Here is a 144,179-nt window from a genome sequence, read left to right as displayed (position 1 = left end):
CTCTCTCTGATCTTTCAGAAGTAAAGAAGATAAATAACTCACACTCACCTCCAGCAATAACACTTCTGGAAAATGGCTCCTCAACATCACTTCCAGTTTCCTTTGATGACGTCACTTCCGGCCCAATGTCAATGAGGTCACTTCCGGCTCCTGATGATGATGTCACTCCTGGTCCCACAAAAATAGCATCAATTCCAGTCCCATATTGATGGCGTCACTTCCGGTTCCCGAGGATGCCGTCACTTCTGGCACTTTTTCGATGACATCACTTCCTGTCATACCTCATATCCTTTAGCCATTTTCTACTCATGTATAAAGGCCACCCTTTGAACACCATCTGTTGTCAAATGTCTGATCTTTTTGAAAGTTATTCGACCATTTATATTGCAACCCAAGCAATATACGGGGTAATTCCCCAAACCTTTAAAGTTGTTTTATCAACATTTATTACACTGTTCAAAACACTCAAATCAACAAATCTGCCTAACACCAGTAAAGCATGGACAATGCTACTCAGCACCTTCCTTCTGATTGCATGTCTAATGAATAAGTAAAGAAATTTAGCATTACTGTCTAATTGGAAATGCAAACATGACATGACAAAATAGCCACAGCATTTTACCACGTTGTATATCCATAAACCCCAATGCTCATCTAAACTATTTGCTGTTATGTCATACAGTGATGCAGTAGTTAAAATGACAAATATCATAGCAGACAGGGGCACTTCTCAAACGCATGGAGCTCAGCAGCTGTGTTGGTCACTGTGCGTCTGTCTCCAATATTGCAACACTCATTACAACATGCAAATTATTACGCTGCAGTTACCTTGTGCTACTGTGCTCCTGAATGGATAACAGCAATTTTAGCTTTTAATTTTCTCTCAGCATCTTGCTGTCCCTCTGAAACCATGGCAGTGGTTTAAAATGAACAGACTGGAGAAATTGGAGACAGATGTTTTAGGAAGAAGTCTTGTGGGTGTGACCTTTGCAGTACAGGATTTCACCGCTATTGACTACACACATTAACAAGTTGCCCCCAGACATGTATTCTCATTTGAGAATCACACCTTTCCCTGTGAAACTAAACAGCTCCAAACAAAAACTGCATGGAAGTAAAAGACAAAGAACCATCCAATACAAATTAATACAAATATAAATCATGGGAAAGGTTCAAGAAATTTACCAAGTCATTGAAAACACCGCAAAGAATACTAAACTCCATAAAGTTCATAAAGTAAAGAATCACAACTGTCAATTAATGGAGAGCTAAGAATCCTCCAAAGACTGACCAAAAATGGCACTGGTTAAGGAGTCCACTAAAAGGACAACAGTGCATTTCAAGGAATTACATATTTTCACATTTGTGACAGAAGCAAAAACTGCATCATTAATGATTTGCAATACCAAAATCTATTCCAATTATCTATATTCCATTCAAACAGGACTTAATGCTTGTACTACTGGTTGTGAGACACAAACCAAACTTGGACAGGGTATCAGTCCACTACAGGGCAGAACCATACAATCACAAAGAGCATCGTACAGAGGTAATACTAAAGTGACCAGTCACATACTATAAGAATGGCACAATCGCACAATTTCAGCGAATACCAAGTGGATGCAAGGAAAAACTTACTATTTGTTGGTTTAAACAGTGGTATAAACAAGATAAGGAAGCTGATTGAGTGACATAGTGTGTCGGAGAAACTCGAAAGCTGAAGTTCACAAAGTCACTGTGAAAAGGCGAGTCATAGCCCACCGTCTGAGTGTCATATGAAAGCTTATTAGGGTACAGAGAAAAATAAATGGCACATAGTGGGGAAAAAGCACAAAATGTTCAACTTTAATCTCGAAATTTCCACTTTAATCATGTAGTTTATTTTGTCATTAAAGTAGAACATCATAAACTTAATCTTAAAAAAATTGTTTAATTTACTAGTTTCTCAAATCCCATCGTAACTAAAGTAGTACATTAAATGCTTTGTTTTGTATTTGATCTTCTATGTGCTCTATGTGTGTGAATCACTACTTGCTTCTTAAACCAGATTTCTCTACCTCCGACAGGATACAGAATCCATTACATTCATGATATTACAGCTCTCTGAATAACTAAAATACCGAGATGTATACGTGATATCATTTTCATGATGATAGGAGTCAAAGCATGTTATTAAAGATGGGAACACGGTGGTGCAGTGATTGTGCGCGATCTTCGATAAAATAATTTATTACAGCAGTACTGTCTCTTTCAAACGTACTAACCTCCAATTCCTGTCCTTCCTTTTCTTTCTCCAAATACCCAATCGCCACACAATCAGCTCTGTAATAGATGTTAAGCCATCTGTAAGCTTATAACGCTGATTCTTCAAAACTTTTAAGAAACATTGAAATATCTTCGTAGTTTATTTATTCTAACCTTCACTCCAGTCCCAGTGAAGCATATAGTGCGAGGCAGGAACAATCCGTGAACGGAGTGCCAGATCCTTGCTAGCGTAGCGACACCGTGTCCTTTAATTATTAACAATATAGATTAGGGTTAGGGTTAGATTTTGTGAACGCTGGCCCCGGCACAGACAGACGGACAACATTTTCTCACCCATCACACTGTTTATTTACACTATTTACACAATATATAAATGTCACGTGCACTCACAACCCCAGCGCCCTTGGCACTGAATCCCCCAAAGTCCAGGGCCCACAGTCTCTGTGCCTTTGTCCTGGCCGCCTCCTGTCCTCTCTCCAGCTCTGTCCACTTCCACCTGACATCCACTGCTGACTGGAGGGAGGCGGCCCCTTTTATGGGGAGCCGGATGGGCTCCAGCTGCTTCCTGGCACTTAACGGTGGCCACACCCCTGTGTGGCGGAAGTGCCGGCTGTGCACCCGGAAGCCGTCCGTGTCTCCCCGGTCGTCTTCCCCCCAGCACTTCCTGGTGTGGCGGAAGTGCTGGGCTCCCGGAATAAACAGGCACTGGGGCGCCGCCTGGCAGTGGCCACGGGTCCCTACAGGGCTTGGCTTCCCAAGGCCCCCTGTCTAACCAGGACGGACGCCCCCACTCGGTCTGGAGGAGGCACACGCCCTCCTCCGGTCCTCTAAGCGTCGGCCGAGGCCACGGGATGAACCGGCATCGGGGCGCCGCCTGGTGGTGGCCACGGGCCCCTACAGGGTAGGGCTTCCATGCCCTCGACCCATGGCTCCCAACAGAACCAGGACGGACGCCCCCTCGCGGTCTGGAGGAGGCACAAGCCCTCCTCACGTCCGGCCGGGGACCACAGTTTAAATAAAGTTAAAGTTTTATCTGTATAATGTAATAAACATATTTTGCTGCATTTCATCTTAAAAATGATATCAACATCATATGTAAATATGCGCTTTATAAAGTGGCTCAGGTTGTGCAATATTATAACTGTATCGAAAGTTTATAGTGAGGTGATTGTACTTATAAGTACAAACAATTCTACAAGGAGCAGTTGATGGAATGATTGATTGCATTTAGAGCTCTTGGGATGAAACTGTTTCTGAACCGCGAGGTCTGTATAGTAAAGGTTTTGAAGCGTTTCCTGTGTGAGAAGCAGTTCAAATAGGAAGAATGGCTGAGGCAGCGTGTGTTTGATGCTGTATACCGATAATTCTCTTTCTGATCAGCTGCTCCGAGTGGTGCAGTGAGAGTAATATGGAAAAAGATGATCCACTGTGGCAACCCCTAACGGGAGCAGCTGAAAGAAGAAGAAGAAGGTGCAGTGACAGTAACAACGCTAAAGCAGCTATGGCATTTAGAATAGTTTGACCATTCTGTGGACTGTTATATTGTTACAGGTTAATTACAATCAGATGTATTAAACTAATAAACAATATGCGGTTAATTTCAGTGTATTTATAAAGCCACGTCAGTAATGTGGATCTGAAAAAGAAAGATAAACCACACAGGATAAGCAATTGAAATAAAAGGTAATTCTGTGGGAGTTGATTTGGTCACTTTAAGACCAGCAAAAAGTTCACCAATGCTGCCCAACAGCTCGTGGACTCTTAACTAGTTTCCCACTGGAGTGCCTTCTTCATAAAAATTACATGTTCTCTCCATACTTGAATACGAGGAGTTCACCTGAGAACTCCATTTTCACAGTTCATGCCAATATAATACAGACAGATAAGACAGCATACAGAATAGACAGTACAGTCTTTGTGTATAACTTAATACTTATACTTTGTGTATAACTTAAGATTACACTCTGAATAATGAGCACATCACCAAACTAATGCACATAGACATTAAACCTGAATCACAAGTACACAGCATGAGCACATGTCTGGTAATTATCATAATTGACAGAATTAACAGACTAATGAATGTCATGGGAATACCTTGAAGCACTGAGGACAGATTTCTGAGACAACTTTTTGATGAACAAAACCAAGCCTAGCAAAGGAAAGAGTCAAAGGTTATCTCACTAAAACATTCAATGAGATGGTGATTATAAACAATCTCTGGACTGGTGTTTCTGCCATGTATCTTTGAGGTTTTAACAATAAGGCTTTTCAGTTTACACAGGTATTATTTCTGTATTTTCATATCAAAAACCAGCACAGGAGTATAGTGTTTTTCTTTCTGAGGAAATTGTCCTTACTGTTGTTTCATGATTGATGATGCAGTTATTGGTAACGTTAAACGTCACATTGCCCTGATTAAGTTATGACATTACCTTCATTTTCAAAAACCTAAACTTAAACCCATTCAGCTATGAGCCAATGTTCATGTATGTCTACACTCATTTCTGCAATTTAGAGTTAATCAATTAAACTGGTATTTGCGTCTTTGGGATGTGGGAGTAAAATAGCAGTACTGGAGATCTGAGGATGCAGACATTAACCGCTGTGCCATTAAGCTACACTCCAAAATAACTAGCGTATATTTGATTGCCTGGAGATAGATGCAACTTCAGAAGTTGGTCTATTAGGGCATTGTTGCAGCCACTTGCCCAAATCTAGCTTCTGAAACTGGTAGTACAGGTTAAATATCTGAAAAATCTGAAAAGGATAGGATGATTAACAGTTAAATGGAAGGCCTTTCCAATTTAACAGTTCACTAAAAAGTAAACTTAGCATGGGATTAGCAATGACATTTAGGATAAGATAGAATAACGTAACGGTAAGGTCAACATGTAGTAAACTGATCTGCTGTGAGTGTGGGTGTGTACATGAGTGTGCATGAGTCCAGTGATAGAATGGCATTCCATCCAAGGATGGTTCCTACACTAACCATTTTTGTAGTTAAAAAAAGAGCCGAGGGCTTAAAGAAAAGATGAGCAAATTGCTGATGATCACATATAGCGGACTTGCAAAACTAAGAAATCTTATCACCTTTTAATATGTCGTATAAAGATTTTCCTTATATACGATTTTTAAACATTTGGAGTTTACAGCACAATATATAAAAATAACTGACAATAGCAATTTAGTAACAATCACTTTGAAGTATCATTTATTATTTATATTAGATAATAATACAACAGGAGCCACTTTGCCTTTAAAGTCAAATCTACTATAACAAATTAAAGAGGTTGTTTTCCATAAATAAATCACTAGACTCACTTAGCAATGAATTGCTTTTCTGCTTGCCAGAAAATAACCAATTAAGAGGGCAGTGTAGAATATTCTATATTTGTCGCCTCTGAAGTTCAGGAAATCCATTTAATGCATGCAACTGCTCTAACACATTGTTAACACATAATGTATCACTATCCATTCCAAAATTTTCTTGTCGTCATTTGGGGTGCTGTATTCTAATGATAAATGAAAGAAATGTGTGTTTGGATTGCCCATTGCATATGAACCTCTATAGTTTTTTTTATATTAAATGGTAGCAATGTCCAAATAAATACACCTTCAGATGCTTCCTGTTTAGGCTTTGGAATTAGATAAAACCATTCCTGCTCTCAGTTCTTATTGAACCATTTAAAACGTTGAGGGAAGGCTCATAAATAAAATCTCTTGCTATCTGCACACAACACTATGATAAGCTCTATTTCTTTCCCAGATTACTCACTTCACCATATGTTACAAACATGGGATGGTTTTTCACAAGATTTCTCAGCTTAAGATAAACCTGAGTAAAATTATGCCATTGCTGAAATCTGAAGTTTCATGTTCTAAATTTGTACAGTATTCTGTTACTGTTTAAAATAATGATATATAGATGTAGGTGTAAAGTGTCTTATTTTCAACAAATGTTTATTCTGTTGGAGCTCACTAAATGGTAGCAGTCTATCTGCATTTATAAACATTTCACTGTTAGTATAATTAAATGAAAACAAAATGAATAATTTTCTTAAGTTCCTATATCTGTTACAATCAATTACAAATTAAATAATTCAATCTGAATAAATACCAGGCCCCCATTCCCCTGAAAAAGATATGCAGTTTAGAAAATAGATAGCTGAATAGTAAAATCCCACAATACTCTATATGAAATGATATCATTCTTTGGAAGTAATAAACTGCTAAAAGAAGGACAAGACTGGTACATCTAATTATGACTGAACTGCATGCTTTAATATGTAACAGTGTAATAGTTTCTTATTGCCACATTCTCCCATGAGCTCCTATCTAGAAGTTATTTTAGCAGGTACACAAAGTCATTTAACATCCCAAAGACTAGAAGTCTGGGCTCATTTGGAAACTGGTTTCTCAAGAGGATTTAAACCACAGCTTTAGTACAGAATGCACAATCCAAAACATTGTTTTATGAGCTTTGAGTTGCATTTGGAAGCAATGCTATTACTAAATACTAGGTCTTATAATTATTTTTCTTTTCTTCTACAATGGATAGCATGAATCAGATGATAATAGAAATTAATGGAATCAGATCAGAAATGGTTATGTCTATGAATGTTTATGAACATGTTGAATATTTTTAAGTGTTGGGGAAAAAAGTCAGGAACCACAAGATGGAATACCAGTTATTCTCAGGGCACATATACTCAAACTGGACCAATTTACACTTACTAATAAACCTAATGTCCATTTATTTGGGATGTGAATAGAAAATGTGGGTATTCTAAGGAAAAGTATTACATCTAGCTAGTATCTGAGTTTTATCTAGTTTTGTTCACAGACTGGAATCTCTTTGTGACTCAGTAGCTCTTCATTTACTTGCAACCCTTTGTGGAGTACCAAAGGATGGTTTCCTCATGCTAAATGCTCAGCTTTAATGTAGCTCCCATGAATAACTAGGTAGTATATTAGTTTTGCTCAAGAAGAATGCACTTGCTTAGAATTGCAATGTTTCATTTCAAGCTAGCCTCAGTGCCTGTGCCATTTCTTGTCCTGTGTGTACCTTCAGTGCCTTTCCTCTGAATTTGTGTGTGTGTGAACATCTTTTAATCGAAACTCCCTCTCTCAAGCATGTTCCCGTAAAGCCCGCTTCTCAGACCCTGTCGTTATTTTCAAGGCTGCCTTTCTAACCTCCTGCCCAATTTTATACTTGCCGTCTTGAAGGCGACTGTCTTAGCATACACCTTTATTCTTACTTTTGTATCCTACACTTGCACCTCTTCTTTCTTTGTGTCACCAAAGCCAAACTGACCAATCAGATTGATCAAAGCTACCGGCCACATAGACATTTATGTTTTATTATATAGTAGATTAGAAAAGATAATTAAAGCGAAGGTGACAATCTATTTTACAGATTATGGCAGCCTTACACATATGATATGCTGCCACCTCTAGTCACTGTGTCACACTTTAATGAATATTTTCATTTGCTTTTCTCTTCTTACCTTTTTGGATTAAAACAGAAGGCTTAGTGAAAAAGGAGAATGTCTTGATGTTAGTTTGAAGCTTCCACATATTTCTATATGTTCTTCATTTCTTTATTTCCCTAGATTTTATGGAAAGTCACACATACATCATAAGAGCTCTTTTATGTTTTAATAAAGGAATTAACTTTTGTTAAGTATAACAATTACTAATTTCTAAATTGATACATAGAGTGTAAAATTATATTTTTATATGGAAAAATATTCTGCTTATGACTGTGCACGTTAAAGTACTTTAACATTTACAGTTACATTTGTATTTTTTGGATTCTTTCCAGGGGGATCCAGAATGAAAATACTCTATTTGTAAATGTAAGTCAATCGATCTAGTTGACAACACCACAGGGCCACAATCCTAACAGTAAGTTCAAAAGAGTGGGTCATAAAATATTATGATACAGGAAGACTTCTCCATTTCCTAATCCCACTTATTGTAAGTTTAGGGCTTACAGCACTGTGCACAAGAAAAGAATTAACCTCAGGGGGAAAAAGAACTAACCTCAGGGGGAGATGCACTTCATGACAGGACACACTCAATTACACTTTGCTAATATAAAGTTTCTAACTAAACTAAGAGACACACAACAGGGATGTGATAATAAAGCCTGCAAAACAGTGATTATGCTAGGATTTAAACCAAGGTTTATTGACTATGCAGCTCTCAAAGAGAAAAAGATTTAGATTATGTGAAACGAGAAGTATCCAGCTGCAGTCAGAATACTTTTATGCCTCCAACAAATCCAAACACTTGAGACACTACGAGGCCCAGGACATCTTTGTAATCATGTGAGAAACACAAAAACATTTATTTTTATCTCTTATATAACTAAACAATTAAATAATTTACTAATTGGATTCAGTAGACACTTTTAATGTGATGTGTTGCTTTACCTAGAAAATTGATTCATTTCATTTTTTCACACAGTTATGTTGACTTCTTGTTAAAGGGCTGTTGACGGCTCTGTTGGACATTAAAGGCTGTGAGATAGACCATACCAGCCAGACAAGACATTCCTGCCTCAGTGAACCTGATAGCATATACCGTGTAGGATGCTTCAGAAGATTCTGAAGATTTTCCACAAGCCTTGGTTGAAATGACTGGCTGTGAAAGTTCTGGGGTATTATAACATTTTCCTACCTTTTCACAAAACGCATGTGGTGATTGAAAAGTCTGTTGATGAACATGAAAATACCTACTTTATTCATGATGCTATAATGGAGTCATTTTATGAAATGGATGAACACTCCTACTCTGTAACCTGCCGTATTGCAAATGAGTTTTGTAAACGTAACCTTGATCCTGAGGTGTGTAAGAACCCCTTGGGTAAATATGACCTTGAATATGCTGATGTGTCAGAACTTGTTGGAAATTCTGAACCTTATGCCGTACCAGTCTGAACAACTCAGAGTGGTAAATAAATGTTTTCTAAGTTGATAAGTTGTGTCAGTGTCTGTTTTATCACCGGTGCTGGAGCAGGTCTTGAAAAAAACATATTATAACTCTGAGAACGCAGGGTCCTTGGGGGTAAAGAATCTTTGAAAAGAGTTCTCTTGCAATTCGGTCATAATATTAGGGATCTAACGGTGTCCAAGTGGTTATCTGGGCAATACACCTACACAATACATAAATCAGCCAGAATCCATTTTAAAAGGAATAAGGTGTATGCTTCCAATATAGACGAACCATAGCAGATCAATCATGCGGATATGACAAACCTGGCCGACTATAACCAAGGTTACAAGTATTTATTGACTTGTGTAGATATTCTTTCTAAATATGCCTGGGTCAGGGTTCTGAAAAACAAAACGGGTAAAGAAGTGACGAGGGCTTTTCGAGAAATTTTGGAGGAAGATAGAGTTCCTGTCAAACTTCAGACCGATAGCGGTAAAAAGTTTCTCAATCGGGAATTTCAAAGCTTGCTAAATAAACATGGGATAAAACATTTTACCACCGCTAGTGAATTAAAGGCTTCGGTGGTTGAGAGATTCAACCAAACTCTGAAGACCAAAATGTGGTGTTATTTCAGCTCCCGCAATACCCGGTCCTATCTGCAAGTGCTACAGGAATTGGTGAAATCTTATAATCTTATATATCTGAGCTAGTTCCAATTCTTGGAAAGTCTTTAAAACATTATGCAGACCCCCAAAATATAAATTAAAAATCGAAGATACGATGAGAGTGTTGAAATCCCGGAATTCTTTTACAAAGGGATATGAACAAACATTTTCAGACAATGTATTTACAGTTTCTAAACTAGTCCCAAGGGATCTGCCTGTCTACAAGCTCAAAGATTATGACGGTGAAAACATTATAGGGTCCTTTTATGATGCTGAATTACAAAAGATTTGAGGTACAGACGTCTTCAGTATTGAAAAAAATTTGGTGAAAAAACAATGTCAATAGAAAAAAGCATATTTTGGTGAAATGGCTCGGATGGCCTGAAAAGGCTGAAATTCAGTATCCACACACCTGGAACACCCTAGACAAACCAGATAATGGATTTATCGTTGTGTCCCCATGAATTCCCAGATATTACACTATTCCTGCAGGCTATTACTCTAGCATCGAGAAAGTTACACCCAAGAGGAATGACGTTGCTACAAAAGAACCGAAATCCATCAAGGCTGGTTCAGCAGTCACTATGATACCGGAAAACACAATGAGATTCCGCTACAGCGCACTGGAGCAAATATTCTACGTCGTAAACTCTGCAAAGGATGAAACTCTTCATGTCAGGGGGCAGTTGGGGATGATTATAGGAGCTCATTCAGACATAACCATAGGCGGATATCAGAGCAGGGTTTTATACCTTCTACATCTAAAACGACATTGTGTCTCACCAAAGAGTCAGACACAGCTACGTACCTCTCTTGAGATGCGTACATACTGAGGATGAGATGAACAAGATCACCACAATCACCTATGACAAGCCGCACTACATTCCGGTCAGCAAGGCTCAGTTTGATACTTTGGCCATTGAAATAAAGACAGAACAGAACAAATCGGTTCCATTTCAGTTTGGCAAAGTCAAATTCAAGTTACATTTCAGATCCGTTAAGCAGTGTATGCACGGCTAATACAGAGATGAGAACTTATGAATCCCAAGCTGGCAGTGGACTCCCCACGTTCTCCGAGGCCCCCGTGATGTATGGTTCTGGGATCGGCGGGATATTTCGCAGTCTGTTTCCAAGAGCTTTGCCTTTCTTGAAAAGAGGATTCGAAGTTGTCAAAACACACATTAAATCAGCCGCTAAGAATATTGTCAAAGACGTGGTGACTGGGGCCGTGTCCGGAGCAATGACTCAAGGAAGTGAAGAAAATCAAGAGGGCTCGGGGCTGATGGTCATGAGGAAAACTAAGCATAAGAGACCTCCCAGGTCACGCGCAGGACCGATCAGCTTTTACATCATTTTCTTCTCTCCACCAGAAGGATAAGTCCACAGAAAAAAGAAATCGAAAAACATTTTTTAATTCAAGATGTCTTTCGTTTATCGATTGTCTCAAGAGTGTGTGAAATCCGAACTGGACTTGTTTACGGTACCCTATACTCAGACTAGTGTAGAAAAAAGCATTTACGTTGAGGTACCTCCTCTCTCAGCTTTATCTGAAGTTGCGCTGTTACAGTTTCTGATTACTGGGAACGGTGAAGACTACTTGGACCTGAATAACATGCTTCTACACATCAGATGCAAAATCGTCAAGGCCGATGGAACTTATCCTGCAGCCGCTGCCAAGATAGCCTTTGTTAATTATCCGATAGCTGGTTTATTTTCACAAGTGGATGTGACCTTGGGAGATCGCTTAATATCACAGAGTTCCAGCCTTTACCCATACAGGTCCATTTTTGAGAGGCTGCTAAATTACAGCAATGAAACTCTCAATTCTCAATTTTGCGGCGGGTCTTTTTTACAAAGACATGGCCAACGAACATGAAAACACGGCCTTGGATGGTCTGAGGAGTTCTACTGTTTTACCCTGGGATGTATAACCATTTCTTTTTTTGAATCCCTCATTCGGACCATCAAAGGCCATGTTTGTCGGCCAGGTTTGTCATATCCGCAAGATCGATCTGCCATTGTCCGTCTATATTGGAAACATACACCTTATTCCTTTTAAAATGGATTCTGGCTGGTTTATGTATCGTGTAGGTGTACTGCCCAGATAACCACTCAGACACCTCTCGATCCCTAATATTGTGACCCGATTGCAAGAGAACTCTTTTCAGGGATTCTTTACCCCCCAAGGACCCCGTGTTCTCAGAGTTATAATATGTTTTTTCCAAGACCTGCTCCATCCCCAGTGATAAAACAGACACTGACACAACTTATCAACTTAGAAAACATTTATTCAGCACTCTGAGGTGTTCAGACTGGTACGGCATAAGGTTCAGAAACACCAACAAGTTCTGACACATCAGCATATTCAAGGTCATATTTACCCAAGGGGTTCTTACACACCTCAGGATCAAGGTTACGTTTACAAAACTCATTTGCAATACGGCAGGTTACAGAGTAGGAGTGTTCATCCATTTTATAAAATAACTGCATTATAGCATCATGAATAGAGTAGGTATTTTCATGTTCATCAACAGACTTTTCAATCACCACATGTGTTTTGTGAAAAGGTAGGAAAATGTTATAATACCCCAGAACTTTCACAGCCAGTCGTTTCAACCAAGGCTTGTGGAAAATCTTTAGAATCTTCTGAAAGCGTTGTGTCTGTCTGGGATGGTCTATCTCAGAACCTTGACAATCTTTTTTCTGGTCATGGTAGACAATAATGTCCAACAGAGCCGTCAACAGCCCTTTAACAAGTTTCAGGGCCTTTTTCCAGGTTTCAGGCAGCACACCATCAGGACAATCCGTATCTGTCTCAGAAAGTCCGATTGACATCGGCTGCTGTAGAACTTGTCTGTTCAATCATGGCTGTCCTGGAGCTAGGTAAGAGCACAATTATCCATCTGAGCACAATTAGCAGAGATGGGGGTAGGCATCGACGGTCCTGGATACTGGAATAAATTGTCTGCCTCAAAGTCACTCAACCAGAGACTGTAATCAGGCCGTAAACTTAAAAACAACAGGTCAGATTCTTGGTTGTCCTGAATACAGTTGATCTCGACCTCCCTGTCCGAGTTATAGAAATGGTAAGATTCAGGCTTTGGAGATTCAGGCGGGAACCGTAAGGTTGATATGCCGACAGCTTTAAAAAATTCAACAAGTTCTGAAATTGCAGGGTCTTCGATCTGGCACCGGATTAATAACAGGCTGAGTATTTATTGTAAAACTGGAAGGTCGTGGTTTTGAATAAAGGCGGGGTTTCCATTTCATCATCACTCGATTCTATCGATGTTTCAGACAACTTATTCTGGTACTTGACCGCCGCTTCAGCTTTTAGAAATTCCTGCATTGAATACTAAATGCGGTGGACAGTTTTCATTTTCATCATCACCTGATTCTGCCCAGGTTTCAGATGACTTAGTCCGGCCCTTGTCTGCCGCTTCAGCTTGAAGAAACTTGGGCAACAAATGTCTTTTAACACCTTTCAGCTGGTCATTCAAATACAGCCTGCGGATCTGACGCTTCACTGGGGCATTGGTAATAGATTTCATTTCTTCACAGAGTCTTTAGAGCCGAAGAAGATGAACCGCTTTTTATACCCAACTTTCAGAAGAGAGGGGCTTATTTGAGGGTGCTCTTTTCACCTGTCAGAGGCGGGCAGTTCGTGTCTGGACATGTCGATCAGGCCTTGGGTTCATGGCAAGGTTGATCTTTTGATATAAAGGGCCTCAGGAGAAGGGGCAGGGAGGGGGGTGCCAGCCAACAAACAGGTGTTGGCAGACCAGGGGGCAATACAGAGGCAGCATCCATCAAACTGCTCTTGACACAAACCCTGAACCAATCAGGAGGGTGGGGTGGGATTATGGCGAGATCAGCACCCATCAAACTGCTCTTGACACAAGCCCTGAACCAATCAGGTGGGTGTGGGTGGGATTAAGGTGGGGTCTTGGTGGGGCCAACATCCATTAAACTTCTCTTTACACAAACCCTGACCAATCAGGAGGGTGGGGTAGGATTAAGGCAGGGTCTGGGTGGGGTTAGGGAACAGGTTGGAATTCACCAATCACAGACAGGGGGTGGGGGTGCATCATTTAAATCCACCAATCAGAGGAAAGGGTCATCAAGTCATCAGTCATTTTTGATTGACATTTTGACAGAAGCACCCTGACTTAATATTACTTTGGTATCATGCTATAATGACTAATGGACCCTTGCATTTTGCCTTTGTCTGTACTGTTGATAACTCTGTCACTGACTAATTGACAGTGTGGTCCCTTTACAACTCAAAAAATGACACTGGATTGAGAAAGACTACAGTTTATTTCCTTATACATATTTCACTGCATTCTTGAGTTTCTTTGTAAAATTGATTGTTTTTCTTGAGTTTTGTTCTTTCATCTTTTCCTGTTTGCCTTGAAATTACCCATCATTTACTATTTAAATTCTGTTGTGTGCTTTCAGCAAATACAGATTTTTTATGCAAAGGTTTATGGAATGTTTAATGATGAGTCTGGGAAAATTACAATAATGATGTGTTAAAAAAAGTACACTGTTACTGCTTCCAAAGGTTAAAACACACAGGTAGAACCAGGGGCTGCAAATTAATTGCATATGATCAGCTAATAATTAGGTGGTGCTACCATTCCTCTATAAAAGCAAATAATTTGGCAATTCAGTCTGAAATATTTTGATAATTCCATATCAAGGAAAGAAGGTAGCTGCAATAATTTCAGAGATGCATTTGTTCCTGCTCATCAGTCAATGAAATGTTATAAGGAAATTTCTAATGCACAGTTTCAATTTGAAACATATTTAGATATAACACATAATTGTCCAATTAGTAAAGGTATTCATACAAGGTCACCCAACAATTGGACTATGTGATTGCCAGGAAAATAAAAGTATCCAAAAGCCACATCCAAGGATCTAAGCCTTTGACAACATTTTTAAAGTTACAGGTTAAAATACCATACTTCAGGACAAGACACAATAGTAAGCTTTCATGAAAGAGAACCCAAAAGAAGGCCATTGTCTCCAAAATTAACCAGGTATCAAATCTTATGTGGCCAAAAACAACAACTAAACAAATTAGAGGTTTTGAAAAATATCCTCTTGAAAAACAAGAATAAAATGAAACTGTTTCGGTCATTTTATACAACCACATCTTTTGTAGCATATCACTACAAGAACCCTATACAACAACCAAATCATAGTAGTGGAGAACCAATAATATGAGGTTGTTTTCCTGAGGTAGAAAGGAGATAATTAAAAAATTGTCAAAGCTGAATCATGCTATAGCACAATAAATGTAAACACGCAAGTCTGCAACTAAATTGGTGAAGAATTAAAGTTTCTGAATTGCTTATTTTGCATCTGCTACGACTGTAGTTTTATTTTCCTCTCCTTTGTTGCCAGCAAAATTTTGCTTATTAAGCTTTTATATTAATATGTTTTATACTTATTACACGAGTTGAACTAAATAGGAAAGATCTACAGTATAAATAAGTAGTATATTTAGGCACAAAACTACAAGTTACTTTTATGACTTTAGTTGACATTTTTTTCTATCAACTTATGTACACAAGTAAGTGCCAGCACCTTTCAGATCCTCACAAAAACCCAGAACTTTCCAGAGAGTTTTCCACTTAACAGCTTGATATATTTTTGCCTAGTGCGCTTTCAGGGGAGAAGCTTATACAGATTAAAAGCTCTACTTTGTATTATGAAACCCCTGCAGGCACTAGAGACAGCCAAGCACAAAATAGATGAATATAACCTTAGTAGAGGTGAGAAATACTCTGCTATTTAACTTTCTTCTTCCAGTTTCCTTTTAACTATGCCAATTCTTGTCATTTCCAGCTTAAAAATGTCTAGATAAAACTAATGATAGTATCAGTCCCTTCAAGTCAAATGTTAAATTAACAAATTTCTTTTAGAAATTTCAAATTCAATTTCAGTAAGATTATATTAGACAGAAATAATAACTTTATTTTCTCTTAAGGAACAAAAAAAAATTGCCAACAATTTATGTGTATTTTTATAAATGTATTGCAAACTGTTTTAAAAGCTATTTTGCATTTTAATATATATATTTAAAATAAGTATAGTTCTATGAGTGAATGAATGAGAAATAAACTGCCTATAAACAATTGTACTAATTGTTTGCATTATTTTAAGGGAGGTACAGTGTTCAGTGTGCTGCCTCTGCCTCATTGTGTTTGAAGTTAACATGCTCTTTAATTATAAGTGTTAGTTATCCTGGTGTATTTCATTTCACTAGTGCACATTGGGTTAATTGCAAAATCCAAATTAACCTTGTACAACTGTTTACAAATACATCAATATGCCATTCAATGGATGCATATCCTATCTAGATCTGGTTCTTAATGTCAGGATAGATTTCCACACAACACAGCTTTGATTGGAACAAAAGTGCTCAAACCTCAGCGAATATATATAATGAATATAACAGAGGATTTTAATATGTATTCATAATCATGTGCAAAAACTAGGATGGAAGATGTTCTTTTTTGCTGGCCAATTTCGTCCTCAGACCACCCAACTATGCTCATTCATACCATATTCCACATTCCAGTTTTGATGTATATAGTTACTTGTGTCACATATTTTTCTTCAGTCAGATACATGTCTTCTCAATGAAATTAGGAACACAACAGAAGCATGGAATAGAATGAAGAAAGATTTTAGCAATATTCACAAGAAACAATGGATCTCATTGTGGAAGGGTGAATGGCACCACACTACAATAAAGCTCTGCAAGGCAGGCTTCCTTAATTAGAAACCTATTCATATCATTAATAGAAATGAAACCTACCTTTAGAAAATAAATTATTTCTGGAGGTATGTAGAAAAAACAGGCAAGTTATATGGCAAATAAACAAAAAAAGTAATGTCCTTATCAGCATCGGGTAATGTGAAGCCAAGTGAAGTGTTTGAAACACTAAATTCACTTTTGAATACTCATATTGTAATATAAATTACAATATAATAAATATTCAGATATAAATATCATCACCCTATTTAACTACACAATGGTAATGTTGTTTGCTTATCAGTTGATATTTAGTCTGTCATGTAATAGTTAACGTGGCTAAAACACGGTTTTCTTTACATATCCACAAATCTACTTGGATTGACGTGGTTTGGTAGCTTAGCCACAGGGAAGCATTGCTTCTGATGGACTACAGATTTGGTAGATGGGTGTGGATGAAGGATTCTTCAGGTTTATATCAATAAAGAAATGTTCTTTTGCTAATTTTGATTGCAGGGGATCCTTTTCCCATCTGAAACATGGGGAACTCAGTATTGTTGGAGTATGGAGCTTTTTGTTAGAAGCACACAGATGTGCAGTTGTTGCTTTGAGAGTGGTTTAAGTAAAATTACAGAGAACTAAGATTCTAGGTTTGTGCAAGTTATTTAATTCAACTATATCTGTGAAATGGAATAAAGACAGCATCGTAAAACATGCTCTGTTTATTGCAAAACATGGTCGCAGCGGTGATTGCAACTTTGAAGAAAATTGAGTAAGGTTAAACTACTTAAGTATGGCAAAGAAATCCAAAACAAAAACATTTTTTGGAAATGGTACATTAGGAAAATGGATGCCGCATTCTGACTTAAACCAATCCCAAGCTTTGAATTAGAATGAGACAAATCAGTCATGAAAGCTATGGAAAGTTGAATTTTCACTGTACAAGGTGTGGCGGAAGGCCAAAACACCTGGCCCGGCTGGGACACCCAGTGTGTGGAAGGACTGGGGGTAGAGAGTATTTTTGGGACAGTTTCTCCCCAGGTTGACAGAAGACAGCCCCCCATGGTTTCCAGCAGGGCCATGGGTCTTGAGCATGAGAGCTCAACCCTGGAGGAACCCGTGGCCACCGCCAGGGGGCACATGGACCTTTCCAGGGACTTATTTGGCCACACTTCTGCCACACCTAAGAGTGGCCAGAAGAAGCTCGTTAGGCGTCCTTCCAAGTGACCTATTAATGGGGCCAGAGTCGGGGGAAGAGGACAAAGTCTGAGAAGGAGTGGAGGCAGAAGGACTAGCATCAAAGAAAGGACTGAACCGTTTATTGGGTATCTGGTGATTGGTACACTGTGCAGTGGGAAGCAGGGTGAAACGCTCCCCAATTGTAAATAAACGGATGTTGTGTGGCAAAATCTGTCTCCTGCTTGTCTAGGTTAGGGTGGCTGTACACCCCCTGTTGGCACAGAATGGACATCACCTTAAACAAAAGCACCGGGGAAAACAAAGGGAAACGTTTTCAGATATTTGATAGGGGAATCAGGAAGTGAATGTTGACACACTGTGTTGCTGTGCTGCCAGGAGATTGGACTATTAGCTTGTTATTATCTGCCATTGACAACCATTGCAATCTGTTATCAAATAAAACTATTGAGAGATATACATTTTTCTCTACAAACAAGAATGCAGAAGAAAATAATGACACGTACATCACAGATTTGAGACTGTTAGTAGTGACATGCAACTTTGGAACAACAATAAAAGACTCATTAATAAGAGATAGAAAAGTATGCTTCTTTCAGATCTCACACTTAAGAGAGCACCTTTTAAGAGATACAGATTTGACACTGGAAAACATGTTTTCAAATTTGCAGTGCTGCTGAACTGTCAAAAGAAATACTAAGTCAATAGAAGGATAGCAGTTTGAAAAATTTAATGCAGTTAAGAAAACACTACAAAAATATGACAAATTAAATAATTTTACAGCCGCATATATGATGAATGACTTTTACAGGAAAGAAGTCAAGAGTGTGATAGAAACTGAAGAGGAGGTTTCACAAGATACTCAGCCTCAGTTCACAACAGGAAGCTGACAGTATACAAAGGAAGCAACAATACTTATAGAAAATTGGCTAGTAAAATTCCAATTAGACTGTAGAGCCAACTGCAACATCATAACAGTCTGTCTGCTTAGCCAAGACACACAGCTAGAGAAGACAAAACAGGTTTTGGTTATATACGAAAGGAGCACACTGAAACCTATTGGCAAATGCAAAATTAAAATAAGAAACCCAAGAAACACGGATATCGTGTAGAGTTTCTGGTGGTGAAGGAGAGCACATCAGTACCATTGCTATATAATAAAGCAGTGCAGGCGATTGATGTAGTGAGAATATAGCAAGAGAATATTATGGTCAGAGATGACTTTTTCATTTAGGCAAATGATTAAAGAAAACCTGAGAACATTATATACTAAATGAGTTTGCTGATGTTTTTGAAGGAGATGGCAGTCTTGATGGGACTTACCAAATTGAAGTGGATCCAATATTTCACCAGTAAACTTGAAAAGCGATTAGTCCCTGTTTGTTTGATGAATCCCTTAAAGGATGAGCTGAGAAGCTTACAGGAGAGAGGAATCATTGCATATGTAGAGAATAGCGCTGAGTGGATAAGTAGCATTGTTATTGTGGAAAACAACTGGAAAACTGAGAATATGTATTGATCCAAGGCCGTTCAATAGGACACTAAAGAGGCAATAATTTCCTCTTCCAACAATAAATGATGTGCTGCCATATCTGGCTAAAGCCAGAGTTTTCACGGTGTGTGACAAAGAATGGGCTATGGCACATGAAATTGATAGAAGAATAAAGTTAATTGACAACTTTTGCAGCACCTTTTGGCAGGTATGCATGGCTATAGATGTCTGTGGGTATAAGCCCTGCACCAGGAGACTTCCAGCACCAGCTGAATCAGGCACTAGATGGGCTACCAGGTGTGCGTATCATCGCAGATGATATTCTTGTCATTGGCAAAAGCGACAATGATGAAGCAGCTATGAGATACGATGATGCCAAATTTAAGAAACTCTTAGTGCAATGCAGAAAGTAACAATTTGAACAAAGAAATTCAATTTAAGGCAGAAAGAATTTCCTCACTTCAGACACAGGCTAACATCTGAAGTGACAACTGTGAGGTCCTGAGGCAATTTACACACAAGGATGCAGTTTGGGAATGGAGAGATGTACAAAATGAGCTCTTCATGAAGTTAAAAAACATAATAGCTACACCTCCTTTCTGAAGGTATTACAATCCAGAGGAAGACTTCATGCTCCAGTGTGAGTTATCAGAAATGGGGTTAGGAGCAGCAGTCATGGAGGCAGGACGACCTATTGCCTATGTCACAGAGATATAATATAAATGTCACATATGTTCCAGGTTGATTTATGAATCTAGCCAACACACTCAGTTGAGCTTACTTACAAGACTGGGGCACAGAAGGATTGGTGGAAACTGAAATTGAGTCAATACACATGATTCGGTACTTACCAATAACAGAGTAAAGTCTGCAGAAGATGCAGGCAGAAACAGAGAAAGAAAACGCTCCAGTCACTGAAGTGGGTGACACTCAGGGATGGCCAAGGGAAAGATCACAAGTGAAAGAGGAGGTGAGACCAGTTTTTCAATGCAGGATGATTTCAGTGTACAGCATGGTGTAATATTCAGGGGTGGGTGTACATACTTTAGATACACAGCAGCAAAAGGAGACAATGTGTCCACACATAATTCCATGCCACTCAAAGGCCATTCATAATGACAACTGTATGAGAGCTTTATATAATGAATGAAGTAATGTGAAAAAGTCAAACACACTAGATTTTATATACATTTTTCCTTAGATTTCTTTGTGTTCAGCATTAGTGTGACTGTAGAAAAGGGCAAATTAAATGTTATGGAGAAATTTTCATACATCTTTAAAGTAACATTAAGTTACTGATAACGTTTCAAATAAAAACGTGATACTTTGATTAATCATGCCCTGATCTACAGTATACAGTTTCAAAGTTATAACAAGCATGCTAATTATAAATGACATAATGAAGTGATTGAAGCAAACAATCAAAAAAAAATTTGAAAAAATCAAAACGGGAAAAGGACAAGAAACCTTAGAGGTGATAGAGTAGCAAATGTGACAATATAACCTTCAAATCATTAATTCAAAGTGAGGTTGTGAGCTTCAAAGTAGGTTGTTCTGTATCAGCAAGGTTGCATAGCAGACAGGAGTTTCAAGTTGTGCTGCCTGAGCACTTCTGAAGTAACACAAGGAAATGATTATAGATAAGTTATGTGGCCGAAATTTAACATCTTTTTAAAGAAACATCCACCAACAGGACAATTCAGTAATCAGGCAGCAGAAAAGCTGTTCATTGTATCTTTTAATTACTCCTCAGCAAAATGCCTTGGAGGAAGCATTCTTCAAAGACAGTCTGTTATAGCATGGCCAGAATGATCAGAATGGTCAGAGAAACAAAGAATAAAGGTTAATTTTATAAACTGTTGAATTTACATACAGTGTCAATCAATGCATGCATTGTACTCTGATTGGTTCATTGGTTTACACCCAAATGATTTAAATTAAGTAAAAATTTTATTGTATTATTTTTTGGTTCTTCTTATACCTTTTAGGATGAGACACCACCCTTGAAATTTCTGAGCATATAACAATTGTCCATTCTCACTTATTGGACATCTGCTGATTTCTTAGTCATCTCTTAGACATCCTTCAGTACATTTTGTATGTCACATCAACCTTTCTTCTGGTACATTCTTTATTTACTTGACCATCTCAGTATTTTTCCTAAATCAAATCTTATATTTATATTTCAGTGTACATTTTGTTGTTCACTTGACCTTTATCTCATTTCCCACATTTATTAACCCTTTATGCTATTTCTTTAAGATTAATGCTATGTTACCCTAAAACTATTCTTCCATAGTTAATAGTTAAGAACCATAAAAGAAAAGGTCATCAATAGAAGCTCAGCAGCTGACAAAAGATATCGGACTAATGTCAATTCAAATTTGGAAGATGTTCAGTACTGCTATCAGCTCTAAACTCACAAAAACCACTGGAACCAAAGTACACCCCTCAACAATTCAGAGGTCTTATCAGAGATGTTTTTCAAGGAGGAGCTGCCACCAGAAAGATATTCCTAAAATTGGTCTCACCTACGCAAAAGAGCACAAGAACTAGGGTTCACAATGGCAGTGTGTCAAAATGTTTTGGCTTAAAAAGGAAGCTGTTTGTAGACAAGCTGGAGAGCATTGCTCTGCACAGATGCAAATCTGCAGCCAATGGTGAAGCACAACAGAGGTTCACTGTACTTACATTATTTTTGAAAGCAACTACATTTTACAGCATGTTTACATGAGCATAAGATTTTTGCACATTACCAATTTATATATCTCATTCAACATTATATTTAATGTGTTGTGTTTTAATCAGTGCTAGTTGCTAATATAGTACTACTGTCAGTAGTTTATGTAAAACACATAGAGTAAGTAATAATTTAATTCCAGTACAGGTACGACTGAGTGTGGGCATCAGTTTAACGGAGTCCTGTGATGGATTATCAGCCTATTTCATTTGCTTTTAAGACCACTGACAATGTCTTAAAATAGATGTCATAAACAAATTCAGATAAAAATGGTTTCTTCTAGACAGTTTAATACTTTTGTCCTCCAATTACAGACTATATATCTATACTAATAAAAGGCAAAGCCCTCACTGACTCACTCACTCACTCACTCACACATCACTAATTCTCCAACTTCCTGTGTAGGTAGAAGGCTGAAATTTGGCAGGCTTATTCCTTACAGCTTATTTACAAAAGTTAAGCAGGTTTCATTTCAAAATTCTACGCGTAATGGTCATAACTGGAACCTATTTTTGTCCATATACTGTAATGGACTGCAGGTCGATGGCCATGGGAGGCGGAGTGGCGTGTCGCATCATCACGCCTCCTACGTAAGTACATAGAGAACAAGGAAGAGCTCCAAAGAGCGCTGAACAAAAAACGCATTTCACAATTGAGAAGGCAGCGAAAGATTATGAAGCATACATGCATATTCATAAGTGCAGTCACTGAGGAAACACAGCACGGTGTGAACCGTAAATTTAAATTAAGTTTATAGACACACTCCCGCTGCCGTTTGTCATGCCAACGACAAATAAGATATTCGCGAGATACAAGTTTAATGAGAAGACATGAGGTATAAACGAGACTTTGGATCACTTTGTAACGGAGTTAAAATTGCTGTAGCAAAAAACTTTTAAGTGCCGGGTCTTAGCTAACATTAAATAAAGGCGTGGACATCGCGAGATCGCATGAGCACAGCTGAGAAGCTTTGATGCATGTCCTCCGAGCGGCTCACGTCAACTGACTATGCAGGACTGGAAAAGATTAAATTAAGTTCCTACATGCTACTGCTAAATATTCACAGGCAAATCTACAACTTAATACGGGGAATGCCTGTTGAACTTCTTACATTCACGAGTACCGATTTGGGTGGTGAACACTTCGATGAATGAAACCTGGTATCTTTACAACGGTTGACAAACACGGAATATAACTTGAACACAACACATCCTCCAAATACGAACCTGATTGAAAGAAATAATGATAATCAAATCCTTGATGACAGCATCACTCATAACGGTCACAAAACTATTACATTGACAATCATGTTGCATTATTTTTAAAATGCTTCCTTTTCTTAGCACAAGCACAGCTGAGAAGCTTCGATGCATGTACTCCATAACGTGTTAAAAAAAATAACGCATTTAATCACATTTTGCATTCCAAGCAAAGGGGAACTTTTATCAATGCATGATTTCTTGGTACATCGATTACATAGATGCACACATCAGAGCTACAAAAATGTAAAAGTCGGAAGAAAGTGCGTTGCTGGGACTGATCGGAGGCAAATTTCATTTCAAAAGACTATCCGACAGAAGCCTTGATAAAAGCGTGATTTTGTGCAAACTGTGCAAAAAGGAGTTTGCATACCACCGAAGCACTTCAACCTTACGGTACCATCTAAATGCAAAACATGTTATACAGCAAGCACAGAAACTGTATATGCTGTTAGCACTGGGAGTACGAGTTAGAGTACCAACAAAAGGTGTCGGCAGCCCAAACCTGATGAAATGACTGGCTTCAGGACCAAAATTAGTAAGTCAACATCGGTGAAACTTACAAATTCTCTCGCAAAATGGATTGCTTTGGATTGTAGACCACTAACAGTGGTGGAAGATGGGGGGTTAGAAAATGTGCTACAGTTTGCGTCAGGTGATCCAACTTTCCAACTGCCGTGCCGAAAGACTATTTCAAGTAAAATTGACCGTTAGTAATTCTAATTGCATCTAATTACAAAATGTTCAATGATCACACTGTTTTAACCTAATGTACAAAATTATTTTGGCTAAGGTTACTCAGAGTTTAAAGGTGAAGCTGGTCAAATTACTTTTTATGTTTCTTCCTAAGAAGAAAAACTGCACTTTATGTTGAAATTTTTGTTATTATTATTTAAAGACAATACCATTCTGAAAATGTACTTAAATATCTGCTCAATTTTAGCCAGGGATGATATTTTTGTTTCTGTTTTGAATTTAAATGCAGTTTAAATGCATTTTTTTTTTCAGAAATTAAAAGAGTTTGAGTTTACAATATTCATGTCAATGTCTATTATTTGATTCTGTCGCCCACTAAAACCCTTTTAAATTAAAAAAAACATTTGCGCTTTGGGGCAGATTTTCTTGTGCGATTACATACGATTAATCAAGATTAATTAATTGCAAAGCCTCTAATTAATTAGATTAATTTTTTTAATCGAGTCCCACACCTAATATATATATATGTACAGTAGATATGTATATATATATATATGTGTGTATATATATGTAGATATGTATATGCATATATATGTATATATATGTGTGTGTGTGTGTGTGTGTGCGTGTATATATATATATATATATATATGTATATATATATTTATATGTATATATATGTTTATGTGTGTGTGTATATATATATATATATATATATATATATATATATATTGTAAAAGACTTAACAAAAGACAACATAAAGGTTTGGGGTTTCCGGCCCCGTATATTGCAGACAAATCCACAATTCAGATCTGGTCAAAATATAAACAAAACAGTTCATATGCCCGACCCCATTAGAGGCCATTTTATAAGGGAGGAGCCGGAAGTGGAGGAATGCTGGGAAGGAACCGTGAGGGAGGATGGGACTGATGACGTCAGGAAAGATGGCGGAGGAAGGGAGGAAGTAAACGTACTGCAGGAAGGCTTATGATGGCGGAGCGTCTTTTTTCCTGGAAGAAATCAAAGGAGAAAGGTTAGTACCCCGCCACTCCCTGCCGGCGAACGTCTTTCGAAGCGGTTTAAGGTCCGTCCACGGTCTCCTAATCGCGCATGCGTGACAATATATATATATGTATATATAATATATATGCCAGCAACACTTATGACAAAGACAAAACAATTACATTGACAATCATGTTACGTTATTTTCAAAATGTTTCCTTTTCATTTTCATTACTTCTTTAACACACTACTTCTCCACTGTGAAGCGCGGGTATTTTGCTAGTAATCTATATAATCTGAAAATAAAATGTATTCAATAAGATACGCAACAAAAATAGGACTTTGATAATTTCTTTTATTATAAGAAAAATTTATTTTATTTATCTTTATAAAAAATACTAGTTAACCAATACTCAATAAACTGATCATGAATGGAATTTATTAGCTTGATAATCTTTCTCCTGTATTTTTCACATTCACTTCAAAAGCTTTCAATTTTTCTTGAAATATTTAGGCTTTCCTCCAGGCCCTGCTTGAATCTGAAGAGATAGGATTAAAAATATAAACATTTTTTACATTCTTAATAAGCCAGAACAACTGACTGTCTTCAGTCAGCAGGATACCATAGGATTTGGAGTTTCTTTATCGTTGTAATTGATTCAGCTTCATTGCCTGTTAGGAGTATTTTATTACTATATTTGTTTTGCATAATGTAAATTGGACTTGTAATAATTTACATACAATCTCACACCGTATGGCCATTTTAATACAACACATAAAATTGACATTTGTTTACAGTTTACTGATCAAACAGTGGCTGCATATATTATATTATATATTTAAAAGCAAGTTGTTGTGAGGTTTTCAAGGAAACATTAAAGACTAAAAAAGTAAATGTTTCAGAATACAGTATGGTATTAAACATCAGATGTGTCTGTGCAAGAATATCAGGAGCTCTGTTATGATGAAGCTATCACCTGTGCCTGAATAAAATTAAAATTGAAGTACCATTTAAAAAAAACAAATAAATGGTAAAATGACAAATCACATATCCATGAAAAGATTTGTTGAAGGGAACTTACTGGGGCCAAAACAACGTCGGGAGAGTTCCTCAGAGGGGTCTGTCAATGAGCAACCAAGTCAAAATTTTATCCCAAAAGATTCATTTCAAAATGTACAACTTTTTACATCCCATAACAGACTGAGTACAACAGCTAATGACCACATCAGGCTGAAGTCCTCTCATCAAAATTTTTACCCTGTGAACTGTGTGTGTCCTTTACTTGCGTTTTTCTTTGTGTACTGCAGTTTCCTATTTTGTGTCACATACACACGTTGGGCTATCTTGTGACTCTAAATGTTTCCATTATAAGGGAGATGTTTTTTTGTGTGTGTGTCTATTTTGGACACCTGCAAAGGAACTGTCCACAGAAAGGGAAGAAAAAGATCAGGAATTCAAAGAGATAAAGAACTAAGGAAACAACAATGTAAAAATCCAAGTAGGGGTTGAATAATCAAAATCACATTGGACTGTTCTCTTTAACTAAAGTCAATAAGCAAAAAACAAGTCAAAACATTAAAGCCAAATATTCCTATGTTCCTTATACTAATTAGGTTTGAATTTGCCAAAACTCACTCGATGGTGTTTTAGGGTTTTTTTTCCCCACTTAAATATCCCAGAGCTGAATAGAATGTCAAGTATAGTGTGTAAAAGTTTTGCAAGATGACATAACACACCCAGAAAACCTTTAGCAATGTGCATTGTTGTCATAATCAATGTGACCGCAGCCATAAAATCCAAGTCTAAAGTAGCAGCAGGTGACTTCAGCTTCATAGCGATAAAAAATAACTAAAAATTGATTCAAATATAAATCAACCCATATATCCCAACACTATCAGAATTAATAGCAATTATCTAGTATACCATTTCCAGCTTTTTCCAGATATGTCTCCTGTGTCAAAGGCACTATATAGGCGTTAACCCGACACAGACTGACAACGGAGGCATGTGTAAAATAAACAAAAAGAACTTTTATTTTTCTTCAGCCATGGGGCACATTTTTCCTGTGTCCCACAGGCCCAACGCAGTTCCAAAATACCCAAAAGCAAAAACACCCCAAACCACACTCTACTTCCTCCACTACTCCTCCCAGGCAGCTTCATCCTTGTCCTCCTCCAAACTCTGGTGCCTAGAGTAGTGGCTGCAGGCTTCTTTTCTAGCACCCCCGGAAGTGTGCCAGTGTGCTCATTGACCTACTTCAGGCTGCACTTCTGAGTGTGGCTGCAGTCCAGCCCACATGGGCTTGTTAAGCCATGGAGCCCAACAGTGATGAGCTCCAGTGTTCCACCATTGTGGCCCCGATGCAACCCAGGGGGGCTGCCACCAAATGTTCTGGGGGATGTAGTGTGCATCCTGTGGCTGCACTCCCAAACCCAGTATCAAAGGGGCATCCCAGCGGGGCATGGATCCCAGCCATCCGCCACACTCCTAAACCACAAGTATAACCTTTGATGGATTGAAATAAATGTACTGATTAAATTAACATTTGTATAAACCATCCCAAGGCACATTACAGCTTTAGACAGTCACACGGATGTTTCAAAGAGTTATGTTACATTAAAATGAGGCAAAAACGCTGGCCTATCCACTGTCCAAAAGCTTTGCTATTATGTTATTTCACTCTCTTCAGTGAACAATCTGACCATGGAAGGCTAGCCCCGCCATATGCACAGTCCTTTAGCATTTCTCTAGCATAAAGGATGAAATGAGCTGACTGCAAGACCTGAGTTGACAGAGAAGGAAAAATGACATTTTTTTAGCATTCAGTTTTGGCATTGGCAGGCAAAGTGACTTGCTGAGGGTCACCCAGACAGTTTTAGGCTAGACTGAATCAATGACCATGTAATTTAAAATGTAAAACTTTAGCTCCTAAACCACAAAGCTAACTGTTGTATGTGCAAAACTGAAATAACCTATGAGGATAGCACAGAACTTCCTGTTCAAAGTCTGAAGCTTCCATGATAAAAGGGTAGACATTACTCATGTGCAGCTAGGCTTTATAAAAAGGCACATGCATAAAAATGTATCTATTACACTCTCTTGCAGCAAATGAGCTTGCATACATAAAAAAGAAATTTATAGATTTAAAAAATCACTGTGAAAAATGTTCAGACAACCCTACAAATGCCACACTTAAAAATGGCTTACCAGATATTGCAAATTCACAGACACAGGACAAATAATTCAGAAACTAAGACCTACACCTGTGTTCTTTTCAGTGGCAGAATTGTCAGGGAAACATTTCTCAGCTTCAGTATGTAATTGATCATACATAGCACAAGTTATAGTCATGTAAAATATGAAAGACCTAGAATGAGAATAAGAGAACAGAAAAGGAATAAAGAGAAATGCAAGTACTTGTTAAAATATGACTGGAATGATGAATGCTGAAATGTTATACAGTGTATAATATCCCATATTGATGCATACCCAAAGAAGATAAAAAATTAAAATCATGCTAGAAATATAACCATTACATCACAGTATTTTTGGCACATCACATAAACAAATAATACAACTTTTGGGACTAGCAGAAACCCAACAGAAGTAAGTCACATTAGCACAGTGAAAGCTTGCTAAAAGGGACACCTCTGTTAAATATTCATAACAGGGCACTGTATACCATTAAAATAAATATCAAGAATGTACTCCAGTTATTCATCAGTTTCATTAAATACCAAGATAATATTCCTAAACCTACTTCTTCAAATTCAAGGTCTTAGGGGGTAAGAGCCTACCCCAGCAACAGTAGCCACATGGCAGGAAATCACCCTTAAGAGAGATCCAGACCTTCACATGGCGAAGCACATAGCAGCAGCTTTAGAGCTGTGAACTGACCTAGCCATCACCTCACCTGGGATATGAGAGGAAAACTTACGGAGACAAACAATAAAACTCCACATGAACAACAAACAGGCTCCAATACTGGGTCACTTTAGAAGTCAAATATGATTAATGATTTCTGAATCCTCAAAGTATTCATCTTTAGCCAGACAGAACTTTTATGGCTCAAAAGCCAAACTCGTCATTAGAAATTCAGCAAAGCAGATTTATTGATGTACTTTTAACCTTGGTGTCCATCAGGTATGCAAGTTATTCTGTTTTTTGAGGAATCCCTATTGGTACCCTAAGTGTTGGAATATTTCATAAACATGTGACTAATATTACTGGGTACCAATGACAATATATTGTTTTTGATGAATGTATAGTATTTCCCTGTGGAATGTAATACAGGATGATTAATATCTTAGGGTTGTAACCATTCGATGGCTTATAATAATTCATACATGTATTTCATTTTTTCATATTTTCAAATACTATGTTGTAATGCCAACATTATAATGCACTTTATGCAAATCCTTACTAATTCACATAAAACCTTTACAAGTTATGTCTTTCCCAATTAAAACTTAAAACGTATATCTGTTTTCCTGCTTAGATTATCAAAAAATGATCTAGCATTTACTCTGGTTGTTTGGGATGTCTTCAAGCACCCACTCCCATGTTATACTAGTACTGGGAATGCCAGCTTACATCCTAAGGACACATTACTATTCTTGTCTATTAAATTAACTCTAACAGATTAACATTATCATAGTGTAAGAGGAACTTACCAAGTTTGTTATAGGTTGACCTACTCTTGCACCTTAAGCTTATTTCCACACACTTGGAAAGACACACATATAGACCCTGTCCATGTAAGTGCTTGTTATAATCATGCCTGTACAGTCTATCACTCTTGCAGTACTCCACATAGGGACTCACCAGTTTAGCATGAACAACACACAGACACATCCCAAAATTTTACCTAGACTTAAAAGAAACCTTGATCCCCAAAAATTGAGTACAACACTAATGCACCTTCACGGTCAGTGTCCTTTAAAATAACCTAGGCACATGTAAACTGATATCTGTGTGGTCCTCTGTTTGGCTGTCTCACATTGCATGCTAACTCAGTGTGATAAAAGTGGCAGCTCCCCACACTAGATGCCCTGGATTTATTTTAATATTACAATCATTTAAGGAATGCAAACAAAGCATAGCTATTTAAAAGCAAAGCAGAATTTGGTAAGTATATTGCAGCAGCAAATTAACTAAATGAAATAAGCAATAACAAATAGTAAAAAATAAGTCTTAATACAGCCTTTCTTTAAAGTAACTAATGCTAAACAATACTTTCCATAAATATAAAGGTAACATCTGTGTAAGAGGAACCCCTATCTTGAATGACTTTCAGAATCAGCAATCAGGCCGATGCATGAATGGCGTCTATGACATCCAGGTCAATGGAGTGTTTAGGATGGAACACAGTCTCACTAATATCTGTCATCCCCATGTCTCACATGGGCCATTCTTTATGCTAAATGGTACATGTGGGACTCTGTACCATGTGAAGTTACATGCAGATAATTATTAGTTACTACAGAGGTGGGCAACTGTGCTTAAAAGCTTTGATTACAGACATTGCCTTGACAAGGGTGCTATGTATTTTTTCTCTCCAGTTACCTTGGAAAAAGAATTTATCCCATCTGATATCTGCATTAATGAATACTTGGTCATTCTGATCTAATATTATAATATAGAAAGCAATGAAAGAAAATGTGAATAGACTTAAAAGAAAACTATGCTAAGTAAATTGTATTAAAACAGTGTCTCACAGCATTGGTCTTCAAAGTTTTACAGCACTGCTTTGTGTGCAGGGAGTTCATTTATAGATCATTGCAGTCTAAGCACATCCTTGACAAGGATGCAGAATGCAGCTTGCTTTTAATATAATGCCTACAATCTTAAAATGATCATTGTCCATTCCATTGCATATATCCCAATCCTAAAATGGCACTTTTCAACATACTACCTGGAGGAATCGGTCTACTCTGTGTCCACTTTATTGTTAAAGCCTTCACTACATTAATGACTTACAATTTGGTTTCACTCATTTGGAATACTCCCAGCCTTTTATGCTAAAAATACAACAATCTAGCACAATGATTACTTCATTTAGGAGAAGCTAATAAGTTATTAATGTTAATGTGCCTGGGAAAATCAGTCAGAAAACACACAAAGTTCGGATACAAGGTAATAAGCCTTGATTAAAAACAGTAGTGGATGAATTTCTTGAAAATTTAAATTTTATTAAAGGACTACAGAAATTTTATATTACTTCCCTTAAAAACATCAGACATGTGCACAGCCACATGTAAACACAGGAGCAAAAACAAAGGAAGGGAAATGATTAAATTACCACCTAATAAATGTGGTATGATCAGTCCCAAATATAGAGATAGCTGGACCATCTTCCAATCTGAGAACACCACAAATGAGCATCTCTCAGTTTTCTACTTGTATTTCGGACACATAATAACTGTCAGGCATTTCACCAGCATTACTCCTGTAGATTTGATGAGGGTATTTAGGTCTAAGTACCCCAAAGAAGCCTATAAAACACTACAACTAATTCTTAAAAAAAGGACAGATGAACCCTCTCTGCTACATCTGATGTGGCATAAATTAAGAAATAAAGAGATGACAATATTAAACACAACGTCTACACAATATTTGTCATGACTCGGCAGGAATAACTAGTTTCTTGAGTAAACTGGGAGATGTGAGCAAATGGCAAAACAAATTAAAATACACAAATCAAATTACAGGCAATAAGTTGAAAATCAGGCAAGACATGAAAAGTAAACACACGAGAAGTCAAAAATGTAAATAAGGTTTTATCTGCAGCTCCGATAAGGCTCAGAGCAGAAGGCTGACCTTCATTTTGTCTGCTAATTAATTCAAAGTCACAGCCTCGGAGACCACGCCCCTAAAAATACGGCATGTGACCTTAACAATGGTACACAACATGGCTTCCCTAACAGGTTGCAAAACCATAACAATATCAGGACTTGCTAAGTGGTTAGACAAACTGACTTTTATGAAAACTGAGAAGCATTAAATGTTTGTAATTTACAAACTAATGTTATTTCAAATATTAACTTTTACAGTAAATATACAGTAATCCCAAAGTGCCCACATATAGATCATTGCATTTCAAAAGTTTCAAAAAGTAAGCATAAATAGGCTAAATGAAATTTGCAGTATGATGGAGTAAATTGGCTGTAAAAATATAAAAATGTAAAGCACACTTTACCATTCAGTGTAAAATAAATTGATTTATACAATAACTAAAACCCTAAAAATGTCACACATTAATTTTATTTAACATTTTTGATATATCACGTGGAACATAAATTGTGTGATTAATTCTCTGCTTTGAAAATATATTTAAAGACAAAGAGAGGCCAGCACCACCATTCTCAAAAAGTGTAGGCCTATTCATATTATACTGTTTTTTCTTATTTCACATGTTTCACTTAATATGTATGGTACTCAGCTTTATTTTTTGCCACCAGCTATAAACAGAGCTTATGTATCATTAAAGTAGGAACTGTTTTACACAGTTCCTCATTTCCTATAAACCTAAAACACAAAATATTTTAACTATATTAAAGCACAAACATAAAATTTCTCTTAAATTAAAAAAAAATTGTACAACATAGACATAACCTTTCCAAGAATTTACCTTTTGGGGCTGAAAGGGTCCTTTAGGGTGCTGAATAAACCAGAACAGCTTCTTATCTAAAAATGTGTACTCTCTTAGGGCACAAGTAGTAATTGCTTCTGTGCAGTGCATTTTTCACTGCATGTAACAGAATAATATTTAGTTTGTTTAAATCAATTTATAAGGTTTTGAGCTAATTTTGGAATTCAATAAAATGAAGTGAAATGGTAGGCTACATGGCAAATAAGTCACAAAGAGGAGTGTTGATACAGATGCTTTTCCAGGCTTCTCAGAAATAAACGTAAAGGGCAATGGCTAGAATAAACAAGAAAAGGACCTGTGGAAGGTTGGGATTGTAGTTGGTGAAGTGTTCAGCATGAAAGTGGTATTAGAGGAATTAACAGAAGGAAGGGCGGCAATTGATGTCAATTTAAACTAAGATACTGTGGGTTAAATAAATAGTCATTACAAAGGAGATAAGTTTTGCAGCACAATAGTCTGGGGCCATGTTTTTTACAAGCAGACATCAGATGCCCATCTTGCAACAGATAACTTTAAACCATATGACACATACACAAAGATATGGAATCTTCAACTTACCAGGAAGCAATGCCAACATTAATATATCCTGAAAGAAAGGCCAGTTTGTTAATCAATTAAATTATCTCTTGAAATAAATATTGCTGAAATAATGTATAGGAGCAGGATAGCCTGTTTCAGCATCCTGCTTGATTTTGTCAGGCTTCTAAGACTGACAACTCCTTTCCATTTTCTTTGTAAATTTAGGACTGGGGCTATCATGGAGCTCAAAGGAAGAGAAGCCTCAGAGTTCTTCAGGCTGTCTCTAAACCCGGAAGTAGTTTGGGCCTTTAACCTGAAAGTGGTTTCAGTTATATATTTAAAAGCTTTTCTAGACCTTATTTAATAGTTTGTAGTTGGGAGTGAAGTGGTTTTCAAAAACTTGGCTTGAAAAGGAGTGGCATTTATGGCGAGAGACAGAGCAACAAGCCAACAAAGTCTACAATTGTTGGGCTCAAAAAAACACTAAACCTTTGTTATCTGCCTTATATTGTTGTGTTGCTCCTGTATTACCTACTACAGTATTTTTTGTTGATAAATTACCTTTTTCGTTTTACTTCATATTCCTTAGTACTTCTGGCATTATGTACAGTTCATCAGAAACTCTGAAAGACCGCAGTTGTGATATTTTCTCCTACACTGTGTTCTCAATAAATGCCTTAAAGCTATGAAAGTTGTGATATTGTAAAATTCAAATTATTCATAGATTTTAGCATTTATAAAAATACATTAATTGGTAGTATATGCTTGAATGTTGTGGAATGCAAAGTTTTTTTAATAGAGAAATGTGATGTAACCAGGCTGTGCTTGGTAGCAAATCATTACTTTCTTCATCTAACATTGACATGCTTTACATAAGGCTAATCAAAGGTAAGGCACTAGAACTCTCTCATTCATTGTGGACTGCAATCTTGGTATTTCATGTAAAAAACATGACGTTTCCACCTGTAAATGAGGCCACTCTGGACTGCTTTTGCAGTGGCATACAACTGAAGTCAGGGCTATGGTCTGGCTGGAATTGCTAGATCTGAACTGAACATCAAACGAATAACTATTGAAGGGCCTATGTCTTTCCAACATCTTACTCTAAAATTAACAAATTCTGCTCTTATCCAATTCATTGTTTTTTATCAATGTGGTAGACTGTAACATCTACATTTATATTTCTACATATAAGGGTCTGCGGTGGCTGGCGCTCTGCCCAGGGTTTGTTTCCTGCCTTGCGCCCTGTGTTGGCTGGGATTGGCTCCAGCAGACCCCCGTGACCCTGTAGTTAGGATATAGTGGGTTGGATAATTGATGGATGGATGTAAAGGTAAACACATGTTACTTATTCATGTATATCTTCATTTTTTTTCCAGATTACTGTTTCTTCTTCCAATTTAGAACTTTGACTTTAATGTCTTAATTGGTGTTTAATATTTCATATTAGTTTAAATGTCAATGTCAGTTTTATTTATATATCACATTTAGTGGGTTGGATAATGGATGGATGGATGTAAAGGTAAACACATGTTACTTATTAATGTATATCTTCTTTTTTTCCAGATTACTGTTTATTTTTCCAATTTTGAACTTTGACTTTAATGTCTTAATTGGTGTTTAATATTTCATATTAGTTTAAATGTCAATGTCAGTTTTATTTATATAGCACATTTAAAACAACATAAGAATGCTGTGGCCAAAGTGCTTTACAATAATAGAAATGCTGTGTTATAATGTCATCTTTGCTTTTATACCTTGTAGGTGCCAGGAAAGGAAGGACAGACATCCTGGCTGGGATAAAGGAATGATTCATACCCAGCCAGGAGTCCATAAGGAATGGACTGGGAAAATGAGCTGTTCATTCCCCCACACAACAGGTGTCAGTGTTCCCCAAAACTGAACCATATTAGGACACCCACAAGAATTCTGGAAACACAGTCCTGTCAGGGTCTTTGATCATGCCAGAAGAAACTGCCAGGGGAGGACTGTCCTTGTTTCCACACAACCCAGAAATGCTCTGGACAACCTGGACTGAATACCGAAAGTAGTTGCGGGGTCTAGTTTAAACAAAAGTCTGCTGCCTCACTTTAATTGAGCAAGAGTCGGAAGGCAGTGTGCAAAGCTCTTTTGGAGGAAGAGGTAGGAATTGTGGATGGTTTATTTTGCTAGTAATTATACACTCACCTAAAGGATTATTAGGAACACCATACTAATACGGTGTTTGAACCCCTGTGATATCCCGTGTAGTGGGAAGTGGCCCCAGCCTACACTCTGGGCATCTGATAGTTCATGAACCGAACGGGATCAAATGGAGAGATGAGACACAGACAAAAATTGAAGGGTGAATTGTGCAAATTTATTTACAAGAGTGCTGTACACAAAAAAACGTAGTAGTGTCGGGTGGGCTTTGAGACACAGTCCTTCAACCCTGACTCTTCAAAAAGAAATAAAAACAAACAAAAAGGAAAAATATGGTGTATTTACAAAAAACAGTGCACTCCAACAAAAACTACACACACACGCTCCAATAATGAAGGTTATCTTCTTTTATCCCTGGTTCAAGACGTTCCTCCAGCAGGAAAGAAATATGCACAAAAACAAGTGTGTGTATATACAAAAATAAAACAATTGCACCAAACCCAAAATCAAAAACTATCCCAGCACCAAATAAGTATATATACCTCCACCAAAAATAATCACTAGGAGATATATAACTCTATATACAAAAAGAATATATACAAAAGAATATATGCAAAAGCCACCAAAATTACAACTGCTCCTACAAATAGCTCAGCAGTGCTTATTCCTACCTCACTCTTAGGTCCACTGACGACCCCTGTTGGCCGGTAACTCTTTAAATATAACCGGCAAGATTGTCCAGCCAATCTGCCAACATGTCTACCTCATGCACCTATCCCGGTAGACGGTAGCGCATTCACGCCACACGCCGCGAAACGCCCCGAGCAACTATGTATTTAAAACCAAACTCCTGCGGGTCGCGCGCGCGTATAAGCCCTCCGGTACAGCCAACGGCTATACTGAGCTCAAGCACGACCGTGGTTGACTCACCAGTAAGTAAAATCATTTCTCTAACATTATGGGATCCCCATCTCTGACTAAATCAATCAAATGCCGGCTTTCTCTTTTAGGCGCGCCGCACTTTAAACCTCCTGCACTAGGCAGGCTGCGAGGACACCGGTGTGTAAAAATGAACACATGCGGCGGAGCCCGTACTGGCCATTATACCGGCCCCACGTGTGTCCAACACCCCGCGCCTCACTGCGCTCACCCGCTAGACGGCCCCGCATCCCCGCGACAGCGCCTTGAACACACCAACGGTAAGAGCACTTTCTTATAGCGATATAAATGCTGCTACTTAAATTTGGTAAGACGCGACCCGCGCATTACCACACACCCTCCCCCTTAAGATTACAGGTCGCAAAGTCGGGACAAATACTCTGCCACGAGATTTTTCTTTCCCGACACATAGCGTACCTGAAATTTATAAGGCTGGAGCGACAAATACCAATGGGCCACATGTGCGTTTGAATGTCACTTTCGCTGCATCCATTGCAAAGCCCTATGGTCACTCTCAACTACAAACTCTGTTGACAAAAGGTAATATTTTAAACTATCTATTGCCCATTTAATAGCCAGTCCCTCCTTTTCCAACACTGCATATTTCTTTTCTCTATCAAATAGCTTCCGACTGATAAACAAAATAGGTCTCCTTTCTTCTCCTTCCCCCTGCATTAAAGCGGCGCCCAAACCTTCCCCTAAAGCGTCGACCTGTAAAATAAAAGGTTTGGAAAAGTCAGGACAGTGCAGTAATACATTTTCACAGAAAACTTTTTTCAATGTATTAAAAGCATGTTCACATGTCTCTGTCCATTTGATGTTTCTAGGGGCTTGGTTTTTCAGGAGGTCAGATAGGGGTGCTGCAATGCTTGAAAAGTTCAGAATGAACCGACGGTACCACCCCACTAGTCCCAGAAAGGTACGGACCTGTCTTTTTGTTGCTGGCTGCAGACGATTCTGGATGGCAGCTACTTTGTCAACCTGAGGACGGATAATACCGCCCCCTATGGTGTAACCCAGGTATTGCACCTTGTCCTTGCACAAAACAGTTTTTTCTGGGTTTATCACCAAACCAGCATCTTTTAGACGGTCGAAAACTTCAGCAAGGTGCTTTAAGTGGTCTTCCCATGATTGACTAAACACTACCACATCATCAATATATGCTCTAGCGTAGCCTTCTGCTCCTTGAAGCACTTTGTCCATCAGGCGTTGGAAATTGGCAGCTGCCCCATGTAAACCAAATGGCATTATGGTGAACTGGTATAGGCCTCCAGGCGCTCGAAATGCGGTAAGTGGCTTTGACTCTTCTGTCAGTGGTATCTGCCAATAACCTTTACATAGATCAATAGTTGTTAAAAATTTAGCAGGACCCAACTGCTCCACTAATTCATCTACCCTTGGCATGGGGTAGGCATCAAAAGCAGATATTGCATTAACTTTTGAATAGTCTACACAAAATTGCATTTGTCCATTTTTCTTTGGGACGAGTACAACAGGACTACACCATTCACTCACCGATGGTTCGACTATTCCAAGTTGTTTCATTTGCTCCAGCTCCTCCTTGAAAACCTCCTGCAAACATGCCGGGATGCGGAAATACGCAGTTCTCACCGGACCTGGGGCCTCATGTATAAACGGTGCGTACGCACAGAAATGTTGCGTAAGAACTTTTCCACGTTCAAATCGCGATGTATAAAACCTACACTTGGCGTAAAGCCACGCACTTTTCCACGGTACCTCATGCCTTGTCGTACGCAAGTTCTCCGCTCGGTTTTGCAAACTGGCGGCACCCAGCCTCAAAGCAATGGTACTGTTCTTGTGTGATTACTCATTATTTTCATGACGCGGCTTTATAAATACACAGAAACTAACCGCATATTGTTTATTAGTGTAATGCATCTGATTGTAATTAACTCGTAACAATATAATGGTCCAGGGAACAGCCATAGTATTCCAAATACCATAACTGTTCTCACTTCTCCTTCTTCTACTTCTTTTTCTTCTTCGTCTTCTTTCAGCTCCTCCCGTTAGGAGTTGCCACAGCGGATCATCTTTTTCCATATTACTCTCACTGCACGACTCGGAGTATTTATATCACTGTATCTGAGTGTGAATCACAGCAGCAGCTGATCGGAAAGAGAATTATCGGTATACAGAATTAAGCACACGCTGTCTCTGCCACGGCAAAACGTTTCAAAGCCTTTCCTGTACGGACCTCGCGGTTCAAAACAGTTTAATCCCAAGAACTTTAAATGCACTCAATCAATTGCACCTTGTAGAACTGTTAGGACTTATAAGTACAATCGCCCCACTGTAAACTTGCACTACAGTTATAATATTCACAACCTGAGCCACTTTATAAAGCGCGATTTACATATGATGACGATATCATTTTAAGGTGAAATGCAGCAAAATATGTTTGTTAAATTATACACATAAAACTTTAACTTCATTTAAATAATCTATATTCTTCACTGGGAGTGTCGTGAAGGATAGAATAATTAAACATGTACTACGAAGATATTTCAATGTTCTTTAAGCGTTTTGAAGAATCGGCGCTAAGCTTACAGATGGCTTAACGTCTATTACAGAGCTGATTGTATGGCGATCGGTTACTTGGGGAAAGAAAAGCAAGGACTCTTGGGGCGGCCACGCCAATATATATTGAATATAAAACAGAAAGAAAATAACAACACAGCTAAAAGCAGCGACAAATTTCGACAAAAGATAAATGCTTGTCATGAGCACGAGGCTCATGAAACACATGTTTAATAATGTGCTTTAGCTCCTATCATCATGAAAATGATATCACGTATACATCTCAGTATTTTAGTTATTCAGAGAGCTGTAATATCACAAATGTAATGGATTCTGTGTCCAGTTGGAGGAAGAGAGCCAGTTTAAGAAGCAAGTAGTGATTCACACACATAGATCACATACAGTAGAAGATCAAATACAAAACAAAGCATTTAACGTGCTACTTTAATTACGATGTGATTTGAGAAACTGGTTAATTAAACGATTTTAAGATGAAGTTTATAATGTTCTACTAAATGACAAAATAAACTATGTGATTAAAGTGGAAATGTCGAGATTGAAGTTGACATTTCATGCTTTTTCCCCACCGTGTGCCTTTTTTCTCTGTACCCTAATAAGCTTTCATATGACACTCAGACAGTGGGCTACAACTCTTCTTTTCACGGCAACTTTGATATGTGACTTCTTTTTTATTTCCGGCACTGTGTGATTTTGTGAATGTGAGCTTTCAAGTTTCTCCAACACGCTATGTCACTCGATCAACTTCCTTTTGTTGATTATACCACGGTTTATTTGAACAAATAGTATGTTTTTCCTTTGCCTCCACTTGGTATTCGCTGAAATTCTTATATTTTCCCCGTGCTTTTCCCATTGTCTTTTCACAGAAGGCTGCGCTTAAGGGCGATTTATATTGATTTGCATATTCAAATAGGCGTAATTCTGGGAGGATTTGAGGCGTTACATAATGCGCGTGCACGAGCGTTAGTTTTCACGCTGGTTGGGATTTATGTAGCGGAAGAACGTGGAAGTTGGAGTACGCACAGATTCCTGCATCTGGATTTTTCTGTGCGTAAGCACATTTCGGCTTTTGTGCTTACGCCATGTTATAGTGCGAGTTCTACGCACGGCGTTATACATGAGGCCCCTGGGGAGGTAAGTCTTATATTATGTTGAATGAGCTCAGTCTTACCAGGCAGATCTCCAAACAAACCCTCTAGAATGATCTGTTGGATTTCCTGTCTTTGTCTGTCACTCAGGTGTTCCAATGAGGGCAACAGTACAGCATCTGGTCTGGATGGCAAATACTGTTCCTCTGCCTCATCCTCCTCCAAGACACTTCGAATGAGAAACTGGAATGAAGGGTTAGTATTCTCATGCCAAGCCTTTAACATATTGATATGAAATGTCTGTTTTGGCTTCTGTGGATGGTCAGGCATCTCAATCTCATAAGTGACTGGACCTTTCTGTGCTGTCACCGTATAAGGCCCCTGCCACTTAGCTAGTAAGCTGCTCTCAGTAGTAAGCAGCAGTAAAAGTACCTTTTGTCCCACAGCGAGGTTACGTTCTCTTGCTGCTTTGTCATACCACGACTTCTGTTTGGTTTGTGCCTTCTCCATATTTTTTCTCACCATCTGGGATAGGTAAGCAAATTTTTCCTGTAAGTTGAGCACAAATGTTAGCACATTCTTCGATTCTGCTCTGTCTTTATCTCCTTCTAGAGTCTCTCTTAGAACACTGAGTGGACCGCAAACGAATCGACCATATAGCAGTTCAAATGGGGAGAATCCTGTTGTTGACTGTGGAACCTCTCGATATGCGAAAAGCAGGTAAGGTGACCATTGGTCCCAATCAGACCCAGTCTCATTCACAAACTTGCGCAACATCTGCTTCAATGTAGCATTGTATCTTTCTACAAGCCCGTCAGTCTGCGGATGATAGGGTGTGGTCCTTAATCCCCTGATTCCTAACAAACTATTTACTTGTTTCATCAGTTTGGAAGTCAGATTGGACCCCTGATCAGTCAGAAGCTCTCTGGGAATCCCTACCCTAGAGAATAGCTGTATAAGCGTCCTAGCTATACTAATGACATTGGTCTTCTTGAGGGGAAAGGCTTCAGGGAACCGTGTCGCATAATCACACACTACTAAAATGTATTTATAACCAGTGCTGCTCCGCTCTAAAGGCCTGACCAGATCGACTGCAATCCTGGAGAATGGCTCTTCAACAACTGGCAGTGGTATTAAGGGCACCTTATCTCCTCTTTTCACAGGTCTTACTTTTTGGCACTCGGCACATTGTTTAATGTATTTTGCCACATCTTTTGTCCAACCCGGCCAATAAAAATGTCTAGCAAGCCGTTCTGATGTCTTTACTTGCCCCATATGTCCAGACCAAGGGCTTCTATGACTAAGAAAAAGCACTCGCTCTCTCAGATTCTTCGGCAACACCAGTCTCTGTCCACTCTCATCTTGGTGGTAAAGTATGTCATGCTCTATGAGAAATTTTTCTCCGGTTTTAGCCTGGAGTCCCCTCGCAGCCTTGTCAAAACAAACAAGCAAGCTCAGGTAATCACGCTGAGTGGCGGCCACATCACTCGAGATGTCAAAGGCATCACCTGGAAGAAAAGGAGGAGGTACAAAGTTACCAGCCTTCTGGGGAACACCCCAGAGCTTCTCTTGCCTCCTCTGACTCCGGGCTTTATGGTACGTGCGCGGGCTTCTCAGTTATTGAAAAGGGCAGCTCATCCCAATTGTCATGGGATCTCTCCTTCTGCTTGGCTGCTTGAGCCCTTGTAACCACAAGTGCCTCTGCCTGCAGAACACTCTGTAGCAAGTCTTCTATACCCGGCACGTCCAACCCTAAAAGTACTGGGTATGGCATGTTATCAACGATTCCCATTGGCAACTCGTAACCTACACCTTTTATCTCCAGGTTTATCCTTACCAGAGGATAGGTGACCTCTTCACCGTGAACACACCTCGGAACTACGCTCTGCCCCTACTCAACCACTTTGCCCTCCAGACACTCTCGTCTCACCAAAGACTGGGTGCTTCCGGTATCTATCAGTGCTTTGCTTTCTAATACAACAAAGTCAATTGTTTGATCCACAGTGTGTTTATCAGGTTGTAACCATTTTGTACATAGTTCTTTTAGGAGTGCCAGCAGCTCCTTCGGAGACTGTCCATGTTTCCACTCTACAGAGCGAAATCTAATTCTATAAGTTTCTGTGCTAATTTCAAATTATTCTAGGTGGCCCCTTTAAGGCTGTCGTACCTCAAAGACTCCTCCGCTGGCATTGCCAAAAATGCTGCTCTGGCTCTCCCTGTCAGCAAGGGTACCAAACAGACTGCCCATTCCGACTTTGGCCAACCACATACTGTCGCCATCCTTTCAAAGGTGGTTAAATAGTGCTCTATGTCCTCAGGCTCGGCAAACGGCATCAGGCGAGGATAATCCATGATTTTCACTGGTGCACCTCTGGTTCTCTCTGCAGGTTCTTCTGAGACTTGTGCCCGCGACTGCTGTACCAGATCCACTTGTCCCTGGAGCTGGGGGAATTGGTGTTGGAGGCTCTTGAAACGATGTTCCAACGGCCGATCTTTGTCCTCCTGGACAGCGATGAACTGACGCAAGAGTGTCTCCACAACTCTGATGTCACCGGTGCTGGTGGTATCCTCTGTAGCCTGAGCTGTACTGGAGTCAACTCCATGTCCCCGATCAGGAGTTTCCACTCCAGCCTGTTTTTTTGGAGCCATACTGTATCCACAGTCTTCGTCTGTGCTCAAAAAAAAAAAGTTCTCTCTCTCTCTCCAACTTGATCTATCCCACCGCTGCCACCAAACTGTGATATCCCGTGTAGTGGGAAGTGGCCCCAGCCTACACTCTGGACATCTGATAGTTCATGAACCGAACGGGATCAAATGGAGAGATGAGACACAGACAAAAATTGAAGGGTGAATGGTGCAAATTTATTTACAAGAGTGCTGTACACAAAAAAATGTAGTAGTGTCGGGTGGGTTTTGAGACACAGTCCTTCAACCCTGACTCTTCAAAAAGAAATAAAAACAAACAAAAAGGAAAAATATGGTGTATTTACAAAAAACAGTGCACTCCTACAAAATCTACACACACGCTCCAATAATGAAGGTTGTCTTCTTTTATCCCTGGTTCAAGACGTTCCTCCAGCAGGAAAGAAATATGCACAAAAACAAGTGTGTGTATATACAAAAATAAAACAATTGCACCAAACCCAAAATCAAAAACTATCCCAGCACCAAATAAGTATATATACCTCCACCAAAAATAATCACTAGGAGATATATAACTCTACATACAAAAAGAATATATACAAAAGAATATATGCAAAAGCCGCCAAAATTACAACTGCTCCTACAAATAGCTCACTGATGACCCCTGTTGGCCGGTAACTCTTTAAATATAACCGGCAAGATTGTCCAGCCAACATGTCTACCTCATGCACCTATCCCGGTAGACTGTAGCGCATTCACGCCACACGCCGCGACACGCCCCGAGCAACTATGTATTTAAAACCAAACTCCTGCGGGTCGCACGCGCGCGTATAAGCCCTCCGGTACAGCCAACGACTATGCTGAGCTCAAGCACGACCGTGGTTGACTCACCAGTAAGTAAAATCATTTCTCTAATATTATGGGATCCCCATCTCTGACTCAATCAATCAAATGCCGGCTTTCTCATTTAGGCGTGCCGCACTTTAAACCGCCTGCACTAGGCAGGCTGCGAGGACACCGGAGTGTAAAAATGAACACATGCGGCGGAGCCCGTACTGGCCATTATACCGGCCCCACGTGTGTCCAACACCCCGTGTCTCACAGCGCTCACCCGCTAGACGGCCCCGCATTCCCGCGACAGCGCCTTAAACACACCAACGGTAAGTGCACTTTCTTATAGCGATATACATGCTGCTACTTAAATTTGGTAAGACGCGACCCGCGCATTACCACACCCCCTTTCGCCTTCAGAACTGCCTTAATTCTACGTGGCATTGATTCAAGAAGGTGCTGAAAGCATTCTTTAGAAATGTTGGCCCATATTGATAGGATAGCATCTTACAGTTGATGGAGATTTGTGGGATTCACATCCAGGGCACGAAGCTCCCGTTCCACCACATCCCAAAGATGCTCTATTGGGTTGAGATCTGGTTACTGTGGGGACCATTTTAGTACAGTAAACTCATTGTCATGTTCAAGAAACCAATTTGAAATGATTCGAGCTTTGTGACATGGTGCATTATCCTGCTGGAAGTAGCCATCAGAGGATGGGTACATGGTCAGAAACAATGCTCAGGTAGCCTGTGGCATTTAAACGATGCCCAATTGGCACTAAGGGGCCTAAAGTGTGCCAAGAAAACATCCCCACTCCATTACACTACCACCACCAGCCTGCACAGTGGTAACAAGGCATGATGGATCCATGTTCTCATTCTGTTTACGCCAAATTCTGACTCTACCATTTGAATGTCTCAACAGAAATCGAGACTCATCAGACCAGGCAACATTTTTCCAGTCTTCAACTGTCCAATTTTGGTGAGCTCATGCAAATTGTAGCCTCTTTTTCCTATTTGTAGTGGAGATGAGTGGTACCCGGTGGGGTCTTCTGCTGTTGTAGCCCATCCGCCTCAAGGTTGTGCGTGTTGTGGCTTCACAAATGCTTTGCTGCATACCTCGGTTGTAACGAGTGGTTATTTCAGCCAAAGTTGCTCTTCTATCAGCTTGAATCGGTCGGCCCATTCTCCTCTGACCTCTAGCATCAACAAGGCATTTTCGCCCACAGGACTACACCATTCTTTGTAAACCCTAGAAATGGTTGTGCGTGAAAATCCCAGTAACTGAGGAGATTGTGAAATATTTAGACCGGCCCGTCTGGCACCAACAACCATGCCACGCTCAAAATTGCTTAAATCACCTTTCTTTCCCATTCTGACATTCAGTTTGGAGTTCAGTTGATTGTCTTGACCAGGACCACACCCCTAAATGCATTGAAGCAACTGCCATGTGATTGGTTGATTAGATAATTGCATTAATAAGAAATTGAACAGGTGTTCCTAATAATAATAATAATAAGACTGTTTGACTTATGTTAGGTAGATTGCCCAGAGGGGACTGGGCAGTCTCGTGGTCTGGAACCCCTATAGATTTTATTTTTTTTCTCCAGCTCTTGTTTTTTTTTTTTTTGTTTTTTCTGTCCACCCTGGCCATCGGACCTTACTTATTCTATGTTAATTAATGTTGACTTATGTTTATTTTTTATTGTGTCTTCTATTTTTCTATTCATTTTGTAAAGCACTTTGAGCTACATTTTTTTGTATGACTATGTGCTATATAAATAAATGTTTATTGATTGATTGATTGATTGATTGAATAATCCTTTAGGTGAGTGTATGTGGGTCATTTTGTTGAATGAAAATCATTTATTTAAACCTGGAATTATGTTGGGGATTGCTTGTGTCTGTGGTTTGGGGTTGAGTGGCACTCCTAGTAGTTACAACCTATTGTATTCCTTTTGCAAAATTTTCTTTGAGCTTGGGAAATGTTCTAAATAAATAAAATGTATTAGCTTTAGACTGTCAGACTCCTAATGTAAAGTCATTAGCTCAAATAAAATCTGTGTCTTATTTTTACATATTTATGATGCAATTTCAAATGAAGAAGCAAACACAGTTAATCATCTTCTTGCTGCACCCCTTGGGGGTCACCACAGTGGAACAGCTTGCATATTTTCCTGTCCTCTGCATCTTGCTGTCTTGCTCTGCCACCCTTTGATTCTTGGCCTTGCCCTCACTCTCCAAAGTCATCATACAGACCAGCAACCAATGCTGTCTAACTACGCTTTCCCCTGCCACCATTTTTAGTCTCCAATCTCCCTCAAAAAAACCCTCCTGCAGAGGATATAATCCACCTGTGTGCATCTCAATCCACTTTTGTATGTCACCCTGTATTCTTCCTTCTTCTTAAAATACATATTTACCACAGCCGTGTCCATGCTTTCCACAAAATCCACTATGATCTGACCTTCTGTATTTCTCTCCTTGACACCATACCCACCCATCACCTATGCATCCATTCTGTTCCCTTTACCAAAATGTCCATTGAAATTCGCTCCAATCGCCACTCTCTCTCTCTCCTGGGTATACTCTCCACCACTTTATCCAGCTCACTCCAGAAATCTTTTTCATCCATCACACACCAAACTTGCATGGTGTGTGCACTAACAACATTCATCATTATAATTTCCAGCTTCTTAATCACTCTTTTGGACACACTTTTCACCTCCAAAACACTCTTGGTATACTGTTCTTTCAGGATAACACCTACCACATTTCTCCTGGCGATCCTTGCTAGTTCAGCTTTATTTTTATGTGTCTACAGTACAGTCAGATTCAAATTTATGTATCTATTCAGAACAAAGATCTAATACTAATAAAGAGATACAAACACACAACACAAAAAGTATAACACTGTATAGCAGATATGTGGTAATCCGCCTACTAGGCATTACTGCTTTAAAGGAAAAAGTCCTGTGAATAGGGTAAAGTCGACTTTTCAAAATAAACGTTAAAGCACTTAGCTGTTTAAGCCATTACGTGCAGGGTGTGCTATCGCAGTCATTTTAACTTTGACTTCTGCAGGTTCACACAGCGGGATACCGGCGACGGGTTGAGCTCGCCTCCAGGTCAGACTTGCTGAAGGATGCTGCGTGTACCCCATCATAAGAGCGAGCATCTCTTTAGTTCTGCCGTTGGCAAAGAAAGGTGCGAAGTGCTTTAGTTAAGAACGTACGTATGCATGCATGCATTAGTGTGAGGAAGGGAATTCCCAAGAAGTACTTACTTTTGTAAGTGGGTATCAAGATACGCTCTTGTTCGCGCTCGAGCACGCGAGGCCGCTTGCTCTATTTATTACATGCCCTGAATTGAGAGGAGCACCTGTGTAGAAAGCACCTGCGTCTGTCACGACTGATGACAAGAAGCAACGTTTCGCGGGACTGGGTGAAGATTTGTGCCCCGACTATAAGAGGCACTTCCTGCATCTTAAGGGCTGTCTTTAGACTTGGTTGTGTGGTTTGTACAGTATAGTTTTTTTCATTCAGTGTATCAAACAGCGGATTATGCCTTATTTTATAAATTTCTTGTATATATTATCTGCGGTGGGTTGGCACCCTGCCCGGGATTGGTTCTTGCCTTGTGCCCTGTTTTGGCTGGGATTGGCTCCAACAGACCCCCGTGACTCTGTGTTTGGATTCATCGGGTTGGAAAATGGTTGGATGGATGGATGTATATATTGTAACAACTGGTAGTTGAGTATTGAAGTTCTCGGAGCTGAACTTTGCTGCGCACTTCCCCCAAGCTATCGGAATGCCAGCGCCATACACGCAGCTGTACCTAGCTCATTAAGCAGGCGAACACTCGTGTCCCATACACCGCACGACCCCGAGTGTCTCTGTAAATAATTGCATAGATGGAATATCTAGCAAGACACAGCTCTGTCCTTTATAACCTCTTTAATAGAGCAGAGAGTCAAAAACGAAGCTTAACACATTGCAAGGCCATTGCCAAGGTCATTTATAAAGACATCTTTCTCCATGATGGTAACTATTACAGTTTTATATAACTGGGCTGCAAATGAACCAAACCCACCCAAACTAACTTGACATAAACACATAACATCTCTAATACAAAAGAAAGCGACTGCCTTGCTTAATTAACATAAAAAGTAAACTTTAAAGAAATACCCATAATGCACCAGGCTGTTAGGTCTGACTGCCAGGTTATTACATAATTTTTGATCTCCTAATATAGCTTTGTTTTGGTGGAGGTATTCAGATAGACTTTGGGTTTTGGTGCACTTTATTTTTTGTTCTTTGTATATGCACTTTATTTTTTGTAAATATTCTTTGTACTTTGTGTGTAGTTTCTTCCTGAACTCCTTTTCTTCATTTAGGTAGACTACCATTTTTGTGTATATAAATTTTTTTTCATTTTGTTTCATTTTTGGGGACAGGGAACTTTGCTGTATATAATTTGCTCATTATTTTTCTTTTGTTGCACCTGTTAATAAACCCACTCTTGTTTTGTAAATACCACCTTTTGTGTCTGACTTCTCACAAATCTGATCCTGGTTGGTCCTGCACTGCAAGACACCCACTGTGTGGTCTGGTGCCAACCTTGCCATTACATGGGGTACCACAAGACAACATTGTGTTTAATATTTGTTAGTATTTATTACATTATGTATGTATGTATGTATGTATGTATGTATGTATGTATGTATGTATGTATGTATGTATGTATGTATGTATGTATACACTTAGTATTGGTCCTGAAATTTGCTTTCACTGTGTCCTAGTTAAATGTGTGTCCAGTGGTACTTGTATGTGTGTAAGAGTGCCAGAGAGCCGGTTGAATTATGGCTGTCTAATGAAAATGCCATTAACGGACACTTGGACTTGAACCCAGCATATGCAGGATTTCAACCTCCCTCCCCCATCCCCACCCTTCACCAACTATATATTGCCTTTGATTCCTGTATGTCAAATAAACCTGCCAGGTGTCAAAAATTAAAGGACTTATTTATATACATACTGTATATACAGTATAAATGGGGATATTCAGTACAGTATATAGTTTTTTTTTTCTATATAACAATTGTTATGATTGGCTGAGCAGTAAATGACTAATAGTTGTTCTGACTCTACTGGTGTATGTTCTAATATAAATTGTAATATCTGTGCTTCTTTGGAATTTGGTAATTAGCTTTGATAATACAACTGCATTAAATGCTGTGCAGTAATTTATAAGCAGGTCTCTGACACAGTGGTTTTTACTACCCAAATATGCCAGGATGGTGTGGAAAATAGCCAAGTTGTGACAGTATGTAACCTGGAATTGATCCTGACTATCTTGAATATACTGTTTAACGTGTACCAACACCAGTTTCCCAAAGTACTTCATCACAGCTGGAATGAGTGCTTCTGGTTTGTAATCATTAGTATTGTACACATTCGTTTTCTAAGATAATAGCTGTTGTCCTTTTGAAGCAGCAGGTGTAGAACCATAGCTCACCTTGGCAAAATATTAAAGGTGTCACTAAAGACTTCAGCTAATTGGTTGCTACAAGTTTTTTAAATGCCTAGACCAGATGCCTTGTGGACATTAACTTGTTCAGAAATGCAAAGTTAAGAGTGGTGTCCCTCAGGGGTCAGTGCTAAGGCTGCTGCTATTTTTAACATATATATATAAATGATTTGAATAGGAATATTATTAAGCTGGTTAAGTTTACAGATGATACCAAAATAGATGGATTGGCAGATAATCTAGAATCTGTTAGATTATTACAAAGGGACATAAACAGCATATAGGTTTGATCAGATTTGTGGTAGATTAAATTTAATGTAAGTAAATGTAAAGTATTACTTGTAGGAAGTGAAAATGTTAAACTCAAAACAATGGAGATCTTAAAATTGAAAGTACATCTTATGAAAAGACTTGTGAATTTGTCATTGACTACCAGAGAGTGTTCAGATGACATTAAGAAGGCTAATAGAAGATTAGGCTATATAGTATGACATGTAGAGTTCAAGTCCAAGGAGGTTATGCTTAAGTTTTGGAAAGCACTGGTGAGGTGCCATCTGGAGTATGGTGTGTATTTGTGGTCTCCAGACTACAAAAAGACAGAGAAGCTCTAGAAAAAGTCCAGAGGAGAGAATTAGATTGATTCTAGAATTGAAAGGGATTAGTTATGAGGAAAGATTAAAGAACCTAAGCCTTTTCAGTTTAAACAAAAGTAGATTAAGATATGACATGATTGAAGGGTTTAAAATTATAATGGGAGTTAGTGCAGTGGATCAAGAGTGTTACTTTAATATGAGTTCAAGCAGAACAAGGGTACACAGTTGGAAACTTTTTTAGGGTAAATTTAGTGAGTTTTTCTTCACACAGAGAACCATAGATAAATGGAATATGTTACCAAGTAATGTGGTAGACTTTAGGTACCTTCAAAACTACTGTAGACTTGATATTATTTTGGAGAATTTGGGTGGATGGGACTGGTGAGTTTTAATGGACTGAATGGGTTGTTGTCTACATTTTTCTAATGTTCAAATAAAGCTTTTAGACACAATTGTGGGTCATTTCTAGTCAATGCTAGTAAGATAGAATCAACATTCTACTAGATAAGTTCCAAAACATGGATTGTGAAGAGCTTGGGCCCAGAAGCATAAATGAAGAACCATTCCATGGACAGAATACTAGTCAATTGTAAGGTATTTCATTTCCATTTAGCAAAATATTTTATAACTAGCCGACGCCCGCTGTAGCATAAAGCAGTGTAAGAATAGGAACGGAAAACGGTGAGAAAGGAATTCAGTATAACAAAGGCTTAGGAAACAACAGTCGCAGTATAATGAAAATAGCAAGGAGCGAAACCAATGCCAGTGGTTGAGAGAGTACCTTCCTGTAGCAGGCTACGGAAAACATAGACATATAAGATAGACGCTGCATTCACTTTCTTGCCCAGTCGACACGATAAGTCAGCACGTCCGCCCTATTACGAGTGGTAAATGTGCCATTTAAACTAATACAGGTAGACGTGGAAACCAGGTTTTCTGATGTAAAAACAATAACGTTTTAAACAGTATCATTTACATACAACAGATTTTGGCGAATAGATTACATGCAATTATTTATATCCATTTATACACTAATAATGGCAATTATTAAATTATTATTATTATTATTAAATAATTCCTCCCGTATAAGTAACATTTCTCGGACTGCCTTCTTCCATCTCCGAAACATTTCCAGACTTCGTCCTGTTCTTACGCAACACAGTACTAAAGTATTGCCCGAGTCACCTCACGTATAGATTATTGTAATGCTATTCTATCTGTCATCCCACAAAAACGTATCCATCGCTTACAACTTATTCAAAATTCTGCTTCCAGGATAATAACCTGCTGTTCTAAATCCACTGAACATACTACACCTATTCTCTCTAAACTTCACTGGCTCCCTGTTAACTACAGAATACAATACTAAATAGCGCTCTTAACATTTAAAGCTCTCCACAACCTCACTGATCTCCTACAGACTGACACTCCTCGCGCTCACTCAGATTCTCATCTACAGCTGTACGTTCTGTACCACACATCAAACTCTGTGCTATGGGAGCTTGAGCGTCTCTCATAGTAATCTTCAACTCGGGAATTCTGTTCTCTCTCATATACGTCAGATCGATTCAATAACACATTTTAAAACTGCCCTCAAAGCTTATCTTTTCAAACTGGCATACCAATTGTGAATTTTGCACTGTTAGTGCCAGTTATCTTTGTTTGTTTGCTAATTATTGCTGTTTGATTTAGCCTTCTCTTGTTTTAATTTTACTGTAAGGCAGTGTTTCTCAACCTTTACGTATTTGCGACCCAAGTTTTGATAACATTTTTAATCGTGCCTCCCTTATGTTTTTTTAAAAGGAGCCCACTAATACCAATTTCTTCTTTTTTAATTAATGATATATCATAGATGCATGGACGGGACCGGTTTTGAAGAGGAGCCACAGGCAGCATGGGTAAGGGTTTGGAAGAGGACGAATAAGAAGCGAGAAATGCCATGTCGACTGCATGTCAGCTGCGTGTGGGCAGGACTGGTTTTAAAAAGGAGCCGCAGGCAGCATGGGGAAGGGTTTGGAGGAGGACGAATAGGAAGCGAGAACTACCGTGTCGGCTGCGTGTGGGCGGGACCAGTTTTGAGGGGAAGCAGGACAAACCAAAAGAGAAATATATATAAGAGATATTTTAAATGCCTTTCCGTAGATGAAATAATTTAAAAGTAATGTCTTTTTAACATACATACAATTACATTCAAAACAGAGACCACTCTTCTACACAATCACCAGAACAAAGTAGCTAACATATTGATGCAAGTGTATAAACAAGCCTCATGTAAATAATAAAATACTATAAGGTATTACCAATACACTATTTGATTAAAGAACATCATCATTGCAGCATTATTTTGCTATAACTGTTTATTATACATCATTTGTATATGCAATTTTGTCTACTTAAGTTATAGTTATCAATATAAAATGTAACGTGTGATTCTTATATTGTATTTTCTTCACCTTTTAAATGCCTGTTTATTTGAATTTTTCTAAATCTTTAACATCTTACCATCTTTATTTGTAAATTAGTTAACAACTCTTTAATAAGGAAAGATGGCTCAACTTTGTGGCAACATTTTAACAATCATCAACTGGGCACATTTTATATTTTTCTCACTTCACCCTGTGCCTAATCATTTTATGAGTTACACACTTTTGCCACAGAGGCATCCTCACATTTAAGATAAAAATGTGTAAATGAGAAGTGCTAAATGGGAGCTCGTGCTCATACAAATCAGAATTCCATCCAATATGTTTGGACATTTTCAACAGTGCAATCTCTCTACTAATACAACCGATGTGACTAAATGAATAACAGAAGGCAGGCAAAGACCAGAATTCACAGTGAATTAATTTACAGGTCTGTTTTACTTATAAGACTGGTTTAGTCTTACATTTTATACTGAAAAATTCATAATGAACTTTGAACTACATTTCATGAAGACAATTGTATTTTACTCTATAAATATAGTACACTCAGATATACCCTATAAATGAATGTGATTTTAACCATTGTCAAAAAAAAATCTTGGACAAGTGTGTATATATATATATATATTTTTTTCAAAGTTGATTCACTCACTCATTAACAGAAATACTGTGAACTAAGAAAGGATATTTCAATATATCAATACTTAGAGGTAACACATACACAATTAAAAAAAAAAGACATACCTATCTGTATTCCTTGACAGATTTGACTGAAATTTGGTGACATTTTAGAAAAAAGATAATTAGCATACCTGTGTTTTTTTGTGGATATCGTTATTTATTTATTATTATTGTACTAACTTACATGTTCTGTACTGAGAATATGCTTTTTGCAAATTACATCAGAAGTGATTGATGGGCCACTCAAAAAGCACCAGTAACAAATAGGGTGAATGGATAACTGATGACGGGGTGGTGTCCTAAACAGGAATAAAGAGACGTGATCACGTTGTGAATTGGAAATAGGAAGTTTGCCAAATTTCAATAAGAAGCAGAGCTCAATGGTTATCAAGTGCTGTTTTTTGCTAATGACTACCAGCACTTTTAGATGTGTACTTCCTCTCATTTTGGTTTGCTGTTCCACTCCATCATCCTCCAGCCCCCGGTTGAGGAGGTGAAAATTGACCCAACCCTCACCAGTACTAATACCATCCTACTTTTTGAACACGGTGAAGCAAACTCCAAGATAGAAATAGCAATCTTATGCCAGACGTACACTGTGCCATTTTCAGAAATCAGGATCAAGTGACTACTCACACTACACAATAGAATCTCCAGCTGTATATGTATGAACACTTTGAGTCCAGTTGACTCATACTGTATGTTCATATGGTCCTCATGGACAGTTTTACCCAATAAAAACATGATGTTCACAGACTTCTCAAAATGTCAACAAAGAAAAGAGCTGCATTACTGACTGTTGCTGTGTTCTACTCTGAAAGTACAAAAAAAGAAAAAGGCATATCTGGACACATGGATGTTTGAATGCAGAGTATATGGTCTGTCTATTTTACAGAGAGAATGAGAGGTACTTAGTTTATGTAATTTACCATTATGTGGGTTTATTTCAGGTTCTTCCAATTGGCCATTTTGTTGCATGTGTTTTGCTATATGATGTTTACATGTTTAAAATCAAAAATGTGAAAATGTGTGTGACACTGGCACTACACAATGTGCAACATCTTGTGATTGATGAGCAATGATTGGATAGCGACATCAGAAAATCTGGTTGTGGGATTGCTCACACTACAATATACAAGGCAAAAGGCAGCCAACAGAAATTTTTGACATGACAGAAATTCTTCTGATTATTCGACAGTTAAATTGTAAAATTTAACAAGGCATCATAACCCCTCTCTTTAAGAAAGCTGATGACCAATTAACCTGAATATCGGCCAACTCAAAAAATCAGTTTGCAACTGCAGACTTGGCCTAAAATTGTGCCAAAATCACAGAATGTATGTTCAGCATTTGTAAATGGCAAGTGAGTTTCTAATGGGTGAATATTCAGTGCTTCTCACACTTTAAGTTAATACATCAGTTTAACACATAGAGTACTGGCATTTATGTCCACTTCAAGCACTGCTTTGCATATACATTCACATTTATGGACTTTAAAGAGCTACATACAACTGACAAAAATGACCAAAAAGAAATACTATACTTGAGTGAATAGTATGAATAAATGAAAAATAAACATTTAATAATGCTAATACAGTCAAATTTCTCATTATTCCTATTCCTGATTACCTGTTTCAATGCAAACACTTTTCTTTTATGCTGATATTATGTTTTTATACAGCCTAAATACAATTGAATGTATAGGTTAACTGCAGAAGACTGGGCTTGAATCCTGGCCTAGTTTGCACAGTCTCTTGGTGTTTACTACAGGCATTCTTTCAGTCTTAAAGATGTGTATGGTATTTTAGTTGGAAACTGCGTGAGTATGGATACTAGCTGTGAAGAACTGGCATGATGTTCAGAGTTGATTCCTGTCTTGCACCAATTGGCTCAGGCTTCATGTAATTCTGATTTGGAAAAAGTGCACGCAGAAAATAGATTGAGGATTAGATTTAGACATGGGTGCACTATATCAAAATAAATTTAAGTGAAAATAAGGTAGAAATTGTCCCAGATTAACTGCATGTGGCACTATATCATCTTAACTTTATAATGCAAATGCATCCTGATATGTATCCCTGTATGACTGACAGGACATTTAATCCTGCTTATATCTAAAACGTAATTTCTCTTATAATGGAATAAAAAGCCATGTCTTATGTTTCTCATGGCATAGATGAGTTATGTTCATGCAGCACTAGTCATTGTGAAGCATTGTACTCATCCTAACTGCAGCATTAATTACATTTCACTTCTTCAAACTCACTTTCCACTATAAAGAAATGTTTTGATCTCATTCCAACTGTTGCCTTTTGCCAGTATTGTTTATAGCTAAAAATAAGTACATTGTGTATAGAATTCCTATTCCAATTTGCTTGTTCTGTTGCTTAGATTTTTTTCATAAATTTACAGTTCCTTCAGTGAAATGTTCTTTCCTAAAAGGTCAAATAGTAAAGAAACCCATCACAAAACAGGAAACAGCAGTGTTTCCTTAACATGCTGCCGAATGACAGATCCTGTTTCCACAAAAGAAACTGAAATAATAAATAAATACAAGGCAACCATAATTGGAATCACAGATGACAACGTCTTACAGTCAGTGTGTTGACAATGAACTGAAGCAGAAGTATCTACAGTATAACACAATCCATCAAGCATGAAGTGGATAATAATATTTCAGGTTTTTATAATATATGAACTTGATGGTGCTGATAATAATGAAACTGTTATTTTTCAAACTCCTGCAATACCTACAATGGACACCAGAGACCAGATGAAGGAGAATCAGACTATTTCATTGTTATCAGCTACAAAAACACCTGTTGCAGCAGATGTGGAGAACCTTAATACTTCTAAAGATGGCAATAATACAGAAAGCAATACACATTTGAAAGTGAAATCTGTTCAGTTCAAAGAGAACCAAGATCAACAGTGGAATTTGCTTGGTGGAAATAGGTATCCCAGAAAAGCATCTGGAAGAGTAAGCAAATCAAGCTTTGAGACAGCCAGAGGAAAGTAAGACACTTTTTCCTTGTTTACTTAAGTCTTACATTTAAAATCAATAAACATTCATTGCTGGGTTTTAGGGAAATTGTAATGTCCAGCTAAACAACACACTTAATGCTCAATAGCAGTTCTGTTTGAGACTCTAAATAGGCACAGATGGTTCATGTAAGTATTGTATTGGGTAACACAGTGGAACAGAATGCAGTTTGTTTCTTTGTTTGGAGCATCTTCATCTTAGAGTTTGCATGTATTTTTCCCATGTTTGTATTTGTTGCTGCTGGAGATTTTGTTAAATCAATTGGCAATTCTTCTTGTCTGTGCTCTGTGTGATAGAGTAGTGCTCCCTGCCAGGTATGTCCCTTCCTTACACCGGTTTCTGCCAAGGAAAGAAATAACATGAATAAACTGCTCATTTTACATTATTGACTTGGTATTGTTAATAACATTATAGGGATATTATATACAGTATGTCCATAAATGCATATATTCACCTTTTAACAATCGCAAATAATCCTGAAGGGGATGCCAGTCTACTGCAGGATCTCCCACACACTCCCATACACTCTCAAATATAAAGATAAATTTCATTTAAAAGTGATTATCACTGCTAGATAGCAAAATATTTTTGTTGGTAATATTAAATGGCAGTCATTAAATGTGAGTAATTACTGCTGAAGTGAATGAAAAAAATTCAGAATAAAAACAAAAATTACCCCAAAAACATATTTATAGGAGGAAAGTACTTGAATATTATCTGGTGTGGACTAGTTCGTCAGTGTTCTCAGCATTAAATATGGAAACCTACTATTTATTTACTAAATTTGCTTAACAGATTAAATCATGTAACATTATGGAAAGTAGAAAAACTCCCAGGTTGTGTATTTTGTGCCAGGTTATTGTCTGTGTGGATTCTGCACATTCTTTTCTTTCTCTTACATCCCCAAATAGGTGGAGGTTAGTTTAATTGGCAATTTTAAATTCACTGTGTGTGAGTGTGGCCATGTGTATGAGCGGGCTCAGTAAAAGTTTTCTAACTTGTGCACAGTATTGCTGGTTTTATGGTTTTTGTCTATGTGGACTATGCATATTATCCCCATGCATGCAACAGTTGTTGCTCTAAGCATACATTATAATTTGATATTTGCTATATCATTTTAATATGCAGAAGTAAAAAAAATTATTGGTCAAGACATAATTTAGGAGTGGACTAGAAGAGCAAGTTTATTGTCTAAACTTTAAAAACATACTTTAGAGGTGTTAAAATAAAAGGCAGTGTTAATGTGTGATGTAAAAAGAAACCTTTTGCCCCAAAATGATCACTAACAGCTACACCGTTAATTCTTTTGCACACAATTATCAGTAAAGCAGCTTTCAATTTTAAATCAGCCATTAGGTAAGATAAATGAAAATAAAACTAAGTTATGCTATAAGAATTAATGACTGTTGACCCATTCTCCACTGACATGCAGGGCATCAGACCCCTTAAAGTAAGATAAATGAATCGAAAACAAAGTAAAGTTATAAGCATTAATGTCTGGTAGCCCATTCCATTGACAAGCAAACATCAGTCCCTAGTTTTGCATTTGCATGTCTTATGTTTGGCCGCTGAAGTAAATACTCTAGTTAACTGGCATGCCAAGGCTTGGGAGGGACGCATTTGAGGCATTTTTGAAGTAAAATAACTTGAAGAGGCGGGATAAGTCACATCACTATAACAAACGTTTGTGAACGCTCTACAGAACACAAGAGTGCAATGTTTCTCTTTTTACTCCACTGAGCGCTTGTTGGTCTTCTGGAAGCAGCTCTCAACTCTACCTTGCTTTATTAGATTAGATTGTTTAAATTTTAATAATCCCAAATGGGAATTTAAATGATCCTTACTGATGTAATTAATAGTTCCCATCTTAACTCCTCTTTTCATTTGGCTTTGATTACTCAAACAGGGTGAGGACCCCCAGACTCCTCCAGTTACCACTCATTTTTGCTCATGGATTTATGTACTTGCTTGTCAACTGCAGACAGTGTTATCTAATCTGTTTCAGTAAAACCAATCTGGCTTTATTAGCTGACAGTATACTTTATATCACTTGTTGCATGCCTGCTTAGTGCTACTTCCTTTTATCTTCTTGTTGCCAACTTTTCTCAATGCACAGAGAAGACATTTGAAAGGATGAATTGGTCTTCTTTTTTTTAGTTATTGCCTAGAATAGGCTTTGTTCAAGTCATAATTAACATAGTTTGGATGATATTCCTACCATTTATGCCAAAACCTGTACCCCTTTCATATGGTTCAAGGAGCCAGACAGGGCTTGAACCATTTCTTTTGTCTCCCGTCAAAGCATTTTATCCCTTTCAAATCTTACTTTTTCCATTTGCAAATGAAATCTGTACAAAGAGTATGTAGAGGTTCTCTTTCTCTTCCCTATTCCAATTTACTCATTGCACTCATTTGATTTGCCCTTAAAGTCCAAACATGTATATAGCTCATATTATGTACTCTGTAAAGCTTCCCTCAACTCATTCCCATCATAGGTAATTAGCTGATGGACCTTTCCCCCACCCTTGAGCTGTTGCTGGTATACTATCTTTCAAAGTCACAAACACATACTGTACATTTTAAATTTGCCAACAGATTATATTCACCCCTCCAGATGTACTAACTGCACAGGAGTTCAGAAATTTTAAAATGAGGTGAAATCATAAGATAGATCGTAAAAAATAAGTAGCCAAGGTCAAAACCAGCAAGACAAATAAATACAGCACATGACATGAAACAAGAATCATAAGTAGAGAATCTTCCATGATATGTCTGTCGCATGTCAACTCCAGACTGCAACCCTAACTACGGTGCTCAAAAAAGCAGTGCCCATAATGGAAACAAGATGGTGCCACAGCAAAAGAAGTAGCTGAAGGTGGCATCAGATAATATGAAATATTTATATCAGTGGCAAAGGATGCTTAGGACTGCAGAGGTGAAACAAATTGGCGTGAACTGGCTAACCTGGGTAAAACTGGAAAACATTCATTAACCAGTGGTGATGATGGCAAGCTTTCTTCAGGAGACATGTTACAGTATGTTGTATTTAAATAAAATAACAAGCATACATGTATAATTCCACGGATGGCTATCAAGCAGCGATGTTAAAGAGTCATGCCTTAGGGAAAGTTTTATTTTTAAATCTAGTTTGTACAAGCTCTGTAGTTTATTTGAACTTGTATGTATTACATATATACTATCGTGTGACCATGAAGTTCTCAAGAAAGAGGCTCATGGGTAATTACACCTGCTGAACTCAGATCTTACCAAACCAGCTACATACCCAGCCTATTGGGGCTTCTTTATACCAACAACAATAAGCCTGAATAATGCCTCACTTTGACTGTGACTACCAACTAGTAGTTTTCTTTCTTTATACTTTTCTTGCTTTTTGTCATTCTGGTTTGTGTGTTCAGACCATTTTGTAGGTGTATTTTACTTATTTATTTTTTTGAAGAGCTTACATAAAAATCCAAATTTCCCCCTGGTGACAAATAAAGTCCTTCCTTCCTTCCTTCCTTTCTCTGTTCATCAGAGTGACTTTTTTTTATTTCCATCGCAGTATGAAGTATCTGCTTCTCTTTAAAGTCATTGTCTCTAGACACAGCACATCGGCCCCATGTCATTTCTTAGCTCATGGTACACTGCATTAGTGATCAAAGTAAGCACTCCTGGAGTCACTGAAATAGGTAAAAGGAAAGTACTGGCTCTTCATTTTGTGGACCAATTAAGTATTTGCATGATTTTAAATGTCCACAACTAACTCTAATTACCAAAACTAAAAATGATTTTTTATTTCCACTTTGAGAGATTTAACTTTCAAAGTAAATGGAAGAAAAAAAATTACCATCATTATTCATTGCATTTTTCTACGCGTTTCCAGGACATGCAGCTTTGGGCACAAAGAGAAAACTGCCTCAGATGAGGGGCCAGTACATCAGAGGGCAAACTGGCCAATTTAAAATTGTCAGTGAAACCAACATGAACATCTCTGGGATGTGGCAGGAAAACGGAGGTCCCCAAAAGCAATAATTAGTACAGTCTAAAAAATGAAAATGTACCTTATCAATACACTTTACAACAGTTATATGCATTGCCTGATTGAAAATGGTTATTACAAAGAAAAGTCCTTTTTAAATTATACTTGAAAGCAGACATTTCATACTCTAGGAAGCTAGTAACTGTAACGTGGACTTTTTAGAAATACTTATCTAGTATTAACACAGTTAAAATGAATATAAATGACAGGCAAGCATCCCTACCTCAATGCAAAACTAGACATTTAAACTGGGTGTAAAGGATGGTATATTTGCATGTATCTATGATTCTAATTATTCAGTATAAATCACTTTACAAAAGGTCATGGGTTTATAGGTTCTTTCATTTTGTGCCCTTTCTGATGATGTATAACTTGAAAACACTTTGATACAATATAGCAAGCATCTTATGTTAAATCAGATATGACTGAATCACCACAGCAACATGAATAACTTCAGGCAGTTGTAATAAAAGTATGGCAGGATCTGGGCTTATTGAAAATTTACTATATGTGCAAGAGCAGATGCTGCCTTCCTGTATTATAACTTCAAAGAAAATTATCCCTTCATCTGGGGATCCACAAAAAGAAAAATAACCTCTGTGCATAGAGTTTCATTCTGTCATGAAACTAAAGAGCTTGTTTGCAATTTAAATGTTAGAAAACTTTGCCACCTACAGTACTACTGGTGCAATGAACAAAGTTTCATTATTTTATAGACCCTGTTTATTGCTTTATGAGTTATCTTTAGTATATAGAACCACCATTAATTTTCTGGAAGCCATGGTGACCAGTAGCAGATTATTCACTAGTGTGTACATTTGGCAGGAAAATGAATAACTGCTAGAGCAGTCATCAGAAAACTGGGACTGAAGACAAGATTTTCTTTTTTTGCTATAGTGTTATCAGACATTAATTACTAAATATGGTGTTATTGAATTTACTAAAAATATTATATAATAGCTACACAACCTTAAGTTGTAATGATTATTTTATAAAAATGAAGATGTTGGCAATTTACAAAGCATTAATGTATTTAACAGTTAAATATATTACTTTTTTATCCATTCTTTTAACTTCTTACTGCAGTAATCCTACAAAGCTTCAAACAGCTAAAACTACAGGGGTCTTTTATATATCTTACTCAGTAAACTATATAGAGATCTCCAGAGTTGCCAATTTCCAAGACAAAAGTTGTGACTGCCCCACAGGATTAATTCCATGCTTAGATGATGGCTGCTAAGTGTTGGAAACTATTTTTTAAACCTTTGTTTCAGGTCTCATTCATCTGTTTTTATTTCTACTATGGGATTTTTTTGTTCTTTTTGTTACTGAGGAGGTACCTTCTGCTTATTCTGGAAGAATGCTGTGCCATTATCCAAGTAATTGTAGATTGTATTTCTAAGTGGAAGAGGCAGTTTTCCAGCTGCAGGACACTCATCTGTTTATAATGCTCAGCTTATTTTTGCCTTGAGATCTCTCTCTCTAGTTTAGGAGTACCATTAATGAAATATTCAGAATTTAAATGTAGAGTCACACTTCACTGTGAAACTATGGCTAAATATGTTTTGGGGTCTGATAAACCATTATGGAAGAGGGAAGCTTGGGTTTTCCTCTGAATTTTCCCTCCATTTAAGTCAGAGCTCCAACAAACCAGTAGCATTACTTTCTCTAAACTAATGAGCACCTCAGTGGAATTTTGAATTTACCCAAACAACTTAATTATAATTTCATGGATTGATAAGCTTCTTTTTGAAGAACACACTTTATTCTTTTTTAATAGACATTCATTCTTAAAGAATTTGTAGCGGACCTTCATTTACTGTATTTGTGTTTTTTTTCTGCAGAGCTACTTTAGTTTGCAGTTTTTAGACAATATGGTTGAGCAAATTCAATTTGTTATTGATCAATTTATATACTATTCCTGCCCTAATTACATTTACATGCTACAATATTGTATGTCTTTTAAATCAGGTATAGAATTACCTGTAGGATTAAATTATACATTTAAGGTTTTCTCCTTGTGAGAATGATTGTGCTAGTTTGAGTGGTTTCTTGTATTATATAATTACTCTTTCATTTTGTCTTCTGTTTTATCTGTTATGCAGTTTACAGAAAGTTTGGATACATATCATAAATATACATTCAGATCTCACTTTCAAATGTTTTTTTCAGAATTATAGCAGATCTCTACGCAGTCTTTCCATTCATAGTAGGTGACTTGTGAAGAAATTCTATAAATTCTGTTTGCCCATTACCTTGAGATTTCTGATATAGACTGGCACATTATTGTATTGCCATGCCAGGTTAATATTTTAGATTGTTTTTTCAAATCTTTAGGGAGATTACAGTCTTTGTTCTAATTCTTTTTGAGGTGGGAATGATCAGTCCTATTCAAGTTCATTTTCTGACTTTTAGCAGTGATTCCACCTGCTCTGCCTGCAACACCACTGACATGTCTGTATCTGTTGTTGTTTCTCATTGCTAATATCTGAGAGCGATAAGATTTCTGTGCTGCTGCTTCATGGTTCCAGGATCCTGGGATTGAATCCAAAGCCTGATTGTTTTCAGTTTTTTCCTGTTTCTTTATGGGTGTTTTTCCACATACCCGAAAACTTTAGTTCTTAGCATCTTTAGTTAATGAGCAGCTCTGTTTGAGTGGGCACTGTAAATGGCTGCTGCCCGACTCCAAGCTTTTTCTTACCTTGTGCCCAATTCTGCTGACTCCATGAATGAGAATGTTACTTCATACTTGTTTAAATAACCATATTTTGTCTTATGTATACTGTATAAACATAACGTGTATACATTTCCAGTGTGTTTAATATTATGCACACAATGCTTTGCATTGCAAAATAAGATTTTGTCAATGAAATCCACAAATCATGCTGATGATAACTGATGATAACGATCTCTGCACCACAACAGGATTTCCGCATTGGCTAAAATATTTACTTTTAATAGTTTTAACAAATTTTACATTATATATTTGGTCATTTTATTTTCCTCAGTATCAGTGCGACTGAAGTTGTAGTTTAAAGCTTACTCTTTTTTATCTTGCTTTTAAATATTTACACATTACAGCTATTTGATATTTTCTGTCCACTATACATTTCTTAAAATTATGTATTCTTTTATGAATTTAAATTAGTATCCAGTGTGCTGGTGTTTTTGGAATATCTAAAACTAACTCTGATAATAGCCAAAATGGGTACTATTCAGCAATTGACAAAAAATGCTTTTACATCTTTTTTATTTTGCTTTCACTGATGATGATGAGATTAAGATTATCAAAAAGGGATTTAAAATCTCAATTTTTATCAGAAATTGGGAAGCACAACCATGATACTGACATTTCAGTGAAATTAAAAGCAAGTCTATTGTATATTAAGTTATTTGCAGTCTTTGAGAATAGGAATTTTATAGTCAGTTTTTTCATTTACTTATTTATTCAAGGCCACTTAATTCAAAGCAACATTTCACATACAATTGGCTACATTTCTTTTGCTTCTCCAATTGGAGGACAGGAAGGTGAAGTGAATTGATCATGTTCACACAATTGTTGTTGGGATTCGAACCCACTGCCTCCAAATCAACAGGGGCCTCATGTATAAACAGTGCGTACGCGCAGAAATGTTGCGTAAGAACTTTTCCACGTTCAAATCGCGATGTATAAAACCTACACTTGGCGTAAAGCCACGCACTTTTCCACGGTACCTCATGCCTTGTCGTACGCAAGTTCTCCGCTCGGTTTTGCAAACTGGCGGCACCCAGCGTCAAAGCAATGGTACTGTTCTTGTGTGATTACTCATTATTTTCATGACGCGGCTTTATAAATACACAGAAACTAACCGCATATTGTTTATTAGTGTAATGCATCTGATTGTAATTAACTTGTAACAATGTAAAGGTCCAGGGAACAGCCATAGTATTCCAAATACCAGAACTGCTTTAGCGTTGTTACTCTCTTCTTCTTTCAGCTCCTCCCGTTAGGAGTTGCCACAGCAGATCATCTTTTTCCATATTACTCTCACTGCACGACTCGGAGTATTTATATCACTGTATCTGAGTGTGAATCACAGCAGCAGCTGATCGGAAAGAGAATTATCGGTATACAGCTTTAAGTACACGCTGTCTCAGCCACTGCAAAATGTTTTAAAGCCTTTCCTGTACAGACCTCGCGGTTCAGAAACAGTTTCATCCCAATAACTTTAAATGCACTCAATCAATTGCTCCTTGTAGAACTGTGTGTACTTATAAGTACAATCACCTCACTGTAAACTTGCACTACAGTTATAATATCTCACAACATGAGCCACTTTATAAAGCGCGTATTTACATATGATGACGATATCATTTTAAGGTGAAATGCAGCAAAATATGTTTGTTAAATTATACACATAAAACTTTAACTTCATTTAAATAATCTATATTCTTCACTGGGAGTGTCGTGAAGGATAGAATAATTAAACATGTACTACGAAGATATTTCAATGTTCTTTAAACGTTTTGAAGAATCGGCGCTAAGCTTACAGATGGCTTAACGTCTATTACAGAGCTGATTGTATGGCGATCGGTTACTTGGGGAAAGAAAAGCACTGACTGCAGTGACGGCTACGCCAATATATATTGAATATAAAACAGAAAGAGAAAATAACAACACAGCTAAAAACGCAGCGACAAATTTCGACAATAAATTATTTCATCGAAGTGAAACACATGTTTAATAACGTGCTTTAACTCCTATCATCATGAAAATGACATCACGTATACATCTCAGTATTTTAGTTATTCAGAGAGCTGTAATATCACGAATGTCATGGATTCTGTGTCCAGTTGGAGGAAGAGAGCCAGTTTAAGAAGCAAGTAGTGATTCACACACATAGAGCACATAGAAGATCAAATACAAAACAAAGCATTTAACGTGCTACTTTAATTACGATGTGATTTGAGAAACTGGTTAATTAAACGATTTTAAGATGAAGTTTATGATGTTCTACTTTAATGACAAAATAAACTACGTGATTAAAGTGGAAATGTCGAGATTGAAGTTGACATTTCGTGCTTTTTCCCCACCGTGTGCCTTTTTTCTCTGTACCCTAATCAGCTTTCACATGACACTCAGACAGTGGGCTTACAACTCGGCTTTTCACGGCGACTTTGATATGTGACTTCTTTTTTATTTCCGGCACTGTGCGATTTTGTGAACGTGAGCTTTCAAGTTTCTCCAACACGCTATGTCACTCGATCAACTTCCTTTTGTTGATTATACCACGGTTTATTTGAACAAATAGTATGTTTTTCCTTTGCCTCCACTTGGTATTCGCTAAAATTCTTATATTTTCCCCGTGCTTTTCCCATTGACTTTTCACAGAAGGCTGCGCTTAAGGGCGATTTATATTGATTTGCATATTCAAATAGGCGTAATTCTGGGAGGATTTGGGGCGTTACATAATGCGCGTGCACGAGCGTTAGTTTTCACGCTGATCGGGATTTATGTAACGGAAGAACGTGGAAGTTGGAGTACGCACAGATTCCTGCATCTGGATTTTTCTGTGCGTAAGCACATTTCGGCTTTTGTGCTTACGCCATGTTATAGTGCGAGTTCTACGCACGGCGTTATACATGAGGCCCCAGGACTTTGGACTATGCCACACTGCCTGACACTTTGATAGTCTAAGTACCTTAACTTTCGTATTTTCTTCATATAAGTTGTAGCCATTTATTGGGTGTTTCTTTTTATTTTGCTCTGGAGATGTACAAATATAATTTTACAAGTTATGATTTTAAGAATATTGATGTAATATGTTTATATTTGTCATAATACTCCATATACGCTGAAAGGAGATTTAATTGAGACAACAGGGATTGAGGTGCAGGCAACTATAGGGTGGTCCAGATCTAATTACAGTATGCAATTTTCATTACGCTATAACTTATTAAGTTTATTACATAAAGAATTCACAGCACCTTCCCTGCATATAGAGATTTCACTTAAAATTCTTTTATTTGCCGATAGATGGCAGCACTTGCCCAGTATTCCAAAATGGCGGGGAGACGGTTGTCAGTCGAACAGTTGCATAATTAGATCTGGACCACCCTGTATGTATAGAAAGATGCCCTTGTGCAAAACACACAGTATTGTACTTAATGCATTGGGCACTGCACCCTTTTCCTATTTAATCAAAGAACATTAGGAACCATTAGTAATGCAGCAGGAACCCCCTGGCCATTAGGTGGAAGCAGGTAGCCTAGTTATACAAATGCAGCTTCCTGCCACTCATTATAATGGAAAATTAACCTAGGGTTTGCCTGGACCATGATTAGGAGCGTAGGTTCAGGACATCATGGACACCTGGGGCACCTATAACAAGTATTAAAAGTAAAGCTCCAGGGGTTCCAGAGGCTAACGTTAACCCAGAAGTTATCTATGGGGTGATCCTGGAAACAACTGTTAGCCAGGGATTTACACTCATTCTGGACTGAAAACCTTTGAGTTTAGAGTTGAGAAGAAGAGGAGTGGCAAACAATTGACTGATATAAGGAACAGTGACCAGTGGTGAAGGTCCACAGGAAGGCAGTAGGATATTATTATTATTATTATTATTATTATTATTATTTTCTCATACTACTCCTTGTGTTCTTCTCTTCCATGTGTTATTTGTTTTATAATAATAATAAATACTATACACCCTTTTTTTCGGTATTATTGGGATCCTTTGCAGTTTTTGGTTTGGGAAGGGCTTATTTTGAGTCTGCATGTATACTTATTAGATTTTGTTGTCATTGTTGAGGAAATCATGTAAACCCATAGTTGAATAATTTTTAAAAATGCAATTAAAATTACCCAGTTAGTTTTATTGTTTTATTCCCACCCCCTTGCTAGTGTTGTTTATGAACAATTTGGAAGTTGGTAATTTTGAGATAAAATGTTCACTTATGAAGGTATAATGAAGAAAATATTTAAACAAATAACCCTGTTTATACAAAAAAAACAAACTAAAACTGACATGGGAGCAATGATTGGACAAGCTACCTTAATAGCAAATGACAAAGAGAAAGAATTGCTGCCTCATCATATCTACTCACAGTGCACATAAGAAGAATTAAATTTAAGATTATAAAATTTTAAAAAAAGAATATTCAGAAAAAAACTTGAAGTTTGTCCTCAGTGTACAACGAATAGCTGCTTTACATGTAGCATAGCAAAGGAGCAGTCAAGATCCCACAATAGATTAAATCATGTTCTTGAGGATGAAGTATGCGTCTTCCTTGCTAAGAAAAACACTTTATTGCAGTCTTCAAAAGAGAGCCACATTGTCTCAGCATCATTAAGTCAGTTGTTTAAAAAATGTCTCAGAACTAATAACTAATAGCTGGTTATTTATAAGTTACAGGCTTTCATTGAATTAGGTCTCATATTTGACTAATCAGTTTCACCCATTTTTAAATTACATTGCGGTGTTTTTTTACTTCAACTTATAGATTTCCTTTTCACATTGAAAATTGTTTAATTGGATTGTTTTGTTACCTGTGCTGAGTTTTTTATTTTCCTTAACCAAGAAGCACAGAAAATAATTTATCATCTCCATCAAAGAAAAGAACAGAAGCACCATCAACTACCAGTCACCCTGACTTCAGACAACCAAAGAAATTGTTAACAGGCTTTCTAAGTGACTCTTTCACTCCCAGTCCTTTTAATCTGCAAATAGAAGGAACCTGAAATCAACTTGTTTTTGTACAAGTCTGTCTTTTGCGCCAGAGTTCACCTGTCTTCAGAGAAGCACATGCCTTTTCCAGATAACTCCTATTTATCAGCTATTCTTCTTACATACTGTAATTTGTTGTAGTATAACAATTTCTATGTTCATCAGCTTCTTGTGTGTTGGATTTGCTTATTCAATATCTATAGTTGATGCTGATCATGCTACCTGAGGACTAGTTACTGATTTTGTTTAAATTCGACTGTAAGAGCCAATCCTAAAATAAATTAATGTTAAAATTCACATCAGTATTTGTGTTAATAGACAGAATATTAATATTATAATCTATATATATAATTCACTAAGGCAAGACAACCATGGAAAGCACGCCGGAAGGGGCGTGGATTCACTAAGCCGACAAGTGAGACACCTATGGCGCACGCAGGAAGGAGTCACACTCACCAACTCCAAGACCATTGGATACGACGACAACTCACAGAGCCACGCCCACCAACTCGGATGCGACGACACAGAAAAACCGGCGTCATTTATATTTGTGTGTCGTAGAGGTTACATGCAGCTCCGACCCATGTTGACTGTTCATAGAGGCATGTTTCTCGCGGAGGTGAATCGCCATATGCAGCGTGTAAAACTGTTTGCGAGGGGTATCCCATGGGATCCTTAAAACATTCCTTTACAACTGAGGTTAAAACACAATGAAGTGAGCAGTCTTTAAAAAACGAGTTTTTGGTTATGACTCACGACCACGTGCACCATAGCAAACTGTTTTACACGCTACATACAGCAATTCACATCTGCAACAAACATGCGTCTTCGTGGATTATATATAGAAAGGCAGCCAAAACCACACAGAGCAATGAAAAGTCTATGTGAGTTACAAGTGCATCTGGACTGTGCAAAGACGACAACGACTCGAGTGACGAGTTGGAGGTGGGCACATGAGCAGGCAGTGCATACTGGACAAGAAATCAGCAGACTAGAATAATGGAGGGAGCAAGTGGACGTCCTTCTCCTCTCCTCCCGTTCCACCCTCCGTGCCTGAGCGCCACACGGACGATTGTGTGTCGTAGAGGCCACATGTAGCGTAGGTCATGTTAATGCCATGTGCATGTCATGCACCTCCGAGCTACGTTGACTGTTCATAGAGGCATGTTTCTCGCGGAAGTGAATCACCATATGCAGCGTGTGAAACTGTTTGCGAGGGGTATCCCATGGGATCCTTAAAACAATCCTTTACAACTAAGGTTGAAGCACAATGAAGTAAGCAGTCTTTAAAAAAACGAGTTTTCGGTTACGACGCATGACTGCATGCACCACAGCAAACTGTTTTACATGCTACATACAGCTATTCGCATCCGCGACAAACATGCGTCTTCTTAGATGCTCCTGCAGGAACACGGAAGACATTTCCCTGCCCACCAACACTGCTTTTTCACCAGCCGGTGTATACCCTCGCTCACTAGGCGTTCACACTGCCTGCCCATTTGCCCGGACGCAAAAACTCACCGACCATCCAGTTAGTCCCTTTTGTCTGTGCTAAGAGTCTACATGCACGTCTGAGCCACGCGGCGTTTGTTATGCCGTGGGTTCACTATTGTGTTGTATTTTGCTCTCTCCAGAGTTCCATCTTTTCATTCACTTACTGTTGTATTCTCACACCAGCCCGTTTTAGACAACCGTGTCTATCCAGAAGTGTTTAGCATTCAATAAATAATTATGCATGAGATTGACCATGTGTCTACCCAGCGCAGAGAGGCATGGGTAAGCCGTTGAACCCCATTTGGGCTACAAACCATGGAATTCCCACTAAGTGCGACTCATACGCTCCCACTCATTACGTCCCTACCCTTAGTAAACACCCCCTTCCCACCTCGCTACTACCGTGGTCAGGTGTCTTGGTGGATTATATATAGAAAAGCAGCCAGAACCGCACAGAGCAGTGAGAAGTCTATGTGAGTCTCAGGTGCATCTGGACTGTGCAAAGATGACAATGACTCGAGTGACAAGTTGGAGGTGAGCACATGAGCAGCCAGTGCATACTAAACGAGAAATCAGCACACTAGCATGACGGAGGGAGCATTCCACCCTCCGCGCCTGAGCGTCAGACGGACGATTGTATGTTGGTTTGTTCCATGCATTGTTACAATGTTGCTTTTCTTGCTGATTTATTACATTACTGATTTTTCAAATGTTAATTTTCTCCCTGTGCTTAAAAATCATTAAAAAACCAGCCTGATTATGCGGCGTATGGTACGCCGTGGGTTGGCTAGTATTAAATATTATAGAATATTATAGTTACATAGGTAATGGAAAATTCTTTTAAAACCTATAAACTTCTTCTTTTTCTTTTGGCTGTTCCAGTTAGGGGTTGCCACAGTGGATCATCTTCTTCCATATCTTCCTGTCCTCTGCATCTTGTTCTGTTACGCCCATCACCTGCATGTCCTATCTCACCACATTCATAAACCTCCTCTTAGGCCTTCATCTTTTCCTGTTACCTGGCATCTCTGTCCTTAACATTCTTCTCCCAATATAATCAGTATTTCTCATCTGCACTGTCCAAACCAACACAATCTCACCACTCTGACTTTGTCTCCCAACCATCCAACTTGAGCTGACCTTCTAGTGTACTCATTTCTAATCCTGTCCATCCTCGTTATACCCAGTGCAAATCATAGCATTTTTAACTCTGCTACCTCCAGCTCTGTCTCCTGCTTTCTGGTCAGTGCCACTGTCTCCAACCCATATAACATAGCTGGTCTCACTACTGTTCTGTAGACCTTCCCTTTCACTCTTGCTGATACCCATCTGTCACAAATTACTCCTGACATTCTTCTCCACCCATTCCACCCTGCCTGCACTCTCTTTTTCACCTCTCTTTTCCACAATCCCCATTACTCTGTACTGTTGATCCCAAGTATTTAAACTCATCCACCTTGCCAACTACTCCTTGTATCTTCACCATTCCACTGACCACCCTCTCATTTACACACATGTATTCTGTCTTGTTCCTACTGACCTTCATTCCTCTCCTCGCCAGAGCATATCTCCACCTCTCCAGGGTCTCCTCAACCTGCTCTCTACTATCGCTACAGATCACAATGTAATCAGCAAACATCATAATCCACGGAGACTCCTGTCTAATTTCATCTGTCAACCTGTCCATCACCACTGCAAATAAGAAAGGGCTCTGAGGTCTGAGGCAATCCCTGATGTAATCCCATCTCCACAATGAATGCATCTGTCACTTCTACCGCAGATCTCACCACTGTCACACTTCCCCAATGCATATCCTGTACAACTCTTACATACTTCTCAGCCAATCCCAGCTACTTCATACAATAGCACAGCTCCTCTCGAGGCACCCTGTCATATGCTTTCTCCAGTTCCACAAAGACGCAATACAGCTCCTTCTGGCCTTCTCTATACTTCTCCATCAACACCCTCAGAGCAAACATTGCACCTGTGGCGCTCTTTCTTGGCATGAAACCATACTGCTGTTCACTAATCATCACCTCACTTTTTAACCTAGATTCCAGTACTATTTCCCATAACTTCATGCTGTGGCTCATCAATTTTATACCCCTGTAGTTACTACAGTCCTGCACATCCCTCGTATTCTTAAATACCGGCACCAGTACACTTCTTCTCCACTCCTCAGGCATCCTCTCACTTTCCAAGATTCCATTAAATAATCTGGTTAAAAACTCCACTGCCATCTCTCCTAAACATCTCCATGTTTCCACAGGTATGTCATCTGGCCTTTCCATTTTTCATCCCCTTCATAGCTGTCCTTACTTCCTTCTTGATAATCCATTGTACTTCCTGATCACTATCTCTACATCATCCAACCTTCTCTCTCTCTCGTTCTCTTCATTTATCCGCCTCTCAAAGTACTATTTCCATCTGCTCAACACACTCTCCTCACTTGTGAGTATGTTTCTTTTAACACCTATAAGATAACTTGTATTAAATACATCCGACAATGGGTGAAAGGTTGTGGAATCAACCCAACAACCTGCTTTAACAGAATGAATAAAATAAAACAAACTATGAAAATAAATTTCTGCTATTGCAGTTTCACTTGCTCTCTATTAAGTGCAGACTCACAGAGCTTCTTCTTGCTTTTGAATCGGATCCCTAAGTGAATGTCCATCAATGGCCACTGGGTGAATATATAGGTAGAGCCTTGGAAGAGGCAGAGTCTTTGGCAAGGAGTGGGGGCATGGTCAGAAGTCTTCTGTGACCAGAGTTTCTAGTAAAAACAAAGGGGTGATTATCCTGGAGTGGACTTGTTTGCTTTAGCAGAGCCATGAGGGTTTTCTGAAGTTCAAGCACACATGCATGACACTTTCAGTGGAACAATCTCAGCTGTATCTGTAATGCAACAGCTGAAAGAATTAGGGAGTTAGCTAGAAAATGGACTATTACTCAGATTACATAATTTGCTTGAGAGATAAAAATACAAAGGCATACAGTTCTCTGACTGAATGTCATGTTTATATACATTAATGCAAGCTGATAATGTGTAGAAACATAAAGAAACATAACTAAAATATGTAAGCCATAGGCAGAAATATCTTAGACAAGAGGTTTTCCCTTTTGTTGTGTATATTATCAGATTTCTCTTCATTTTGTGCGAACTGTTTTTGCTTTGAACTTCACTAAACTTTTCAAACAAAGATACTTGGATTGTATACGTGTCATATTCAATTCCTGAACCTTTCTATGATGCTGAAGCTGCAGAATTTTAGAAACTCTGAGCAATGGCAGACACACCAATTATTGTGGACACATTTTTCCTTTATTCTTTGTTTTATTGTACAGTATAAATCTTGATAAATTTATTTTGCACTACTTTCATAACAGATGTTTACTTTTTATAACCTCAGATTATTTTTTTGCTCAGGCAGACATTCCACACAGGTCCACTCATTTTGCTGGTTCAGGCCATGGGGTTCACATGATGTATTGCAGAGGGTGTGGTTTCTTCTTTCTAAAACTTAATTCTTTTCTCATTAGTACTAGTAGTAAAAGACTTGAGTACATCTTCCTTAGAATTTTTTGACAATGACTTCTGATTAACATTTCTAATTTTGGTTTGATTTAGCTCCTGTTTGTTTTCCTGGTTTCTGAACTGTCATTTCATTTTGTTCCTGTTGTTTCCTTTCCATACTCACCTTCCTCTGTATTGCCTCCTAACAATCTAATTATCATAACTAGAGTTTCCCAAATAAATGTTGTTTAATAAGATTCATGACTAAATATGTTTTCATACTTACGTGTACAGAAATTAAGGGATCTACAATGTAGATTCAGAAATATTTTAAAGTCTTTGCATTTTCATGTGCATTTACTTTACATTTACCACACAGGCCCTCCCAACCATTATTTTAGTTTGACACATGCAGGCTGCATTGTGCTAGGAAGTGGCTAGAGCTCCACAATAACCTGACTTTCTGCCATTCACCTATCTCACCCATCACTTTCTGTTGCTTAGAAATTCATGATATATAACAATGACAAAGTTGAGCTTGGAATGTGACATCATATGCAAAATGCATACTGAAATTATAAAATATATTCATGCTTCTAAGATAACAATACACAGTACAAATGATGATCATGGGACGCTTTGGTTCATTATTATTTTGATACTATAGCTTTGAGATATGCATGCCTGGTACAAAACTGCTACAACTAAAGCACCTATAATATCTGTCCTTTTTTGAATGTCAGTGTATTCCAATATTGCACTTGTATTTGTAGCCCTGGGACTGCCTCACAAATGAAGCATGACTGACAATACAACCTATGAGGCATCGTACTTAAAAGCCTCAATGGCATAATACAGTTAGGAAATGAGCATGTTGCAGTGAATGATGCAATGCCATTGCCAATCTGCCATGAAAAGTGACAGAAGCTGCCTAGACATAGCAGGGCCAATCAGCATGAAATGATAAACTGGAGTCAGGGATGGAAATGACCTGCAGCACAGTGATACAAACCTGTTTCACTATGCTATACCTTAACCATCTGTCTGTCCATTGAATTTGCCTTGTATTAATGTTTCTGTTTTAATACTTCTGTTGATGTAGTGCCACTAGAGAATTAACCTGAGGGAACAAATCAGACAAAGATTTATCTTATAAACTGTGTGGCATCAAATCACTGTTCATATGTAGTTTGCATGTTCTCTCCCATAAAGACATAGACTTTAGCCTAACTGGTAGCTCCAAGCTGGCCAGAGTGTGAGTATAGGTGTGAGTGTTGCTGTTCAGTGCTGTTAGAACAGGTTCCAGCCCCTTGCCACTGAAATTGGATTAAGCTGGCTTGAGAATATGACATGGTTTATCTTATAAAACTGTGACAGCCTCAAATCTGTGTGCTATTGGCAGATGTTATATACTTCTTTAAAAGTAAAAAAAAAAAAAAGTATCATTTTCTCAAACTGTTGCTTCTTTTTTGTTTTATGTAACCTTCTCTGTTTTAGAGCTAAGGGTGACTGTGTTTATTTAGCCACAGCAACTTACAGCCTTTTATAGTCTTAATCCATCTGTGAGCTGTGCGGTATTAATTAGCTTTTTTCACTATACAGTAATTAAACACAGCACATGCATCTGACCGAACTGTGATAAGTAGTACATAAAATAAGGGATGAAGAACTGGGAAAAAATAAAAATGAAATATTCTTTAATGGCAAGACAGTTATATACAGTACTGTAGACAGAGAAAGACTTGCAGCCAGAAATTATAGGAAGCTATACAGACCATTTATTTTTTGCCCTATTTAAGTGTGCATGAGGTATGCAGACAATATTATCTGAAGGCAGAAATGAAACTTGTATGGAGTGTCAGTCATTTGTTGGGTGCACTTCATAGCTCAACCATAAGGGTTGCCAATCAACCAAAGACAGAATAATTGGGGATATGTGAGGAAAACTTCAACAGTAAAAGAAAAATCTTTACATACATTGACCAAGTTATAACTATTTCATGCATGCGTGTCTGGAGGTCCCCAAACAAGTATGACCGAGGTAAGCAATAAAACTGTCTCTAACAGTATCCTATACTTTTTCCACAGCCCAGAGAAGATGGCCAGTGATGGCACTCCTGCCCTGTTCTGATATCTGGAGCAAGCCCCACCCCTTCTGGCTGATCCATCATATAAATCGATGGCAAAGAAAGGTGGCATCTTTATGCCGACTAAGACCTGAGTCCACTAAGAGCCAGAGATGCTTACAAAAGAAAGCAGAGCAAGGGGATAATCCAGATTGTCTGAACTTATGTCAGTGTGTTTAAGTTGTGCATTTAAGCACTTATTTTCTTTTTCTTTTTTGGTTCGATTAAATGGGGTACTCCAACACTTCTCCCTGCTTGCGACCAGTCACACTAGAAATAGTCAAAATTGTTATTTTTATTCTGTATACAAGTGGTTTAGTTGTGAAATGGCAATATAAATAATGCAAACAATGGAATTCTTTATTTTGGGATATTTCTATACATATTTCAAATGCTTTTCTTTTTTGGAATAATGCAGTACTTGAAGTGGGTATACTTATGTACCCTATATAAGCAAGAGCTTTGAGCCACATGATCCGCTATCACTTAATCAAAGAGTGGGGTTGGAGGAGGTTGTCCCCTTTAAAGCCACAAGCAGTGTGATACACTGACCTTCATTCAAAGATCGGAGGGTTTGAATATGTGTGATTGGAACCGGTACACTTGAAAACACTGCTGGTACGCACCAAACACTGCCAGTATGCAACTGCTATAACTTTTGAAGTGCCAGTACTCTGTACTGAGCATACTGGCCCACTTCAAGCCCTGGAATAATGGCAAATCCCTGGCTTCAACCCCAGTGCACAAACATCAGAAATTCATGACGGTGCAATTCTGTGCTTTGAACTTACAATATGAAATTTTAATGAGTTAACATTCTCAAACCTACTTAATCTAGTTCAGGGTCAAAGGGATCAGAGCCTAATTTTTTTCTTAGTTATTACGACAAAAACTTAATTTATTTAATATTTAAATAATATTGTGGAATCCATCTAAAATAACTCACACATCCACCAGTTATTTTTTATGAAGTCATTATTCTAGTAACTATCCTGCCAGTAATAGCTGCAGGGCAGCAATTAGCCCAGTATAATTTGCAGAGCTCACACATATATACTCACACAAGTATAGAGTCCAACTACCTCTACGTAATACACATGCTGGCCAGAAATCAAACTATTGTGTCAGTCCGGCCCAGTAAGTCATTGCACTGGCCTCTTTCAAGAAAAAAACATTACATAATTTCAGCAAACAGACATCTCTGAATTCAGCTGTCTTTCACTTTTATGCTTGCTTAAAAAAATGGGATAATAAAACAAACACCAAAAAGAAACATGATTGTCCTTATGCCTTTATGCTTCTGGCACATGATGCCAGACTGTTCCTGTTACACATTTTATTAGAATTCCAACTGATTGATTATAGAGACAGAAATATAGTACATTATACATGATTCCTGTACTTTCCCATCCCTCCTGAAATTATATCCTGGCTATGCCCTTGCTTATGATCACTAAATTGTTAAACATTTGAATACTGGCATAGGTGTTCAGGATCAATTTCAAACCATGAACTTGTTTCCTATGTTGCTTGGTAGCAGGATGTGATCCTTTGGTAAAATTTGGTGGCATAAAAGAACTGTCTGTCTTCACATGTATGTAATAATGACAACCACCTTGCTTGGCTTGTGTTAGATTAAAACAATTTACCTACAGTTTCCTCTGCTAATAATTACAGTGAAATGAAATACAAATTCTGAGTCTGCTTCCAGTCTACATGGTGTGGTGTAAGATTCAGAAATTAGTCCTCTCTTATTTGAGATCTGACTTGGTATGAGTGTGGGTGTGTCATGCACAAACTCTTAGGGGGGCTTGTGTCCCCACCTGGGTGTTTTCCTGTTTTGTGTCCAATCACCTCAGGATAGGCTTCATCTCCAGACAACCCTATAATTGAATTAGGAGGGATGAACTCAAAATACACCTTCTGTAAAAGCACACCACAAGAAAATTTTATGTGTTATTAAACACACTTTATACCTAACATTCTGTATGAAGAAAGTATACTGCACAAAAAAATTAAGGGAACACTTAAATCACATATCTGATCTTGATGAACAAAATATCCAAGTGGAAAATCTTTACTGAGCAATACTGTATAATTCATTGAGAACCAAATGATGTACGTAACAATGGAAATAGTCAATGGAAATCAAAATCACCAACCTACTGAGGGCTGGATTCGACATCACACTGAAAATCAAAGTCAAAAATTAATATTACAGACTGGTCCAATTTTTGTGTACCACATGCCTATATGCAATTTCAACAATGTCTGGGCATTCTCCTGATCAGAAGGTGAATGGTGTCCTGGGGGATATCCTCCCTGACCTGGTTCAAGGCATCAGTGAGCTCCTGAACAGTCTGTGGTACTACTTGGCCTTGTTGCATGCATTGATACATAATGTTCCAGAGGTTCTCAGTTGGAATCAAGTAGGGACCATGTGGGCCAGTCAATGGTATTAATGCTTTTGTCATCCAGGAACTGTCTACACACAGGCATTGTCCTGCACCAGGAGGAACCAGGGTCCACTGCACCAGCATAAGTTCTGACAATGATCCAAGGATTTCATCCTGGTGCCCAACAGCTGTCAGAGTACTGTTGCATAGCATTTGGAAGTATGTGCGACCCTCCAAGGATATGCCTCTCCAGACCATCACTGCCCCACCACCAAAATGGTCATGCTGAATGATATTGCAGGCTGCATAACATTCACCACAATGTTTCCAGACTCTTTCACACCTGTCACATGCTCATTGTGAACTTGCTTTCATCTGTGAAGAGAACAGGGTGTCAATGGTGGAGTTGCCATTTGTGGTATTCTCTGGTAAATGCCAATCGAGCTGCATGGTGATGGGCTGTGAGCACAGGTCCCACTAGAGGGCATCATGCCCTCATACATTCCTCATGGAGTCTGTTTCTGAGAGTTTGGTCAGAAACATGCACACCATTAGCCAGCTAGAGATCATTTTGTAGGGCTCCTCCTATTCCTCCATGCACAAAGGAGCAGATACCAGTCCTGCTGCTGGGTTGATTCTCTTCAATGGCCCTGTCCAACTTTCCTCGTGTAACCAGTCTCCTTGTCCCCTCCATGCTCTTGAGACTGTACTGGGAGATACAAAAAACCTTTTTGTGACTACATGTATGGATTTGCCATCCTGGAGGAGCTGGATGACCTTTGCAACCTAAATCAGCTGCAGGTACTGCCTCATACTACCAGTGACAAGGACACTAGCAAAATGCAAAACTAGAAAAGAATCAGACAGGAAGGATAAGGAGAGAACAATTGTCTGTGTCCACCACCTGCAAAACCATTCACTTTTTGGGGGTTGTCTTGCTGTTGCCTCTCCAGTGCACCTGTTGCCACTTTCATTTGCACCAAAGCAGGTGAAGCTGATTTACAATTGGTTATGTTTCATAACTGGACAGACTGATAACCCTGAAGCTTAATTTATTTGGTGTTAGACTGTGATGATTAAGTGCTCTGGTAATTTTTTTTAGCAGTGTATATGATTAGATAAGCTTTTCTGTCTTTATCTTTCCACCATATAGTGAAATATCAATTATTTCACAAAAAGGTGTATTATACCTAAAATAATTAAAAATGAAATAAAACATCTAAGAAATGTACAGTTCTTAACATCTACTATGCAAATGCTAGTGCAAATATAGCTGTATAAATGAAAATTACATTTAATCCTTTACTAATATAATTTTTGACCATTCACATTCATCTATTGATTTACAGTATTTAATGATTTTCTGATTAAGGCTGCTTTTAAAATAAATAATGTGATACACATTTATATTTATTTTTTTCATTTGTGTAGAAACTGGTGTGCATATGTCCACACAAGGCTATCTCCTACAGCGGTGGTAGACAATGTGGAATCTTATGTGTCTGTGTCCACTCAGCCATGTGACTGGAACGTTGGAGGGTGTCCTGTGAGGTAAGACTTAAAGTTGCACTTATTATTCAATTGAATTAAATTTCCTAAGTTTATTCTTGGTTTTGAGTGACCCAAAACTTGTAAACTGCAATGTCAGTGTTCTCAGACATATCCACTTAGGAGGTAAGCCTTTTGCACCAGTATGTCTCTTCAAGAAAAGCCAAACCACTGGACTGTAGCACAGCATGTTCTCACTTAAAGCACAGCTAGCAGAGCAGACTTTGGTTAAAATAGTCAAAATGAAAGCAGACATGTTGAAAAAGGCTGATTTAAGGTGTTTTTAATTAACAACTATAAGAAGATTACAAAATTCAAAAAGAGTCAAAATGGCTACAGAGTCCAAAGAGCAGACAGAGAATCATAGAACTGGATTGTATAATTGCTATAAAAACCCAACAGTAAATGGGAATATCTAATAATATTGGAGAATATTAAAAAGTACAAAACTAGGAAATAAATACAGGCCATTATAAGGCAAAAATTGTGCTTGAAAGGGTAACGCACAATGCTCAAGCAAGGCAACCATCTGAGCTCTCTCTTTATACGACCCCTGCAACAGACAGAAACAGTAGGAGCTAAGAGCAACATCAGAGCCCCAGCCAATCCCTGAAATAAAGGAAAGCCTAGCAGCAGGGGCCCTGTCCATTCATGACCAGTTACATAATCACACTACCTTGCTTGAATGTATGTGTGTATGAATGTATATAGAATAATTTAAATATTTGCTACCTTTTGCCTTATTGGAACCTTCTGCACCTTTACTCAGTATTTGCATGTGTGTCTTTTAACTGGCACTCCATTTCCCATAATGCCTGTCATTATTTATGAGGCACGTTTCTCACCTCCTGTCTGATTTTATACTTGCCATCTTTGAAGATGACTTTCTCAGCATGTCTCCTACACCTTTACTCCTCCTCGTGCATCTCAAACATGTCATCTTTCGTTGTGTCACCTAAGCCAAACTGACCAATCAAATTGCTCAGAGCGACTGGACACACAGACCTTAGTGTGATATTACAATGCACACAGTAGATATGTATTCCTGTTTTTTTTTTCACACAGAAAACTGTACATCCTATACATGGAACATGTTTCCTAATAGTCTAGCTGAGAATGATGGAGTTGTTGAAACTTTACATTTTTTATATGTTATACTAATGGGTAATTGATGGGCTATGTTGTACTAACAAAAATGTACAAAAGTTTTTCTGCATTGTACGTGGCACTGGAAAGCAAAAAAAAAAAAACATCCATCCATCTGTTTTCTTAACCCTTTTTGCCCAGGACAGGATTACTCGGAACACCATCAGACAGAAGTCAACCCTGACTGGGATGCCAGTCCTTTCTGCAGAGACCACCTAAGCACACATCCACAATTATTCACTTTGGGCCAATTAACAAAGCAAGTGCATCTTGTTCTGGAAATCCACAAAAAAAAACCTGAGTGTTAAAATTTATAAAAAAAAAAAAACTTGTCTGGGTAAATATTCCTAATAGAATGAACATATCACAATGCATATGACATAATCAGACCTGTCCAAACAATTGATCCAAAGGTCCTTCAGAGCAGCAGTGAATGTGGATATTCACTACAACAGATTTTTAATCCTGTATTATTTTTATTTAGATATGCTGCTTCTTGTTTATATCTGGCTGTGTTAAAAATTGCTATCAGTATACGTGTAACTTTTTATGGCGAGCACCTCCATCTGCACAAAGGGTCAAGTTAGCTGTGTGTCTGTCGGCTATCTTGCTCTCTGACAATCCTTGTTAAAATTTTTGCTGATTAAAAAACGGAAGTAAAGATGTTAAAATTCATAACAGCAAGTGAATTAAAATGAATCAAAACTAATGAAACTGATTTGACTCCTGTGCACTGAAAGTCATAATAGAAATATACATTTTCCTGAATTTCAAACAGAATTGAAATGACACTGCAATTGACTGTAGATATTGTGTGCACAGAGCTGAGAGTAAAATAATTTCAGATAGGATGCACAGTAAAAAAAGCATTATTGGGTGGCAAGACATGTAGCCACTGCAAACTTCCACAGCCAGAGTTTAACCATAATATCTTTTGTAAAGTGTTTTGTGCAGTTCTTTTTAATTCTGTATTTTGTATTCGTCTTTTTGACACTAGGTGGCACTGATTACCTAAAGAAAATCCCACCTGCAATATTTGTTAAAATCACTTAACAAAATCAGCCTGCATGAGTTAAAAGGAAGACAAGATATAAATAAAATGGTACTGCCTAATAATTGGGGTTTTCCTGTAAAAACTGAAGAATAGATTAAAAAAATGTAATGAAGTGTGAATAAGTTAGCCTTAAAATGGTTGTTATATAGGATTTGTTAATATAACATTCACAGACTTGTCCAGCTCAGGTTCAGGTCATCACAGAGCCCACTCACATTTACAGGGTCCATTTGGAATTGTCAATTAACCAATAAATCTTTAAGGGTACAAGGGAAAACTCTCACTAACTGAAGGAGATCATGCAGCCTCCACACAGGCAACAGCAATTTAAGCAATTTCAGTATATTCAGTCTTTAAGACAGCAGCTCTACCAATGTTCTACCCTGTATTGTATGTTCAGCACCTACTATTTCAATGTAATTTTTTTGATAGAATGATAGAAAAATGTCAGTGATTTTTTTATGTACTAATGTCAGAAATTAAAGAAATTTCGATTTTTCAGTTCTATGTCATTCCCATTAAAGTAATTAAAAGATACATTAATGAGAAGATCCTTTTTCTGACTACAGTAGTTTTCTTCCCACATCACAAAAAGGGCATTTTAGATCAACTGAGTCCAGTATGAGAGTATGTGGATATGTGCATGAGGGTGACATATGTTGGACTGTAGCTCTGTCCATGGCTGTTTCCTACTTTGGGTCTAGTATAACTAGGATAGATATCAGATCTTTGAACTAGAAAAGTGGTTTAAAAATGGATGGATGTCTAATGGCAAGAGCAAATCAAGCTCTTCAAATCACATAAGTCATACAGCTGTAGCCTTATAGACAGTCAGAATTGGTTATTCAGGTGTAAGCACAGAGTGAACCTAACTTTAAGTTTCCATTATTCTAGTGTAAGTTTTATTGAACATAATAAAAAAAAAATGATTAAAATCTATGTGTTCAACTGTTTTTTGTATTTTAATTGTTTCTGCTGGTTAGAAATTTTTGTATTTTCTTGTAAATGTCCACATGCCATGTACATTTTCAGATGTAAAGTTTATTTACTGCAAACTTACTGATTTTGATACTTTCAGATACCAGTTAATACGTCGCCCAACGTACAGAGTGAAGCACAAAATAGTTACATCATTAGAGTGGAAATGTTGTCCTGGATTCAGTGGAGTTAAGTGTGAACCGAAAAGTGAGTAAAACCAGCACACAATGCGTGTTGATGTGCTTTCTGTTATTTGACATCAGCAATGCTGTGTAGTGGTGTGGTACTGATGTATAGAACTTCCTTTTATTTAAAAAAATAAGAAGTGGGTAAAATATGACTAAATACATTTCTGGCCATAGAAGCAGCAAAGATTAGCCAGTCAATGTGGTCCAGTATTGTTTAATGGCAAGAAATAGTTCACTTGATCAGGACTGGGGTGGCCAGTGGACAATGCAACTCTTTTGATTCTTAGTCTTTAAGCAAGTGAAATTGGCTTCTGGTGTTGCACTTTGCTCCTCGGTGCCATACAGACAGTATACATTTCGTATTTAATTACTTTTTATCGGCAGGGGTCCTGAGGGCTTCTTTGTTGTATTGTTAAATATTTATTAATATTAATTATGACAGTTCTTTAAATTTTCTTCTCAGTCTAGTTGGGACTGTCAATTTGTGTACATTAGTTTGACCAAAAGGATATTTTGTACTTTTTTATTTTTATTGCTGATTATCAATAAAGAATTAATCACTAAAAAAGTTATAGAATGAAAATGTGTGCAATCAAGTCAGTATCAGTGTGTTACAAAGTTACTTCTTAGGAAATGAAGTGTACCAGTATCTGCACTTTAGCCTGGCCATTTGTTCTAGACTTCCACAGTATGTGCTTACTAGATTTGTTTAAAATGTAATTCACCCTTATGATCCACTTGCCCTAGGAGAACAGATAAATAACATAATAATTTAAAATTCCTAAACTCACTTAATGTAATTCAGGGTTATGGAGGTCCACAACATTTCCCAGCAGGTGCAAAGCAGGGACTAATGCTGGATAGAGCAACAGTCAATCAGTCAAGCTAAGCTGGGAGGTAGGAGGGCGAAGTGTCTGGGCGAGGAGGAAAGAGAATAGTGTTGTTGTGGTTGATTTATTTGTGGTTTATGAGTGTAGAGTGGAGGGTGCTTTGTGCACTGTATAATAATAAAAATAATAGTTATTATACTTTCACCTGGTGTTCAGAGTGGTACCTGAGGGTGTTAGAGGTGGACCATGCCTCTATCTGCTACAAAGGTTAGTTTGTTTTTCTGTGGAGTCTCACAGGACCTCACTCTCCCAGAATACTAACCTTCTCTTGAATCTCTCTTTTTTGTGATCAAGTGTTTATTGAGAACAAATCAAATACAGCTACATAATAACAATATTCTAATAAAACAATATTTACAAGATTATATAAAAATAAAAAACTCTATTGCCCTGAACCCCCCTTTCATATCAAGGCATTATTGTATGAGGATGGATCTGCCTGATCTGACTGAGGAGAAGAGAAGAGGTGACACCAGCCTAAGAAACCCTACATCCCATGGGACACAGGTTAATTTATCAATGTTGTGATCAAATAGTTGGTTTTGTACTATATTTGCTGTAAGAGGAGAATGGGCATCCCAGCCGAGAAGAAGATTTATTACCTGGATGGGAGGAATGACGAATGGATTAGCTGGGAGGTCAGAGAGGAATGACAAGTGGATTGGCTGACTGGACAAAAAGATAACTTTGTGCACAGCCTGTATAAAATAATGGATGGACTAGCAAAATTCAGTATTTGGGAGCAGTTCCATCCCCCAAACGGCAGGTGGCAGTAATCCCCCTGGGGTGCTTGGGAGTTGAAGTCCGGAAGTACAGCCCTATCGGGGTTTCCCAAGTGTTGATAGAAGTGCTTCCAGGGAGACACAGTAAAGCACTGGAAGCATTCCCAGGTCCACTTTAAAAAGGAGCCCACTGCCTTACATCAATGAGTCAGAGTCGGAAGGCAACACTCAATGGAGGATGAAGGGAGGAAAGAATTTAATTTAAATAGCAAGTGTGGCTGTTTGTTGGAAAGGTGATCATTGGAAGGTGCTTTGGAAGAATATACAGGTAAAATTCTGCAGTGATGCTCCTTCAAGAAACATTCCTATTAATGTGGCGCTCATTCAAGAAAATGTGATGTTTTAAAACTCTCTTGGGACCTCCTTCAACTAGACAGCAAGCATCCCGAAGTGTGATCTCTGCGTCTGTGGAAGACAGTTTATCAGTTGCCGGGGCAACAGCAGACTCACAGCTATGCTGCATGTTTCCAGCAAAGCAAACAGAAAAGATCTCAATGGGTGATGCAAGGTACATTGTAAATGCAGATAACAGGATTACTTGGTGACTGACCTGGCCACGACCCTGCCTGACTGCTGTGTCTGTATATAGCAGAGTGGCAGATCACGCTACAATAAATAACTGTGCCGTTCCTGTTTCAAGCTGAATAAAGCTGGTTTTGCTAAAGTACTGAGACTAAGCCTCATGTTTTAGGATGCAAGACAGGGACTTATAGCGTGATTCCGATCTTGTATGACTTGCTTCTGTGGCGCTTCATTGCAGCGCTGTGAGCCTGCTGTTGCCCTGCCCCAGCAACAGACAAACAATCTTCCACAGACGTTGCAATTGCGCTTCGGGATGCACTTCAACATGTTGTTCCATTGGGTGGGAAGTGGGGGGATCCCAAAAGTGTCCAGAAACCTCACAATATGAAGAAGAAGAAAATGATGATTCGGCTTCTGATTGATAACTGTGCTGTACACAACATGCTTCCACATTTAGATAATGTTCACGTTGAATTCCTCCCACCCAATTGCACAGCAGTGCTTCAGCCATTGGATTTGGGCACCATTCACACCCTGAAAGTGTATTATGGCAAGGTAATGCTGAGAAAAATTCTCATCAGCATAACTTGTAAGCAGGAGGAGATTAAAATTAACGCGAAAGAAGCTATTGAAATGACTGCAAACGCCTGGACGCAAGTTAAAGGAAGCACTATAGTAACAAATACAGAATCTCATTACAATGAAATTTTCGTTAAAACAAAATATTTTTTTGGTTCCTGGGAGTTCGCTGTAATGAAATTTTATCTGCATGTGTTTTATTTTATTCTAAAAACATGTTGTGTCTTGGGTTTGGGGTTCATTGGCACACCCTTGTGGACATACTGTCAAAATTATATCATTTGGAACCACTGATCCCAGATGTCTAATTAGTCCAGGCAGCACAGAGCTCTGATTACATCAAACTAAGAAAAAATGCCTTCAAGCCTTGAGAAAATTGAAAGTGTGGTGATTTCCAGGGAAAATAGCTTTTGTTGCCTATAATATGGGGACAGGGGGTTAAGTTATAGTATCAAAAATATTTAAGGCAATAGAAGTATATCCATGGAAAAGACAGAATACATAAAGGTAGCAACAACAGACCAAATAAGGCATTCCCAAAACCTAAGGAGTGAGGTTCCCAGAGCCACAGTTTGACACAGAAAGCAAAAAGTATTTGAGGTCAGCCCCATAGCAATTCATCTTTTAGGGGACATGTATAGCCTGTACTTATTTGATTAGGTTATTTTGAAGATTGGGGTTACTGGACAGACTGAATGGGCAGCTTAGAATGAGAGGCTTTACTCAGTCTGGCATAGTGAGCTGCTACTGGTCTTGGATGTAAGGACACTGGGTTGTAAATATTAACAATGGGGTGTAAGGGGAGTGGTCATAAAAGTGATATATTACAGGCTTTAATGACTGGCCTTAAATGGAGGTAAAACAAAAAAAAATATGAAGAGAAAAGAATAGTATAACTTAGACTTGGTGCCTGAAATATCTCCATGGACATAGATTTCTTGATCCAGCTATGCTGGAAAAATATGCCTAGGTATATATAGGTATAACACATACGTCCAGGTTTGTAAAAATTGAGTATTCTGGTGCCTAGTGCTTCTTCACTTTAAGCAAAATAGCCAAATATTCAATTTATAAGGTATCTTCAGTCACTCTGTCAGTTATAATTTACTTTACATTTAGTTTTATCAATAAATGATATATCAAAACACTAGTTTAACACACAATATTAAAAAATGCATTAATATTCAGTGAGTATCCAATCAAACAACCATGCTTCCACTTAATCAGCATATCCAATTTGAAAAATAGCCTTGGTTAAGGAAAGCTAGAAATGAATGTGACAGCACTTTGCACAACATGAAAGACTGCCATGAAAGAGACAGAAATCAATTGCAAGGTACACTACAACACCCAAACATAACTCAAAGAACATCGATCAATATGATCATATACAGTATCAAGTTCAATTTAATTTAGTTCATTTTATATTTGTTATTTATTGTCAAATGATCCTTGCTGCTACATTTTGAACTTAATGTAAAGTTGTAAATTAACCATTTAAACAACTTTACCATAAAGCACAACAATACTGAATTCTGCTGGAAATCAATGAATGAACTAACATTTCAGAGACCCTCAAGCTTAGGATCACACTTTTGCAACATTTTATGGTAGAGAAAGGCTTTATAAAGAGCATAAATGTGATGCCTGAACAGCAAATTCTTATCAGAGGTATAATGGCAAATTTTTGGATAGATTCAGATAAACTAAAAATCAAAATTTTTCAATAAGAAAAACTTTCATTGAATTGGAAATTTAGATGCTACAGAAATAAAGCAAACATAATCTTAATCATTTTTTCTAAACATGGCTGAAACCTATCATGCATCCTTTATTTCTTGGAAAATGGAATTAGAAAAAAGAACAAAACAAAATTACTTCACACTTTACCAGCATGTCATATTAACTATTAATTTAATTAACAATTTAATAGATGGATAGATAGATACTTTATTAATCCCAAGGGGAAATTCACATAATCCAGCAGCGGTATACTGATACAAATAAACAATATTAAATTAAATAGTAATAAAAATGAAAAAAATGAAAAAAATTTAAATAAAATTAATGTTAGCATTTACTCCCCCGGGTGGAATTGAAGAGTCGCATAGTGTGGGGGAGGAACGATCTCCTCAGTCTGTCAGTGGAGCAAGACCGTGACAAAAGTCCTTCACTGAAGCTACTCCTCTGCCTGGAGATGACACTGTTAAGTGGATGCAGTGGATTATTCATGATTGGCAGGAGTTTGCTTAGTGCCCATCGCTCTGCCACAGATGTTAAACTGTCCAACTTTAATCCTACAATAGAGCCTGCCTTCTTAACAAGTCTGTCCAGGTGTGAGGCATCTTTCATCTTTATGCTGCCACCCCGGCACACCACCGCGTAGAAGAGGGCACTCGCCACAACCGTCTCGTAGAACATCTGCAGCATTTTACCGCAGATGTTGAAGGATGCCAACCTTCTCAGAAAGTATAGTCTGCTCTGACCTTTCTTACATAGAGCATCAGTATTGGCAGTCCAGTCCAATTTGTCATCCAGCTGCACTCCCAGATATTTAAAGGTCTGCACCCTTTGCACACAGTCACCTCTGATGATCACAGGGTCCATGAGGGGCCTAGGCCTCCTAAAATCCACCACCAGCTCCTTGGTCTTGCTGGTGTTAAGGTGTAAGTGGATTGAAAATAATTGAAAATATATATTTGGGTTTAAATGATAAGTACAGCAGTGTGTCCAGAGCATATGAATGGAAGTTAATATTGAATGTTCTAAATGGCAAAATACACAGGGAACAGAGAATTGTTCCCAGTATTGAACCCTGATTGACTCCATGTCCAGCTGCAGACAAGAGTGAGAGAGCACTTGCTACAGATTTTTGCACATGCTGAAAACGATGTATGAAAAAATCCAACTATAAACACAGCCTTATGTGGCAACTAAATTTTCAAGCTTGAGTAATAGAATGATATTATCAGTAGTAACAAAATTAGAACTTAAGTCTAATAAGCATGTCAATTATGTCATATCTTGTAGTGAATAATATTAGAATAATTTTCCTTAATAGACAACAGAATCTCTTTACTGTGATAAAAATTCACTCTACAAGAACATGAAACCTATGCACAAAAGACTCCCTACATTGAATAAGACCTGGGATTCTATTGTTTTGATGAGCAATGTAGTTAAATTAGCAAATTAGGGTAAAATATTATAGTAGTTTTTCATACGGATATAAAGTAAATGGGACAGTTCTTAATAGGATCCATATCAGAAATCTGAAGAAGCCATTCAAATACATACTCTGTCCCAAGTTGGTAAGTACCTTGAACCTGATGTCAATGTGATAAACTCTGCTTCTCCACACACTTGTGGTTAAATTCAATAGGGTTAAAAATTTAGAGATGGATATAATCTGTACTATCATTTTATTTTCCTCATAAAAAGCCTTATGATGATGCATCAATAGACAGCTGGATTAATTAATTGATTGCTTTCTTTCTTTCTTGTAATTGCCTCTATCATGATCATTAGGAGCTTTCCAAAAATGTTCTGACCTGCCAAAATAATTAATTAAGGGGAAAAGGTTTTTAGGGATTCTGAAACATGGAAGTCAGTTGCTGCCAAATTCAATACAATACATTCATCAATGTTTTACAGGGATTATCAAACTTAAAGTCATTAACCAAACTAGACTTGTAATTATATTTTAATGAGAATAGTGTTATCTTTTGTGAGGTCTTTTCTTTATTATATAGCAATGTTTGGACACAATTAAAAGCCATGCCGCACTTTATTATAACACGGCCATATAACTTCTGAAGTTAGTAAGAATCCAGGATTAAAAACATTAGCTGTTAAAATAACTAGAGTATACACAGAAATCCAGACAAGTCTGGAGATGATAACATTTATACGCTCTTGTTTATCATGGTGCTTGAGTGTGGAAGTATGTTGCATATTGATTAGACATGCATGCAAAAATGTCATTGTACTCAATTCAATGCTTATACCACAATCATGATGTCACTAAGAAAATGGTAAAATATTTTAAAAATTAAAGCAAAAACTGTTTTCCTTGTACAAAAGTTTTGTTGTACAATCTTGACATTTCTCTGGCGTAACTGTGACATTTAAGTATTTACTGAGTATTTCTCTGTGATCTAAATATTTATATCTTCTGAAGGGTAAAATTGTTTTATGTAATGACAGGCAGAAATACAGTGCATTGCTTTTTAAAACTAATGTTTGAAAGTCTCTGAACTCCTTATAATATTACAGACCTCATCCCATCTCTCCGCACCTTACATAATGCCAGTTCCTTCTTGCTGCTTGTGTTGCTTTGTCCTCCTGTGCTCCTTCACACTCCAGACACATCATAGCTCTGATCTGAAATGGTTTGTTCTCTCTGCTGGATTCACTCACTTCTGAGCACATTACTGGCTTCAGTTTAGGCTACAGATTTCTACAGAAGTCCTGGTGTGTCTCTGCACTTCTTCCTTCAATAGTCCTTAAAGAGTCAGGTCTTGAAAGGCAGTTTTGATTTTTCTCATAAATTATTTTTCTAACATTAATATAAAAATATTCTGACTTTCAGTGCTTTAAAACTAAAACTACCACAATGAGTGAAACTTAAGTGTAACATATGTTAATGTTGGCACTGACTAATTGGTTTACCTAACTAAAACATGTACGCAGAACTGCAGTAAATTTTCGCTGTATGATTAATGAAAAGAGCACACACAAATAGATCATACGCCACACTGTTTGTAAGTATAATATTAGTGAAAGAGTAAAGAAAGTTCCAGTTAGTCTGATAAATGCCAATTACTGTGTGAGGTAAATAATGTACTTTTGTACATAAATATGGTACAATCAATATGTAGGAACATGGACACTCTGATTTAATGCGCTGTCCTTACACAGTAAAAACTAGCCTATTAGACACAGTATAGCTGACCAGAGCACCTGACTTGGCATCTCACAATAGCTGAAAAAAGAAAAATGTGGATTTATGCTTTGTTGTGTGATGACACATGGTGTCTCTTTAGTAGTGAATCTGTGCTGATACACCCAGGACACAGTAAGTGGAAGGAATTAGTTAATGTTTCTATATCACAGTTATAAAATAGACTCAAAATGTGCATCAGCTGCAAAAGTTCAAGGGTCCATTAGAACAGCAGGCAGTGAGAATGAGCTTGGGGCAAGCATTATTTATTTATTTATGCATCTGTAGGAATGGTAAAAAAAATAAGCAGAATGACACAGGGGCATACACTGCTGAAGGCAAATACATTGCAATTAAAGTCAATATCAGACAGGCTGAGGTGTTTTGGAAAATTGTGCTTATTCTGTTCTTTATCAAATATAATTTTTGATATATTTTAATTTTTAAGAACCCACATTTTTGATCTCAGAATCTTAAAACACTGCAGAAGTACCTTAGTGTTCCCAAGGATGCAAAGAAAAATGATTTTGAAAAACAAGTAAAAAATCTATGGCAACTCTTTAAAAGTATTTAACCTTTCAGACTTTTTTTTTATAGTTTGTGTTATGGCATATAATCTTAATGTATAAAAGTCATTTGCCATTCTTCAGTACGATGCCTAAGTAAAGTTGCACAGATATTTTCAAATTAATAAGAATAAGATACAAAATAATTTCTGTAATTCCATAATTATTAGTCCTCTTCCCTATAAGTATGCATTTTAGCACTGTTTATTTTTGACTACATCTTTATCCTGCTTCCAAAATCTTTACTTATACAAATCCATTGCCATATATTAAAGCAATAAACAATCATCTCTAACTGTGCACCACAAATGTTTAGTCATTCACTAGAAGTCACTATAGAAGAAGATTTGGCAGAAGGCCTCATTTTATTAGTAGGCTTTTGTAATTCCTATATACTATTCATGCAAGTGAAGGTCTGGGTTAAAAATTTCAACAACTTACCAATTGAAAGAAGAAGCAAAGAAAGAAAGACTGAGCTGCATAATGTAAATACAGAGATACTGTAAATGCACCTAAAACAAAGCACACATCTAAATTATTATGATATTAACAATAACACGAGCAATGGTTGAGGGTAACAAAAAGCTAAACCAACAAATATTTTTGTGACTGGACCTACTTTGCAAGTGGAGGGGCAAGAGGCACACTAATGCTATAGCAAAAGACTGTAGTGATGCAGGGTCCAGTATTTCACCCCAGTACCTGCAGAACAAAATAGGTGCAGCAACTAAGGGCTACATTTCAAAATTAAGCCATGACCCTTTAATCTCCTAATTAAACTGAAAAAAATAAAAACATTAACAGCAATGAAGAACAGGAGAAAAAATAAAGGAAAAAAGAATGGAAGGATTAGTGAGGCACAGGTGAAACCCTGTCATCTGTCAATTTTAACAGCTTCTTTTTTCTTGTAAACCAAAGTGATATCTTTAAAATTCTCCTTCCTTTTTGAACTCCTGTCTTTTGGCATACCTCAGACAAACAAGTGCCTCCTGGCAACTTGCCCTAGCTCCCAACAGGGTGTTAAAGGCAGAAACTTCTGCAACAGTACAGAAGTGGACAGAGAAAGGGCCCAAAAATCTTAAGAGAAATGGACTACCTAGGAAGTGATAGTTTCAGTAATAATTTAAAGTCATTATCCCTACACAAAAGGATAGGGAACAATGGATTATGGCTGACATGGCTGAGCATATTTGTGGCTTCTGTATGTCTGGCAGTAAGCAGTAGGGCTACCCAGGTAAGAATTACAGGGGCCCCATTTTATTTACAGAGAAGGCTGGCCAGAACAGATGTAGGTATCTGATGATTAATAGAACGAAAACAGGGCCTGGTGATGCTGTGGGACTAGTGACACTGTTGTGTTATGGCCTCAGTGATATACTGAGCATTACAAACACTGAAAGTCATTACAGAGGTTCTGTGGAAGTAATCCTCAAAAAATTATAAAAGCCCAATCCCCACCCGAGACAGGTTAATGGTGCCCGAAACATCATCATTTGTTTGCATTTATCTTTTTGTAATTAAACCTCTTAAATTTTAATTATATTTATCTGGGAATACTGAATACGGAACAGTGTCATCTCCAGACAGAGGAGTAGCTTCAGTGACAGACTTTTGTCACTGTCTTGCTCCACTGACAGACTGAGGAGATCGTTCCTCCCCCACACTATGCGACTCTTCAATTCCACCCGGAGGAGTAAATGCTAACATTAATTTTATTTTTATTTTTTTTCTTTTTTCTTTTTTTTTCATTTTTATTACTATTTAATTTAATATTGTTTCTTTGTATCAGTATACTAATCTGATTACATCAAGCCCAAGGGAGAAGTGGAATTTAGTGACGAAGATGAGCTGATGCTAGTTGATGACAATCCAGGCTGCTTAAGTTAAACACCACCTGAGGTATACCTGGCAACTAGTAAGTTATTAAAGACTGGCATTGAACTGTGTGCCATGAACAGAGTCTCACCATTGTATAACAGTGGCACATTCTCTCAGAAATTACAGTATATGATGATCCATAATGTATACTGTAGATGAAGGAAGGAGCTGAAGATGATGCTGTAAAGGCCTGTCATATGACATACCTATTGCCTAACTGTATTGTTTCTCTTGGTCTTCCAGACTCTTCTAACTGTAAAATCATTACAGCTAATGTAATATAAAACACAGTCATTGGTTTTAATAATAAACAATTTGTCAAGGCAATCTTGATGTGTTGCTGTAATAGTACAAGTGCCCCAAGGTCACTAAGAGCCAGCTATCTGTGTTTTACATTCAACCTGATATGTTAGTCTTGATTAGTAAACATAAGAATGACAGACTTGTCAATCTACTGTACTGTATAGGGTGGTCCAGATGTAGTTATGCAATTTTTACTAGGCTATAACTTATTAAGTTTATTACATAGAAAATCACCCGAAAAAATCCTGGACCATCGAGAAGTGTGTGAACTGACGACGTGAAGAATCATCTTCACGCCGAACTGTACACATAAATCAAAGTCATCCAGACGATGTGGATCTGCATAATTAGATCTGGACCACCCCATATATTACTTATATGTGGAGATGCATGTCAAACTAATATGAAGGCCATTGCAGTAAGAATTGGACTGTACTATTATTTCTCCTACATGGTCTAGCTGATTATCTCACTGGTTTGCATGCAAATTGTAAAACAAACTGTGGGAGCAACAGCTTTATTCCATTAGAGAGTGTATAGCATAATAGACTTGTGTTGTGCAACAGATCATTGTTTTCTATCTTGTCTTTATTGAAGACATTTTTTTAATTTGTACTACTGAAGATATATAGGCAATACTGTATATAGTCAAATTCTTTTTTTCTATATGTATGTTCTACATATTCAATGTGTAAAGTATGAATGTTATGCCATAAACTATTTAATGTCCTCTAAAAATATACATTTGTCAAATGAACATCTAATAGAATAAATGACCTGTAAATCAGCTGTTTTCCTTTTGAGTTGCTATACTCAATGCAATCTTGTTTGGTTTAATTACCCCATTATCACCACTCATAAAATAAAGTAATAATCTGACTACTGAGTATCATAAAAATATGCTGTTGTGGAAATGTGAAAATGAGAAAGACATTAATACAAGTGTTAATGTAATATAGATGGTGTAATTACATGAGAAGTAAAAATAAGTAAGTAACCATCTTACAACCTAAGTTGTATTTCTATTGCTGCTTCTTTTTGCATCAAGACAGGCTTCATATAATATAGAAACTAAAACAATATGACAAGAACTGAACTTTGCAATAGGAGTCAAAACTGAATCAGTGGCAACTGAATGAAAAGTTTATGTGGAAGACAGTCAAGTTTGTAAGAAATAAGCATTCAACTTAAACCGAAGACAATGTGTTAACTATTCCCATTAACGGGAATTAAATTACCTGCATCCTGTTTACCTAACATCAGTATATAAATGCTGTTTTTCTAATGTTATATCTAGGATAAGCAGGTAAAGAAATTATAAAAATAAAGTTGAACAATTCATTAAAAGCTGATTCTTGTGATAACATTTAAGTCAAGTCAATTGACTAAATAATTAAATAAAAACTAACCTACACACACTATATACATATACAATCAATACAATATATACAATAAGTATTTGCAAGTATTTAATATTTATACACAGTCTGTTATGTAGGAATTTTAAAAATTCTTATAATTGACTGTCCAGCATCCTTATAACTTGTGGGTAAAAATTATCCTAACAAAACTAAAACTTCTGGTGTGAGTGCTAGAACTGATGAATGAGAAACGTGACTGTGCAGACCAGCTGAGGACTTTAACTGATTTACTGTTTGCCTTTCTAAGACAGCGAGCATTATATACAGTATGTCCTGAACAGAAGGCAGCTGGGTGCAGGGAATATTTTATGTCATTTTACCACACGCTGCAATGCTTTATGATCCTGAGCCAAGCACTACCATGAAACACAAAGTTTATGCTTTTTATTCACTTAATGTCATTTTAAAAAATTAACTTTTTTGAAGCTGCTGACATTGATCGGTTTCCTTTCATGTGCTCTGGTTTTTCCAAATATTGTACAGTTGTATGGATTGTAATAAACTGTCTGTTTCCCTTTTCTAAACCTTCTTGATCCAATTCAGAATTATGAATACTTTAAAAGAATAAGACAGTAACGCAATGTAGATTAAATTCTGAAGAATAAATTGGTTTATGCAAGTAAAACACCCACACATTTTTCCAAAATTTCAAAAACAGGCACTAATCAAATGTTGTAAAACATGGAAGCCTTTATTTGAGTTAAAAAAAAAAAGAACAACTATTCTGAGTCTTTGTGAACTTGGAAAATAATCTGTTATACTTTAAACTGTTTTTCTAGATGAGGAAGAACAGAGACAAGTGGTAGAAACTCCAAATGAGACTGGTAGTGCACAGAAGACACAACTCTCAAAGAGCATAAATCCAGGTTAGTTGGACTATTATGTGTCATATATCAATATATTTAAACAGATCATGTTTGATTTTTAATATTTATACTAACAATTTTTAATTAAACAGAAATTTTCAAAAGAAATATTTAATCATTTTTATTGGAAATGTTTTAATATCAAATAGTTTATAATAATGCAAATGAAATCAAAACAAGACAAACTTCTGTCTTTACATTGAATGATTTGCTCAAATTGAAATGTTTTTCTTTAGTTTGTTAATTAATTATCCAGAGATGTTTAAATATATTGTTTTATCCATCCATTTCTTGGGCCCACTTTGTCCGATTTTAGGTTCCCAGGGGTGAAATCTGGCCTAGCAGGATTGGATGCAAGGCAGGAACCAACGCTGGAATAGAAATTACAGGGCACACTTACACACACACACAGTCTCACAAATTGGGCAAGTTTAGGGTTACCAATTAGCGTAACTTGCAATTCTCATAGACTGTCGTAGGCTAGGTTACAGACCAGGAGCTTTATTTTTTATTTTGTGTAATTGCTTTACTCATGCTAGAAATAAATCATGCCTTCAATGCAGACGTCAATGTTAAAAGCAGTATTGTAGAAGTATCATTTAAAAGGTTTAATAAAAAGGTTGTTCAAACACAGCCCTTATAGGGCTTAACTCTTATCATGAAAATAACTTTACCTTGAAAACTAACATTTTAAAAATAAAAAGCACATAAACAGAAAATAAAAATTTGTCAGTGTGAAATCCAAGGATGTTCTTTATTTATACCACCTTCTGGTGGAGGAGCACAATTTGAGCAGCAAGGCTCCCCATAGGAAGTCTTGCTAGTCTTAAGAGAACAGTTCGTGTTAACATTAACATATACAGTAGTGGTGCAGCTGCGTTGTTGTTATGTTTGAGTGGACGTTTATTGCAGGGAGGGCTTCTGTTCTCTTTCTCTAATGTAGAACCCTCATCGTCATCTGAGTTCACTTCTGTTATAGCACACCTTTATTTGAAAACTAACAGTGTCAGATTGGGGGGAGTGCAAACGTGACCGAGAGAATAAAAGTGAATAATGAAACAAAATGCTAACTTTTACAAGTAAAATAAATTTACACTGGCTATTAGAGACTCAGATAACTCAAATTTATGTTTTCATTTTATAATAGTAATAATAATAGCCACTAACTACTCAAAACAGTTCAATGCATGAAAGACCTTGAATTGAACCTGCCACCTCTTGACTTGGAGACAGCAGTCCTTACCTCTACACCAGCCACACAGACATATATGTGGGCGTGGGGGTGTCATATCCTTTCCCAGTTTCTTCTACTTTGGTTAAATTCTTTAAAAAAAGCGCACTTGTTTTGTTATATCTGAGTCTTTTGTGAAAGTGTTTATTTGATATTTGCACTTGAGTCTTCAAACATTATACATGTCAGCATTTTGCCAATTATTAGTAGAACATGAAAAAAAGTTTCTGTTCTAGTTATGTGTTCAATGTGTTTGTTATGAAAATTTTATTTTTCTGTGATATGATTGGTCATCTACCAAATGTGGAGATGGGCAATCCAACAAATGGACGGTGTTTGCATAAAAGAAATGCATAGTTAACCCTAGTGCCTTTGCGTAGATCACAAAATACATCTCTCAATATTACATTCATCTACACTGTTTTAACAGATCAGCAATCCAAGAGATGTTTTATGTTTGCTGTACAAAAGTAGTAGGATAGCTCTGCAATTTGAGATGCATCTGTACAGGTAACACCAAATCCTGTTTGCTTCCTCAGTTTGCCACTATAAGTGTCTGCTAATGACCCAGTTTGAAATATTTGTACCTATTATGGATAATTCCATACCCAATTCATTTGAGAAACTTACACTTGGGATAGACTCTTTCTGAAATAAAAATCCTAATTTGTTATTTAAAAAAATGCAGCATCAGTATAAAACATCCATATTACAAATGAAAAAACAATTCACCAGATGAAAGGATTTGTGACATGGGAATCTGATGAAGTTTACTCCCTCTAATTTTAATTTAGACTAAAATAACTTAATGTTTGCATCATAAAACGTCTATAAAAATTAATCATCTCAAAGACATTTATTTCTTTTCTTTTTTTTAACAAACATGTCCTTAATGCCCTTGATAGAAACAGTTTGATGCATTTGGAAATATTACAACTAACTCATACTAAAGAAAATTAGTTTTCATAGTATCTGATAAGTAATAACCTTGTTCATTCAAGAGAGACAGAGGATACAGCTGATGCTAAAATTGACTCTCAAATGGGGATTTATGGCTGAATTACACAATTACAGTAGTACTGGATATAATGTAATTTATGTTTTCCTTTATTTGTCTGTAAGATCAATGTACTTCTTGTTACATTGTGGAAAATCTCGCAGTATGATAAACCAGAAAATAATCTAAGTGGGCTTACTGGAGGGTGGCACGGTGGTGCAATGGTTGCACTGCTGCCTCGCAGTTAGGAGACCAGGGTCTGCTTCCCGGGTCCTCCTGGCATTTAGTTTGCATGTTCTCCCCGTGTCTGCAGGGGTTTCCTCTGGGTACTCCAGTTTCCTCCCACAGTCCAAAATCATTCAGGTTAGGTGCATTGACGAATCTAATTGTCCCTGGTGTGTGGGTGTGTGTGTGTGTGTGTGTGTGCCCTGTGGTGGGCTGGCGCCCTGTCCGGGGATTGTTTCCTGCCTTGCGCCCTGTGTTGGCTGGGATTGGCTCCAGCAGACCCCCGTGACCCTGTAGTTAGGATATAGCGGGTTGGATAATGGATAATGGATGGATGGGTTAACTGGATTTAATATTAGCACTCTGCTGTAGAATATATTACCTGTATTTAGGATTTTGCCTCTAATGTCATTTGAATTAATCCATTTAATTTATAAAACACACATGCATTTTAAAAAAGACAACTCATAGCATTTTTGAAAAATATAAAAATTGCTGCAGCCCACTCCACTGTCATGTTTATACTGGATAAACAAGATGTCAAATCAGATTGATTTTTAACACCAAGTGGCAAAGATCAACTGAGATCTTTCTTTAGGGCTTTTCAGAAGAATAATAGTCAAGGATTATCAAAGGCCAATACACACTACACATCATGTGAATGTTGTGATTATGTTTTTTAATACATTTTTCACTCATTTTGTAAAATGGTTGTTATGGATTTCTAATGGTCATATCCTGTTTCTCTGAATTTTAGTCAATCATATTTTGTATAATGTGTGTGTGGTGTGAGGCTGTAGAATTCTACCCTGCAATGGAGTGGCTTCCTGCCCAGAGTTGTGTTCTGCCTTGCACTTAATATTTCTGTAACAATCCTCAGCTTCTTAAGAACTTGTATTGGAATGAATATGCTTATTAAAATCAATTCAATTCAGATTATTTCAGTTTACTGAGTGCAGAGGCCCAGAGTAATATAACAAATTCACAGGTAAAATACAAATTTTACACATCACTAATTACATAATGTGCACACATAAAAATACAGAATAGTTTACACACACAATGAAACAAAGCAAAGTAAACCTGTTTAGGGTCTGTGGTCAGTAGGCATGCTGACCAACCACCCCCTTCTGGACATTCTACAGTAAGTTAATGGGTTATATTTTTGTTATCTAATTAAATGCAATTATATGTAAATTAATTTATCTTTGTAGCATTCTTCTGCTTTTTATGTAAGAAATTAACAATTGTGTGTTACTCTCTTTGGGAAGAATTCACAGAGAACAAGAATGATACGCTATATAACCAAGAAATAGAGCTCCTTCTTTTGAAGAAGAAGATGGACAACATTTCCAGTAATATGAATGAAGTAACATCAAAGCTTCTTTCTTTCGAGGAAAAACTGAATGCAGATAAGACTACTGATATACAGAAAGACTCACCTGGTAAATATATATCTATAAGATATATAGCTATATATATAGGAGTAAGATGGAGTATGTGTACGTGAATGAGAGGGTAGGTGGTGGAAGAGTGCGACTACAAGGAGAAGACATGGTGAAGGTAGACAAATTTAAATAATTGGGCTCAACAGTCCAAAGCAATGGAGAGTGTGGCAGAGAATGGAAAGAGTGATTTATGATAGAAGAGTACCTGTAAGAGTGAAAGAAAAGTTCTACAAAATGGTAGTGAGACCAGCTATGTTGTATAGTTTGGAGGCTACGGCACTGACGAAAAGACAGGAGGTAAAGTTGGAAGTGGCAGAGCTGAAGATGCTACAATTTTCACTTGAAGTAATGAAGGTTAAGACAATTAGGAATGGGCATATTAGAGGGTCAACATAGTTACGGTAGTTTGGTGACAAAGTGAGAGAGGCTAGATTTAGCTGGTTTGGGCACATGCACGGTAGGGATAAGGGAAAAGAATGTTGCGAATTGAACCACCAGGCAAGAGGAAAGAGGGAGACCAAAGAGTAGGTTTATGGAAGTGGTGAGGGAGAACATGAAGGCAGTTGGTGTGGCAGAAAGTAATGTGAAAGACAGGGATAGATGGAGATGGATGATCTGCAGCGACACCTAAATGGGAGCAGCTGAAAGAAGAAAATATATTCTGCTGCTCTAATATTCACTTCATACAGTACACTGTTGCAGTTAATTAAACAGAGGAACCACTAGAAGGAAGTACTTACTGGTAAAGGCTTTTGTACTAGAGTATACTTTAAAAAACATAAAATATGTTTACATCATATTGTGCTTCATTTGAAAGTAAATTCTGGAAAGTGCAGCAGGTTGAATGTCACACCTATTGATACTAAATATGTTATTTCTTTTTGTTACTTAATTGTATCATTTTTAGTAGGCTCATCTATAGCATAAGGCATAAAATTTGAGAAGATACAAGTAGTCTGTTTAATATGGAATGGCTTAAACCATTTATATTAAGAATAAGCTGATGCAGCCCTTACAACTAAGCCTTTTTGAGGTGAACAGGTTTTGGGGCAATTTACCCTAAAAAACATAAATGCTTTGTTGCAATATGCAGAATTTTTTTATGTAGACCCACACATGCAGTATGTTATCTTCCTTTGCCTGTTCTTATATTTAACAAACTTGGGGATATAGAGCACAGCTACAACATTTTTGCATCCAAGACTATGGTCCACTACCCTACATCAGTAGTTCCTTCAGACTTCACTCAGAATTAACAGTTTCTGTAGTCATAATGGAGATACCTTCCCTCACCCTGATTGACCTAGCTGAGAAATAAACTCATTTTCCAGGTTATGTAGATGGAAAAGAGTTTAAAGGGAAGCAGGGGAGCAGGTTTAGATATTTCGGGCAGTCATTGTAATATTGTTAATTATTTAAAATCACAAAGTATATGTCAAGCAAATGAGTGTGACAAGCACATCATACAACCTGGATTTATAGCAGCTGTCATAGATGGTTCTGATTGAAGCAATCGATATAAAGTTGTGTTCTGATGGTCATCAGCATGTTGTACCTCAGATATGGCATGGAGATCTGGTAATTGTGTTCTTCAGGCTGCTGCTGTTGCTGCTACTAGAACTGTCAACCAATTATATCTCCTTAATAAAGCTGGTCTAAAGTGTTTCAGCTCCAGAAATTTATTATTGTTAGCTGTCCAAGCAATACATGTGACATTTAAATGTCAACTTGGATTGACATAATTAGGTATCATGCAAGCAGTTTGTGCAGTATGAGCAGTTTTTACTCTTTCAGTGAGCTAAATGCAGTTCTTAACTTTAACAAAATCACAACGAAGATCCCTAGCTGTCAAAATCTAAAATACATTACTTGAAAAAATGTACATCCATATGACCTACTTAAACATGTTACATACAGACCTATCATCTTTTAATTAACTTTTAACATTTTAATGCTGAAGTGTTGAATAACAAATGAAAAACTCTTAATAATGCTGTTCCAATAATGAAGTATTTCCCAACATAGCAGATGTTTAGAACACAATATGCATTTTTTGCAAAGATAATTTTGGTAAATGTAAACTCCATAAACTACAGTATAGGCTATATATATACTGCTCAAAAAAATTCAAGGAACACTTTCTAAACAGAGTATAGCAACGAGTCAATGAAACTTCTGGGATATTGATTTGGTCAGTTAAATAGCAGAGGGGGTTGTTAATCAGTTTCAGCTGCTTTGGTGTTGATGAAATTAACAGCAGGTGCACTAGAGGGGCAACAATGAAATGAATCCCAAAGCAGGAATGGTTTAACAGGTGGAAGTCTCTGACATTTTTCTCTCCTCATCTTTTCTGACTGTTTTTCACTAGTTTTGCATTTGGCTACAGTCAGTGTCACTACTGGTAGCATAAGGTAACTACCTGGACCCTACAGAGGTTGCACAGGTACTCCAACTGTCTCCATGATGGGACATCAATACGTGCCATTGCCAGAAGGATTGCTGTGTCTCCCATCACAGTCTCAAGGGCATGGAGGAGATTCCAGTAGACAGGCAGTCACTCTAGGAGAGCTGGACAGGGCTGTAGAAGGTCTTTAACCCATCAGAAACAGATTTCATGAGGAAGGCCTGAGGGGCTGACGTCATCTAGTGGTCCCTGTGCTCACTGCCCGGCACCATGGAGCTCAATTTGCATTTGCATAGAATACCAGAATTGGCAGGTTCACCACTGGCTCCCTGTGCTTTTCACAGATGAGAGCAGGTTCACCCTGAGCACATGTACAGACGTGAAAGTGTCTGGAGAAGTGGTGAAGAACGTTATGTTGCATGTAACGTCATTCAGCATGACCGGTTTGGTGGTGGGTCAGTGATGGTGTGGGGGGGCATATCCATGGAGGGATGCACAGACCTCTACAGGCTAGACAATGGCATTAGGTATCGGGATGAAATCCTTGGACCCATTGTCAGACCCTATGCTGGTGCAGTGGGTCCTGGGTTACTCCTGGTACACAACAATGCCGGGCCTCATGTGGTGAGAGTATACAGGCAGTTCTTGGAGGATGAAGGAATTGATACCACTGACTGGCCCCCGCACTCGCATGACCTAAACCCAATAGAACACCTCTGGGACATCATGTTTCGGTCCATCCGACGTCACCAGGTTGCACGTCAGACTGTCCATGAGCTCAGTGATGTCCTGGTCCAGATCTGGGATGAGATCCTCCAGGACACCATCTGTCGTCTCATTAGGATGTTGTCAGGCATGCTTACAGTCACGTGGGCACCATACAAACTACTGAGTACGATTTTGAGTTGCTGCAATAAAATTTTTGCAAAATGGACTAGCCTGCTGCATCATTTTTTCACTTTGATTTTTGAGGTGTCTTTGAATTCAGTCTTCTGTAGGTTGATAATTCTCATTTCCATCAAACGATGTGGCACCCTTTCATTCCTAACACCTTTCATTCCCAGTCCATATCAGTATAGATATCCGGCATGATTTTTTTTCTCATTGAGATCTGATGTGTTTTCAAAGTGTTCCTTTAATTTATTTGAGCATAAATTATGTATACTTACTGTGGGAAAAAAAACTTTCAGATTGCTTTTCTTTGTATAACACCAGTCTTGTATATACAGTACATGTGAATATGTCATTTTTTTTCAGAATTTACATTAACTGATATTGAGCAACTAGTAAAAGAGATGTTTCAGGCTCAGGTTAAAGGTCTTCAAGACAATATACAAGAGATGGCTGCCCAGTTATTCCGCACAGTGTCAAATTTAAGTGAAGAGCTTCAGAACTCCAAGGGAACCATTAATAAATTAAACCAAACTGTTACTTTTTTTAAAAAAAAGTGCCAACACGTGGATGAAGTAATCAATGATATAAGCAAAGATATAATGCAAGTTAAAGATGGAATGCATAATATGAAGAATGATCTGTTTAGTAAAATTAACAATGTATCTAAAAATGCATTAGACAAGAATAAAAGACTAAAGGAGGAATTTGAAGTTGAAAAACAGAAAAATGGTCTTTATTTTGAGATTTTCAATTCAACAGTTATTCAAATTAAGGAAATTCATGATCAGCTCATGCTTGGGGAAGACTTTAATAAAACTGGGGCTGTTGAGAGAAACAATAACCTTCAGCAAGAGAGTATTAGGGAGCCTTCTTCTGTTCTGAGTGAGACTGTCAGAAAGCAGGCACTGGCAATTCTGCAACTCCAGGGTCAAACAGCTGAACACAGTATGAAGATTGGAAATCTTTCTTTGACATCCAGTTTACAGAAAAATCTCATTTACACAACTTGTGAAACAATGCTTTTTCAGTGTAAAAATAACTTTGAAAATCAAATGGACAAGCTGGAGGATCATGTAAATGCTATGAATAAAACTCTCTGTGACACAATCCTGCCAATGGATAAAATGTTCACAGTGATGGAGGAAAGAATTAGTCATGTCTCTTACGATCTCGAGGAGTTAAAGCCCATAATTGAAAAAAAGTCAGCCTCAAAAGATGATGCCAATAGAAAATGTAACTCAGAAGTGTTTGTCTTAAAAAAAGAAGTTGATAGAGTCTCATCTGAACTAAAGGTTCTTAGCTTTAACTTTATGGACTTTGTGAAAATTCAGAATGAATTAAGAAATATAAGCAAAGAAAAGGAGGAGCAATTTGCTAAACGTTTTGAAACAACTGTTGTGGAAATTGAAGATGGTATTAACGGTACAATGACCATTTTAAACAATGCCATTGATTCAGTCAAGGATAACTATTATACACTTGAAACTGAAGTTGCGGCATTAAATCTACAGATAAATAAAACACACTATGAAAGCAAAAACTTTAATGTCAACCTATCATTTCAGTTTACTGATCTATATAATCGCATGAACAGATTACAGGACAAAGCAGAAATGACAGAAAATATTCTAATGGCAATGGGGGTACTTGCAGATGTAATGCTCCAAGATTCAGAAAATAACAGACTGCCAAACCTCACCGAAATTTCCTTGCTGACACGTGCTTCATTATCTAGAAGTGAAAATCACCAACAAGCAATCAGTAGCCTAGAAGAAACATCCACAAAGTATTCTCAAGATTTCAAAAGATTTAGGTTGCGTCTGCAAAGTGTTGAATACAAGTTAAATTCCATGCTTGAAAATGCAGGTTCCTCTCCTAAATCCAAAAAGCTTATAAAAGCAACTGATTTGAAAGACATGTTACTAAAATACCAAGAACTAAATGAGAGTATTAATGAACTCTCAGGCAAACTACACAACAATACACATGAAATTTTGTGGATTCAGGGGATTGCCTTAAAAGCTCTAAACCAAAGTCAAAATATCTCTTTGTTGTGTGACTCGAATGCCAATGCTGGTCAATTAAATATAACAGCATTATATAATGGGCTTAAGGACCTTCTGCCACCTACCCAAAAGGCTACTAGCAAATTTCTCTTAGCCAATATTTCACTTTATGTTGATGAAGCCATATCCAGGATATATCAAGAAATAACAAAACTGCAAAAGCAAGTGAAACTGCTCTCAAAGAAGCAAGAGGCATTATTAAAAACCAATATGAACATTACCTCATCACTGGTCAGTCGAAGTCAGAGGAATATAGAAGGTGCTGTTGATTTAGGTAAAGTATGTTTTATCTTTCTAATTTCCTATTTAGTATTAATAACTCAAGACTGTGAGCCAACAAAGTCTGCCTTAATAATAACAAGGCTACAGCCTTCTCCAAAAGACAGGTCCACCAACCAAAGTAAAGGTCACTTTTATAATCTTTTGAGTAAAATCCATTAATCCATTTTTAAATCTACTTTTCCTCTTGTGGCAGGTTGCAACAATGTGAGCAGGGAGTTTCTAGCCCTAACCGGGATTCCAGACCATTATAAGACACAGTCACACCCAATATCATTCATACTGCCATGATTTACAACATGTTGGTGGACAGTAGGCCAAACTCATAAAATATCATATGAACAAAGGGCACACATACACGCCTCACACATAAGTCACTTTATGATGTACTGTTCCTATAAGATATACAATCACTACATATATTTATACTTTGTATATTATATTGAATATTTACAAGTCAAAGTCAGTCAAGGTAGTGAGCATGCACTGGTACAGTGCGTTTCTGCACCCACTACACGACGAAACAACTTGGGATCCCGGTTGGCAACCCCCCCAGACAGACACGTGGTCCAGTCCCACCCTCTGAAAATGACCCTCTATCTGCCGCAGCCAGGTGTTACGTGGGCAACCCCTTGGCCTGGTCCAGCCACATGGGTCCCCGACAATGAGCATCTTATGAGCTGGATAACCCACCACATGGCCGTAGTGCTGTAACTGACGCTCCCTCACAATGCAGGTAATGTGCCTCATTTGGGACTCCATGAGCAACCGCTCATTCGACACAAAGTCAAACCAGTGGTACCCAAGGATTTTCTGGAGAGACACAGTACCAAAGGAGTCCAGTCTTCGTCTCAGGTCACTGGATAGCGTCCATGTCTATTTAGCAAGACAGGAAGCACCAGGACTCTAAAGACTTGGATCTTCATCCTTTTGCATAGATATCGGGAGCAAAACACACCCCTTTCCAGCGACCTCATGACCCCCCATGCTCTCCCAATCTGTCTACTGACTTCATAGGAAGAATCACCAAAGACATGAATGTTACTGCCAAGGTAAGTAAACCTCTTGACAAGGTCAACACTCTCTTCGCAAACAGACACACTACTGATGGCTGTGCCAAGAGTTCATTAAAGGCCTGGATCTTGGTTTTTATCCAGGACACCCACAAGCCCAGACACTCAGACTCCTTGCTTAGTCTCTCAAGCGCCCCGATCAGAGCCTCCATTGACTCCTCGAAGATCACAGCATCGTTAGCAAAGTCAAGATCCGTGAATCTTTCTTCACCAACAGATGGCCCACAGCCGCTTTACACCATGCAGATTCCCTCCATGACACAATAACACTTGGTACAGGCAGTTCCTGGGTTAAGAACGAGATCAATTTTTTTGTCTGTCCTTAATTTGAATTTGTATACAAGTTGGAACACATACAGTATTAACAGTATTAAATATCTCTTAGTCAAATGTTTGCCCCAGTCTTGTACTTATCTTACCTTAGTTTGCATGTAAAACACTTAAGAAACACTTCTAAATAAAAAAAACTTAAAACATAACATACAGAACTGTACATAACACTGTAGTAATAATAACAAAAATAAGTAACAATAAAAGGGTTCACCAACAAAAGCGCAACCGACAAATGAGCGCCGACAAACCCGCTAACTGGTTTTCGACAAATGCGCGCCAACAAAATCGCGAGAATGGCCAAGAGAGTGGGACGCCCTTGCTGCAATTCTTCCTACATATGTAGGGCGTGATCTTAAGGACTATCTGCGTGCCGTGTCGCGTCTCATAATATTGACTTCTAAAATAAACATTATTATATATGCTTTAAACTAGTAATTCATATTTAATGAAACTTTCACGATTTTGTCGGCGCGATTTTGACGACACGTTTTAATCGGCGCTATTTTGTCGGTGCGCATATGTCTATCGCGCAAATGTCGGGTCACACAATAAAAGAAACTGTGTTGATACAGTACAGTACTGTACTGTACAAAAACATTAAAGATGTTTAGATAGAAAAAAGGGATAATGATTAAAGGTTAACACTAATTTTCATTTCTTTGATGTATTGCCAGCATTTGTATCGGATTTTTGCTTTAGCAGCATTGTTCAAGAGTACTGTAATACAAAAATGGGACTGTGATCAGACTTAATGAGTCGCAATGTCATCGGTGCATTCAAAATTGATCATTCTAAACTGCTTGAATAACAAATGATTCATCGGTGATGCCTGTAATCTGAAGTAAAGGCTGAAAATAAATAAACTTAACATTTTACAAGTTTTATAGAACGTTCTCTTGTAATTATCCACTGCTCTGAATCAGATGAACTCAAATTTTAATTAGCTTTACTTAAAAGACAGCTATCTTGACCAATCAGACCACGTAATCTGCACTCTCAAAGTAGAAGTGGCTTTACTCACATGGAAAATGAGAGTATTCGTTTGTAAGGTAGGGTTTATCACTATTTGTCAAGTTAGAATTTATTATAAGATGATTTATGGAATTCAGGTAGTACATTCTTAAGCATGGGTTGTACACGTGTCCTCAACCCTGTACTTTTAGGATACAGATTATTCAGCAAACGTGTCAAGAAGCACTGCTGAGACTCCTTTATACCAACACCAATATGCCTCTATAGTGCCTCACTGTGACTGCCAAGGTAGAAGTTTTTCTTTTTTAATTTTCTTCCTTTTCAGTCATTTTAGTGTGTGTTCAAACTATAGTGCGTGTGTATATCTATCTGTCCATCTATAAAGTTATTTGAAGAGCTTCTGTTAAAAGCCAAATTTCCACCTGGGGACAAATACATTTCTATGTATCTATCTATCTTATAAAGTCTTATTATATCCACATCAACTTAACTAAAATTCAGTACTTGGGATTTTGTTAGCAAGCTATGGTGCTTTTGATAACAATTAACTTCCCAGAGGCAAATAATAGCTGCTTTTCTTACATGTTGCAGGCACCAGTGAGAAAAACAATTCCTAGTATATTGATGACTAGAGGGGATTATACAATTGAAGGATTCAGTCTACTGAATTATTACAGGAAAGGGGCTCAGTATAGGTCAAAACCCTTCTAGCCACAAGACACGAAGGAGAAGACTGAGCAGTAAACTAGGGCAGATGTGTATGAGATTAACTCCACAGGGGCTCACTTTTCACATATTCTCAATAATAACAACAGCAAAAAAATAAATAAATAAATAAATAAAATAAAGGCACTCTTCCATGCTCTCTCCTTTGTTACATACCTTCAGATCGTCTGCTCTTCCATTCACTTTGTATATCAGGATCAGCTGTCATTCTTCTTGCTTAAGGCAAAGTAGCACCTGCCAAAAAAGTTAGCTTAACCTTTGTGTCTTCAGATAGTCTTAAACCAATCATCCTACTGTTTACCATGTGGAGTGTTTGATTGAACATGCGTGATCATTCCCGACTATGAGCTCTGAGTTACAGTGCTGAATTACTGAACATATGAAAGTGTTTCCTTTCTTTATAATAATGTCTGAATATCTTGCATACATAAATCACACACTGTCTGTTGCCTGCTGTGGGTAATTTTTTGCCATGCAGCAAGAAACCTGAACACTTTATTCTCTCCTAGATTCTTTACAATTCATTTATTCTGTTGATTTCAAAGCTATATTCACACTTTCCAGCTATGTAAACTGTCTTTAAATTTTTTTATCATTATTGTGATGATTTCATTGCAGCACCATTTTGTGTCTGAGTTTTTTTTCATAACATTGCCATTTTCTGTATTATTTCCATGGCACCCTATAAGTATATATATATATATATATATATATATATATATATATATATATATATATATATATATATATATATATATATATAAGTATATATATATATATATATATATATACTGCTCAAAAGAATTAAAGGAACACTTTTTAATCAGAGTATAGCATAAAGTTAATGAAACTTATGGGATATTAATCTGGTCAGTTAAGTAGCAGAGGGGGTTGTTAATCAGTTTCAGCTGCTGTGGTGTTAATGAAATTAACAACAGATGCACTAGAGGGGCAACAATGAGATGACCCACAAAACAGGAATGGTTTAACAGGTGGAGGCCACTGACATTTTTCCCTCCTCATCTTTTCTGAATGTTTCTTCACTAGTTTTGCATTTGGCTACAGTCAGTTTCACTACTGGTAGCATGAGGCGATACCTGGACCCTACAGAAGTTGCACAGGTTGTAGCAGTGCTACCATTAAGTAGAACTGCATCTCCCAGCAGGCCTAGCAGGAGCTGTTGGGGTCAAAGGTGGCCAGAGGGGTTTAAAAGGAGGGCAGGGGTCGACGAGGAGAAAAGTTTTGTTTTGGTTGTTTGGTGCTTGTATTTATCTGTGGAACTGCCTGTCGTTTTCCTGCTTTACATCTTCGTGTCCTGGATTGCGTTGTTTGTTGGGGTCTGGAATCATTTGTCTACCTATTTACTGTTACTGAGGACGTTGTCTGGATTCATTGGCTTTCACGGAAGAAGGAGCGCACCTGAACCATTCATCGGTCATCATACTTCAGCAATTACCGGTAGGACTGTGTTTTTCCATTTCCCGCGCTTCATACAAATCACTGGACATAATAACTTCACCGCTGATCATTTCATACATGGACTTTACTGCGTTTGTCGTGTTTCTGTTAATTGTAATATCGCAAGGATCAGGGTGGTATTATTGTTTTCATTTAGTTTTAATTTAATTATACTTTTTTTTCGTTTAAGTTCCCAGTGCGTTTTCTTTGTCTCTGTAGTGTGTGGGTGTGTGTCGTGCTAAGGCTGGGGTTGTCCCTGGTAATCCTCATATAAAATAAATAAATCACCGTCTTCCACGACGGTGTGAATCTTAGCGGTTTCTGACCGCTACAAGGTAGTCCAACTTCTCCAGGATGGCACATCAATACGTGTCATTGCCAGAAGGTTTGCTGTGTCTCCCTGCACAGTCTCAAGGGCATGGAGGAGATTCTAGGAGACAAGCAGTTACTCTAGGAGAGCTGGAGAGGGCCATAGAAGGTCCATAACCCATCAGCAGGACCAGTATCAGCTCCTTTGGGCAAGGAGGAACAGGATGGGCACTGCCAGAGCCCTACAAAATGACCTCCAGCAGGCCACTGGTGTGAATGTCTCTGACCAAACAACAGAAAGACTTCATGAGGGTGACCCAAGGGCCCCATGTCCTATAATGGGCCCTGAGCTCACTGCCCAGCAGCATGCAGCTCGATTGGCATTCGCCATAGAATACCAGAATTGGCAGATGCACCACTGGTGCCTGTGCTTTTTACAGATGAGAGCAGGTTCACCCTGAGCACGTGACAGAAGTGAAAGGGTCTGGAGAAGCCATGGAGAACATTATGCTGCCTGTAACATCATTCAGCATGAGCAGTTTGGTGGTGGGTTAATGATTGTCTGGGGAGGCATATCCATGGAGGGTCACACAGACCGCTACAGGCTTGACAAAGGCACCTTGGCTGCCATTAGGTATCAGGATGAAATCCTTGGACCCATTGTCAGACCCTATGCTGGTACAGTGGCTCCTGGTGCATGACAATTCCTGGCCTCATGTGGTGAGAGTATGCAGGCAGTTCCTGGAGGATGAAGGAATTGATAACATTGACTGGCCACCACACTTTCCTGACCTAAATCCAATAGAACACCTCTGGGACATTATGTTTTGGTCCATCCAATGCCGCCAGGTTGCACCTCAGACTGTCCAGGAGCTCAGTGATGCCCTGGTCCAGATCTGGGAGGAGATCCCCCACAACACCATCTGTCATCTCATTAGAAGCATGCACCGATGTTGTCAGGCATGTATACAAGAACACAGGGGCCGTACAAAGTGCTGTGTACAATTTTGAGTTGCTGCAATTAAATTTTGGCAAAATGGACTAGCCTGCCACATAATTTTTCACTCTGATTTTTGGGGCGTCTTTGAATTCAGGGCTCTGTAGGTTGATCATTTTCATTTCCATCAAACGATGTGGCATCCTTTCGTTCCTAACACATTACCCAGTCTATATCAGTATAGATATCCAGGAGGATTTCTTTTTCCCATTGAGATCTGATGTGTTTTCAAAGTGTTCCTTTAATTTTTTTGAGCATTTATATATTATATATATATATAAAGTAGAGTCGATGTATGTATGTGTGTGAGTATGTATGAATGTTTGTTCGTCCTCCATACAAATCTGCACTGGGCGTCTGATCGTCACTAAACTGGGGATGGGGCTCTTTTGTGACCAGGAGGAGGTCATGGGATATGTTTGGTTGGGAAAAATGTTCGTGGTGAAGCGCAGGGCACCTTTTCACAGAAAAAATATTTGACACACGTCCACGTACTTATTATCGACAAGATAGCCGCACGTTGCAACAGACGTTAACGGCAGCGCTGTCTAGCGGCACGTTTGATTTCTTTAAATTGCCAAGAGATGGCGGAAGTGTTCAAGTATGAGAAAGCCAACTGCTTTGCTCGAGTGAAGGGGAACTGCCGTATGGATGTAAAACGCGAATGACCCAGAAAGCGTGACCGGCTGACACACCCACGTTTGTGCTCGTCACATTCCCACACGCACTGATAGTGCTGTATTTCATTTGCCAACATCCGTTATATGCAAGCACGTTTGAACAGAGACTCACCTTAAAAAGACAGCATCCTTCCCCCATCATTTTCCCCAAACGCAGCACCAGTTATATGTCACTTCTTTCTGTAGTTACCATCGCCAACATCAATTAGAAACACAGACGCCCCTTAGAAACGGAGCACCCCTCCCCGCCATATTTCCCAGTACGGTTTCAGTGCTACTCTTTCTCACTGGCTTTCCGTATTTTTGGTGCTATTTTCTCACTTTCCGTCTCACAGTACGATTTCAGTTTTGCTCTTTCTAGCTGACTAGTGGTATTTGTTATCTTTCCGACATATTGTAAATAACGTAAATTCATCTCACTGTGGTGCTTATTCCATACGTAATACCAACACATTATAATTGTCCTGCTTTTCACTAATATACCCGTGCCACCGAAAAAAAGACGTAGAATTGGAAGGTCCATTTTCAGATGCCACAAGAAAATCTATTTCAAGGGCGTCTGAAACGCCACAGCAGACAAAATCTAGAGTGTAGGAACTTACAATAAAATGTGAATCAGAAAACTGTTTGTTTTGTTTCTATTTTCGTTTTCTTTCATTTGGGAAATTCACCGGTTATAGATTCCTGGGCAATGCCGGGAACTCCTGCTAGTATAGATATATATATGCAGAAAAATTACTATCCTTCCTAAATAGCTCATATAATATTTTTGGTAAGCCCCTTAAACTAAAGCTGAAAGTCTACAATTCAATCAACAACGACGTTTATTTATATGGCACATTTTCATTCAAATATTGCAGCTGAAAGTGATTTACATATGACGAAAAAGAAAAAAAGAAAAAGTGAGAATTAAAATAAGACAAAACTCATTAACATAGAATAAAAATAAGTTCTGATGACCACGGAGGACAGAAAAAACAAAAAAAACTCCAGACAGCTGGAGAAAAAATAAAATCTGCAGGGGTTCCAGACCATGAGACCACCCAGCTCCCTCTGGGCATTCTACCTAACATAAATTACCTCAAGCAGTCCTCATTGTATTCAGGGTTCTCATGGAAGGACTTGATGATGATGGTCATGTGGACTACTGGCCTTTAATCCATCAAAGTAGGAACATCATGGTGCTTTGATTAGGTGGTGGTGGCGCAGGTCGCCACCACAGAGAACTGGGAAAAGAACAGAAGAGAGATTAGTACGGATTTTGGAGCCACCGTGAATAGTTATGATAATTAATTGAATATACAGAGCATCAGGATTAAACTAAAATGAAGTTATGAGAAAGCTATGAAAAATAATGTGTTTTCAGCAGTGTTTTAAAGTGCTCCACTGTATTAGCCTGGCGAATTCCTATTGGCAGGCTATTCCAGATTTTAGGTGCATAACAGCAGAAGGCCGCCTCACCACTTCTTTTAAGTTTAGCTCTTGGAATTCTAAGAAGATATTCATTTGAAGATCTAAGGTTACGATTTGGAATATAAGGTGTCAGACATTCCCGTATATAAGATGGAGCGATGACATAATGACTGTTTTATTTCAAATCCATTGTGAAAATTGTGTTACTGTCTAAATACTTTTGGACCTAACTGTAGATATACAGTATATATACATATATATTATAACACATACATACACATACATTGTAAATACTGTATATATACTGCTGAAAAAATTAAAGGAACACTTTTTAATAAGAGTATAGCATCAAGTCAATGAAACTTCTGGGATATTGGTTTGGTCAGTTAAGTAGCAGAGGGGGTTGTTAATCAGTTTCAGCTGCTTTGGTGTTGATGAAATTAACAACAGGTGCACTAGAGGGGCAACAATGAGATGAATCCCAAAGCAAGAATGGTTTAACAGGTGGAGGTCTCTGACATTTTTTCCTCCTCATCTTTTCTGACTGTTTTTCACTAGTTTTGCATTTGGCTACAGTCAGTGTCACTACTGGTAGCATGAGGTAACTACCTGGACCCTACAGAGGTTGCACAGGTACTCCAACTGTCTCCATGATGGGACGTCAATATGTGCCATTGCCAGAAGGATTGCTGTGTCTCCCATCACAATCTCAATGGAGGAGATTCCAGGAGACAGGCAGTCACTCTAGGAGAGCTGGGCAGGGTCATTGAAGGCCCTTAACCCATCAGCAGGACTGGTATCTGCTCCTTTGAGCAAGGATGAGCATTGCCAGAGCCCTACGAAATGACCTCCAGCAGGTCACTGTTGTGAATGTCTCTGACCAAACAATCAAAAACAAACTTCATGATGTTGTCAGGCATGCATACGAGCACGTGGGACCATACAAACCACTGAGGACGATTTTTGAGTTGCTGCAATAAAATTTTGTCAAAATGGACTAGTCGGACACAATTTTTTAATTTGATTTTTCGGGGTGTCTTTGAATTCAGCCCTCTGTAGGTTGATAATTTTCATTTCCATCAAACAATGCGGCATCCTTTCATTCCTAACACATTACTCAGTCCATAATAGAATTGATATTCAGCATGATTTTTTTTTTTTGCCATTTAAATCTGATGTGTTTTCAAAGTGTTCCATTAATTTTTTTGAGCAGTTTATATTTTATATATATATATAAATAAATACACATAAATAGTGGCAAAAAGAGGCGCTATACGAGTGCTCTTCCCAACACAGATAGACACAGGAGTCGCACTACTAAAAACAAAGTGCTTTTATTTTTCTTCGCTCGTGTTGAACGTCTTCCCCATCCCCACGAGCCCAATAAGCACTATCAATTACAATCCCAATACTTCTTTTTAACTTCTCCTCCACTCCGCTCCAGCAAGCTTAGTCCCTCTCCTGCTGACTCTGGTTCCCAGAGTGGTGGCTGCTGGCTCCTTTTATAGCCCACCCGGAAGTGCTTCAGGTGTTTGATGACCTATTTCCGGCTCCACTTCTGGGTGTGGTGGAAGAACCACCCACACAGCCTCAGGAATAACTGCAGAACCCCCTGGTGCCACCCCTGGGTCCCAAATGGGTTGTAGTGAACTCCATCTCCGATGGAGCCCTGAGGGAAATCGAGGCACCACTGCTACCCAAGGGGGCTTCCATCTAGCGTCCCGGGAGAGGTACTGTTCTGACCAGGCTTGCTCCCCCAGTCCATACAGTGAAGAGGTGTCCCAGCCAGAAAAGGACCCCAAATGCCTGTGACTATATAGTTTTGGAAGAGAAGGTCTGTGATGCGGTTTGCATATTTGCAGCTGGAGATCCACAAAGGGAGAAAAATTTATCACTTATCATAAAGTAGTTTTTATTCCTGAGCTTTCAACCCTGCCAGGAGGTCTTCTTCAGAGGATAATGCTTAGACTTACAAGAATCAAAGGCAATATATCACAAAAATTACATGGTGCGCATAGGTGGCTAAGTGAATGTGATCAGGAATGGGGTGGTTATTGGGTGTAAAGTTTTGTTTATTATGAACATGTTCTTCTTAAGTTTGCATCTGCTGGATTAATGTCCAAGTGTCCGTTCTCATTTGATAGCCAAGATTCAGCCAGCTCTCGGGCACTTTTAATACTGGAAGACGCCAAAAAACTCAACAAACAATCGACTTGAATCAGAACCCCCACCCCACCAGGCACCACAAGGTGTTTGAAGGTGCAGAATGAATCCTGGCCAGGTCAGGCATCAGAATAGCACTCAAACCCACGAACAATCTACGCACGGTCCTCTTCAATGCTAAAAACAAGAAATTGACAGCAGAAACACGAAATGCAGTTTACAGCATTCCATGCAGTTCTTGCTCAGCGGTATACATAGGACAAACATCAAAAAGAATCGCAACACGTATACAGGAACATCGCAACGCCTTCAGAAGAAAGGACTTATGATCATTGATCTATACATACACTAAATCAACAGGACATACATTTAACTGGGACAATGTACGAGTAAAATTTAAAGCCAGTGCTAAAAGTGCCAGAGAGCTGGCTGAATCTTGGCTATCAAATGAGAACGCCATCAACAGACACTTGGACATAAATCCAGCATATGCAAACTTAAGAAGAACATGTTCATAATAAACAAAACTTTACACCCAATAACCCCCTTCCTGATCACACTGACTTGGCCACCTCCCCCATAAGTTTTGCTATATATTGCCTTCGATTCTTGTAAGTCTAAGCATTGTCCTCTGATGATGACCTCTGGCAGGGGTTGAAAGCTGAGGAATAAAAACTACTTTATGATAGGTGATTCATTTTTTCTCCCTTTGTGGATCTCCAGCTGCAAATATATATTTGTATATACAGTATTCACTTTTGTGTGTGTATACTTGGTAGCTTGCTTCCCTCGCTATCGGTCTATGGGTTTATTCCAACACAGTCAAAACTCTGGCCCTAAGATTTATTTCTAGTTATAGAAAATGCCAAAATTATTAGAAATTGTCGTCTATGCAAGACAAATAGTAATCTACTTGCTGAAGTATCGCCAAAGGTATACAACTTCTCCTACATGATCAGCTGTCATGATTTTGTCGGTAATTGAATGTTTATGCAGTTTTACAATTTGTAAACGAGTTCCATTACACAGGCTTTATTTGTCGACTGCTAACACACAATTGAACTACTACTGTTCTTAGCGGAGCAGATGTATATGAGATATTTTGTTTGAGGTATGCTCATTAAATTGGTTGTAATGACATGAGAGTATCATTGTTGTATTCTTCTAATGAAGATGAAAAAATGATATAGATAGATACTTTATTAATATCAAGGGGAAATAAATATAATCCAGCAGCAGCATACTGATAAAAACAATAAAAAGCAATATTAAATTAAAGAGTGATAAAAATGCAGGCAAAACAGACAATAACTTTGTATAATGTTAACGTTTACCCCCAGGGTGGAATTGAAGAGTCGCATAGTGTGAGTGTCAGTGGAGCAGGACAGTGACAGCAGTCTGTCGCTGAAGCTGCTCCTCTGTCTGGAGATGATACTGTTTAGTGGATGCAGTGGATTCTCCATGATTGACAGGAGCCTGCTCAGCACCCGTTTCTCTGCCACGGATGTCAACCTGTCCAGCTCTGTGCCTACAATAGAGGCTGCCTTCCTCACCAGTTTGTCCATGTGTGAGGCGTCCTTCTTCTTTATGCTGCCTCCCCAGCACACCACTGCGTAGAAGAGGGTGCTCACCACACCGTCTGATAGAACATCTGCAGCATCTTATTGCAGATGTTGAAGGACGCCAGCCTTCTAAGGAAGTATAGTCGGCTCTGTCCTGTCTTGCACAGAGCATCAAATTTGGTAGTCCAGTCCAATTTATCATCCAGCTGCACTCCCAGGTATTTATATGTCTGCACCCTCTGCACAGTCACCTCTGATCACGGGGTCCAGGAGGGGCCTGGGTCTCCTAAAATCCACCACCAGCTCCTTGGTTTTGCTGGTGTTCAGGTGTAAGTTGCTTGAGTCGCACCATTTAACAAAGTCCTTGATTAGGTTCTTATACTCCTCCTCCTGCCCACTCCTGATGCAGCCCACGATAGCAGTGTCGTCAGCAAACTTTTGCCCGTGGCAGGACTCCCGAATGAAGTCCGATATATATAGGCTGAACTGGACCAGAGAAAGTACAGTCCCTTGCGGCGCTCCTGTGTTGCTGACCACAATGTCAGACCTGCAGTTCCCAAGACACACATACTGAGGTCTGTCTGTAAGATAGTCCACGATCCATGCCACCAGGTATAAATCTAGTCCCATCTCTGTCGGCTTGTCCCTAAGGAGCAGAGGTTGGATGGTGCTGAAGGCACTAGAGAAGTCCAGAAACATAATTCTTACAGCACCAATGCCTCTGTCCAAGTGGGAGAGGGATCGGTGTAGCATATAGATGATGGCATCCTCCGCTCTGACCTTCTCCTGGTATGCGAACTGCAGAGGGTCGAGGGTGTGGTGGACCTGTGGCCTCAAGTGGTGAAGCAGCAGTCGCTCCATGGTCTTCATCACATGTGACATCAGAGCAACAGGCCAGAAGTCATTCAGCTCACTAGGACGTGATACCTTTGGGACTGGGGTGATGCAAGATGTTTTCCAAAGCCTCAGGACTCTCCCCTGTTTCAGGCTCAGGTTGAAGATGCACTGTAGAGGACTCCCTAGCTCCAGCGCACAGGTCTTCAGCAGTTGTGGCGATACTCCATCTTGACCCACTGCTTTGCTGGCACGAAGTCTCCTCAGCTCTCTTCTTACCTGGGCTGGTGTAATTGTGGGTGAGGGGAAACTCTCTCCTATGCTGGTATCAGCAGAAGGATGAGTGGAAGGTGCAGTACACCAGTAAAGAAGTTGTTCATCTGGTTTGCTCTCTCCACATCTCTCACGATGGTGGCACCCCACTTCACGTCACAGCCGGTGATGATCTTTATCCCATCCCACCCTTCATGCTGTTATTCTGTACCTTCTGCTCCAGCTTTCTCCTTTACTGCTCCTTCGCCTCCCTGAGCTGGACTTGGAGTTCCTTCTGCACACGCTTGAGAGCATACTTATCACTGCCTTTAAAAGCCCTTTTCTTCTGGTCCAAAAGGCCCTTGATGTCACTTGTATTCCATGGCTTGTTGTTAGCATAGCAGCGTACTGTTCTTACTGGAACTACAATGTCCATACAGAAGTTGATGTTGTCAGTAGTGCAGTCAACAACCTACTCAATGTTCTCACTAGGTGATCCCTGCAGGATATCCCAGTCAGTAGTTCCAAAGCAGTCTCTCAGAACCTGCTCTGCCTCAGGGGACCACTTCCTGAATGAGTGTGTGGTTGTAGGTAGCTCCCTCACTCTTGGTTTGTAGTGAGGCTGAAGCAGAACCAAGTTATGATCTGCTTTCCCAAGCGCAGGCAGCAGGGTGGCTCTGTATGCATCTTTAACATTTGTATACAGTAGGTCAATACTCCTATTTCCCCACATGTTACAATCAACATTCTGGGAGAAGGAAGGTAAGGTTTTGTCCAGCGTCACATGGTTAAAATCTCCAGCGATTAGCACAAGTGCCTCAGGGTGCTGCGTTTTTAGTTTAGCAACAGCAGAATGGGTGATGTCACCCTGTATCTCCACGTCCGCCCTAGGAGGGATGTAAACAATAACAACAATGACCTGTCCAAACTCTCTGGGCAAGTAATAGGGGCGCAGACTTACGGCCAACAGTTCGATGTCCCTGCAGCAAGTGGAGATTTTGACATTTACATGTCCAGAGTTGCACCACCTTGTATTCATATAGAGAGCGAGTCCTCTTTCTTTCCGCTTCCCACAGGTATTTGCGTCTCTGTCTGCTCTAACTATGCTAAACCCAGGTAGATTCATGTTAGCATTTGGGATGTTAGTTTTTAGCCACGTTTCACAAAAACACAACGGACTGTATTTTCTATAGGTCCTGACATTTTTCACCAGCGTGGCAAGTTTGTCGATCTTATTTGGTAGCGAGTTCACATTTCCGAGGATCACAGGAGGCACCAAAGGCTTGTAACGCCACTTTCTTGCAAGCTGCTTTGCTTTTACCTTAGCTCCGGCTCTGCTGCCACGATACCGCCTTCTTACCTCATCCGGTAAATAGGAAACCACACCAGTGCAGGCATTTGTTCTCAGCGCTTGAAGTTGATTACCTGAATAGACGAGTCTCTGTGTGCAAAAATCCATGTCCAGATAGTAAAAAGTAGTAAAAAGTGTATACTATATGACATGATTTTGAAGAAAAATTAGCATTATACAGTAGATATATATAAATTATATATATACAGATATATAAATACAATGTATATTTAAGCACTTACAATATTTATAGTGGTTTTTTTTTTAATAAGTTTCTACTTAGGAACCAAATTAAGCATAATTATGTCTGAACGGCTGAGGCGGAATTTCATTAATATCTTGTGAATTATTTAAATCTTAAATAAAAGTTTAATTTATTTAAATATAATTATCACTATAATAACATGTAGCATTTATTTAATTTACATTAGGGAGTTAACCTATCTTACATTGTACATCTCCCAGTCAAACTCAGTTGTGAGTTTCCGCTTAAAAGTTGCTGTCCAAAGTAATAAAGTTCCGTATGCTTTAATATAATATGAAATTACTGGACTACCCATTTTCAGTTTCACTTGCATTTTTATGAATATAATTTTTCTAGACAATGTAATTTTTCTAATTTAGAAGTTAATTTTTCTATTGTACAATATTAATTCACATTTTTGTGCTCACCATGAAAAACACCAGTTGTTAAATCACGGGTGAATAGATGTCTTATGCATTGCAGTTGATTTTTAGCTAGATCAAATTCATATCTTTTCATAACACAGTCATTCAGTATGCTGCATGAGTTAAAATAAGAATTAGGTTGCTGGTGCAAACTAAAGAGAATATGGAGAAAAGCCAACTCAGAAGTTATGGAGTAGTTTCAAACCTAGTCATGGAAGCATGAAGGACACTTAACATAACATAGTATTCTCAAACCTGCCTAACTCAATTCAGGGTCACAGAGTTCATTTCAGGGGACTCCCTCAGTAGCATGAGGTGTAAGTTAGAGAACAGCCCAGAAAAGATTTGCAGTCTATCACTGACACAAAATACCAACTTTGAAAACATTCTATACACACTGTGTTTTTTCCTGCTTTAGGTTAATGTTTTTCCCAAAACAAAATCACACATTTAACATCTGCTAAAGAGCACATTAATTCTGTCAGTAAGACTCCTTGCTCTGATCATTTTTGTGCACTATTGCTGAACTAGACATGTGACAAGAAAATTTATCCAGTCTTGTAGACATGTATATGCTTATTTTATCTATCTGATCTCTCACTTTCCTCACAAAAACACTTACTGTATGTTGAGCCTGTTTGATTCTTAATGCTCACCAGATGTGTGTTTCCACCCTGCCTATTCCTGATCATACTTCTGCTCTTCTATCAATGGTTCAGTTCTGGGAGTCACCTTTGTTTCAGGTTTTTGCTCCAAGCAACATCTGCTTTTATTTGGGTTACTACCTTAATTAAGCAAGCTGTTATTTCCCAAATGCTTTTAATTTTTGTATCAGTCCAAAAATGACAAAGTAATTATTCTATTTTTTTTACTGGACTAAACTAGAATTATGTGTGTTAGATAGTTAAGAATGAAGTTCTAATAAGTCATTTATTATATTTTCTTCATTTCTGATATTACAGCTATTTAAGCCATTATTAATTAATAAACAGGTAACACTGAAATAGCTGCCCTTTACAATCCAGTGTTGCTTGCACTGCTCTTCATTAACTGTCAGTATTTGAATACAATTAAGAGGGCAAACAATAAAGAAAAAGTGACTTTAAAGAAAATGACAAAAACAAAATTAAGCATTTAAAGACATGAAAATATAACAGTAATTTCTTTGTTTCTTATAAAAATAAATCTCACATTCCTGCACTTTTCTGAATACTAAATAAGATAAGTAAAAAGGTCAGCTAATTAAATAATGTAATCAATTAAAGGTAAAAATGACTCACTAATTGTGAAATTCACTGAATCATAAATCCCTAGCTGCAGGAGGAGTCCAGAACTAACCTTGAAATCCACTGCCTTATTTGTTTCAGTCTCATACCCCGAAGCTACAACTTGCTGTTGATTTCTGCCTACATGCTGTTTGGTTAGCATTGTTTGGTTGCCAGAGACTTAACCAAAAGTAATCCTTATTGTTAATAGCCGCAACCACACTCCTAGAAGCTGAAAATGATTAGCTTCTTTGCGGTTGTTCATCTATTTAACCTTTAATTGTTCAATTGTCATGAGAGGATCCTTGTGTGACTTTTTACGCTTATAATTGCCACTGGTGGAGCTACCGTTTATAAAAAAAAATGCCTTAAAAGACTGATGGGAGCAGTTAAAGCTCAGACAGAAAATGTTTATAATGTCAGCACTGCTTTCTAATGATATCGCTTTTGCTCTCTTTCTGAAAATAGAAACAAGTTCTCTAATTAGGTGTTTTTTTATATTAAAGACAAATTTTACAGTACATAGGTAAATGCATTAATATTTATTCTTTTGAATGAATATATAATATGAGGAAAATAAAAAGAAAAGAATCATATTTTACTAATAATGTGTCAGAAAAAAGTGCCTAAAATTCATTAACACTTTTGTGATGGGACACATCTTGTGTGCCACTGCAATTCTGAAAAAAAATACCAAACATCTGAGGTCTTTATTAAAATAATAATTTACATACACAATTAAGGTTCTTGAGTGTGGAGAACAGTGGAAGGACATAAAGTAATATCCAACACAGGCAACTAAGATTAACTTTATATTGGGCTTTGAACCTTGCCTTTCTAGCAGGGTGGTAGGCCATCTGTCGAGAATGCATTGTACACTATTAACAGCAACAGAAAAACTTCCTACCTCTCATTTTCTCTAACACTAGTTCTTGTCACATAGCTGAACTGGAGACTTTGCTAGGCTGACCAGATTATTATAATCCCAAAACGGGACACTACTTACTCATTCTAGCCTTTGCCTAACTAACCTTAAACTCTACGGCAGGGGTCCTCAGTCATGGTTCTGGAGGGCAGCAGTGGCTGCAGGTTTTTACTCCAACCCAGTTGCTTAATAAGAAACACTTGTTGCTCAAGTAACACTTCTGTTTCACTTTAGTTGTCTCACTCATTAAGATTTTGAACCCTTATTACTTATTCTAGTCTTAAGCAGCTGTATTCTTGGCTGTTAATTGCTCCTAATTAGCAATAACATGCAAATGACAAAAGAGACCAGCATTTCTCCATTTAGCTTGTTACCACTTACATCTTTTTGTATTTATCATGTACTATTGGGTTTAATTAAATACCTGGAAGGAAAGTAAAGAGAAAAAAAGTGAAGGACTGAGAATTACTCATCTATTTTAGCCTTCAAATCATTTGAATTAAATTCTTAGAAAGGAGAAGAAAATCTAGGATATGACATAGCAGAGTTAAAGCACTTACAAGCCATGAAATTAAATTATTGGCAAGAATTGCTTTCTAATTAAGCAACAGGGTTAGAACAAAAACCTGCAGCCACTGTGGCCCTCCAAGACTGCGATTGAGGACCCCTGCTCTAAGGTTAACTGTCAGCTGGACAAAGGGTGCTATAATGTTTCACCGGGGAGGTACTTCCAGGATTTGGGAAAACTTAAACCCAGAAAGTCTTACAGCATAACTACAGCCTAACCTAACTCTAACTTACCAGAGGTTCCCAAGTTTCTCACCATGCCTGAGCTCTTCTTGAAACATTAGTGTCCATTGAAATGCTGCCTCCAAGGCATCCTACATTTCAAGTAAGACAATCTTCTTGAGGCTTCCTACCCATATTATAATTCCTTCACCTTGGGAACACAAAACATCCGACACCTAGTGACTGTAGACTTGTATTGCACATAATGTATGCCCTCTTCCTAGCAAATAGATCATTCAGAATTATTTTATTGCTTCTCTTCTTTCTGTCCCTTTCATTTCCCTGGTACCACATTATCAGCTTTTACATTTTAATTAAAATATTATTTTTTGTTTATAACAAACACATTTGCCAGGCTCAGACAATCTTGCCACATTTTAGCATTTTTAATTCTATTTAATATTGCCATCCAAGGAAAGTCTGGTTGTGGGACACAGGTATTATGTTTGTCTTGAGTTCTTCTACTCACAGAGAACAGCTCACCTTTCCAGTACAAAGTATGTGTGTTGAGCCACTCTAGACAATAGAAGGTCTCCTGTTGCTGAGAATTCCACTTATGAGGGTCACGAAATAACTGACTTGGGCCAATTACCATGCCCAGATTTTAGCATGTGTTTAAATGGGCAGTAGCCTGGGACACCAAAATAAGATTAATTTGCTGAGCTCACCAGCAACCTTGTTCAATGCATTATTTCCTGAAAATTTGCCAATGTGATAGCTTCTGTCAGATATGAATGTAATGCTTTGATCTTGTATCATTACAAAGCTTTGGAGGGTTCTGATCAAAAGCATTACACTGTACACTGAGTCATGGTTACTTTTAACTTATTACATACAATACTGACATTTACAGGCTATACATTTCAGTGGTTAATTGAATGAAATGAATGTTATAAACATTGTACAGAAAAGAATGGGTGAAAAGAAATAATCCTGTAAACTATGTTCAATGTCTACTTCCTCTGTGTTCTGTCCCAGGGTGGACCCCTTCTGTGAGATGTGCAAACATTTAAACCGACCAATGCATTGCATCACTCCTGTCTTTTATTGTACCTATAGCTTGATATTGACTCTTGTGTTTTACCCATAGTTTTCTGTTTGTGCTTTGTGAACTGGATTGTAGCAGCAGATCATAATCTGACCTTGAAGGGGACACCACATCTTTCTGCAATATTGAATGTTTTTATCTTCATTACCTCCCATTCTTTGAAGCCAATGTATATACGAATGCTTGACAATCCTATCTGGCTGGAATTTGAATATATTTTATACTGTATCATCAGAAGTAAAAAAAATTCGATAGAATAGGGAATACTGAATGTACCCCAGGAGGCCCTTTGCAAACCACATCTTTTAGCTTCACCTACCTTTCACTTCACATCTCACTTTCTATGCAGCTTGTCACCTTGTCAAAGTGGTGCTGTTCTGAATGCCCCACTCAGCTTTCTTACAGACAAACATGTCAGCTAATTTTTTTTTTTTCTGTAACGTCCCCAAATTTCAATAAAATCCTGCAAGGCATTTTTGAGATTTTGAGGTATTTTATTATTCTGTTGTAGGGGGTTTTACCCATGAATATTGATATAACAATGATTTAATAATAAATGCTAGCTTACAAACTAAACAGGCAGATGTGGTTAATCCCTACTCATCATCCTGCATTATGTTAATCTGTTGAAGATTTTGAGTAATTAAAATAATTCTATCCCATACATATCTGACACATTCATCTCTGATAATCCACTACTGCTAGTAACAAAATAAAAAACATTCAGCACTCACTACATTTGGCACACAAAAAAGAACCAACTTTAATCTTTTTATTGTGTGTTTTTTTTTGCATTTATTGCAAAAGCATACAACTCTTTAATAAAAAATGTATAATGATTTAGATCAGGGGTTCTCAAACTTGTGCCTGGGGACCCACTGTGGCTGCAGGTTTTTGTTCCAACCAGATTCCTGATCAGTGACAACACCTGATAACACTGATCTCTTTTAATTAGCTGGTATTTTTTTCTCTTATTCTACATTCAGAAAAGCACAGCAGCATGATTTATAAGCCATTTAGAAATATTTCTGCTTTTTGCATAGATTCCATTCACTCTTTCATTCTCTTTTGTTGATTTCATTATATTTTGCCTTTTCTCTGTGCAGTTCCCCCCTTCGTTGTATCTTATTCATGACAATTAAAAACGAGCACAGCAGACACTGGCAAACACTGATTAATCAAAGGCTGCAAATACTTAGGCGTCAGACCCACTAATTAGTATATAATGGATTAATTAAACAATTAGAACACCTAGAAAAGTAGAATGAAAATATTAATCTTCTTCTTCTTTTGGCTGTTCCCATTAGGGGCTGGCACAGCGGAGCATTTTGTTCCATATCTTCCTGTCCTGCACATCACACTCTGTCACACCCATCACCTGCATGTCTTCTCTCACCACATCCATAAACCTTCTCTTAGGCCTTCCTCTTGCCTGGCAACTCTATTCTTAGCAACCTTTTCCCAATATACTAATTTCTGATGAAGATGAAAATATTGCTAAAAAAAAAAAAAAATATTCCCATATAACTGCTTGGTACATTTTAATATATATGATTTTTTTTTACCAAATTTAGTTTTCTAATTTCTATATTGTTCCCAAAACAGATAACTTAGGAAATAACAGTTCACTTAATTAGTTCAGGAGTCCAATTAAAAATAGAAACTGATTGGAACAAAAACCTGCAGCCACAGTGGGTCCCCAGGACCAAGTTTGGGAGTCGCTGATTTAGACTGACCATCTGCATCCTTGCTGTTTATGCCCACAGGGCTCTACTGTTGTTGTAAATAAATGCTCAAAAATAAAATGTATGCACAGATTTAGATTCAGCTCATGCGAAAACAAAAGTAATACTAAGCTAAGTTAAACATCTGTATAGATGCAGATGTTGATATATAATCAGTATACTCCCATAAGTATATGTGTTCCTTTATATGCTTTTAAATACATTGAACATGTACACCTAAATGCATTGACAGATAGAGAGTCTGCCGTAAAATCTGGATAACAATGTTTCTTTTTGTATGGGTCAATGTCAAGGTAATGCAGCTGGAAAGACATAAAAAGTGAGATTGTAATGGTTTCTCCAGTGTTTACTTGTGAATTTGTTAAGGGGCATTTTGTACACAAATGCAAAGATATCAAAAGGTGTGAATGTCTCAGTAAGCACTGGTAGCTCAATAATCAAGACCATAAAGCAACTTCTTCACCAGACCAGAGCTAGCAACTTAATTCAGTCCATACAGAGGACCAGTGGCAATAGCATTTCATTGCAACCAATATTCAAATTAGAGGCTAATTTTTGATTCAGCTTTTACTGTCACTTTTTTCTAGTTTTTTTTTCCATGCTATGAATTTATAATTAATCAGATATATCAAACATAGAAAGGTTGTATATTAATATTTCAACAAAATAATCTACCAAAGTACATTTATATTCTAGCAGGTTATTAAAAATTTAGTATAGTTAATTTGAAATATTTTAGGCAATCTGCTTTGACCAAGCTCAGGTATGTGACAATAATTGCATAGTTCCTCTGCAGGGCTCATTAAATGTTGCCACATATAAGGAACATTACTGCTTTAGCCTTCAGGCATGAAAACAAGTCTTATAAGGGCTTGTTTATACTTCACGCTCAGAATGAGTACGCGCATGCATCATGGCTGCCACACATTCCCTGCGTTTGTTTGACGCATTCTCTGAGCACATCCTCAGAAATTAATGCAACATGTGCGTGAGTTGCAGTGCCAGCAAAAAGTCAGGGGGGCACAGTGTGATAAAAGTCAGAATGTGATGTCAGATTCTCTGTTTACTATCTACATGTGACCGAAAGCTGCTTTGAGGATCCTCCGGGATCAATGTGCATGCTTCAATGTTTAATGAATGGTTCGATTTGGTTAAGCAAAATGGCGACATAAAAATGCATTTGTGGTGCTTTTATATTCAAGCGTCGCATGTTCGTATTGACACAATGCATTTTATCCTCTGTGCCAAAAGTGTTGAACAATGACAGTATCATTATGCCACAACAGATGGCAAAATAAAGACTAACCAAACAAAATAAAATGTAAAAAGTCAAAATGTTTTCTCTCTGAATCATGATAGCCAGGTACTGGACCAGTAAAGCTGATGCATCTTTCTCAACTCAAGTATTATTATAGGAGACTTGACTGCAGTAATGTGCAGATGCTGGAAAAGTAAAGTGCAAATGAGCATGTGTCCGATTATGTGCATAAGTGTGATGATAACTTTAGTGATGACTTTGGCACAAGAATTGCTAGCAACAAAAAAATACTGAAAAACAAACTTTGAAAATGTGCCTAAATGTGCGTCAGTCAATTTAAAGTACATCAAAGAGAAAGAACACAATTCTGTGAAGTAAACCTGTTGAATAACATTTTGAAAAATGCTCAGATTTCACATCTGAACTCAGCAACTCACTATCTCTCTCTCTCTCTCTGCTGGTTTAATGACCATTCACTAGGTTCACACAAGTTGGCTGGTTGCCCACCAAGGGCCTCATGTATAACACTGCGTAGAATTCGCACTATAACATGAAGTAAGCACAAAAGCTGAAATGTGCTTAATCACAGAAAAATCCAGATGCAGGAATCTGTGCGTACTCCAACTTCCGCGTTCTTCTGCTACATAAATCTTGGTCAGCGTGAAAACTAACGCTTGTGCACACGCCTTCTGTCCCGCCCCAGCTCCTCCCAGAATTACGCCTCTTTGAATATGCAAATCAAAATAAATCGCCCTTAAGCTCAGCCTTCTGTGAAAAGACAATGGGAAAAGCAAGGGGGAAAATATAAGAATTTCAGCGAATACCAAGTGGAGGCAAAGGAAAAACATACTATTTGTTTATTTAAACCGTGGTATAATCAACAAAAGGAAGTTGATCGAGTGAAATAGCATATTGAAGAAACTTGAAAGCTCACGTTCACAAAGTCGCACAGTGCTGGAAATAAAAAAGTTGTCAGATATCAAAATCGGCGTGTAAAGGCGAGTTGTAGCCCACTGTCTGAGTGTCATATGAAAGCTCATTAGGGTACACGAAATGCCAACTTCAATCTTGAAATTTCCACTTTAATCATTTAGTTTATTTTGTCAATAAAGTAGAACATCATAAACTTCATCTTAAAATCGTTTAATTAACCAGTTTCTCAAATTACATCGTAAGTAATGTAGCAAGTTAAATGCTTTCTTTTGTATGTGATCTTCTATGTGCTCTATGTGTGTGAATCACTACTTGCTTCTTAAACCAGCTCTCTTCCTCCGACTGGACACAGAATCCATTACATTCGTGATATTATAGCTCTCTGCATAACTAAAATACTGAGATGTATATGTGATATCATTTTCATGATGATAGGAGACAAAGCACATTGTTAAACATGGGTTTCACAGTGGCGCAGCGATTGTGCGCGACCTTCGATGAAATTATTTATTGCAGCAGTACTCGGGGCAGCTCTAGGCTTGTGGCGGCCCTGGGCAGAGAAAGAATCGGTGGCCCCTTCTCCGCCAATGTCAATATGGTATCTTATGCACAGTGGATGGCCACATCCGTTGCGGACACTGCATAGCCGCCTCGTGCTAATGACACAAGCATTTAACTTTTGTCGAAATTTGCTGCTGCGTTTTTAGCTGTGTCGTTATTTTCTCTTTCTGTTTTATATTCAATATATATTGGCGTGGCCACCCCTGCAGTCTTTGCTTTTCTTTCTCCAAGTAACCGATCGCCACACAATCAGCTCAGTAATAGACTTTAAGCCATCTGTATGCTTAGAGCGCCGATTCTTCAAAACATTTAAGGAACATTGAAATATCTTCATAGTACATATTTAATTATTCTATCCTTCACGCCAGTCCCAGTGGAGAATACAGATTATTTAAATGAAGTTAAAGTTTTATCTGTATAATATAATAACATATTTTGCTGCATTTCATCTTGATATCGTCATCATATGTAAATACACGCTTTATAAAGTGGCTCAGGTTGTGTAATATTATAACTGTAGTGCAAGTTTACAGTGGGGTGATTGTACTTATAACTACAGCAATTGATTAAGTGCGTTTAAAGTTCTTGGGATGAAACTGTTTCTGAACCGCGAGGTCCGTACAGGAAAGGCTTTAAAACGTTTTGTCATGGCTGAGACGTGTTCTTGATACTGTATACTGATAATTCTTTCCGATCAGCTGCTGCTGTGATTCCCCACTCAGATACAGTGATATAAATACTGCGAGTGATGCAGTGAGAGTAATATGGAAAAAGATGATCCGCTGTGGCAACTCCTAACGGGAGAAGCTGAAAGAAGAAGAAGAAGAAGGTGCAGTGAGAGTAACAACGCTAAAGCAGTTATGGTATTTGGAATATTATGGCTATTCCCTGGACCATTATATTGTTACAAGTTAATTACAATCAGATGTATTACACTAATAAACAATATGCGGTTAGTTTCAGTGTATTTATAAAGCCGCATCAGGAAAATAAGAGTAACCACACAGGAACAGTAGCACTGCTTTGTCACTGGGTGCCGCCAGTCTGCAAAACCGAGTGGAGAACTTGCGGACGACAAGGCATGAGGTACCGTTGAAAAGTGTGTGGCTTTACGCCAAGTGTAGGTTTTATACATCGCGATTTGAATGTGGAAAAGTTCTTACACAACATTTCTGTGCGTACGCACAGTTTATACACGAGGCCCCAAGTCTTGGGGATACTGGAACAGAAACCTATATGACTAGATGCCATTCCTAACTCTAATATCCTTCACTTACCTTCTGTGAAACTTAAGAGGGACATTGAACTTTTCCAATCCCATGCACTGTGGCTATGCATGGACTTAGTTGAGTAATCAGTTATTAGACTATTATCAACAAAAATACTATACCAGAAACATAAAATAACTGAATAAATGTGTAGTAAATATGCTTTTGGTTTATATTGGAGTGAGTATACAGTAGGTGGGAGAGCCTACTAGTTTAGAATACACAAAACAAAGCCGACAAGTCTGGGTTCAGGGTTTCAAAATTTAAATTTTCTTAGCAATAAATGCTCTTGTTCAGTACAGTGTATGCAAGTTGGTTTGCAGCAAAATCTCATCCAAGGATCCGGAAAGTTGTCACTTTTTTATTTCTATAAGACTGATTCTCCTTGACCTCTGTCACAAACTCAACTCAGAGTCATAGAAAGTTTTGGGGCAGCCACCCGTGTATTTGGTTTCCTGGCTGCAAAGTCGTAAAATGTATACAGCACTGATGTGCACAAAACCGAGTCCAAAACAGAACTGAGGGAACAGGGAAAAGGGGAAGACAGGAAGTGAGATCAAAGGGGTCGGGCTCATTAAGTTCTTCAGCCATAGGTTCTAACCCAGACATAACATCACAGGTGCTGGAGCTGGCAAGGTCTCCTTCCATAGGCTCGGTCCCGGAAGTGACGTCAAGAGGACCAGGTGGAATCTCCCATGAATGGTCTGCAGGAAAGGGAGAAAAAGAGTCAGTGCACTCTGTCAAATCCTGGTATGACTCGGAACTATCTTTCCTCAAGCCCTTTAGCTGCCTCCCATGTGCATGGGTGTGATACCCCCTATAAGAAAAATTAAACGAAAGTAAATACAGCTTTAAAAAAATTGTTATATCCTAACGTTATTTTCTAGCATTGGTTGAATTGCACTTAACTGTCACTTACTTGATGGAAATTAATATACTGCTCAAAAGAATTAAAGGAACACTTTTTAATCAGAGTATAGCATAAAGTCAATGAAACGTATGGGATATTAATCTGGTCAGTTAAGTAGCAGAGGGGGTTGTTAATCAGTTTCAGCTGCTGTGGTGTTAATGAAATTAACAGATGCACTAGAGGGGCAACAATGAGATGACCCCCAAAACAGGAATGGTTTAACAGGTGGAGGCCACTGACACTTTTCCCTCCTCATCTTTTCTGACTGTTTCTTCACTAGTTTTGCATTTGGCTACAGTCAGTGTCACTACTGGTAGCATGAGGCGATACCTGGACCCTACAGAGGTTGCACAGGTAGTCCAACTTCTCCAGGATGGCACATCAATACGTGTCATTGCCAGAAGGTTTGCTGTGTCTCCCTGCACAGTCTCAAGGGCATGGAGGAGATTCTAGGAGACAAGCAGTTACTCTAGCGGAGCTGGAGAGGGCCATAGAAGGTCCATAACCCATCAGCAGGACCAGTATCTGCTCCTTTGGGCAAGGAGGAACAGGATGAGCACTGCCAGAGCCCAACAAAATGACCTCCAGCAGGCCACTGGTGTTACTGTCTCTGACCAAACAACCAGAAAGACTTCATGAGGATGACCCAAGGGCCCCATGTCCTCTAATGGGCCCTGAGCTCACTGCCCAGCAGCATGCAGCTTGATTGGCATTCGCTATAGAATACCAGAACTGGCGGATGCACCACTGGTGCCCTGTGCTTTTTACAGATGAGAGCAGGTTCACCCTGAGCACGTGACAGAAGTGAAAGGGTCTGGAGAAGCCATGGAGAACATTATGCTGCCTGTAATATTATTCAGCATGAGCAGTTTGGTGGTGGGTTAATGATTGTCTGGGGAGGCATATCCATGGAGGGTCACACAGACCGCTACAGGCTTGACAAAGGCACCTTGGCTGCCATTAGGTATCAGGATGAAATCCTTGGACCCATTGTCAGAACCCTATGCTGGTACAGTGGCTCCTGGTGCACGACAATTCCTGGCCTCATGTGGTGAGAGTATGCAGGCAGTTCCTGGAGGATGAAGGAATTGATACCATTGACTGGCCACCACACTTTCCTGACCTAAATCCAATAGAACACCTCTGGGACATTATGTTTTGGTCCATCCAATGCCGCCAGGTTGCACCTCAGACTGTCCAGGAGCTCAGTGATGCCCTGGTCCAGATCTGGGAGGAGATCCCCCACAACACCATCTGTCATCTCATTAGAAGCATGCACCGATGTTTTCAGGCATGTATACAAGAACACAGGGGCCATACAAAGTGCTGCGTACAATTTTGAGTTGTGCAATTAAATTTTGGAAAAATGGACTAGCCTGCTACACTTTTTCACTCTGATTTTTGGGGCGTCTTTGAATTCAGGGCTCTGTAGGTTGATCATTTTCATTTCCATCAAACGATGTGGCATCCTTTCGTTCCTAACACATTACCCAGTCTATATCAGTATAGATATCCAGGAGGATTTCTTTTTCCCATTGAGATCTGATGTGTTTTCAAAGTGTTCCTTTAATTTTTTTGAGCAGTTTATTTATGGAGGAACATTAGGCTCACACTTAATAATTTCTTTTCCACCAGTGCCTTACCTTGATGTTTTAACTTTGGTTCCTTAATTGGTCTTCAGTCTCTAAATTTATTATGATTGTCTTTGTATTGACTGTTTTCAACCATCCTCTCTTATCTGAAAGAAATCTCATATATAATAATAACAATAATTCTTTGCATTTATATAGCTCTTTTCTCACTACTCAAAGCGCTCAACAATTGCAGGTTAAGGGCCTTACATATATTGACTGAACTGTATCCAGAGCAGTAAAAGTAGTGAATGAACAGCATTCCTGAAACATTACACAGTTGGTTCAAATGGTTTAACCTCACAATGCAGAGCTCAGTGAAGCTCTGTTCCATCTATCTGTTCCATCTATTCAGTTCACACAGTCACCGTTTCTTTAACAAAATTTCTTCCATTGTTTATGCAATGTTTTCTACAATCTGTGTTCCAGTTTGAGCTCCTCCACCATAACACTCATTGTTTATTTTCACGTTTTAACACATCAATGATTTGCTTACAGACGGTCCATATGGTTCAGTCATTTTTAAAATATCATACCTACTGTCCGTCTGTTTGTCATACCTCCCATTAACATTGTCTGTTGATGTCAGTTACTTTGATGACTTTAAACAGTTTCACAAAAAAAATCAAGAAAATGCCAATAAAGCATGGTTTATGACATAAATCATGCTTAAAAGTACTTACACTCTATAATGAGATGCTGCTCCAAAGGAAGCATATAATTAGTACACAAAAATTTATAAGCTCAATGGTTATTCTGCAGTTTCTTAAAGGATAATTAATTTTTTTTTTAAGTCAAGGTTATTTCAAAAGTAAAACAACAGTACAAGTAAAATTTGTAGAAAATGCTGGACTCTGAAACATAATTTTGTGTGACAAATGCATAAAGACCATTTTTGTGAATAAATAACATCAACTTGAAAAATATAGAACTTATCCTTTAATTGTAAACACCTGGGAAAATTAAGAAATTTTAGACGCTTAACAAGTCCATTACAGTCAAATTCAATACAAGTTCTCTATTATATGCATATGTGGTGCATGGGACAAAATCAGCGTATGTGTTTCATTACATAGTGTAATTCGGAATATAGTGTATAAATATCAGTACAGAGTATAATCGTTTCATGTATAAAGCGTATACAGTATACTGTTACACATGAATCAAGTCCTGACAAATGCTTCATAAAGGATAACAACTCATTTATAGCAACACAACTCTTTTACACCTCAACTAATATTAACAGAATATAAAAACAAGCTGAGACAGATGTGATCAAAAGCCACTGTGGTGTGAGAAACTGACCAGGAGAACAGCAGAGAAGTTCCCACAGAGTACAAAGATTAGCAAAAATAAATAAATAAAAAAATGAATAGTAACACCACCAGAGAAATGGCATTTTGACATTGTATGGTTTGACAATAAGATATGTTGTTTTTCTAATTTCAGTATACCATGAGATCTATGATCTTTCTACATCAATGGTTATAAAAGATGGTGCTTATTGCATTTGTGATTTAGTGAATCTATGCTTCTCAGTGTAAATAAATATGTTTCAGCATCAGTGTGAAATTTATCCTTGACCAGTTTCCATTGTATACTATTCTTCTTGAAGAACCCACTTTAAAGTAAAAGCTGGTATCCACCTTACTAATTCCCTTACCAATTTTAAACATTTCATTCATATCACTTTTTAATCTTCTTTTCCTTAACTGGAAAACATTCAGTCCTTCAGTCTAAGAATCAGTCTAGTAGCTCATCTACAATTTTTCTCTAGTACTGATATATCCATTTTTAAAGTTAAGTCTCTAACTTTGTCCCACGGAAATATAGTATGCATATTAAAATGCATCATCTTCTCATGGAAATAATCACTGAATATGCAACATGAGAGTTTTTTTTAGATATTGGCTGGTTACATGTGTGCAATATATAACTAGTTCCAAAGAGAATTTCATTATAGCATACTTGTTTGTTTATTTAATTATTTGTTTGTTTAAACAGGTATGTAAAGCTAATCATAATTTCCTAAGTGTAACAGAACTTTGCTAATAAAACCTAATATCAATGTACAACTTAAGTAACAAATGATAGCTTACTATTTCTGGGAATCTCTTTAAAATTGGTTACATAATGTGTGCATTTAACCAGCTAATTTCCAAAAGTACTTTCATGTTAGTTCATGTTACAGTATACTATATTTCTGTGAGACAATGTCACAGTTTAATACAGTCGATTCCTGTTAATCGGACCACATTGGGACGCAATCATTTTGGTCCTAATAACCGGCTGGTCCGATTACACAAACATGCCCTATACATGTGCAACCAAGACGGGACATGCTATAAGTAACATATTAAAATGTCATTATGACTTTTATTGTGCTGCACATGCATATGGCGAATGTACAAACAAGAACTACGTACATGTACATGTACGGTTGCTTACACCTTTGTTTATTGAAAAAGAAATCTACAAATTCTTCGAAACGATCTACATGACACTCAGCGTGCGAAGCAGTATAAAAAAGGTTACATTACCAAATTCCAGTCAACGTTTGAAGAACTTGTCTAGTGTGATCTGACGCATTCTGTTTACGCACTGCGCTTGTTTACGCTCAACTTCATGTCGCCGGCTACTGGGCGGTCCGTTTTAGGACAGAAACGGCAGGCATGTCCACCCCCACTGGTTTGCACTTGGTACAAATTTTCCGACTTTCTGACCTTTGATAAAAGCATGAATTCTCCTGGGGAGCCCAGGGATCCTCCCGATGTCATTGACCCGTTTTACATCTGCTTTCCGCGGGCGACTTGTGGCTTCTTTCTTATTCTCTGTCACGTTCTTTGGTCCAATTAAACGGAATTTTGGTCCAAATAAGCGAACAATATTAGGCTTATGTGATATGATCTGTTTCGGTTATTTAGGATTCGGTATATATATATAATGCATACACACTGCATGACTGCAACATGCATTGTATTTCTTACTTGTGATTAATTGGGCTTAATTTGGATCTCTGTGGTATCTCCTAGTAATTAAGCGTACTTTAGATAAACTTTGATCAACTGTTTTTTTTTTTTTTATTAATTTATTTATTGGTTTTATCCCTATCAAGATAGCTAGAGTTAATGCAATATCTGGACAGATTACTATACACAGTGCTATAGTTACTGCAAATCTTTTTCTTTTTTATGCTTTGTCTCCATCAATTGAATGTAAAGCGGTTAATTTCTTACAGAAGTAAACCTTTCATGTTGCAATCCATTTAATTATTTACTAATAATTTATGTATTTTATAACTGCTTCCAGTGTCTGAAGAAACTGATAACTGCATCGGTTCACCATGCCAAAATGGCGGTACTTGCATCAATCAAAGAAAGAATTTTGTCTGTGCATGCCGTCCTCCATTTAGTGGAGTCAACTGTACTTTGAAATTAGTGAATGAAAATGCAGCATCCACAGGTAAGAGTTTACTTTTAAATATACTGTAATTACAGTATAAAAATATAATGATGTAAAAATTGTTAACTAATTATAGATTAAGAATTTAAACAAAGTATATTATTCTTACATAAACTGCCATTACATAAATGGCTTTTACAATGCTTTATGTTTAGTCGTATACTGTCTGTGTTATCCAGGGTTGCCTATATATATTAAATAGGTCTAAAGGGGTGCAGAGATAGCTTCATCCTTTAAGTGAAACCTGAAAGATCAGCTCAGGAAATATTACAGGGATGAGCTTAAAGGCCCAGGCTTAAAAGTGTCTGCTGGCCACTAGGTCACTGAGTTTAGAGATGAAAGAGAGAGCAAGGGCTTACCTGGCAAAAGAATAGTGGCTACTGGCTACATCTGAAAGGAACAGACAGATAAAGGAATGGTAGTATTGTTAGTGAATAAGTGGATGGACCACTTCACTTAAACTTCATGTGTTTATGTAAAACACTTCTTATGTAAAAACTGACTGTAGTGAGGTCCTTAGTAAGGCAGAGAAGATGCTCTAATCTTGGTTATGAAACATTTTTGAATTGTATCTCCTACCCCTGTGTATTTTGTGTGTTTTTAATAAAATATTCTTCTTCGTTTTCACTGAACCTTCATTTCTGGGTTTTGAGTCTGCTCAAGAGTGCTCCCAACAGCCCACAATAATATTTTTCATACTGAGCCCCATCATAAGTGATTAAAGAAGCAAAAGTTCAAATTATAATACAGGATACAAGCAGTGCTTTGCAAATAATCATCAGATAAATTTACAGAAGTCAAACTGTAGAGACCTTGCCTAATTAATAACATTTGTGCTCCACATTTTCTGCCTAACAATAGTTTATACTTTAGATCAAAAAGTAAACCTCTGTGTTACAAAAAAAAATATTCATTTTCTTTTTTTTTTAACAGATTTCTCCAAAGGATCCTACCGGTATGCTCCTATGGTCACTTTTTTTGCAGCACACACATATGCAATGACAAGTCCTGGAGTAATCAGATTCAACCATCTTTATGTCAACTATGGCGCATCATATGCTCCAGGCAGTGGAAAGTTTTTAGTTCCATACTTGGGTGTGTATGTTTTCAAATACACAATAAAATCCTGTAGTCCAGAAACCTCCGGGTATCTGGTGGTTGATGAGATTGACAAATTGGCTTTTCAGTCTGAAGATACCTCTGCAGCTTGCAGGTTAATTACAGGAGATGCTGTGCTTGAATTAAATTATGGTCAACAGGTTTGGTTACGCCTGGAGAAAGGATCCATCCCTTCATATTTCCCTCCTGTTACAACATTTGGAGGGTATTTGTTGTACCGTACCTAATGGTGTTCGGTCTACATTCATTTATCTTGTGGTCTGGTATATAAAACTTTGAAACAGATTATGTCCTTGGCAAAATGACTAATTTTAAACATTTCTTTTATGTACACATTTTTACATTATAATTTCAGGCTATTTTGCTTTTTATAGACAATTACAATATTTTAAGAGATTTTAATGTTCAAATATTCCAGATGGTCTTGAGATATTTCAGTCTTGAAAGTTGAGATTGCAGGCCAATTTATGAGAATACAAGTTTGATAAACAAGAGGAAACTACAAAAAGTCAAAATACCATTTAGAGATATCTCAAAATGGATTTAGGACATCTTGAAATTAATTTTAAGACATTGTAAAATAAGTTTCAGATATCTCATAGCCCATTAATTTTATCATAACTGCATTTTCAGATATGAAACTAAATTTGAGATAACTCAATGTAATGTCCTGTAAAAAGTTTCAAAGGGATTTCCTATCATTCTGCGATATCTGTATATTTCAGATAGCTGAAACTGGTCTGGATGACATTTTATACTCTCTCAAAATTAACTCATGTCTGATATAACTAAAATACTTTCATATATCTCAAATTAACTTTCTGATATTTTAAAATGGGTTCCAGCTCCATTTGCGATGTATTAAAGTAAATTTTGTAATATCTAAAATTTTATTTTAAGATATATGAAATACATTTTCAGATATCTTGTAAAAGACAAGAAGGTATTTTAAAATATCTATTCTTTTTTATTTAGATGTCTGAAACATTATCAAAAATACCTCAAATGCATTTCTAGTTCCTGTGTATATTCTCATATATAAAATGCATTTCAGGATATTTTAAAAGAGACAGAAAGTCCTAATAAAATAGAAATTTGTATATGAAGTGACTTTGGGGAAAAAAGTGTATGTCAGATATACAAAAATTCACACGTCTATTTCAGATATCTCTAAAAGTATCTGTGATGTATTTTAAAGCATTTTACGTAACTCAAAATGTGTTGCAGATATCTTAAAATATAAAGAATTTTATTGTGAGTATATTTTCAGATATCTAAAAAGTTGAACTGCACATTAAGATATTTAAAGATAACTTGGAGATATCCCTAGTTGTTAAAGACGCTTCTCAAAGGAGACCAATCGGTCTATCAGCTTAGGCTAATTCACCAATAGATGAGATCTGCCAGGTGCTTTTTAAAAGTTATTAGGTTTCCCACTTCAACTGTATGACAGTTTATTTCAGAGTCCCACCATCTTTTGTGAGAAGTGCTTTATTATATAAAATCATTTAATTGCTTTCCAACAATTTTTACTATATAACCTACTATTTTATTAGATTTTTTAATTGCTTCTCCATGTTCCTTAGAAGAATTGCGTATTGTGACAACATGGACACCTAAATTCTTTTCAAAGGCTGATTCCTGTAGATTTGCAGTACCTATTTTGTAATAGTAATATATTTTCCCTTTGCCCATGTATGACACTTTGCATTACTCTGCATTTAACTGCATTTTCCAAGTGTTTGCCCAGTTTTGAAGGTGGCCTAGTTCTTTTTTAGTTTACTCTGTCACCAGTATTATATTTCCCACTACTCCAACTTTGGTGTAATTTCAAAGTTTTACAGGTTGACTTGTTTTATTAGAATTTGTGTTACTAATATAAAGAATTATAAAAAGTTAATGATTCTAGAATACATTCCACTGATGATCTCATTCAATGAAGAGCATTTCTCTCTTGCCTGTATCTTTGTAAATTACCTCTGATGCCAGTATCTTCTAGATTTAAAATTAATCTTCCATGTAAAAACATATCAAAGCTATTTTTGACTGTCTAAGTAAATTATATTGTATGTATTATTTTATTCTAGCTACCAGACAAATTAGTCTGGCTAAATTTTTCCTCTCATTTAACCTTGATGCTTGTTATATAGTATATTCTTTCCATCCAAGTAGTGCTATGATTTATTTCTGATTATAGTTTCCTTAATAAGATTTGTTATTGGTGTCTAATTAATGGGATCAAAAGTGTCTTTCTTGGGGTGGATTGAAATCAAATTGGCAACTTTCCAGTTATCAGCCACTTCTGTAATTCCTTAGTGAAGGAAAATGATTTTAACTTTGTTATAGCTTTTTAACCTAGAAAGTCCATAAATAATTTTAAAAATAAAGAGAAAACTATTAAATGATAAAATAATGTGTAGGAATACAAGATTTAGGACTGATTTTTAAACTCTTTTAAAAACGTATTAACATTTGTACCAAAATTAGAACCAATTGATTTTATTTGTCTAACTTTTTCATATGTTTTTTAAAAGGATATTTGTTTATACTTGTTCACCCTAAGAAGAGTGATTAAGTGTGTGCACATCACACCAGTCAAAAATCCTAAACTTAATGTGCATGAGCATTGCTATATCCTAATAAATCAGTGATAGTAATAAACTTTTACTGTAACCTCAGTGGGCAATTATGCCATTCTAACTGGACTGATCGGCAGTCATAATTTCTGTTTAAAAGATTGTTAATTGGTTGCTTTCTGAGTTTGATTTTATTTGTATCTTATACTTTGTAAATATTATGTATAATTTAAAAAGATACAAATCTATATAAATAAAATCATAATACTTTCTGGCTGTCTTTTGAATTCTTCAGTTTTGTTTGATGTTAATTATCTATTTTGCAAACTAAGGACATCATTTCAACCCTCAAATCACAGCTTGTCTATTTGTCAGTCGGTTCACTGATCATGCAAATACAGCTGAACTAATTTTCATGAAGTTTTGCATGTGGGTTACTGTTGGTCCAACTTAAAAACCTAGAAAGATAGATACAAAAATGTAATTGGAAAAATGGGTTTTAATAGGAGGCAACCCAAAAACTGTGCAATATTCCAAAATGGCTATGTTGATCTTAGTGAACTCTTGTATATATAATAAAGTCGAACCAACCAAAAATGTAGGCTGCATGGCATTTCAAAGTGTATCAAAGTGGACAGTTGTATTGAGTAGGGGAGGGGTGTATTTGGGGCTGGCAAGTAGAGTAGAAAAATGTAGCACTCTGAAATGGGTAAGTTATAGTTCATGAAAATTTGCATACACATTTCAAAAGTTCAGTCAAAAAAGGGATTAAAATGGAGTGGTACAAATCCAAAATTGCATTATCACGCCAAAAGGGTTCAACAAATGGCAATGAATTTGAGATATTGTTTAGGTTTTGTCCTACTTAGAATAAAGGCTAGAATGTTTGTCCTGTTTGATCTTCAGCTCTCTCTGAATCGGTTTGCAGCTGAGTGTGAAGCGGCTGGGATGGGAATCAGCACCTCCAAATCCGAGACCACGGTCCTCAGCCGGAAAAGGGTGGAGTGCCCTCTCAGCGTTGGGAGCGAGATCCTGCCCCAAGTGGAGGTGTTCAGGTATCTCGGGGTCTTGTTCACGAGTGAGGAAAGAATGGAGCGTGAGATCGACAGGCGGATTGGTGCTGCGTCCGCTTGTGGTGAAAAAGGAGCTGAGCCGTAAGGCAAAGCTCTCAATTTACCAGTCGATCTACACTCCTACCCTCACCTATGGTCATAAGCTATGGGTAGTGACCGAAAGAACGAGATCACGAATACAAGCAGCTGAAATGAGTTTCCTCCGCAGGGTGTCTGGGCTTTCCCTTAAAGATAGGGTGAGAAGCTTAGTCATCCGGGAGAGGCTCTGAGTAGAGCCGCTGCTCCTCCGCATTGAAAGGAGTCAGATGAGGTGTCTCGCGCATCTGATCAGGATGCCTCCTGGACGCCTCCCTGGTGAGGTGTTCCAGACACGTCTAACCAGAAGGAGGTCCCGGGGAAGACCCAGGACACGCTGGAGGGACTGTGTCTCCTGGCTGGCCTGGGAACGCATCGGGATTCGCCCAGAAGAGCTTGAAGAAGAGGCCGGGGAGAGGGAAGTCTGGGCATCTCTGCTCAAGCTGCTGCCCCCGCAACCCGACCTTGGATAAGTGGAAGAGGATGGATGGATGGATAGAATGAAGGCTATGTTCCATGTCAGTAATTCAAATAAAATAATTTGATGGGGAACCAATCATGCATCACTCAAAAAGAGGTATGTCCACTTTCACTAAATGTTGTATTTACATTATTGTTCATGCAATAAAAAAAAGGCTTTCACTGGGAAGTTGTAATGGAAAGGCCAACACAACAAAAGCCTGCATTACTGCAAATTCTTGCAGAAGGAGGAGACACCCGCTGACAGGTGCAGTCATCCTTAAAATTCAGGCTCAGGTCCCCTTTTTCTCTCATTTTAACCTCCATTCTCTCCTCCTCCTTCTGTTCATCGTCTTTCTCTTTTGTCTCTTTGGCCAATCTAACTTTCTTCATCCTCCACCTTCCAAACAAGCTCCTTCTAAACTATCCTTCTCTAATTGGGTGTAGATGTAACCAGCCACTTCCTCCGAGGCACAATTGAGGCACCCAACCAATCCACCTGCTTCCACAAGTGTTATGTTGCATGATAGTTTTTAGTTACAAGTAACTCAATTAACCATGGAGCAAAGCATGCACATGCACACCAGCATCTGTAATGGAGCCCCGCACACGATTATTTATTTTTTCACTCTACACCACGGACTACTTATCACATAACTCCATCCAGAAGGCTTCAAGTTGCATGGGAGGGCTCCATTATTCTCTCAACCCTTTGCAACTGCTGGCCCAGGTCAATGGCGTGGCCCTAACACTGCAGTAAAACCATTACAAACATTAAAACAACACCATTCTTATAGTAACAAAACAAATACACTTTTATTGATAGATAGATAGATACATAGATAGATACTTTATTAATCCCAAGTGGAAATTCTGAAATATTCTAAAATATAACTGAAAAAAAAGAGAATGTTTAATTTACATGTTACTGGCAATGTGTAAAAACTGAAGCCCAACTATACATTGACACACAGACGACATGTCTGCTTGATTGGTGCAGAGGTAAGGACTGCTGCCTCATAATCAAGAGGTGGTGGATTTGATCCCAGGTCTTCCTTGCATTCACCAGTTTGAGTAGTGAGCTGCTGTTATTGTTACTATTATATAATAAAAACATACATTTGATTTGAGTCTGAAATAGCCAGTGTAAATTTCTGATACATGTAAAAGTGCCATAAACTGAGTACCATAGTACTGAAGGGATAAAAGCAGACATACAAACACCGCTCAATTATTTCTTCTTGGTGTCTTGTTGAACAAACGGACACCGCAGTGTTTTTGGTGGATGTTACTTTTCCTCACACATGGACATTCACATCAACAACTCATTTGAACAATTTTTTTATTCAAGAATCCAAGAATGAAACTGAATAAAAATAATTTGAAATAAGTTTTATTCAAGAATAAAGCTGAATAAAAAAAATTGTTCAAATGACATGTTGATATGAATGTCTGTGTGCGAGGAAAAGTAACATCTTTTTCAAGTACCATAAATTTACACAGGATGTTTCATACTCTTATCAAATTTATGTTTTTGATATACAGATAATAATAGCAGCTCACTACTCAAGTGCTAAATACAGAGATGACATGCAATTCAAACCTGTTACCACGCCATTTCTAAACAATAGCTTTTTCACTATGGCATCTCTGCAGATATGTGATGGAGCAGCGTTACCACTTATATAACTGGTTGTAAATGATATGCGCAAACACACACATACGCGAGCATCTTTTATTTTGTACCAACTGATAGTTGTGCTTCAGCAACATGTCAATTGAGCAATTTCTTTTTCTTCAGTTTTATTCTTGAATAAAAGCATACCTGTTTTGTTACATCTTTTATGAAAGTGTTTCTTGGATATTTGGGCTTCACACATCCTACACTTCATGTCAAAATTATGTCATTATTACTATAACATATGAAAACATTTTCAGTGTTAGCTGTGTGTTCAGCATTTCTTGCCTCGCATTTCCTCTATCATTCTATATTTACACAGATCGTTGTAAACACGGAACACACATGAAATGTATATGTTTCAAATCATGATATTTCATTACCTATATAATTCCTTACAAATGCATCACTAGATAAACACTTCAACGCAGAGTTCAGCTGTGAGGATTGCAGCAGGGCAATGCCTTCACCTTACTGAATCGGGGGTGGAGGGTGTAGCAGGCAGCGTTCTGCTAAAGCACATATTTGCAAAGCAAAAGCAAGCTATTAGTGCACTAATAAGGAGCTACAAGCTTCTTGGTATATGTCAGGAAAATGTAAGGAGGTCAGAGACAACAAAAAAATGGTAAATTTCAGGGATTGTAGTGTTAAAAGTTCCATCTTTAAGAAATGTCCTTTCCCGGATTGAGTCTGTGTGTTCTTTAAAATGAGTCTGGCACCTTCAAATCCAGGCATCATGGGGCGTGTCACCAAGCCGCATACATCTCCTGTCTCTAGTTCCTCAGTGTCTGTGGGAACACCACATATCGGGCCATTCCTACTGAGTACTTACCTGGGAGTAGGAGTGGCCCTCCAGCTCACACCCAACCACCTGCCTCTCACTCTGTTCAGTATTGGCTGTTTCTCTCTCTCTTCTTTTTCATTCTTGTCTCCTTTTAATCTCCATTCTCTTTTAAGCCAGTCTAATCTTCTTCCTCCTTCTCCTTCTGCACAGGCCCCTTTCACACTGTCCTCTCTAATCAGGTGCAGGTGCGACAAGCAACTTCCTCTGATGCACAATTGAGGTACCTTACTGATCCACCCGCCTCCACATGTGTATGTGGTGTGATCAGCCAAGTACCCCAATTAATCATGGAGCAAAGCATGCTCTCGCACACCCGCACCTGATTGAAGCCCTGCACATCGTTATTTATTTAAAACTTGCCCTATGCCACAGTCCACTTATCACAAAGCCCTGCCCCTGCTGATTCACACTATTATGCCAAAAATTAGGTCTTGTCCTAAAATGGACGATTGAAAAAGGCAACCAGAAGAGGAAGGGCTAGGCACAAATGTGGTAAAAAGCAGGTAAAGTCAGCAACCAGGAGAATAACAAAAACAAAACCAAATCAGTAAGTAAAAATCAAAGTCAAAAACTGAAGGTAAGTCATTAGGATGATCAAAATACTAGAATACTGTACTGCATTTACCACAACAGCATGTTATATAGACAAGCAGTGATGATCTTACACAAAATTTGTTATATGACTGGTAGTTACAATAGTAACGGTGAAAAAATCACTGCTCAAGGAATAGGAACAAAAAATGGCAATTTTAAGTTTTAACTCTTTGAGGGCTGAATATTTTTTCCAAAAAACATACTTTTCTGAAAAGCAAAGGTGTCACACAGACATCAACATAAAACGTCTGTTGCTGCATGCTGTGGCTGCTAGTTTGCCAAGAATGAGTGGCAGGCTTGTTGCCAGGCTGTCTTTGTGTGGCTGGGGCAGCAGTAGCTGTCACTGTTGCAGTGCATTGCAATCTGGGTTGTGCCTCTTGTCATTGTTAATTGGCAGTCCACCCAGGCGAGCAGTGCCATAGTCGTTTTAGCTACTTGAACCTGATCAGCACCACGAGTAGCGGGGGACCAATCAGCTGAAGCCAGAACCTCACAATCGTCTTTGATCACTTGTATCAAAATCAGAGTCTGACAGGCAAAACGTCATCCCCAGAGTGTTCTACTTTACAAGTCCACTTGGATCTCTCACCAGGTGTCAGGGTCAATTTTGCAGTTATTTGTGCCTTGCTACTCATGGGAGTGCAGGAAATCTCAGGTCAATACCAACAAAGCTAACTTTCTTTTTAGCAACAAGACTCCAACTAAAACATAACGGTTGGTTTTGTCACAGTTGACAGTCGATTACTATTGTCAACTCCTCCTTTTGACAAAAGTCGACATCAGCCCTGAAAGAGTTAAAAATAAAAAATGCCAAAATCAAAACATCTTAGAACAGAAACTGGGAATTCAAAACAATAGACTCATCTGAGGTAAGGGGCTGGGGGAAACAAAAAATAAGAAATAAAAAGTAGACAGGAGTGAGGCCTCAAATCATTCCTGACACTTATAATGTGAGTTCAGGAGCATTTTATTTTTGTGCTCTTGTTTATTTTATCTGTTTTTGTTCTTCCCTTCTTTG

At 38.0% G+C, this 144,179-nt stretch overlaps 1 protein-coding gene across 1 annotated transcript; it reads left to right on the top strand.

The window, feature by feature from the left end:
* Positions 1–55,221: 55,221 nt before the first annotated feature.
* LOC120527561 (multimerin-1-like) lies at positions 55,222–138,694 on the top strand. Its single transcript, XM_039751127.1, has 8 exons — positions 55,222–55,643; positions 78,381–78,500; positions 81,776–81,882; positions 94,526–94,612; positions 98,337–98,510; positions 102,175–104,151; positions 134,591–134,743; positions 135,677–138,694. Exons 1-8 carry the CDS (start codon positions 55,285–55,287, stop codon positions 136,087–136,089), a joined length of 3,390 nt encoding a protein of 1,129 aa, XP_039607061.1. The 5' UTR covers positions 55,222–55,284; the 3' UTR covers positions 136,090–138,694.
* Positions 138,695–144,179: the final 5,485 nt, after the last annotated feature.

This window comes from Polypterus senegalus, chromosome 4 (genome assembly GCF_016835505.1).
Source record: "Polypterus senegalus isolate Bchr_013 chromosome 4, ASM1683550v1, whole genome shotgun sequence".
In the NCBI taxonomy this organism is placed as follows: domain Eukaryota; kingdom Metazoa; phylum Chordata; class Cladistia; order Polypteriformes; family Polypteridae; genus Polypterus; species Polypterus senegalus.
The sequence above is the reverse complement of the archived record's forward strand: the minus strand, read 5'-3'. Positions and strand labels throughout refer to the sequence as shown.

Bases quoted from the DNA above. Each gene is read 5' to 3' on its own strand.
- LOC120527561 (XM_039751127.1), top strand. From the start codon at position 55,285: ATGAAGTGGATAATAATATTTCAGGTTTTTATAATATATGAACTTGAT. The intron at 81,883-94,525 runs GTGAGTAAAACC...CTGTTTTTCTAG, and splicing joins AGTTAAGTGTGAACCGAAAA to ATGAGGAAGAACAGAGACAA. The intron at 104,152-134,590 runs GTAAAGTATGTT...AACTGCTTCCAG, and splicing joins AGAAGGTGCTGTTGATTTAG to TGTCTGAAGAAACTGATAAC.